At 44.4% G+C, this 144,179-nt stretch overlaps 1 protein-coding gene across 3 annotated transcripts; it reads right to left on the bottom strand.

Annotated features, from left to right (window-relative positions):
• Positions 1-52,500: 52,500 nt before the first annotated feature.
• Positions 52,501-136,874, bottom strand: FMOD (fibromodulin). Of its 3 annotated transcripts, none has more exons than XM_081193555.1 (3): positions 136,731-136,874; positions 69,493-70,504; positions 52,501-54,590 (listed from the first exon to the last, which is right to left on the bottom strand). In XM_081193555.1, the coding sequence occupies exons 1-3, from the start codon at positions 136,731-136,733 to the stop codon at positions 54,439-54,441; spliced, it is 1,167 nt and encodes a 388-aa protein (XP_081049681.1). In that variant the 5' UTR covers positions 136,734-136,874; the 3' UTR covers positions 52,501-54,438. The 3 variants fall into 3 exon arrangements, with proteins under 3 accessions (XP_081049681.1, XP_081049683.1, XP_081049682.1); XM_081193557.1 differs by lacking the exon at positions 136,731-136,874 and adding an exon at positions 76,594-76,679; XM_081193556.1 differs by lacking the exon at positions 136,731-136,874 and adding an exon at positions 73,510-73,752.
• Positions 136,875-144,179: the final 7,305 nt, after the last annotated feature.

The raw sequence follows: 144,179 nt of genomic DNA, 5'->3' as shown, positions 1-144,179 counted from the left end.
CATTATAGTCAACAGGCATAACTAACTTGGGCTTGTTAGTTGCAATGGGCTAGGATCCTACTGTGAGTAGGGCTTAGTTGATTGACTGCAACACTATGTCTAGAATCTCATCATTTTGTGTTTGAAATATTGTTGATTAAGGTAATATTGTAGAAAAAGGATGGGGATCTTCAGATGATGATGGTGGTGATAGACCTGCCAATTTCCATCAGCTCCAGCAGAGATGTTGCAAGTGGTAAACCAACAATAGATTCCCCACCCCTGTTATAGAGCTGTCATAGTTTGCTGGTTATATCTCCCATTTTTTTCCTCCATCCTCCTATGGGCCTCTGGTCAATCTGTTTTTTCAAGACACTGTACCCATATCTCAAACAGTTCTTGGGACCACCAGAAATGCACAGAAGCAGCCCTAACAGGGATTTATGATGGATTTATAGTTACTGTGTGCCTTCAAGGCAAGGCCAGGGGAGGGGAGGTTCAGGGCTCTACTTGGCCAATGAGCAGGACAGCCCCCTCTCACCTCCCCACAGCAGGGCTAACCTGCCACATTTTGAAGTGAAGTAATACATGTGGCTATTGAAAGAAGCGTTTCTGTGTCGCCTAACTATGCCAGTGGATAACATTTTAGGTGGATTATTTGTAGTAAGTACGAAGATGCAATAACGGAATTTAAGGAGTTAGTACATCTGAATCATACACCTCATTCCAAGTGTTCTAAAAAATGTAGGGCTGCTTGTGGATGGTGTCGTCCGAATACCTTGTGCTTTGCGAGGGGAAGAGGCAGCAGGGATGTGGGTAGCAGTTGAATGGGTTGCATTTAGCCAGCTGTGCTTGAGGGTATGCTGTGATGGCTCCCAGGACTAAAGGCACTGCAGAGCCCTTCCAGGTACCAAGGGGACAAGTGATGCTGGCAAGGAAACAGCTCTGCAAGGTTGTGTGCTCAAATGCAGAACAGGTGCTGATTGCTTCCCATAAATAATGATGATGATGGTGATGATGATGATAAATGAAATGTGCCAGTTGTTACACTAGACATGATCTCAAAAGACAGTTGCTTTCCAAGTGATCTGACTTCTGCCTTACAAGGACTGCCTGTATTGCTATCTGTCCCCAGTTTGCCAAGTCTTAAAGGGTTTCATGGAGGTCCGTGGAGTTTGGTCCCCCATCCCTTGGCCAAGCTACTATGATCTCTACCTTTATTTTATTTTTATTAATTTCATTTTTCTACATGTTAAAACAACATAACTTGCAACAAACACGTCAACCTCATTGCTTAAAAATACCACTTTTTTACAGTTCACTCCAAAAAAAATCTTTCCACATATTATTTTTACATTTTACCGGTAACATGTACTGAGATTTCTTTTTAAAAACACAGTGCTCTAATGGAGTGTTTTGAGGGGACAGATTGGACTTTTTAACAAAACAAAACAAAAGAGTTGGGAGAAGCTGCATTTCCCTAATCAGTTGTCAAGGAAATGACAGGCAGGAGTCTATGTTTAATGCCATCCTTCATGACTCTTACTTCCTTGCCAAGGTTATGCAATTTCAAAGTAATTGGCTGAGAAAAGGCTGGGACATCGTTCTCCAGAAATAGCAATTCCAAGAACACAGTATGAAATGAAAAGAATATTGGATGCCCAGTTCTAGTAGCATAAAAGAAAGCAAAGCCTTTGTCCCACTTTAATAAGGATCTTATTCTTTCAGGTCATATTTCTCTTGTGCTTTAGATTATTCAACTAAGTGAGTTCTGGCACATTCAGGGTGTTCTGAATTTGATCCAGAAGAGCAAAGGCAAGTTGGACTTACCTCAGAATCTAATTGCACCCTTAAAGCAAAAGTAATCTCAATCTCTGGACTTTGGATAATAAAACTGAACCAAAATAAAATCATAATAACAGTGGCACCTGTCTTGGGACAAAAGATAACAGTGTGTGATTGTAAAATGGCAAATGCATTACAAGATTAAAGCAGGCACGAGCAGAAGAATCTAAATGTGTGTATGTGTGCTTCAATATTTATACCTTTATTAAAATATGACCATACAGTATTGAAAATAAACATTTATCTAGATCTGCCATTACTATATTAGATATATACATTCTAGTCTCTTGTAAAAGTCAATTTGATCACAGAAATGATATCTTATAGTCCTTACAACATGACCAGTCTTCAGCCACTGGTGGATTTGGATTTTTTCATTTGTATGCTAATTCTTTTCTTGCAGCCATGAAGAAGGTTTGCTGTCTGGATCCTACATCAGTAATCTGTGTGATTCCTTTCAGATAGCACAATAATAGCACCAAAGGATCTATTTAACGTGAATTTACTGTAGTGCAATATCCAATCAGTAGCATTTGTACAATGCTGAGTCCTGAGATACTGTGCTTAAACCACTTTGCCTGGGAAAGTTTGTGCCAACTCACCTTCATTTTATAATGTACAAACATGCGAGTAAACAAAAATCACCTATTAACATTAGCAATCTGGCATGATGCCTAGGGGGAGCCTGTTGTCCTCTGTTTTTGCCCTCTCTTTCTGACTTGTTCAGTTAATTTTTGCCATGATTTGTTGTGGTACAAATAACACATTGCTTGGTGAAAGTTTGGGGTTTTGATCCAGGTTGCTGTTTTATTATTAGGGTTGTATTTGCCCCAGAGAATGAAGGCCCATTGTACCATAAAGGTAAAGGTAAAGGGACCCCTGACCATTAGGTCCAGTCGTGGCCGACTTTGGGGTTGCGGCGCTCATCTCACTTTATTGGCCGAGGGAGCTTCTGGGTCATGTGGCCAGCATGACTAAGCCGTTGCTGGCAAACCAGAGCAGTGCACGGAAACGCCGTTTACCTTCCCGCCAGAGCAGTACCTATTTATCTACTTGCACTTTGACGTGCTTTCAAGCTGCTAGGTTGGCAGGAGCAGGGACTGAGCAACGGGAGCTCACCCCATCGCGGGGATTCGAATCACCGACCTTCTGATCGGCAAGTCCTAGGATCTGTGGTTTAACCCACAGCGCCACCCATGTCCCATAAACTTGAGCTAATCGCTCTCACACAAACCATTTTGGCACAGTACTGTTAGCATCATGCATATTTGCAGCAATTTAGCTCTTCAAAGGGCGGTGGGGGAAATAAAAGCTCTTTTTAACACTCTCCACTACTACATATGCAGGTATTTGAAAGATCCTGAGCTTGTAAGAGAGCTTTTAAAATAGTGGCTGATTACCAAGCAATCATGTAGATTCCAGAACTCTACTTAGAATGAGATGCACACCCTCCAATTGACCCAAGTGCCTGATATAAAAGCTATGTTTGGGAGAAGTTTCTCAGGTGATGAGATGATTCACCATCATTTACATTGAGTCACTGGCAATCAAGATGACAAAAAAGATTGCAGCTGTATTATTATTGCTGTTGGTGCATGGTTAATTGCGTCTACACAACAATCACCATGATACCACGACTCTATAATAAATAACAACATTTAATTTGCCAGCGGTTGTGTTTCAGCTGGCATAAGAGTCTTTATCTTTGGATGGAACTTTGAAACTCTGCATTTGTGAGCATTTTAAGGATAATTGGTTGTTGTTTTGCTATTGCTCTTCTAAGTGTACCCCAATGCTAAAACAATTGCAGTGCCCTGGGGATGTCAGTGGCAGAAGGCCTTCTCAGCAGTGGTGCCCTCCCCATGAAACGCCCTCCCATCAGAAGTCAAGGAGATAAAGAACTACGCAACCTTTAGAACACACCTGAAGGTAGCCCTGTATCAGGAAGTTTTTAAGGTTTGACATTTTACTATGTTTTTATATGTGCTGTAAGCCGCACAGAGTGGCTGGGGAAACCCAGCCAGATAGGCAAGGTACTATTATTACAGTCGTACCTTGGAAGTTGAACAGCTTAGTTCCTGAATGTTTTGGCTCCTGAACGTCGCAAACCCGGAAGTGTCTGTTCCGGTTTGCGAACGTTCTTTGGAACCTGAATGTCCAATGGGGCTTCCATGGCTTCCGATTGGCTGCAGGAGTTTCCTGCAGCCAATCAGAAGCAATGCTTTGGTTTTTGAACGTTTTGGAAGTCAAACGGACTTCCGGAATGGATTCCATTCGACTTCCAAGGTATGACTATATTATTATTATTATTATTGAAATCAAAGCAGTGCCACTCAGTTTGATTTCTTTTTCCCTGCATTGCTGTGTACGTAAAGTCCACTGGGATTCTCAGAACCTGTTCAGGTTAGCCCATACTGTATGAGTGCAATCCAGAGCCACTGATTCAGTGGGAGTTTTCCAGCTGACTTTAATGAGGTGTGGATTGCATCCTGAATTTATCTCCCCACCCACAAACCTGAATCAATGGCTTAACCTGGAATCAATGGGAGTTGTCTCCCAGAGCTCCTCCCAGCAGCGAGGTAACCTACTTCCATGGAGCCTGGCAAACAGGCTTAGCAATTATGTTAAGCGCCAGCCCTCAGTCTTTACTTACTACTCAGGATTTTCCTGGTCATCTTGATAGCCAGTCTCTTCATCCAAAGGTCTTTATTCTGTGTGCAGCTTACTTCTACCACGTGTTGGAAGCCAAAGTCTTCCTTTCCCATCCTTTTTTTCAGTGAAGGAGCTAGCGGAAGATGCTAGCTAGCTCTTTTATGGTCAAGATGCAACATCATTTTCCTGGTCCAGCAGACTTCCTGTGTGACCTGCAACAGTAGTTATCACACCATTGGTATCCCTGCCTGTGTCGCAGACTCCTTTCAGGTATGTTTATATGACCAAGCACTATGGTAGTTAACGTAGGTAATAAAGTAATTACAGTGCTAAATGGGTCTGTGTCCCCAGTTCCAAAAGGTATTTGTAGGTTGCTAGTAGGAAGCATATGCCACAACCAACACCGCTTCCCAGCCAGTGGGCTTTTAAATGAGAGCCAATATGGTGTAGTGGTTAGAATGTCAGCCTAGGCCTGAGGAAATGGGAATTTTAAAATCTCTGTTAAGCCATGAAGCTCCTTGAGTAACCTTGGGCCAGTCATTGCCATCACTCATTACAGACTGTACTGCCCTAGATGGACCAATGATCTGACCTGGAATAAGGCAGCTTCCTAAGTTCAAATAATAGGAAGAGGCAGGGTGACCCACTCTTGTTGTTCTGAATTCCTTGGAGGAAGGACAGGATGTGCATGCAATAAATAAACAATTATTATTTATCTGTTTGAAAATGGGAAATAAAAATTATTCACAATGCCAACAAACAAGAAGAAAAGATACCATCAGCAATTACCTCGAGGGAAGTTTTGTTAAGTGCTTGAGCCTTGGAAAAACTCAGGTCCTGTAATGAGATCTGTACAAAACTAAAATAAAAAAGTTATAATGTGTATTGAAATATGAAAACGGATATTTAGGGTTATTTAAACTCTCAATTCTTTTCTTCTTCTTTTCTTTTTAAATGTATCTCTTTTGCTAATCAGTTTTTTTTTAATTCTGTGATTAGGAATATTGCACATTCCCTCCTGTCAGGATTAGTTTTGAATGGCCTTAGAAGGAAAGCACCATAGTACAAATGAAATTGCTATGTGAAATGTCTGTCATGTGGTGGCTGTCATGTCATGTGGAGTATTTTAGGCCAGATACAGGTGCTGTTTCAGGGTGGCATCATACATATTTGTTTGTTTGTTCGTTAAACTTGCCTCCTACGCTTCTACCAATTGTTGCTCAAGATGGCACAGAGCAAGAATGCAAATGCAATAAAATAAAATAAAATATACATAGGCATACAATGGAGTGGATGAGGGGAAGCCACCCTTGTATTTTGGTTAACAGAGAATACACACAAGATGTCGCATGTTCACCCAATGCATGGTCAAGTTGTGTACACCTGCTGCCCTTGACTTGTCTGTTGGTCACACACTCCACTATCCATGTGTTCGTTCTCAGCGCTCTGAAAGGCATGCATGTACAGCTCTTCTGTGTGTGGGGTGTATGTGTGAGGCGACCCTGTTTAGACAAATATCCCCCTTCACATCTAGGAGTTCTATGTGTGCAAAACCCTTGCATGTGGCTGATGGGGGACACTTACCTCACCAGCAAGAACCTGGGCTATTCTGTACAACTCTGCAAGCTCCTTATATGTTCTTTCAATGTGTGAGGGGTATTGTGTGAAAGAAAAAGCCCAAACACCATTGTAATGTGGGAATTCATGCCCAAATACATTTTAGTGGAGACACAAAACAGTTTCCTGGGTGTATGCATAGTAATATATGGTAGATATATGTCTGCTGTTCACGAGGGACTTCCCCTTTCTATCTCTGCAGCTCCAGACATGTAGATAAAGGATAAGATGTATCTCTGTGTGAAATAAATGTGGGTGAATATGTCAATTTTGGTTTATCCCAGTTTCTTGTTTTCCCAGTTTTAAGTTCACCTCTCCACATTTTCACATGTTTGTAAATGTCTTTTTTCAAATGTTCTCAGCATTTTTGTGCATATTTCTCCAGCTATACATGTTTTTAATGCATTTTCCCCTAATATACACATTTTTGCAAGAAATTTTACTTAATATACTGAATTTTTGCCTGTTACTTTCACTAATGCATGCACACTTTTGTATATGTTTTTGTACACACTGCTTGCTACACTGCAAAATTTGGAGATGCGTGAATTTTTAAGGATGGTTGGATTTTGGTTTGCATATTGTTTTGGAAACTGAATTAGTTAGGATCACCTTGAAAGTTTGCCTTTGAACTGACTGGGATTTCTCCTGCACCCCTAGTGTGAAGTCGCCCTTTCAACAACCCTCTACAGAGTTTTAGATTATATAAGATAGAAGCAGGGCTTTTTTCCAACTCAGTTCTGGGACCATGCAGGAGGGTGCCCTTGCCATTATAAGATAACAAGCGAGGGGTTCATGGCGAGTTCTGGCACCTCTTTTTCTAGAAAAATAGCACTGGGTAGAAGCAAAAGAAAATAGCAAGAGCTGAGAACGAGGGTGGTTCTTGCTGACTTGCTTGCCCATCTTTCACAAAATTCTACAGTTTTGGGTTGTGTGTTGGGAAGCTCCCTGTTTCCTCATAAATGGAGACAGATGCACAATGCACAGGCACCAAAAAAACCCCAGATGACTCAAGAAAGGGCTGGGAGTTATATGGTGCGGAACTTATCGCAGCTGCCAAGCCTTTATTTTGCATGTTTTACAGTGGCACCAAGTTCCTCGTTCCCAGCTGCCTCCTCTCTAACCAGACACAGAAAACAACCTATACAGTGGTACCTCGGGTTAAGTACTTAATTTGTTCCGGAGGTCCGTATTTAACCTGAAACTGTTCTTAACCTGAAGCACCACTTTAGCTAATGGGGGCTCCTGCTGCTGCCGCACTGCCAGAGCACAGTTTCTGTTCTCATCCTGAAGCAAAGTTCTTAACCTGAAACACTATTTCTGGGTTAGCGGAGGGTGTAACCTGAAGCGTATGTAACCTAAAGCGTATGTAACCCAAGGTACCACTGTATAATGATCTTAGATACACAAGAATGCCCCCGGTAAAAGGAAGTAGCCTTTCCTTCAAATCCATTTCCACTGGTTGTTTTAGCATATTTTAAATATCTCTTCTCTTTTAATTGAAGGTGGTAAAGGTAAAGGTAAAGGTACCCCTGTCCGTACGGGCCACTCTTGACACTCTAGGGTTGTGCGCTCATCTCACTCTATGGGCCGGGAGCCAGGGCTGTCCGCAGACACTTCCGGGTCACGTGGCCAGCGTGACAAGCTGCAACTGGCGAGCCAGCGCAGCACACGGAACACCGTTTACCTTCCCGCTGGTAAGCGGCCCCTATTTATTTACTTGCACCCGGGGCTGCTTTCGAACTGCTAGGTTGGCACGCTCTGGGACCGAACGACGGGAGCGCACCCTGCCGTGGGGATTCGAACCGCCGACCATGCGATTGGCAAGTCCTAGGCGCTGAGGTTTTACCCACAGCGCCACACGCTGTGGTATAGAAGCTTAATAAATAAAAACAGTGTTATTTTTCTAGAAAAAGGGGTGCCAGAACTTACCATGAACATCTCCTTTGTTCTCTTAGAATGGCAATGGCACCCACCTGAGAGGTGCCGGCACTGAATAACTTCGAATTCCCACGGGGGGGGGGGGGGAGAGGAAGCCCTGAATAAAAAATAAAAAGAATAAGATTCGAGTGGAATCTCAATGTTGGTGCTTTAGAACACTTAGCCTTGCGGTGCTGGTTGAAGTCTGCACTATGATGATGGCCCTATTTATTAATCGATTTGCAATACAGTGGTACCTTGGGTTAAGCACTTAATTCATTCTGGAGGTCCGTTCTTAACCTGAAACTGTTCTTAACCTGAAGCACCACTTTAGCTAATGGGGCCTCCTGCTGCTGCAGCGCCGCCAGAGCACGATTTCTGTTCTCATCCTGAAGCAAAGTTCTTAACCCGAGGTACTATTTCTGGGTTAGTGGAGTCTGTAACCTGAAGCGTATGTAACCTAAAGCGTATGTAACCCAAGGTACCACTGTATAATGATCTTAGATACACAAGAATGCCCCCGGTAAAAGGAAGTAGCCTTTCCTTCAAATCCATTTCCACTGGTTGTTTTAGCATATTTTAAATATCTCTTCTCTTTTAATTGAAGGTGGTAAAGGTAAAGGTAAAGGTACCCCTGTCCGTACGGGCCACTCTTGACACTCTAGGGTTGTGCGCTCATCTCACTCTATGGGCCGGGAGCCAGGGCTGTCCGCAGACACTTCCGGGTCACGTGGCCAGCGTGACAAGCTGCAACTGGCGAGCCAGCGCAGCACACGGAACACCGTTTACCTTCCCGCTGGTAAGCGGCCCCTATTTATTTACTTGCACCCGGGGCTGCTTTCGAACTGCTAGGTTGGCACGCTCTGGGACCGAACGACGGGAGCGCACCCTGCCGTGGGGATTCGAACCGCCGACCATGCGATTGGCAAGTCCTAGGCGCTGAGGTTTTACCCACAGCGCCACACGCTGTGGTATAGAAGCTTAATAAATAAAAACAGTGTTATTTTTCTAGAAAAAGGGGTGCCAGAACTTACCATGAACATCTCCTTTGTTCTCTTAGAATGGCAATGGCACCCACCTGAGAGGTGCCGGCACTGAATAACTTCGAATTCCCACGGGGGGGGGGGGGGAGAGGAAGCCCTGAATAAAAAATAAAAAGAATAAGATTCGAGTGGAATCTCAATGTTGGTGCTTTAGAACACTTAGCCTTGCGGTGCTGGTTGAAGTCTGCACTATGATGATGGCCCTATTTATTAATCGATTTGCAATACAGTGGTACCTTGGGTTAAGCACTTAATTCATTCTGGAGGTCCGTTCTTAACCTGAAACTGTTCTTAACCTGAAGCACCACTTTAGCTAATGGGGCCTCCTGCTGCTGCAGCGCCGCCAGAGCACGATTTCTGTTCTCATCCTGAAGCAAAGTTCTTAACCCGAGGTACTATTTCTGGGTTAGTGGAGTCTGTAACCTGAAGCGTATGTAACCTGAAACGTATGTAACCTGAAGCGTATGTAACCCAAGGTACCACTGTATTTTTATGGCCACCCAATGTCTCGTGTCCTCTGGGCATCTCACAAAGAATGGAAAGAATAAAATGCAATATTTTTAAAAAGCGCATGGTGCAGAAACTCTGCAGAAAGGGAGCATTCTGGAGCTGGGAAACACGTTTGAGCTTGTGCTCATGTCAGGGAGGTAAACATTTCAGGGCCCCTGGGTGGGGCACCGATGAATGATTCAGCTTTTATTTTTAAGCAGCTGGCGGAGAGTGAACCACGCTGAAGAGCCCTTCTCCAGCGTGGCAGCACTGGGCCTCCAGGTGTTTCCTGAGCTCTTTTTGTTTTCTGATGTGGGGGAGGAGGAGACATTGCGCCGGGCTCTGTTAAAGACCTGTCAGGCAACAGTGTAAGCGAAACGACAAGCTCTTGTATCTGGGGAAATCAGTCTGTAGCCTACAGCCCAGTTTCAACACCTGCCTGCCTGAAACCTACAAGGGGGAGGAGGGGGGAGGGAGGGAGGAGAGAGAATTAATTCAAGTTGTGGCTTCAGCGTTTCTCATTCGTTTCAGCTGCCGAGGACACCAAAGTTCAATTTACCACAAATCCGGTCTCATTAATGTGTCAGGGAGGAGAGACGCAGAGGCCAAACACATCATCATGCACACTGTATAAATTAAAGCAGTAATGGTTAGACTGTGATCATCCCAGGACCACCAATGTCCCCCCAGAATCACAGTGAAAATGACAAGAGGGAAATGCTGAAGAGCAGGTTTCTTTGAATTTTCAACCACATGCTCCCTTTTCAGTCTGTTAAAGACAAAGCCATCTCCCCCCCTTTTAAAATTTTTATTTATACTTTTCAGATATATACATTTCACTGATTTTACAATCATTTTTACATTTTAAAACTTTAAAACTTCCCCCCTCTTTCTGCAGTTTCTTCAGTTTATTTTTAATATCCAAATTAACTTAACTTACTCATTTATTTATCTTCTTTAAATATATGCTCTTGTGTAACTGCAGGTTATTACAATAACCCTGCCAGTGTTTTTAGATGTTTACAAATTATCTGTAAATATTCAATAAAACCATATAAAAAGTTTGTTATCTTGATTTCTTATTCTTCCGGTAAGTTTCGCCATTTCTGCATATTCCACAAGTTTTTGAATCCATTCTTCCTTTGCTGGGACTTCTTCTTCTTTTCATTTTTGGGCAAGTAGCATTCTTGCCACTGTAGTCGCATATATGAATAAGTTTCTATACAATTTAGGTAGTCCTAACCTTATAATTCCCAAGAGAAAGGCTTCTGGTTTGTTTTGCAAACATTATTTTAAACATCCTTTTCATTTCATTGTATATCATTTCCCAGTAAGCTTTAACCTTACTACAAGACCACCAAAAACAGAAAGCCATCCTGCCCCTTTAGTGTTGCAAACCCCCAGCTGGGGGTGGGGTGGTGCATGCATGACTTTTAACTTGGAATCATTTGCGGCATTCTCCTTCATGATAGATGCAATGCTAGGAAATATGGTGTTGCACACAAAAAAGCAACCAACCCCAGACAATGATATTTTACCTAGATGCAGGAAAGATTAAGGCTGGAAAGATACCGTGCATTTAAAGCACATTTCCCCCAAATAATCCTGGGAACCACGAGGGGTTAATTACAGTTCCTATGACTTTTTGAGGGAAACACTGTGCATTTTGAGGGAAATATATGGTGTGTGTGTGCGCAGCCTAAGAATCAGGCCCATAATTCAAACGATGGAGCCAAGGACATAATGCCATCCAATGGACGTGTAATCAGGACTGGTTCTATCATTAGGTAGTGTGAGGTGGTTGCCTCAGGTGGCAGATACTGGGGGGCAAGGGGTGGTGGTAAGATGCTGGAGGACAGAGCTATGACCCAGACACAGTCTTTAGCATATGCACCACCAGGGTGCAAAGATCCACCCAGTACCCCCAAATTTAGTTTAGCCCCCAAAGTAACTTTTATTATGCTTATGTCAGACACCACACTTACGCCTTAGGGCAGGGGGAAAGGAGTTAGCCAAAGTGAAAAAAAGACACATTTTTTTGCCACACCGAAGAGCAGAAGTGACCCTCAGCCCACCAGCCCTGAAGCCAGCCAAGAGGCAGCCTGTCCCGCTCTGTCTTGGGGTCCAGGAACAGCAGGCAGCCGTGCGCATTTCCCCTTCCCCAGTGCGGCTCTCCATTGGCACTCAATCTGGCTTGTCAGAGCGCGGTGTCGGGGGAGCGAGAGAAGGAGGGTCCCGGGCCGGAAGGGAGGCGTCTAGAGAAGCTTCTCACCTTTGCAGGTCTGGGTGCCCTGGAGCGCTGCCTGGTGCAGGACCAGGAGGGGGACAAGGAGAGGGGCGCCAGCCCCACGTAGGCTGCCCGTAGCGTGTCTTTGGGAAATGAGTGCACAAAGTCGAAAGTCCTTTAGTGAAACAGTAGGTATACATTTTGGTAATACCTAGGTATATATGTATTTTGTTTTTCTAGTTTGATCAAATTTATTTATTATTTCACAACAGGTAGATAGTTAAGAGCTTAGGCAGCTTCAGTGGTGGACGCCTGGCGCCCCCCAGAATTTAGCACCTGGGTGCCCTGCATCCCTTGCACCCCCGGGTAAAGACGGCCCTGCAGCTTGCCTTATACCACCTAAACTAGTCTGCTGCCTTCAAATGTGGTGCTGGATGATGTCCTGTTGCCTTTGTTGAAGAAAGAATCAACTGCCATTGTGCCTGGCTTCTGTGTATGGAATTGAGAGGGTAAGCCATCTTGACCTTTACTTCAGGGAGCAAAATGCCCTGGGCCTTCCCTGTGTGCCGTGTTCTTACAGTCTGCATTTGCAATGTGGTGAGGCTGTGGGAAATGTTTAGCTTGTGTTAAGTTCCAGTTGTCACTGCCCATGACATGCTGGCATGTGTATGGCAGCACTATGTACTGTATTCTATGTACTTCCCTCTTAAATTGTCCAGAGAGTAACCATTCTAATACTCCTGCTGCTATGGGTAAATACGGATTGGCCCTTTATTTAACACTCTGGAAAAAGAAGAAGGAATAGTGTTGCTTATGCAATACCTGTTTACTTGTTTAGTTTGGAATACTCATTCAACAAATTATTCCACATACCCCTAACAACGCTTAATTTCTGTTTCTGCCCTGTTGCGTTCTTGGCCTTGATGACATGTTATAGCAATGGGCTACATAATGCAAAAAAATGTAACCACCACCACACTGCTTTCTCGTTCAACACTGAAAATCTACATGGAATTTCCGTTTGGAGTCAATAGGCTGGTTAATTTGCATCTCTGTTAAGGAACCAGTTGCATCATAGAAATAACTACTTTTTAAAGGCTCGGTTATGCAAACAGATAATAGTAAAACCAATTTCTCTCTCCGATTCTTACATGTACACAGAGTGGCATGCCTTTTCCAGTGGTGTGGTAATTTCATGTTGCTGAAGAGGCACGTATGTGAGCATCTCAGTCATGTGGTTAAGCCTGATCTTTTGGTTCTTTCCCATGCACTCCGTGGCCTAGAATCTGCTCATGCAACTACTGAGAGGGAAAGATCCCTGATTGTACATGCCTATGTGGTTCTGATTTTTCATATGCTCCTCAGCACTGCGGGACCTCACCATTGGGGAAGTGGCTCTCACTAGTAGGCCAAAACATGCCTGACTTTACGCTTGCATCCCTCTCCCTTTACAGGGCACAGCAGAAATCCTCTGTAAGACTAGGTCTGGATAGAGGCTTCCTAATATGACAATAAATCGGAATGATGTGTTGCATGTAGCACACAGCCAGAGACTTTTCAGTCTGAAGAACTTGGCATTATCTTAATTTCATTGTCAACCTATTTCCTTTTGCATAGAGCTGCAGGAATGGAGACTACAAAGCTAAGGCTGTGGGTGGGACCCCTTAAATATCCAAGTTCCCTTTAAAATTTTTTATTTTTTATTTTTTTAAAAAAGGAATGTAAGCAACATTTTCTGTCACACTTCCTGACTCTATGGGACTTCCCAGTAAAGAACAATGGGAGGCCAAAGGCGCCATCCTGGTTAGGCCTGAGAGGCAAAACGACTCTGAGTAGAAACACACACCCTCCACTTGCTTCCAAAAGAAGGATAGATACTCTCCTAAGAAGTATTTGAACCACTGAGTGAAGGAAAAGAAAACGATATGAGGCTAGGGTAGGTGTAAAGTGTTGTCAGTGGATACCTCAGCAGAATATTTATTTGCCAGTCTTCTGCCTCAACCCCCAAGCATCAGATATGAATGTCAAAACCTTGTTTCAATTGCTAGTTTGTGGCTCATGGCTCGCTTACAGTTTTGTATGTGAAAAGTGCCTTTCCTTTAAGTAACCACAGGGGTTCAGCAATGGGGAATGGGGGGAGCTACTTGTTTGAAAGGGTGCTTCTCCCTACACTTCCATTCTGCAATTGCCATTGAAAAGAGCCAAGAGCCATTGTGTACTCCAGATTCAAGACGACCGCTGTGGCTTAATTTACCTGGAAAAAATGTTTACCCAAAGGGCACAAGCAGCAAACATCCCCATAACAGAAACGGGCAATATAAAATGTGATTAAACTGTACTGCAGAACTGTTGAAATCTCAGGTAAGTAGGGCATTGAAAGCATTATGTGATTCAGTTTGGACTCATCGTGACCAAGTTTGACCCTCCTCCTCTTGGTGTTATTGCTCGCCCTTTGAAACCTGCACAGTGCTTATTTGCTGGTTACGCAAGGAATGTATTCACCACCGACAGAGGCAAAACATCACACTCAGATATAAAAGGAACCTGCAGATTTCATCATTTTATTACAAGCCTCGCAGTCTGGAGATTGAAGAAAGCTTGATGAAATGGTGAGATTTGTGATGAACACATGAGAGCTTACAGTCCTGGACAGAATAAGTAGCACTGCAGCTTAGACAGCTGGTATGCACAGGCTGCTGCTGCCCATTGTGCTGACTGCATTGTCTCATTGTGTCCTCTGGTTCTTTGTCTGGCTTGTTGCACTCAGCAGTTGTCTCACATTTAACATCAAAGCCCTGGGGTAAGTAGGGTCCATCTTCTTGCTCTGCAATTGTACAGAGCCTGGCACTGGATAGCCACAGCCCATTCACAGGTCCCTACTGAAGTTTTAACTTTCTTGAATGTATATGGACACACAAAGACAAAGACAAAGACACATACTCTGTGTAGGTGAGTGCTTGTTCAGGTCACTTAATATGTATTCACAGTGCTTTTCTTTTCTCATTTTGATTCAAGAAAATCACCATTTTATAGTTCAAATCGGGAAAAATAAATACAATAAATGGACAAAAGTACAGAGATTCACAAAATGTTTAGGGATATGCATACCCCTGCGTTCCCCACTGAAAAAAAGCACTGTATATTCAGCTGCAATTAGTTCAGCTAAGGTGTATGGCCCATGGAGCTCAATGAGACTTGCAATGGAATACGCATAGGATTGCTCTGTTAGCCTGCAATCCTAGACATGTCTACTCAGAAGTGCTATTGAATTCAATAGACAAGCAGGGTTGGGATTTCAGCCTTAGTCAGCACATGTTTACCTTTGTTAATCACAAGCCGACCAGTAAAAGGGGTTTTTCTACCCTGTCATTGTTATGGGTTAAGTGATTGCGCAAATACACGGCCAGAGCTGGCAGTTCTTTTAGATGAGTTATATTAAAATATCTATGTCTCAATGTTTATACCTTAATTATTATACCTCTTAAATAAATCATATTAAGGGAGGCTTACAGATACATCTCTCTGTTTGTACAGAAACACACCCCCTATAAATCTGTCTTACATCAAATTTAAAGAAACAGGAAAACAAATGCAAACAGCAGTAACACACACAACAACAGCATCATCATCATCATCATCATAAAAAAGTACCAGCAGGCAGCAAACTCAAAAACAAATAATCCTGGAATCTGAGTAAAAAAACACCCATCTCAGAATAAAATGACAATAAGAGCCACTTTAAAAGGGGGCTAAACAAACCTCCTTTGAGAAACTGACATGAACATGGAGGCAACAAATTATATATGAGAAAGGCAGCTCTGCGTATTATCTGCTCCTAATGCAATGGCTGCTTGCGCATACATAGATCTGTGCTGGCAATCTTCCAGAATGAAAAGCACATGGGCAAGGTTGCTCCTGGACGCGGACAGATGGGCTCACATGGGAGCGACCCTCGGCTTGCTTATTATATTCTCCCGGGTTTCGTGACAGCAGCAGCCTTTCCTCCCTGCCTCCCCCCACGACTCCGTTCCCAGTGCCATCCCTCAGCGAAGTGTTTGGCTGCTGTCTGCACCATTCTCATTTATGACCTGTTGTGGGATAAAAAGAGGCTTGTTCACCGCGACACGCAACTGGTGTGGGGGCAACTGTTGCCATCTGTCTAGTGGGGGAGCTTAGTGGGCTGGGAAGGGGAGGTGGCCTTGTTGTTTTGTTTCTTCTTTCATGCATCACTAAGCTGCACCTTTTGTCTTTTGGGGAGGCAGGGGGAGGGGGGGAACAGGCTGAGGGAGCTTGGGAGCAAAGTGGCCTCCTTTTATTTGTTCATTACACAGGTCAGGGCAGAGCTCGCTCACATCTTCAGGATTTGCATGTTGATTTCTGTTCACAGAATTTTTTCTCTGGCCTTGTGCAACTTAATAGCCCAAACTGAACCCCACTTTCTTTCCTGGTCCCCACCATCATCACCAATGCTCCCCTTCTTTCCCATCATAGGCCCTTTGGACTAGAAGGAGTAAGTGAGACATCTTGGTTCCAAGGCTAGGTGGGTGAAAGGGACTCTTTAACTTCCTATTTTTAAAAACTTAAAGAGAAAGGTACGTTGGGTTTATTCATTGCTCTTCATGATTCTCTCTCTCTCTCTCTCTCTCTCTCTCTCTCTCTCTCTCTCTCTCTCTGTGTGTGTGTGTGTGTGTGTCCAAGTCCAAGAAGTGAGAAAAATTGGTCTGAGCACAACACACTGGAATATTTCACATTAATGATTTCATTTCACCATCACAAAATCTTTTTGAGGTCAGAGGTATTTTATTCACATTTTACAGAGAAGGGAGTATGACTTGTCCAAGACTACCTAGGCCAAGGGTAGGGAACATCAGCCTCAGCCAGCATGGCAAATCGCCTCAGATAATGGGAGCTGCAGTCCAACAACATTTTGATGGCCACAGGTTCCCCATCCCTGGCCTAAATAGTTTGTGGCTGACTAGCTAATTTGCTACACCACAACCTTCTTCTAACTCTTTCCCTGCATACCCTCCAATATTTTTCCAATGAAAATAGGGACATCCCGTTCCATAATGATAATTTTACTATTTATACCTCACGCATCTTACTGGGTTGCCCCAGCAACTCTGGCCAGCTTCCAACATATATAAAAATATAACAAAACATTAAGCATTAAAAAACACTTCTCTCTACAGGATTGCCTTCAGACGGCTTGGGGTTTGGACAACTCCATACCCTCCAACATTTCTCCAATGAAAATAGGGACTTCCTAAGGAAAAGCGGGACATTCCAGGATTAAAACAGAAACTGGGATGGTTTCTCCAAATCAGGGTCATCTCTGGAAAATAGGGACACTTGGAGGGTCTGTCCCTGTTTAGTTGAATGTAAAAGGAATGGAATGGGGGGAATTCAACTCAGCTCCCTTTTCAGTAAAAGGCTCTGAGCGTGGATTGCAACAAGTTGTTCTAAAATCACCAAATCATTTTGACAGTAGGGCTTTGGTGGTGCATTCATGAAACATCATAAATTGGAGGTTACAGTATGTGTATGCAACAGAGGACAGAAGGATGGATTGCTCAAGTTTCACCACCTCTCTTCCCTGTAGGAGGGGTAAACTGGCCTCAATGTGATGCTTAGTTGCTCTTATTTGGTATCTGTTTTACATTGTTTAATTTTATCTTACTAGAGTTTGGATGTACTTATTGTGTTCTGTTGTAACCATTTTATTGGAAGCAGTCTTGAGATTGCAATGTGATGAGGGGCAGATTATAAATGAGGCAAATAAATGAATACAATAAAAGATACACTCAGCCAGGGAGCAACTGTCAGAAGAGAAAGAGGACAAAATAGATGTGTTGCGTGAATTGCTCATTTATTCTATTATTGTCACTGTAGATATATAGTTTAGTGATTTGTATGTCCTAAATTCTACAAGCAGAAATAGAATAGGAGGCGGGGTTCTAAGGTTAGACAGAGACAGGCAATGGGAAGCTAGTGAGAGATGTATCACTAGACTAAGTAACTAGCCTAAGAAAGGGCACGCAGCTGAAATAAACACATATAGCTGCCCTGTTTTACTTTTGCCTCCCCGTCCTCTGTTGTTTCCACTGTATCTAATTTTCATTTGTAAGCTCCTCTGAGCAGGTTACCTTATACTCTGCAAAGCACTAGATGCTCTGATGGTGCTGCACAAAACAATAATAAATACTTTAGGATACAAGACTGGTTTGAGACAGTTTGATGTTGTGCCAGACTATGCACAGAGTCCTCTTATGTTGGACAAAATATGAAATTGTAATATGTTAACATCTCTTGTCTTTATTTTCACACAGAGACGGTACCAGGTTGGTCTATCTGGGGAGAGCATTCCACATCCAGAGTGCCATCCCCTCTCACTATAGCATGGGCATAGCCAGGAATTTTTTTATTTTTTTGGGGTGTGTGTGTGCAGAACTGACGTGATTGGTCAGTTAGTTAAGTATTCCTATTGTTTTACTTGATCCAGGGGGCCAGCTGCCCCTCTCTGCCCCCAGTGGCTACGCCCATGCACTATAGTTTTTTTATTTCACAGTCTTTCAGGTATCCTAGTCCCAAGCCATTATGAACTTTAAAACCAACACCTTGAATATGGAACCTGAAAATGGACTGGTAGCCATTGCAGCTGACAGAGAACTGGTGTGAAATGACCTAAGTCCTAGTTAACAATATTTTGGATATAACTATAGGAACCTTCTTCAGCTGCGGGTCTCCAGATGTTGCTGGACTACAACTCCCAGAATCCCTGGCCATTTGCTGAGGTGGTTGGGGGTGATGAGAGTTGTGGTCCGACAACATATGAGGACCTGAGTTTGAAGAACTCTGAACCAGGAGCAGCTGGAAGGAAGGGGCAGTGGCACACACCTGGCCTCCTTGCACCAGCATCACTGTGGCTTGCTAAAAAGAAGAGGGGCACAGGTAAGATGACAAAGAGGTTAGTGCATTGCAGATACACTGGTGGGAGCAAGATGACACTCTCCCCAGTGCATCCACACACCCCTGACCTCCCTGCTGCTTTGCCCATCTCCCTCTTGGTAAGTCATAGTGATGCAAGTAGAAGGAGGCGGGGTTGGGCTACTTCCTATCCCCACCAGCTGCTCCTGTGCCAAAATCTGGGCTGGGTATTTTCAAAGGCAATCCCAGGAACACACACTGCAGTAATCTAGAATAATAGTCCCTCCCATCTGATTTTCACCACACGATGGCTGGAAAAGTCAATGCGGATTAAGGAAAAAGCTGTTTTGAATCCTTTCTTAATAGAAAAACAAGTCAATGCAATTGAAGGAAAGATTATTTTGATTTAATCCTGATTTTTTCTTTCTTTCTGTTTTAGGCTTCTATAGTAGCTATAGATGCTAGAGAATGCCAGTGTTCTAGATAAATAGGCCTGCTGGAGTTTATGGCCAGAACCACAACTAGGCCATATTATGCCAGCGAAATGTTCTGTGAGAGAACAGGAACATCTCTGAAATACTTAACCATTGTGGGCACATCGCTACCAATTCATGTCAGGTTCCATAACTTTTGTAAACCCATTGCAGATCTATACCCCTTTCCAGTTTCCCTTCTCTTCCCTAAAACTGTCATGGAGCATTTAGTTTCATGAAACCTGCACCTCTTTTCCTTCTTTGGCATCAATCCAGCATTTTAATAACTCACTGCTGAAGGAATTATGACTGCATGATTTTCCTGTTGTACATTGCAATTATTGCTCCAGAGATTGCTAGAGAAAATCCATCTAATATGCAACCACCTCAATAAAACTCCGTTATGTTCCCAGGCATCTGTAACTGCCAGATAAAAACTGAGATGTTTTCATTTAAGCTAGGGAATGCTGTTATTTTCCTTAGTACATTTCAATTGCATCAATTTGCTACGATGAATTTGTGTGGTAGACAAATGATGCTCCCTGATAGACAGATTTGTGAGACTCAGGTGGCTGTATCTGAAGCTAGTCCTGCTCAAACAGAATGATCACTGTGGGTGGCAAAACAGCAGTGCCACAAGCCCTGTGATACATCTTATTTGAGACATTTCTTGTTTTGAGGCTACTTTCAAAGAGGAATATGATATCTTCAAGGACCCTTAAAGTACCAAGAAAATACTAGTCCATATCAAGTTAGTTATTCATAAACAGTAGGAGCAAGAAGCACATATTTATGCCATGATAACATACCTTTCTGACTGTATGTACAAATTGTCAGTGTGCTATGACTGTGTTTACCCCTGCACCATGGGCTCAAGTTGTATATATGTGTAAATAAGCCATATATCATAAAGACATCATAGTCTCTGCTATGCCTCATTTCCAAGTGCCTCAAACCCCTGGAATCTTGCACCAATTGAAGACTGGAGTGGCATGCACCAATATAAATATGCAACTTTATAACACTTAAATGTGTGCTTTTCAGACTTGCTGAGCAAGGTATATTTTGAAACACCCTTTGAAGTAAATTGCTTGTCTGGTTTGCTTACTGCCACACTGTTAATCTCTGCCTCTTGAATTTTACTTTTTAGCCTCTTTGTAAGATTGTTCCATAAACCTATCAACTTCCTTCCTTCCATGCATTTGAGATAACAGGAACTCACCCATGTAAGAAATATCACCAGGTACCATAGGACTGATTTTTGTTGCTGTGCTTTTCTGGTCACCATTCTTTAGTTTGGCTGCATTACATAAAAGATACTTGACTACTAGGCTACCATTATGCAGCATCAGGTATAATAACAGTACAGTTCAGTACATATGTGTTCAATCAAGAGTAAGTCCCACTGAGCTAAGAACTATCCCTCAGAGGCACAACTGAACTAGTGTTTCACACTGGGATATATGCTAAGGGCATGTTGGAGCATGTTAGTTCAATTGTTTTAGGGTGTCTGCAGGTCCAGGCATGCAATGCTGAAAGAGGTCATGAAGCAGCATGTCATGCACCATTCTGGACTAGTTGAGGCTTGCAGGGCATGCCTGATCAGGTCTTATGGGACATGCTGGTTCCAGCAAAGGAATAATACAATACAATACAGTGGTGCCTTGGTTCTCAAATTTAATCCATTCCGGAAGTCAGTTCCTAAACCACAGTGTTCCAAAACCAAGGCAGGCTTTCCCATAGATAGTAATGCAAAATGGATTAATCCATTCCAGACATTTAAAAACAACCCCTAAAACAGCAATTTAACATGAATTTTACTACCTAACGAGACAATTGATCCATAAAATGAAAGCAATAAACAATGTACTGCAGTCACACAATCAGTCAATCAGTAGCTGAACTGGGTTCCACACAGTCACAAAAACAACAAAAAAGCCGCAAAAACGCAAAATAAATAGCAAAAACAGACAGACCTCAGCGTAACACTCAAAACGGAAGTGTAACACTCAAAAGGGAGCACGTTTGGCTTCCAAAAAAAGTTCATAAACTGGAACACTTGCTTTCGGGTTTGCAGTATTTGGGTCCCAAGTTGTTTGAGTACCAAGGCATTTGAGAACCAAGGTACCACTGTACCATATTTGTATATCCAGCATTTGGACAAATTAGAGCATGCTTGATCATGCCAACTGAAGGGTGAATGTGTTACATCAATTCTGAGTACGCTAGGAAATCTTACATCTCCATCCTATGAGCTGGTGCATTGGCACAGAAGCTTGTGGGTAAACTACTGTGTGACATGTCAGTCGATGTGACAAAATATCAACACCTGCTTCTCTTAATGTAAAAGAGGCAAATTTGATGGGAGAAGTGTTTGGGTAGTAACATTGCTCCAAGCTGCTGTTGTTCTAGATATTCACACTTATAAACACGTAGCTGAAAACCATGATCTGAACACTGTTGGATTTTGGGGTGTTAACTACAAACCCCCATGTTTGATATGCCAATTACTCAGTTTGTGGGGTGCTGCAAAACAACTGCAAAATTGTTTGGCACAGGTTTGGAGAGGATGCCGAAATTGGGGTCCATAGTTAATAGGAACAAAATAATCCTGTAGCCTAAGGAGGAAGGGGGAGGGTGATTTTCAGAGGGAAAGCATCCCTCTCCCTGCCTCTTCTCTCTTCAAATTGCTTACTCCCAAAGATGCTTTCCCCTACAAGAAGCAGCTGTTGAGTTGTCTATCTGCCCTCAGAGGTTAGAATCAGGAGTCTCAGCAGCAGCACAGTGGCACATCTCAGTTCTAGCACCAAGGCTTGCAGGAGATGGGAAGCTTATGCCAAGCCTAATCTCATGGTTCATGTGTATTCATTGTGGTGTGAATTTGGTACTGCGCACTAAAATCAGTGTCCTGGATACTCCAAATTTCAAATTTAGGGATGGAGATGAGAGGGCTTGTCTTGTCTTCAGGATTGCCAGAATTGTTTCGCATTTGTGTGCTTTCAGATAGTCCCTATTGCTGGGTGTGAATCAATTGCATACTGGAAAATTCAAGCTGTGCAGTTAAAACTTATCTGGAGCTCTTGCAAAATGGAATCAGGCTCTCCAAAAGATTGGACATTTTGTGGGAAGATAAGTGATAGGGAAAGTGTGGGATGACACTTGCTTGACTCAACAGCCATCTAATTCAGGGACCCTTGCCTCAGAGTGTCTGTAAGTAACCCAATGAGGTCAGGGAATGGGCTGGGTCAAGGGCTCTATATCTTGTAGTACCTTAAAGGGCCACAATTGCTTAGCAACAGCATTGTTTGCAAAACTCTATGGCTGTGCTTTTCTATATGGAAGATCCTTTTGTTTTTTATCATTAGTATAGATGGAGATTAAATGACTCCACCCAACTTGCAATCATAGCAATAATAATAATAATAATAATAATAATAATAATAATAATAATAATAATTTATTTATACACCACCCATCTGGGCAGCTTCCAAGAAAATACTAAAAATACAATAAAACATCAGATATTTAAAACTTACTTAAACATTGGCTGCCTTCAGATATCTTCTAAAAGTCAGATAGTTGTTTATTTCCTTGACATCTGATGGGAGGGCGTTCCACAGGGCGGGTGCCACTACTGAGACGACCCTCTGCCTGGTTCCCTGTAATCTCACTTCTCACAGTGAGGAGACCGCCAGAAGGCTCTCGGAGCTGGACCTCAGTGTCCGGGCAGAATAATGGGGGTGGAGACGCTCCTTCAAGCCGTTTAGGGCTTTAAAGGTCAGCACCAATGCTTTTAATTGTGCACGGAATCGTGCTGGGAGCCAGTGTAGGTCTTTCAGGACCGGTGTTATGTGGTCTTGGCAGTCGCTCTCAGTCACCAGTCTCGTTGCCGCATTCTGAATTAGTTGTAGTTTCCGGGTCACCTCAAAGGTAGCCCCACATAGAGTACATTGCCTTCAGTGCAATCATATGCATGTCTACTCAGAGGTAAGACCCAATGAGTTTAATGGTACTTTCTCCTAGGTAAGTATGTATAGGACTGCAGCCTCAGTGGCTGTATCACAAACCACTGCTTGTTCCTCTGCTGATGAAGATGTGAGGGAGAACAGGCATTACAGAATTCTTGTTACTTAAATTGCATTATGGATTTTATTCAAACTTGCATTTTAATAAAATAATTGGGTGCTGGGCTTCTGCGCATATTTATCCAGAAGTTTAGTTGCCCTGTGTTCTCTGGGGCTCATTTCTAGGTCAGTGTGCAAGATTGCAGCACAATCTGGCAACTTGTTTGAATGGGGTAATGTTGTGTTAGAGCAAATGCATGTGTGTGATTCTAGGAAGGTGAGGATGGTTGAAGAAGAAAATAGTTGCCAATGCCGCTCCCAGCAGCCCCTAAACTCCAAGGACAAGAAAATCCAGACACTGCAGACTGAGAGGATGAAAACGAGCTGTAAAGTTTCACAGCAAATTGAAACACAGCCTGGCCTTTATTTGTGGAGTGAGACAGCCAAATAAAACACATGATTTGTGCCTCTAGGCAGGCTTTTTTTATTGGGGAAGGGGATCTGGGGTATGTGTGAAGTCCTGGGTTTGTGTTAGGAAATTATTTCAAAGAGTGTGGAAAGTTTAAAATTCCTCCAGGCTCTGTTTGTACATGGTATATATACTAACTCTATTCTTGGCTCTTTCTGATGGTGAACATTGATCTGCACTAACCTCCTGGAATTTTAGCTGCCCCTTCATAATGGCGATATTCAGAATCTTGTAGCCAGAACATCAGATACGAAGAGCCTGGCCATCAGCAAGAATTGTCACCAGCAACATCAGCTACTGTCACTTGCATTACATTACAATTAATCACTTTACACTGCAAACTCTACACATCTTCTGAACTCAATGGGTTTTAATTCTGAACAGACATATATATAAGATTTCACTGGTAGGTATTTGTAAGGTCAGCTCATGTTGTGTTAGGTGCATGGCTCATGCTTTATAGGTATCAGATATCTTTTGACTTTCCCTTTAATGCAGGGAGAAGAAGCTTCCATCAGAGCTCCACACTATGCAATGAATTTAGGATATTATGTCTCTGTAGAAATGCCATTATAAGAACCACCACAGCTTTTCAGTGTTGGCATTATATTTTAGATGTCAACCTAACAGGACCATTTACTCCTTGCACAGATGATTTCCCAGATGCAAGATGCCCTCAAACCCATAACTATGTGGGGGAGGGGGAAATGGGATTATATTGACCTCTGGTCCTGCCCCTAGTCTCCACATATTTACTGGAAGGTTGAGACAGAGATTATGCTCACTTCCAGATGACTTGTTCATTGAGCATTCATTCTAATTTGTTTATGTGGAGGTTATACAATATTACATCAATCTGTTGTTATCCCACACTTTCCATTTTGCATTTTAGTGACACTTTCCTTACTGCAAAAAATCCAGTTTGGGGGAGAAGTGGACTTGCTGTGCAAGAGCCCTATTGGACTTTAATTATGCAACCTCAGTTTGCTGGTATGTGATTGAATCCCACCCCAAAACAGTCTGAAGCTTGCTATGTGTGTACAAATGTTTGTGCGTCTGTCTCAGCGCAGTATCCCCAACAACATGGAGAGATTCCATATGTGTACATTTTCATGTGTATAGAGGCTGCTCTGAATTTATTTCTGTACCTTTTTTATCCAAAATCCCAATAACAGTTTTATAGCTGTAGGCTTTAAAGGCAGCAATGAGTCATCTCTTTTTATTGCTCCTTTAAGTCTTGTTTTTCATTGCCATTGTGATCCTGAGCTTGTTAGCCTAAGATCCCAATCCTGATAACAAGCCCTTTCTCTGAAAAGAAGGAAGTGCCGTCTGAGCCCATACGTGTTATGCTAGCTCCAGGCTTGGTCCACCCTTCACACTCAGTGGACCTCTTTAACTGGGAAGTCACAGGGTGTGCCAACCAACAATTCCCTGTTCTTTTGACCTTTTTGGTTGCTCTGTTGAAAGGGAGAATGGTGGAGGTTTTTTTTGAAGTGATTGTGGGTCCTTTGCTGATCTTGGCAAAGGTGTTCTGGCAAATGCCCAAATAGCAAACTCTTCACTCTCATTCTGTATTCTTGTATCCATGCACGCTCAGAAACATGCATTTAGGAAAGGACTGTGGCAAATACTTCTCATGCAGAAAGCCCCAGTTTCAATCTCCAGGTAGGACAGAGAGAGATCCATCCCTGTCTCAAAGCCTGGTGAGCCAATGCCAGTCAGTGTAGCCAGTACAGAGAGAGATGGACCCAATGATCTGATTCAGATACGGCAGCTTCTTAAGTAGATCCTACAGAGTTCAATGGGATTTACTCCCAATAAGTATGCATAAGGTTGCAGTCTTAGACTGTAATAGTATACACTTAGGGCTCAACCACACTTCTGCTTGTCCTGTGCCTAGTTGGTGGGTCAGGTGAACCCACAGAACAGAATGCAGGGGAAAGAGAAGGGAGACCATTCTATCTGGCAAGCAAAAATGCTTGCACTGACGGAATAACTGGAATAAAGGTAAAGGTACCCCTGCCCGTACGGGCCAGTCGTGTCCGACTCTAGGGTTGTGCGCTCATCTCGCTCAAGAGGCCGGGAGCCAGTGCTGTCCGGAGATACTTCCGGGTCACGTGGCCAGCGTGACTAAGCGGCATCTGGCGGGCCAGCACCAGCGCCGCACACAGAAACGCCGTTTACCTTCCTGCTATAAAGCGGTACCTATTTACCTACTTGCACTTGGGGGTGCTTTCGAACTGCTAGGTGGGCAGGAGCTGGGACCAGCAAGTCCTAGGCACTGAGGTTTTACCCACAGTGCCACCCGCGTCCCAATAACTGGAATAGCAAGACATTAAACCCCCTTCCTCAGAACGATACCATGTGGAGGTTGGAGAGATCTCCAGTGAACTGGTAGAGGGGCAGCAGTGGAGTTCACCATCTTGGGTGACATCATGTCTTATGTGGGCTCTGGGAGTTATCTGTGCCTCCTATTCAAAATGGGAATATCAGGTGCATGAATAGTGAGAGTCTAGTTTGGCCCTTAGAGCCACCTTCTACAGAAGGTTTCTGCTGGGGACAGGCAAGCCACAGTATTGCATTCCTGTTTGTTTCATTATCAGCAAAACCCAGACCTCAACAAATCAAATCCCTAGATGTATTTGAAAACCACAAGACATGTTTGCATTGGTCATTTGATTTCTATTAATAATCAACGTTCCTGGAAAAACACTCACTAGACGAACACAGGTTAGTTATTAAAACTGTATGGCACATAATAGTATATTCAGTGCTACACTATTAGAAAAAGAAGGGAGTCTGCCCTGGCAACAAGAGAGGTTGACTAATGTACACAAAACTTCATTAATATTGCGGACGTGATAGTTGTTGCAGGTATATGATTTGATATGTTTTTGATGGGTGGGAAAAAATCTTGTCGGTGAAAATCATATTCAAAAGTAACAAAAAATAATGATTCTTTATGATTCATGTTGTAATGATATGGTTTTTCTCTTTTTTGTTAACTGCAAAAATAGGAGGGTAAATGAAGCCAGATTGAGAATAGGTACTATAGGAAGGTGTGAGGTGTCCTTTTTCTCCTGAGTCAAGGGCCAGACTGCAATCCTTTCCTTCTTCTCCTTGTGCTGATTCATCAACCTTACAATCTGAGACTAATCACCGCACACAGACAGAGATAGAGAGAGACGTGTGTGCAAACACACACAAGCACCAGACATGGCCAGACAGGAAAAGAATAACTTGTGATTTGCATCACCTCCCCTCTCTCTCCCTCCCCACCTCAACAGCTTGAGGCACCCTGGAGAGAGATGGCCGTTTTAGGAGGCAGAGGAGGTAATATAAACAGGAGGAGAAAGAGAGAGGTACGAGAGGCAGGCACAGAATGGATGAACAAGCAACTAGAAAAGACTGGAGATGTTTTTTAGCTGTGGGGCCTCATTGAACCGCTCTCCACTGCCTTCTCTGCTCTGAGCACTACTTAATATCTGAGGGCTTAGAAGCCTGGCTCAGACACCCTTGTAATTTTTACACTAATCTCCACACTGGCTCTTTTTACTGTCTCCTGTTTTGGTCTTGCCTGCATTAGTGACTCATGGAAACCACCCCACCCCATGCCCCAAAGGCAGCTTGGAGTGTCCTGGCACTAGCTGGCCGGGGATATGGGATAGGATCAAAGCTCTTTCTCGAGAAGGCGCTGCCAGACACCCTCAGTGAACCCTCAGCTGTTATTTCAGTAGGAATGTCCCTCCTCAGCAATAAAAGATCTATTTCCCAACCTTCTCTCCCCATACCTTCACTTGTGCAGAATGTTAGCACATGAGAGTCAGCAGCTCATAGTCCCAAAAGAGATTTCTGAGTGTATGTGGTAGGAAGGGGCAAATTAAAAGTGCACTCGGTCTTCTCACCAGCTTGCACTAGGCTTGGGGCAGTTCTTTCCTGGTTCTAAACAAAAACCCTTCCCTCCCTGCCCGGTCTGGGCTTTGGGCAACCTTTCCAAACAATTGCTTTATTGCTCAGAAAATGCATAAAAAGGTAAAGGTAAAGGGACCCCTGACCATTAGGTCCAGTCGTGGCCAACTCTGGGGTTGCGGCACTCATCTCGCCGGCGTACAGCTTCCAGGTCATGTGGCCAGCATGACTAAGCCGCTTCTGGTGAACCAGAGCAATGCACGGAAATGCCGTTTACCTCTCCACCAGAGCGGTACCTATTTATCTACCTGCACTTTGACGTGCTTTCGAACTGCTAGGTTGGCAGGAGCAGGGACCGAGCAACGGGAGCTCACCCCATCGCAGGGATTTGAACCACCAACCTTCTGATCGGCAAGTCCTAGGCTCTGTGGTTTAACCCACAGCGCCACCCACGTCCCTCAGGAAATGCATAGGTGTTGCTCAATTGTTGCAGAATGGTGTTTTTTAAAGCAGCAATTCAGGTGTGGGAAAATATTTTTTTCCAGTCGGGTATTTACAGCATATGAAAATATCATTGGTTTCATTGAATTGGCTAGTGTCATGGTTTATTGGTCATAACTGGACCATGCTGATGATGAGTGACACACACACACTGTCCTCTAATGCCCAAGCCATTTTCTGGCTTTGTTTTAAAGGGTATGAGGTTAAACAAGGGATGGGGAACCTGTAGCCCTCCAAATGTTGTGGGACTCCAGATCCACCCAGCCTGCATGGCCAATGGTCAGGGGTGATGGGATATGAAATCCAGCAACATCTGAAAGCCACACAGGTTCCCCATCTCTTGGTTAAACGATGATATTGCGGTCAGACCAGTAAACACAGGGACATGCTGAGGATGCTGAAGGTAGCTGGAAAATATACCCCCCTTCCTTTTGGTTTAAGAAGAGATTGTTTGAAATAGCTGACAGGGCATTTTGTGGAGCTGACATAACATCAAATTGATGAAAGATTTTAGAGAAACTGAAATTTATCCTGAGGGCTTTTTCACACATTAGAAGTGCCTTTCGCTCGAGCCTCTTGAGCTATTTCTACAAGAGAGAAAGCAGCAGACAAAGGGGGGGGGGAGGAATTATTTTAAATCTAGATTCTAAATTTCTATGTTGGAATTACAACTGTGGGAGATATGTAGTTCACAGTTATATGAATTAGCTACCACTCTGGGTACTTTGAGCAAGCAGTACGTATTGCTACTTATTTTATTATTCCTCCTTCCCCCCCCCCCCGCTTCATTGGATCAGCTACCTATTGTACATCCGAGTGGACGAGGGGCAACCCTTTGACATGAAAGCCAGAAATATTGTGCTTTCTTTGCACCTCTGCTTGAGACATGGACAAAAGGGCAGGAAGAATGTCTGCCTCCCTCTCTCTCCCTCCGCCCTCTAAAAGAACAGGCACAGCAGATGTTAGCTGAAGCACTGTTTCCAAGGGTAACCCTGGAGTGCACACACACACGCTTGTAGCCAGCGGGGCTGGGTTGGTGCCTTTTCACTCTCTGCAGTTCCCATGCAGCGTGCCTTGTGAGTTAAGGGGACCCCAGTGTAACTGTCCCCCTTCCTCTGGCGTCAGGGTGAAAAACTGCCAGGTTTTAAAGGAGGTACGAGCATCCATGAACCCTGCCTTGCAGAATCCTGACCTTGTCAAGTGTAATCACAGAGCAAAGCCAAAATGGCACAGAATTCTCCACAGGCAATACATTGCCTTTGTCCTTTGCAGGCCTCTTCTTGGAGCCACGGCACAGATCGCCAACATGCCTTTTTGAAAGCAAAACAAAGCACGACTTGATATTTACGGCACACGCGCTTTCCAGCGCATAATGGCGCATGCTGTACAGTACAGTGAGACAGATGGCCAGTTAAACAAAGAGGGGAAGGCATGAATGAAATCCAAAGGGATGGGGAATTTCTTATCCACAAAGCCTAAAAATACTTCTTGACTATTTTAGGGGGCGAGAGCAAGGGAAATATACAGCATTGTCAGGACATGCCTGATGACTAGGTGAGATTCCTGACTATCCCAAAAGAAAACTGGGACTTGGGTCTAGAGATGCCAAGAGTTAGACATTAATTATTGCCTTTGTATCAGGAACAGTGTGGGGTTTAAGAGATTCTGTGAAGTAGGTGGCAAGTCAAAACCTCTCTGGGGTGCAGCTTGTAAGAGGAATAATAAAAAGAGGCTTGCAAATCAGGCCTCCTGAGATTTGTCGTCTCTTGGAAAACAGAAGTTTGCAGTTCTTCTAACAGTCAGGGTGATATGGTTACTGCATCTGGTAAATCAGTGTCCAGTGGTTAAAGAACAGGACAAAATTGGAAGCTTCTCAGGTTTTGTTTCTGCAGTTACTATGGGCCAAACTAGAAATGCTATGGAAAATCTATTATTGGAGCTGAAGCATTTCTCTTTTCTTAAAAGCAGCTGTGGGGGGCAGGATACAGGTTGGCCACATTGCCATATGTGCCAAGTGGGAAAAATGGGACATCATTTTTTTTTTTTTGCACAAGATTGCAGTGGCAATTTTGGGTGCCACAATCTCATATGCTTTCCTGCTGCACTCTCACCCTGAAAATGCACATTTTTGTGCGAGATTGAGTCACGGGTCATGTGATTTATCTGGGAGCACATCCTGGAAGATGCACACCCTGGTTTGGGGTCTGAAAAAGTTGGATGATATGCAATGCTGGTGGAAGAGACTGTAATATCCTTGTGTCTCGTGCTATTTCTCTGATGGAAATAACACTCAAAAGCTATATTCTCTCTCTCTCTCTCTCTCTCTCTCTCTCTCTCTCTCTCTCTCTCTGTGTGTGTGTGTGTGTGTGTGTGTGTGAGAGAGAGAGAGAGAGAGAGAGAGAGAGAGAGAGAGAGAAATATATTATATAGTTTATTTATTGCATTTATACCCTCCCTTTCCTCCAAGAAGCTCAAGGTGGGGTACACATTCTCTTCCTCCCCATTTTATCATCACAACAACCCTGTGAGGTAGGTTAGGCTGAAAGACGGTGTCTGACCCAAGATCACCCAGTGAGTTCTATGGCTGAGCAGGGATTTGAACCCAGGCCTCTGATGTCCTAATCCAACACTCTAACCACTGTACCATACTAGCTATCTCTCTCTTTAAACCACATCTCCCCCAGAATCATAGCTTTAACTCAAACCCTTTCCTGTGGCTTCTTTTAAGCAAAGCCATTGATCACCACATCACATCCAGTTTGTTCCTGTGGGCCTTAACGGTTTTCAGTGCTGTGCCTAATGGCATACCCACTTGCACATTAGGCCAGTGGAAGGTTAGCATTTTCCCCATGGCCAGAAAGTGGATAAATTTATGAAAGAATTCCAGGAATGAAATTTCCAGGAATGAAATGTGCTATAGAGATTTATTGGTTTATTTTGCATACTTGAACTGCATTAAGGAAAGTGCATTCTATGTCATTTCTTCTTACCCAATATACTTAAAGTGGAAATTATTTAAAGGGGAAACGAGTCGCTTGCAGATGAAAAATCGAGTCTGCTCATCTTCCAACATTTCACAGAAAGGAACATACTTCTTGTGCAAAATTTGCAAGAGCCTGACTATCATAGCTGCAATTGTAGTTTGAGTCTCTCTGTACACATTGTTGCCTGACCATTTTAATCTTAAAAATAAATAAATCAGTATTTTGTGTTGAATAGAATGTTGAGACACACAGTGGATTTGGCTGTACTTATGGATAGCTCCCCCAGCTGCATTTTTTAAAAATGGAGAGATGGGGAAGGGAAATGCAAATGCAAAAGATGCACTATATGCTGCTGTTTTGTGTTTTGTCCCTGTGTGTGCATTTACATGCCTATGCAGTAGGGCCAAAATACATTCCCACCCATTAAAAAAAAAGTAACTTCTAAACATCAAAAACTCTCCCAGCACCACAATAGAAATATAACTTTTAGACATCCAGATCTCCCCCCCAAAAAATGCAATAGACACCATCCCTGGTAAACAAGCAAAGTTAGAGCATGTAAGCCTGATAGATAATGACTTGTCCAAGACCCCTCAGCAAATCTACAGTAGATATGTTGATTAAACCCAGGTGGCCCCCTGTGTAATACCTGGGTTGTCAATGAGCATGACACCATCTAGGCTAGAGAAAAATGGAGACAATGTTTTTTTAAAAGAAGAATTTAAGGTGGAATGATTGAGTCATTATCAGTCACACCCACACCATACGCTTGAAGCACATGGCTTCCCACAAAGAAAACTGTGGCCAGATGGGCGGGGCATAACTAATAAAATTGTTGTTGTTAAAAGTCCCAGGAATTGTAGCTCTGTGAGCTACAATTTCCCAGAATTCCTTGGGAAAAGCCATGATTGCTAAAGTGCTTTAAATGCATGTGACCTTTGGTCTACCTACATTTATTTGGTCCCCCGTTTGGTCTTCGCTTTTACTGTAAAGTACAGTGGTACCTCTGGATGCGAATGGGATCCGTTCCGGAGCCCCGTTCACATCCTGAGTAGAACGTAACACATGACTGTGTGTCTCCGGGTCACATTTTGCTGCTTCCGTGCATGCGCGTGATGTCATTTTGAGCATCCGCGTATGTGCAAGCGGCGAAACCCAGAAGTAACGTGCTCCGTTACTTCTGGGTCGCCGCGGAGCGCAACCTGAAAATACTTAACCTGAAGCTACTTCAACCTGAGGTATGACTGTACAGTGGTACCTCGGGTTACATACGCTTCAGGTTACACATGCTTCAGGTTACAGACTCCGCTAACCCAGAAATAATGCTTCAGGTTAAGAACTTTGCTTCAGGATGAGAACAGAAATCGTGCTCCGGCGGCATGACAGCAGCAGGAGGCCCCATTAGCTAAAGTGGTGCTTCAGGTTAAGAACAGTTTCAGGTTAAGAACGGACCTCCGGAACGAATTAAGTACTTAACCCGAGGTACCACTGTATTTGTGTCCCATGCTTCAGACTGATGTAGCCTAAGATGGTTCACGGTACAAAGTAACCATAGCATTCAATGCATAATCAAAGTACTGCCAAGGCCTTGGAATACATTTGAATGAAGGCAACACCCTGGAGGATTGTCTGCTCATCAGGGCCGCCAGCTCCACCATCAAACACGCCATCCTTCAACTTCCCAGAAAAAATGGAAACAAAAGCACGATAATCTTTCTCCCATGGAGGCCGTCTGGTGTTGACACTCCCCTTGCACTCAGCCTCTTGACCTGACCTTTGCCCATGACCTGCAGATTGAGTTTGGGGAACCCTAACCCTATGGGGTTAGTTTTGTGTCAAGTCAAAGGCTCCTGGTGTGTGTGTGTGTGAAGGAAGCTTTAAAATGCAGGATGTTTGGCAGCCTTTGAAGAAAGCAATGTACAGTAATTTCCTAGATGCATGAGATTGGAGGTTCTGGGAATCTTGGTACTGAGTTTGTGTTCAGCCAAGAATCCCAAGTTATTCCACTCCATCCCTGCAGGGTGGGAGCAGAGCTGCTGGGCTGACAAGCTGTTGAGGGATGCAACTTTGCCTACTCCCAGCCCTGCAGGGCCACCTGTTGTATCAGGCCAGCTCCTCTCCGGAGTCTGCCTTTCTCTCCCGGCAACAGAATGAAAAAGCCTCCGTCCCTCCTTTCCCCACACACGCCCTAGTTCAAACAAACTCATCTTGGCAACAGTCATCCGATTGGCCGGCTGGCAGAGGCTGGCGGGCCAATGGGGGCTTCTGCACTCCGGGGAGATAAAAAGGAGAGGCGTGGATTCCCTTTCAGGGCTGTTAAAGGGTTTCTGCCCTGTTGCAAAAGAGAGGTGGGGGGAGGCCCTTAGAAATGAGCCTGGTGGCGGGGAGATTAAGGAGGGGTGTCTTGGCAGCTGCTTGTTGTTTCTGCAGCCTATTTTCCCATCTCTGACCTGCTTTTCCTGAGGCCTGAACCTGCTCCATTGAGTGGGGCATGAAAGACGCCTCCTCATTCACCCCCCTCCATCCTTACTGATGCAGCTGCATTAGGCAGGACAGTCGCTTCAGCCAGCCTGGGATCTCTGCCTCTGCCCTCTGTCCCAGCCAGGCTTTTGTTTCCCAGATCTCTCCCTCCCTCTCCCTCTCCCCCCCCCCCACGCCACAGAGTTGGAAACCTGCACTGATACATTTATGATCAAGGAAAGGGAGCGATTCCCCTCAGAAGAAAAGTTGCGGCATTCGGGACTTTTTCGTTTAAAGACAAGGCAAGCAAGACAAGACGTGTCATGGCACAAGTTTATCATCAGCGCCATCTCATTTTTATGCTGCCTTTCCATAGGTGGCTTACAACAACGAGAAAAGGATTACATAATTCCAAACAACAAAAGTAACCGTAAACAGTAAATAAAACACATCAAGAAGCACACAACCATAATGAAACAATATCCACGTGGTAAGATAATGATACAAAATAATGAAGCAAAAATATGGGTAACAGTATCAAAAAGCTCCAAAGAAAGTACTTTTTCACGCAGCAGGTAGTTAAGGTTTGGAGCTCGCTCCCCCAGGAGGCAGTGATGCCCACCAACTTGGATGGCTTTAAAAGAGGAAACATTCATGGAGGAGAGGATTATTGATGGCTACTGGCCGTACTGGCCATGCTCTGCCTCCACAGAAGCCGTAATCTGAATGCCAGTTGCTGGAAAGCACAGGCAGAGAGTGCTCTCTTGTGCTCTAATCCTGCTTGTGGGTTTCCTACACACCTGCTTGGCCGCTGTGAGAACGGCAGGCTGGACTAGATGGGCCATTGGCCTGATCCAGCAGGATGTTATGTTCTTATGTATTTAAGCTACCCCAAAAGGACTCATAATATGAAGAGGATTTGACACATGCAGTGGCGTAGCGTGGGGGGTGCAGGGGGGGCAGCCCGCACCGGGCGCAACATCTGGGGGTTAGGGTTAGGGGGCGCAAATCCATGGGTTAGGGGGCGCAAATTACTTGCCTTGCCCCGGGTGCTGACAACCCACGCTACGCCACTGGACACATGATTTGAAGAGGGTTTCAGCTCCTTTTGGAGCATGTTGAGGTTTGTGGGGTTGAACAATTTCTGGGACCAAGATATTGACTGCTGCAGTTGGCTCCCCTTCTCTGAAGACTGTTTAACTCCATTTCAATGCATTTAATGCCATTTTCAGTGGGGTTATCCAGGTTTAAAGTGCAGCCAGTTTGTTCTTTTCTCAGTTCAGATTGAAGCTGGGTGTTTATTTTTTTTGGGGGGGGGGAGGATCAAAACACAGTATTTCGTAAGAAATGACAGAATAAAAATGGATTGTGGCTTATGTCCTGTGTATACTGCTTCTTGAATCACCAGCAGGAGCACACTGGATGCAGAGTGTCTGCACAGCTCAAGTCTATGGTAGTGGTGGTTTGGCCTGTGGGGCTGTGATTACAGCCAACTACAAATAATTTGTCCTGTCTGAGCTGCACACACACCTGTTCAGAATATGGCAGCATGGGGAAAAGGCTGACCAAAAACACTGCTATCATCATGAGTTCAAAAAGCTGTGGGAATGTGCTTGTCCACAAACTTCAATACATCCAAGCAGAGTTATATTGTCTAAATAAATCTAAATGTTTTGGTTCTAATTTATACTATCTAAACTTACTATTTTCAGTGCAGAAGAAGATGGGCATTTGACACAATTTTGCTACAGATCTAATGACAATGCAGTAACAATGGGATAATTCTTATTATCTGACCTTGCTTTATAGACAATGAAGAATCCAGAGAATGGGTTCAGTAGCCTTTCGCACTGTGACTTACATGTCCTTATAGTTAGGGATGAATGAATCCGTACCTTTTTCTCATCTTTTCCCCCAATCATAAATTCTGTTTGTCACATTTCTACAGCACCTGGAGATTTATTTATTTGAAAAGTTCTCATGAGCTAGCTCTCACCCGGCACAACTTTTTAGAATAATTAGGTCAATAACGTCCTTAGGAGGACAACCAAATTTAAACACAAATCCGACCCACAGCTGTGAGGCATTTCCGAGCTTTTTTGTGGAGAAAGTCCTGTTGCTCCACCGTGACCTCCCTGCCAATTTAGATACAATGACTGAACTGGAGGCCCCTCGACTGACTTCAGGTGCAGTGTTGGACCATTTCGATCGGATACTCCCTACTGATGTGGATAGATTCCTCCAAGTTGGTAGGCCCACCACCTGCCTCCTTGATCCGTGCCCGTCTTGGCTGATTAGGGAGCGTCCAGATGTTGCGCGGACCCCCCTGGTTGAAATTATCAATTTGTCCCTTGACACGGGGACATTCCCAGGGGAACTGAAGGAAGCAGTGGTGTGTCCACTCTTAAAGAAAACTTCATTAGATCCCTTAGACCTGTCCAATTACCGCCCAGTTTCAAATCTTCCATACCTGGGTAAGGTAATTGAGAGAGCGGTTGCTGAACAGCTTGGTAGGTTTCTGGAGGAAACATCGGCATTAGATCCATTTCAGTCCGGTTTCCGTCCTGGTTTTGGGACGGAGACGGCTCTGGTTGCCCTAACAGATGATCTCCGTAGACAACTGGATCGAGGCGGGTCAGGACTGCTGATCCTTTTAGATTTGTCAGCAGCCTTTGACATGGTCGATCATGATCTTCTGGCCTCGCAGACGTGGGGATACAGGGCATAGCCCGTAACTGGTTGTGCTCTTTTATCTCTGGACGGGGACAGAGGGTGGCACTAGGGAGGGAAATGTCGTCGCACCACTCCTTGGTGTGTGGAGTGCCGCAGGGCGCAATTCTCTCCCCGATGCTTTTTAACATCTTTATGCGCCCCCTTGCCCAGATTATCCGGAGCTTTGGGCTGGGCTGTCACCAATATGCTGATGACACTCAGCTCTATCTGCTGATGGATGGCCACACCGACTCGGCCCCTTACACACTCACCAGATGCTTGGAAGCTGTGGCTGGATGGTTTCGTGGGAGCCGATTGAAACTAAATCCTTCGAAGACAGAGGTCCTATGGCTAGGTTAGGATGGCATGGGGATGAGGGACCAACTCCCTTCTCTTGCGGGGGCCCAATTAGTGCCATTGCCTTCCATTAAGAGTTTGGGTGTAATCCTTGACGCCTCCCTTTCCATGGAGGCGCAAGTTACAGCAACAGCCAAGTCGACATTTTTCCACCTTCGCCGCATCAAGCAGTTGGTCCCTTACCTTTCCCGCCCCGACCTGGCCACAATGATCCATGCGACGGTCATCTCCAGGCTTGACTACTGTAATTCGCTCTATGTGGGGCTGCCCTTGAAGCTGTCCCAGAAACTCCAGCGGGTACAGAATGCTGCAGCGAGGCTCCTCACGGGGTCTCTGCCATGGGAGCATATTCACCCAGCGCTTTTCAAGCTGCACTGGCTCCCGGTGGAGTACAGGGTCAGATTTAAGGTGCTGCTTTTGACCTTTAAAGCCCTTCACGGCCTAGGACCCTCGTACCTACGGGACCGCCTCGCCTGGTATGCCCCACGGAGAGCCTCAAGGTCCATAAATAACAACACCCTAGTGGTCCCAGGCCCTAAGGAAGTTAGATTGGCTTCAACCAGAGCCAGGGCCTTTTCAACTCTGGCTCCGGCCTGGTGGAACGCTCTGCCTCATGAGACCAGGGCCCTGCAGGATCTGATTTCTTTCCGCAGGGCCTGTAAGACAGAGTTGTTCCGCCTGGCCTTTGGCTTGGAGCCAGTTTGATTCCCTCCCTCCCTCTCTTTCTTTTTTCTTTTCCTTCTCCTCCTGCGATGAGGCTACATTTTAATATTTTAATGTTCCATTATTTTAATGTTGTATTTTATTTTTGTTTTTAAGTTGTAATCACTCATCTTGTTTTTATTATTGCTTGTAAGCCGCTCTGAGCCCGGCCTTGGCTGGGGAGGGCGGGGTATAAATAAAAAGTTCTTCTTGTTGTTGTTGTTGTTGTTGTTATTATTAGAATTTATCAGCATTTTATTGTGAATTTATCCTAATGCACACATATTTACAAGCATTTCCCCTTATTCTTCTACGCTTAAAAAAACCCCTATTATATGCATTTATGTGCACACCCTTATCTAGTATATCCATTTTTGTGCACATTACTTGGCTGGGGGGCTGCATTGCAAAATTCAGAGAAGTGCAAATTTATGGTTATGTTTTGGTTCGTACATTGTTCTGGAGAGTGCAAATTTTGTAGGTTTGCCTTTAAATGGAAATGGAATCCAATTTCTCCTCCATCTCTATTTGTAGCTCATTTACCTGGTTATGGGATCTGCATCTGTGCTGTGTTACTTCCCACTGTGTCTCCTGCCCCTTCCTCTGAACCAAACCTTTGAAATGCATGTCTGCGCCAGAATAACCAACCCCTGCAAGTGTACTGTTACTTGCCTGATTGCTTCTGTTCTTATAACTAGGCCAAACTTGAGGGCAGTGGGCTAGAGGGTGGGTCTCTAGATGAGGGGCCCTACACTTGAAACACATGGGGTGGGGGGCGTCTAGCATTCCTCTGCTGCTTGAGGAACTGTGTTAGTTTTGTAAGGGATCTTGGCACTCTAAGGCAAGGTTCTGTCCAGGGAACAAAGACTGGTGTGTATTGGGCTTCCGTGCACAGGAAAAGGGAGGGTGCTGCTGAGCAGCTGAATGAGCAGGAATTTACAATCTTCCTTGAAACACAAATAGTTTATAGCACAAATGCCTCCACCACAACAGCAGCAGCCGGGCTGTTGGATTCCCAGTCTTAGCCCAAGTGGCTGTCTTTGAGCTGGAATATGTTGCTATTCTACAGAATGAAAAGCAGCAGGCAGCAAATTGTGGTGTGGTTTCTAGCAGGGGCTTTTCGAGACATATAAGATGGACTTTAGGCGACTGCCAGAATGCCAGTGTGTGCTGCTGCCACAACTCAAGAGGTAACCCATTACTTCCAAATGTTGTTCCAGCTACAGAAAGCCCTGTGGCAATTCATCATTCTAGATGCACCAACCTGCTCAAACAAGGTCCTATGACTGATAATACAACATACATGCTACATAGGACTGTGTGCCGCGTTGACTTTATAGAGTAAATTGATCAGAGATTCTCTGAGTCAGGTAAATTTGCCTCCACAGCTTCAGAGGCCCCAGTTTCTATTAACATTAACCATTAACCATTAACATTGAAATCAAAGGGTGTAGTCACACACAAAGCGTAAACAGTTCTTTGAAGCCACCTTGTGCTCTTTGTGCCATTATGTGAAGGTTCTTAATCTGAATGTGGAAGAGAATGCACATAGCAGTCATGGGAGCCACTTTGTATACAAAGCTAGTTTAGGCCTTACGTGTAGAAAACATCACAATTATGAGGTGTTTGTTTGGTGGGTGGTGTAATTGTCTGTGTTTCCTGAATAAAAGTCTCATTTTTCACAGCCCTTGTGCTCCTAAATCAGCAAAAATTATTTTTTGCTGTTCTTTGCGGGCCTTAAAAGTGGTGGGACAGTGAAACCTCTGTCCACCTTCACAAGAAATAAATGCTTGCTTGTGTGGGCACTGCAGAAGTTGGAAGCACTCTTCCTGTTCCTTCAAGGTACCACCATCCACTGTATGGAGTCATATCAGCACTTGTATTATTCCCACACAACTTTACCAAACACAAATAAAGTAGCATGGTTTTCTATTTAGTGAAAGCCTGCTTTGGTTTTTGCAGAATTCGCTATTGTGAGGCATTTTGCCATAATACAGATTACATCTTTGCAAGTATTTGTAATATCTCAGCTTTTGGGAAAACCCACTATAGCCTGTAAAATGTGGTTTGGTCCTGAATATGAGAAACATTGGTCTGAAGCCCTGCTAAACTATAGTGTATAAACTTAGAGCCAAGTTTCCCATCCGTATGTGTGCCCCGTTGTTTGCCACTCATTATCACGCAAGCTGTCCTGATGAAACTGGTTCACATTCACACCACACATTTACAACATATTTAAAGAACACGGCTTTCTCCAAAGTATCCAGGGAACTATAATTCCCAGCACCCTTAGCAAACTACAGGATTTTGGAGGGGCAGGGGAAAGCCTTGTGCTTTAATGTATCATGTGGATGTGACACATGTTGCCAGGATCCAGAAAGCATTATATATTAGTCAAAATATGATTGCATTTTAATAAATAGCACTGAGTAATAAATTTCAGAACTGTTATTCCAACTCTTTGCAGGCTCAGATGCATTAACATGAAATTTTCATAGCCTAGAGCACTATTATTTAATCTGCCCACTGCAGACTCTCTTTTTTTAGCCACACTGGCAAAGGCAGTTCTGTGATTGCCTGCAGGCATGTACAGAATTCTGTGTGCAGTGGATTTTGTGATCAGTTGCGACTGCAACTTTTAGGGCAGCTAAAATACTAAAAGTGGTTATAGAAAGCATTCTGCACATGCCAGTCAGCAGTCACATGACTGCCTTAATTCATGGCAGTGTGGCTAAAGTCAGCATTGTAGGGTGAATAAAACTTGCGGCTGCTGCGACATGAGGCAATCGTGTAATCTGGCCTTTGACAGCTGCACAGATTAGGTTGGAGGGGACAGACCTAACCAATGAAAGGTTTCTCTGTCCAGAAGCAAATCACTGGGTGAGGTTTATGGCGGCGCATAAACGGTTCAGTTCTGCATATGGTAGCAAGCTCCAGCCAACTGGATTGTAGAAGCTGCTGCCCACTGACATTTAGAACAGCCATAATATACCTAGGATTCCTGCAGTGGATGGAGAGGAAGAACAAGTGTGCAAAATAAAGAAGGCCTCACTGGGCAAAATCTATGTGCATAAAAGAATAAACTGGCCTACAGACCCAGCAAAGGTTAAATACTTTCCTTCCCTATGTTAGCCCTCATTTGTGTATGTGCTCCCTCAACCTCATGCCTCTCTTTGATGGAGGTGTGCAGATACGTTCACCCTGATTATGTGGGTGCTGCTGGCCTGTTTAAAGCCACCCTCACAATTTGGGTCAGGCTGAAAGCTGATCCCTTAAGATGCTGCCGGCAAGCCTGGAGGAGCACAACTACAGACAAAAGGAGGGAGACAGGGGTTACATAGTTAGTCTCTTTCAAAACACACAACCACTGTGTCTCCCTTCTTTTGTTAGGTACTTCGGTCCTGAACACCTGCGGCCTGGCAAATGGGTCAGGCTTTGATTGCATCGCACCACTTTTTTTTGTTTTCCTGCCCCAGTTTCCCTGCCAGACAATCTCTTACCTCACCGACTTCCTTAATCCAGCTGCAATAACTTGATGCCTTCATTTCTGAAAGGGTCTACACAGCGTTTCCAGACACATTATGTCCTTGCTTGTTGCCCTTGATTGGTTTGGTGACTTGTCCTTGTGAATGGAGCACAGGTTTCGCAACCTGTTGTTGCAAGAGTTGCAGCTCATCATCACTGGGGTGCACAGTGATACTCCAGATACTCCTGGTCGGTGCATGCCTTTCTAAGGTTAGTTTTTAAGGTATCTCAGGAGGAGCCTTTGTTGCTTGTGCTGCAAGAGACTGGCAAGATGCTTTGGAAGGGAATATGAAAACATCTTGTTTGTGTTTGTGTGCGTGCATGCGTACACATGTGTGCGCGTGTGTGTGTCCCCCCCCCCCCGGAGAAGAGTCTTAGGGAATTTTCACAAGTGATGCTTAAATTGTCTGGCTTACTAGCACTGTTTGTGGACATGTCCAATTATTGTTAATAAAATGAATAGAAACCAGAAACCAAACTTTCATGATCTATAAGCATTTTGTCCATTACAGTGGTACCTCGGGTTACATACGCTTCAGGTTACATACGCTTCAGGTTACAGACTCCGCTAACCCAGAAATAGTACCTCGGGTTAAGAACTTTGCTTCAGGATGAGAACAGAAATCGGGCTCTGGCGGTGCGGCGGCAACAGGAGGCCCCATTAGCTAAAGTGGTGCTTCAGGTTAAGAACAGTTTCAGGTTAAGAACAGACCTCCAGAACGAATTAAGTACTTAACCTGAGGTACCACTGTAATAGATTTTACATTTACAGTCAAGGCCGTAGCTAGGGGGTGGTGAGGTGGGCCGCTCCCAGGGGTGCAGGCGATTGAGGCGCACAAAACCGGCTTAAAAATATGTCCATAAATATAAATATTGATTATTGCCTCATAAGAAATGGTTTTAAACAGAGGGTGACTTGAATGGGTGGAGTGGGGGGGGGGGCTGGAGGATAGGCAGAAAGAAGAGCTAATTTGTCTGTGACTAGGGGGTACAATCTGGGTGGTTCTGCCAGGGGTGCAAGATCACCTAGCTACGGCTCTGTTCCTAGTAACAAACTGTTTTAAGGAAAGGGGGGGCAGTTTCCATCTCATCAGTGGATGAAGCAAGGCATGACAGTAGCAGATTTGTATATTTAAGCACAGGTCTGCTCCAATCAGGTTGAATTTCATTCCCGTTTTAAGAGCTAAAGGCAGGGTTGGCGCATTCTGTTTCGCCACTTTAGGCAAAACGGGAAGTGCCACCCTGCCCTGCCGCCACCATCGCTGACAGAGAAGTGGTACTGGCATTGGTGCCAATCTTTTTGCAACAACTCATCAAAATCTTGTGAGATCTCATGCACGCTGCAAGATCTTGCGAGGTTTTAGTGAGATCTTGCAAGCTCTTACCAGAAATCAGCACTGCTTCTCCGCTGGTGGTGGAGAACTTGGGGGCTGCAGCTTCAGCCTGCCTCATGGGTGGGCCAGGCCTGGAAAAAGGGGCACATTAGTGACAGGAGCATAGGATTAGGCAGTGCTTCACCCCCCCCGGTTTTTTTTACTGTTCACTTCCTCTTATCTTTAAAAACAAAAACAAAAAACACAACTGCACAGTTCTCTATCTACAACAAGGTTGTATCCAATAGTGGCCCAGCTCCTTTCCATTCTGTGGTAACAGGGATATAGCGCTTGATATGGCCAGTGTGAGGCAAGTAAAGTACTAAGAGAAAGCAGTCATATTCCATTTAATTTTAATGACCTTCTTATCCTACTGTGTCTCTGCTTCTTATGAAGCAGCCTACAAGAGCTCATGCCATTTTTTTAGCCACTAAGGCACATAAAACTCTTGTTTCTGCTGCTAAGAAAGAGGGACACAGCTATGCTGGGAGAAGCTCCATTTCTCTAGTGGAGCAGGAACATGCATTGGAAATGCAACATTGTCATCCAGTGGCAGAAACGAAGAATTGCAAGCAATTTCACTAAACAGAGAAGAAACTGTACTTGGAGGAAGAGGCAACAAAACAAAATGTGGATTCACACAGGCCTGTCTTCCCATTAATGGGAATGCCCTCTTCTTCCCAGTGCTGCCCCAGACTCTTCCCTCTTTTAAATGTGCCCCCACATCGGAGGAAAGTCTGAAATACCCATGTGAGTGCTTCTGTGAGGTGGGTGCCTGTTTCCCTTGCTCCTGAGTAAGCCTCTTGCAGCTGTCCTCTCTCAACTCAATCTCCCTGTGTGCCCCCTCCAAGCCAGATTGCCCCCTTTTATTTAAGATGACCTAATTTGTGCACAATAGTCCCTTAATGACTGTTGTATGCAAATTAGTTTCTTTCTTTTAAAGTTGGGGGGGGGGATAGTCATATGGAGAAAGGGGGAGTTTGTTGTGTTCCCAGCTGCTTCGCTGTCAGTATTGTGCCTGACAAAGATTCCTGCGTTAATTGAAAATAACAAAAGTTCCTACAAAGGCTGATCAGGTTTCTTTTTTTAAAAAAAGGGAAATGTTTTAAATGCCTCAGTTTTAAATCCATCCATCCTAAGATAGCATGGAAATAAGTCCCACTGATGATTCTGCAACTTCCAAATGAACTGTGTGAGACTATTTTGTCAGTCACCACCTAGTGCTCACTTATTTGAGATCAAGCACATTCAAGTGAGCAAGACTTCAACGTAAACACACTTGAGATGGGCTGTTTGTTGGAACCAACCCCTCTGTTTCCCTCTTTTTGATTTAAGCTTTTCTGATTTGCACACATCTGGCTGGAGCACAAGGAAGGGGTGGTCTTTAAGGCTAAGTTGGAAGGATGTATAGATAACATCAGGGGACTTTTGACAAAGGTGGACTATTGCAGGGTTGCCCCCCCCCCCGGCCCCCAAGCCCCGACAAGAGGCAACCAGTGACACCAGCTGTTTTGATGTTTATGTTATAGCAATTCCCCAGTCTTAGCTATTTTGCCTTTGAGGCTGTCTTATTTTCGGCTGCTGCCATCCTTGCATATTTGCGGGATAGATCAAATAGCACCTTAGTGGCAGCTGTCACCATACTTAAAAGCTGAAGTATCTCTATAAAGCTCCATAAGTTTAACATACATCAGAAGGGCAGGCGGTAGGGCTGCCATATGTCCAGATTTTCCTGGACATTACTGGGATTTCAAAGGCGGAAGTGACATCCAGGGGGGAATTTCTGAAAGGCGGCGCTTTGTCCTGGTTCTTGGGCAAGTCATAGAATCATAGAGTTGGAATAGACCACAAGGGCCATTGAGTCCAACCCACTGCCAAGCAGGAAACACCATCAGAGCACTCCTGACATATGATTGTCAAGCCTCTGCTTAAAGACCTCCAAGGAAGGAGACACCACCACACTCCTTGGCAGCAAATTCCACTGTCGAACAGCTTTTACTGTCAGGAAGTTCTTCGTAATGTTTAGGTGGAATCTTCTTTCTTGTAGTTTGGATCCATTGCTCCGTGTCCGCTTCTCTGGAGCAGCAGAAAACAACCTTTCTCCCTCCTCTATATGACATCCTTTTATATATTTGAACATGGCTATCATATCACCCCTTAACCTCCTCTTCTCCAGGCTAAACATGCCCAGCTCCCTTAGTCGTTCCTCATAAGGCATCGTTTCCAGGCCTTTGACCATTTTGGTTGCCCTCCTCTGGACACATTCCAGTTTGTCAGTGTCCTTCTTGAACTGTGGTGCCCAGAACTGGACACAGTACTCCAGGTGAGTTCTGACCAGAGCAGAATACAGTGGCACTATTACTTCCCTTGATCTAGATGCTGTACTCCTATTGATGCAGTCCAGAATTGCATTGGCTTTTTTAGCTGCCGCGTCACACTGTTGGCTCATGTCAAGTTTGTGGTCAACCAAGACTCCTAGATCCTTTTCACATGTACTGCTCTCAAGCCAGGTGTCACCCATCTTGTATTTGTGCCTCTCATTTTTTTTTGCCCAAGTGCAATACTTTACATTTCTCCCTGTTAAAGTTAATCTTGTTTGTTTTTGCCCAGTTCTCTAATCTGTCAAGGTCGTTTTGAAGTGTGATCCTGTCCTCTGGGGTGTTAGCCACCCCTCCCAGTTTGGTGTCATCTGCAAATTTGATCAGGATGCCCTTGAGTCCATCATCCAAGTCGTTGATAAAGATGTTGAATAAGACCGGGCCCAAGACAGAACCCTGTGGCACCCCACTAGTCACTCTTCTCCAGGATGAAGAGAAACCATTGATGAGCACCCTTTGGGTTCGGTCAGTCAGCCAGTTACAAATCCACTGAGCGGTAGCATAGTCAAGACCACATTTTACCAGCTTCTTTATAAGAATATCATGGGGCACCTTGTCGAATGCCTTGCTGAAATCAAGGTAGGCTACATCCACTGCGTTCCCTTCATCTACCAGGCTTGTAATTCTGTCAAAAAATGAGATCAGGTTAGTCTGACATGACTTATTTTTCAGAAATCCATGCTGACTATTGGTGATCACAGCATTCCTTTCTAGGTGCTCACAGACTGTTTGCTTAATGATCTGCTCCAGAATCTTCCCTGGTATTGATGTCAGACTGACTGGGCGGTAATTATTTGGGTCCTCTCTTTTCCCCTTTTTGAAAATAGGGACAACATTTGCCCTCTTCCAGTCTGCCGGGACTTTGCCTGTTCTCCAGGAATTCTCAAAGATGACTGCCAGTGGTTCTGAGATCACATCTGCCAGTTCTTTTAATACTCTTGGATGCAGTTCGTCTGGCCCTGGAGACTTGAATACATCTAAACTAGCCAAGTATTCTTGTACTGTCTCATTAGTTATTCTGGGCTGTGTTTCCTCTGCTGAATCATTTGCTCCAAATTCTTCAGGTCGGGCATTGTTTTCTTTATCGGAGAAGACTGAGGCAAAGAAGGCATTGAGGAGTTCAGCCCTTTCTGTGTCCCCTGTTTGCATTTCACCATCTTCTCCTCTGAGTGACCCCACTGTTTCTTTGTTCTTCCTTTTGCTACGGACATACCCATAACAGCCTTTTTTGTTGCTTTTAACCTCTCTAGCAAGCCTGAGTTCATTCTGTGCTTTAGCTTTTCTGACTTTGTGTCTACATGTGCTGGCTATTTGTTTGAATTCCTCTTTGGCGGTTTCCCCCCTTTTCCATTTTTTGTACACATCCTTTTTTAATCTTAACTCAGTTAAAAGCTCTTTAGATAGCCACCCTGGCTTCTTTAGGCACCTTCCATGTTTCCGTCTCATTGGTATTGCCTGACGTTGTGCTTTTACTATCTCCCTCTTAACAAACTCCCAGCCATCATGAACTCCCTTTCCTTTTAGTATTATTGTCCATGGGATCTCACCCAGCACTTCCCTAAGTTTTATGAAGTCGGCTTTCTTAAAGTCAAGAAATTGAGTCCTAGTATGCTTGGCTGCTCCTTTCCGCTGTATAGTAAACTTCAGAAGACCATGATCATTCGTGCCTAATGATCCTTTCACTTCTACCCCACTAACCAGGTCATCAACATTGGTTAGGACCAGATCTAAAATGGCTGTTCTTCTTGTTGCTTCTCCCACTTTCTGGACAATGAAGTTGTCTGCAAGGCCAGTGAGGAATCTGTTTGACCTTATGCTCTTGGCTGAGTTTGACATCCAACAAATATCCAGGTAATTGAAGTCCCCCATTACTACTATCTCCCTTCCTTTTGCATGCTTGGCCATCTGTTCCAGGAAGGCATCATCTATGTCCTCCGTTTGGCTTGGGGATCTATAGTAAACTCCCACAATGAGGTCTCTGTTATTCTTCTCTCCCTTAATTTTGACCCAAATGCTCTCACTTTGGCTTTGAGGTTCTAAATCTTGGATCTCCTCACAGGTATACACATCCCTGACATATAACGCCACTCCTCCTCCTTTCTTGTCTGGTCTGTTTCTCTGAAATAGATTGTATCCCTCCATTATTACATTCCAATCGTGGGACTTATCCCACCAGGTTTCAGTGATGCCTATTATGTCATATTTAGTTTGCTGTACCAAGAGCTCAAGCTCATCTTGTTTATTTCCCATGCTTTGTGCATTAGTGTACAGACATTGAAGTCCATTAATCATTCCCCCGTGTCTCTTATTTAAAGATTTTTTCCTCCCACCACTAGGTCTGCGTGTTGTTTGCTCCATTTGGTCTATGGCATTTGGATGATCATCTTCATCAATTGATAGATTCCTACCTTCAGGAGCACTGTCTCCCTCCCCCACATTAGTCAGTTTAAAGCCCTCCTGATGAGGTTTCTGAGATTTTTGGCAAAAACATTCCTCCCAACCGATGTGAGGTGCAGCCCATCGCTTGCCAGAAGTCCATCTTCAAGAAACTGCAGTCTGTGATCTAAGAATCCAAACTGTTCCTGTTTACACCATTTGCGAAGCCAGCTGTTCACTTCCACTATTTTCCCCTCTCTCCCTGGGCCACGTCGTTCAACTGGGAGGACAGATGAGATGACAATTTGTGCATTTAATTGCTTCAATTTCCTGCCCAAAGCCTCGTAGTCAATTGAAAAATCGTGTCTTTTTGGCGTTTTTGTTAAAAAAAAAGGCTCAACAACTTTCATATCTTTCTTTAAAAAGCTCAACAATTTGGGGGTCTTCCTAAAATTGTCCTGGCTTTTACTTTTTGAAATATGGCAACCCTAGCAGGTGGAATAATATCCTACTTAAGTGTAGTATTTATGATCGCCTTAGCCTGGTGCTAGCACTCAAACTTTACAAAGTCAAGTTGGGTGAGCAAAGCAAAAGAAAGAAAGAAAGAAAGAAAGAAAGAAAGAAAGAAAGAAAGAAAGAAGGGCTTCTAACTTGATACCAGTTTTCGGCAGTGATCTGGTCTGCCCTGGTTGCTGAGATGCTTGGCCCAAATAGTTTTGGGGTCTCATTCCTTCTAGTCTTGGGCCACCACTTCAGTAGTGCAGGCAGACCTTAGAGAGTGGGGCATCAAACACATTGGCAGGTGGGACTCTGTAGCCTTCCAAAGCTTATGCCCATGACAATCTTGGCATAAGAGGTGACCAGGCAGCTCTAGAGCATCATGAGTTGCCTAGGTGAGGGCACATGGCCCTCTGTTATTTACAGAAGATAACACTGTGTTCTCTTCAACCAGTGTTTGCTGACAGCTTCTACTCGGTTTCATATGTGGCCATTCTATTGTCTTTTGGGTGAACAAGTGTGTAAGCCACTCCAGCACTAAAACTGGGGTGGGGGAGAAATCCGTTCAGTTTCTGTTTTAATGTGAGCCTGTCGAATGCACACATCCTGACTTGTGAATCAAAACACAGCTATCCTTCAAAAATACATGTGTTTCTGAATTTCACAATGCAGCTTTCCATCCAGCTTTCTTGGATGAAGCCAGTTTTCTAGTTCCATTTCATTTGGGGTTTAGGTCTGGTTTTGGCATGAAAACTGCCTTGGTCACTCTGCATGATGATCTCTGTTGGGAGACAGGGACAGTGAGTATGTTCATGTTACTTTTCCTTGATTTCTCAGAGGTCTTCAATACTATCAACCATGGCAATCTTCTGGAGTGGCTGTCTGGGTTGAGAGTGGCAAGCAGACTAAAAGAATAATACAGTGGTACCTCGAGTTGCAAATGCCTCAGGTTACAAATGCTTCAGGCTATAAACTCCACTAAGCTGGAAGAGTTACCTTGAGTTGAGAACTTTGCCCTAGGATGAGAACAGAAATCGTGTGCTGGCGGTGCATTGGCAGCAAGAGGTCCCATTAGCGAAAGCACGTCTCTAATTAAGAACAGTTTCAGGTTAAGAATGGACCTCCGGAACCAATTAAATTCGTAACTAGAGGTACCACTGTAGTAACAACAACAACAATGCAAAAATGTATATATCAGGGAAAAGAGTGACCACAAAATGTGTATATTAATGAAATCACTGCCAAATGCATTATGTTAGGGGGAACAGAAGGCAAAAATAGCTATATTAGGAAAAATTGTGTACAAAAAATGTACTATTAGGAAAAATGTGTATGAAAATGAATATTGGTTTTTGTGAGGACGTTATTTTATTTTTATTTTTTTGCAAACTGTTGAGGAAATTGGGCAAACTGAATTTAAGATTGGAAAAAGGAGGAAATGAGAGGAAGTGAAACTGACAGGTTCATCCATCGCTAACTGGAATGCAACTGGGGTTTGGCAGGTGGGCCAGAGTGGAAGTGGGAGGTGATGGCAGGTGTTTTAGGATCAACTGCTGCCCACCTTGTGTCACCTGGTCTTTCCCCGAAGTCCTGAGGACAAGACTGTCCATGAGCCACCAGGTGAGGCCACAATTTAGAGGTGGGAAGGACTTGGGCACTGAAAATGTCATTTTTCTTTGGAATGCTGCAGAGGTGGGTTTGGAAAGGGGTTCAGTGCCCTAAAAAAGATGACAGAGATAGATGGAGAGTTAAGCGGGATTTAGGGAAGCTCCTGTTGCCCTTCCAGGAGGGATTAAGCTTTCAACTGCTCAGTTCTATAGGGATAATGGGATCAACCTGTCTGTTAAAGGGTATGACCTGTTTATAAAGGATTTTCAGCAAGGCCCTCATGACTTTTTAGTCAGCAGGTGGGGAGGGAAAAACTAAACATTAGCTAGCCCCAACCTGTGGCAGGAATGGTAAGAGAAGGGGGTATTTTAGGCTCGGCCTAGTGAGCATGCTTGGGGTTAAGATGGGGGGATTTTCCAGACAACCTGTTTTATTCAGACTGATTTGTTTAGTTCTTGACATTTCTGCAACTATCTGTAATATATATTTTTTAAAAATGAAAATTTCTTCTAATAAACAGTTTAGTGTGCTCTTCGGATTAATATGCACATTTTTGCAAGGCAATATCCTTTAATATATTGTGTTTTGGATGTTGTTTTCACTTATATAGGCTTTTTGGTGGCCACTTTGCCCTGGCATATGTACACCTACTTGGGTGAGAAACTGCACTGCAAGATTCGGAGAAGTGCAAATTTGGAAGGATGCCTGTGTTTCAGTTCGTGTATTGTAAAATAAAATACAAACTTGCTAATTTCACCTTTAAATGCTACTTTTATTTCTCCTCCATCTCTATCCCTGGCCACTTCATCTCAGCTGAGATTGCCCAGCTAAGGTGAGATGAAGCAATGTTCCCTCCTTTAAGGAGAGGAAGTGAGGCAAGGCACAGATAATTTCACTGACTTATTCAGTGCTGTGAGATTGCCCAGCTAAAGTAGACAGTGTCTTCAAGCTTGCTCCATCTTCTATGTGATGACCCTTTAAATGTTTGAAGATAGCTATCATATCTCATATCTGTCTCCTCTTATCCAGGCTTAAACATACCCAATTCCCTCAGCTTTTCCTCATAAGGCTTGGTTTTCAGACCCTTGATCATCTTGGTTGCCTTCCTCTGCACACGTTCCAGCTTGTCAATATCCTTCTTAAATTGTGGTGCCCAGAACTGGACACAGTATTCCAGGTGTGGTCTGACCAAGGCAGAATAGAGTGGTATTATTACTTACCTTGACCAGGACACTATATTTCAGTTGACGCAGCTGGGAGAACACACACAATTCCACTGGCAGCAACCCAGACATGTGGTACTGTTCAAAAAGAGGCTGAAGAGTAGGTATGTTAACTTGTAGGGTTGTGGCATATAAGAAACAAACTTGATTTATTCACTGTTGAAGCGTTTAATATTTTGCTGCAAGTGCCAGGTTTCTGCCACTAGAGGGCAAAACTAGATCACATGATTTCTGTTGCTGATTAATTGCATGCCTCCCAGTGTTTCAGAAATAAAAGTAAGGATGCTTTTGGTTCCTTGCAGCACCCTTATTCCCACACCAAGAATGGCTACTGGGCATGGTGGAATCTGTGCCAAGCTCAGTTTTGGCATCTTGTTTCAATGCCAAGGCATTGGCATTCCAGTATCCAGGAATATCTGAAGCATTTAAAACACCCCTGAACAAAATCAGAATGCATTTAAACCACCATTTAGTATGCAGATAAAGTCTGCAGATTTCTAGATCAGAGGATATTCCTTTCAGACACATATGAACCTGAGCTTCTAGAAATTAACTAAGCAGTATTGATAGAGTCTTCACTTGCCAGTGTTGCAGATTGCTGAAAGCTCTGCTTACTGTATATATTGTATTCTTAAACAGGGCTGCCATACATTTGGGATTTCAAAGGTGGAACTGACATCCGGGAGGAATTTTCGAAAGGCAAGAAACGTTTTTTTTTGGCTCAACAACTTTTGAGTTTTTGAAATATGGCAACCCTATCCTAAACCTTGCAGCTGATGTTTACAAACCAATTTAAAAGGTCAGGAAATAGCTGAAGGACTTGGAGTGATCTGAATGGGTGGGGCTAACAGTGAACCTTCCCCCTCACCCTTGCTGGGAGGAGGAGATGGACATAAAGTCTCTGTGTGTGAGGCAACAGAAGCAGCAGTGTTTTGCAGGGGCAGGCAGAGACCAGAAGACACAGGCAGAGGGCTGTAGCTGGAGGCATCTGGGAGTAGGGTGCAGGTATATTTCTCTGGTGGATAGCATCTCTATTGCCTGGTAGGAGTGTGTATGCCAGTTGCCTCCATCTATGTTCTCTATCTGATATCACAAAGCAGCACATGTCTCTGTGCTTTCTCTTCCAAACTCCAAATAGCAGTGGCCCATTTGGTAAAGTGGGGAATGTCACCATACTTAACAGTTGAAGGCAAAGTTCGCCAGCTGCTGCGTGTGAAACAAGTTGCTATTCACTTCAAGGTGCCTTATGTTGCATTTCTGTGCACACTTATCTGGAAATAATTCACTTCTTTTCTTCAGCTGAAGTGTTGTATTTTCCATTATTATTATTATTATTATTATTATTATTATTATTATTATTATGTCATAGCTGTAATTCTTTTACATTTTGACAGGATTGGATGCAATTTGCAGCTGCATTAGCTACTTTTATAAGTAGATGACGCCTGACAAATTTCAGACGAATGGGTGCAGTGATAAGGCAATTCACACAGTGCAATACCTCCCAATCCTGGCTCAGTTTCTAAAGTGGAAATTTTCCAGTGTGAATACTGATTAGAGATAATCTAAACAGGAGGATATTTTGTGAAGAAACATATTTTTATAACCACAGTGATCGCCAGACCCTTTTAAAGGTGTGTCTGTCTTTGCATCTTGCTGCACTTCCAGTCTGGCCATAAACATTAAAGCAAGAAATTTGCAATGCAGTACCAGACCCCTTTCCTAGAGAATAAAATGTGATATGAGAAGTTTCCTAGCGAGATCTCCCTCCTTTGTCTGCATGGTCTACACTGATCATGCTCATGCCGGGCCTGCTGAGCTGGGGTTCGTGTGTGGGTGGGCATGCGGAGTAGGGACACAGTAACTAAATACAAGTATCTGATTCCCCAAATGTCCTATGAAGAAACAAGTTCAGGACTCAACTATACAGCTGCAAATCAAACATTTTAAGTGTGTTTTAAGTGCAATATAAAATGTGACACTAGATAGCGACGGTGAGCCTTATGGAAGATTCAATGTATTTTTAAAAACTTTTTTTTTAAAAAAAAGCATTTTCAGAACGGTTTTTATATGTATGTAGATTCCACCTTAATCTCTTCCAATCATCCAAGGGAGGCTTCATTTGTTTCCTTGATCACATCAGATATTTCAGATCTAACCTGGTAAATGGTAGTTTCGAAGGCATCCCATGCAATTACAAAAAGGGTTTTATTGATCAGTAATGATATCTACAATTCATGCTTTTATATATTTCTTTTATATTATCAGCATACACTTTAAACACAAGGCAGTTTCGATGGCATTTTGAGCTTCCCAAGATCCCCGTAAAACTCACTTGCTCCTCCTTCTACGTCTCTTCTCCTCCGTGAGCCACACACAAATGAAAGGATTCAGTGACTATGGGGGGGGGAGAACCTCGAGACGAAAGAAGCATACATTCTTAGAGCAAGGCTTGGTGCTGCCATGTGTATGAAATTCAGCTGAGACGACTCTATAGCCAAGCAAACAAGTTACAACAAATGCAATGAAACACATGGGACGCTAGAATGGGATTCTGCTGTACAAAACAATCTGGGATACAACTTTTATTGAACTGCAATACCTGAATGGGCACTTGCAGAGCAGTACAATTATAAAGCCCCCAGTTTCTCATGCTATGCTGGCAAGTCAAGTCATCTGCTTTACTGAATGATGGTGAGTCTTGCCAGGTATTTTAATGCCAACTTGGCTCATGTTGTATTTTATAACAGGCCAGGAATGTTGCTTCAATAACTGCAGCATTCTTTATATGCACCCAAGGAGTGCATGGAAAGTAATATGTCTTCTGCAAGCACTGGCTAATAAACTGAACTGCATTATAGCAGAGGGTGGAAAAAAACTCTTTCCTGTCTGGGTTGGAAGAGATTAATGATATGCAGTGTGTTCGAAGCCCCAACTGAGGCTTAATGCTATCAAAAATTTAGAAATCCATAAAAATTTATTTCCTCTGAAAATGAAAGCATTTTTCCTCATACAATTATGGTACAGACAGAGGAAATTTTCTACATGTATGATGGACCTACACGTATAAACAATAAAAGCTATATTAGATTGTGGGTACCCTTTTATTATTTGATCCAATGGCTGATATTTATCTAAATGCAACAGTGTCAAAATCCCCGCTGCATTAAATCTTTCTGTTATAACATTACAGATTGCACAAAACTGGAAGAAATAAGAATTAAAAATCAATAGGGAGAATAATACGTGGTTGTTAAATTGGGGAAAATGTAAGGATGGTAAAGAATGGGGAAGTTGCTCCCTCTGGAACTGCAGGAATATCAGAATACATTTGTATCTTTCCAGGGTAAATTGTGAACACATTGTGGATGATATTAGTTTGCTAAGATTAGATAACTTACATTATTGCATTTATTTGTAGGACTTTTAATCAGCATAGAAAACCAAATAAAGTGAAAAGAGGGGGAGAAAAAGCCAAGTCATCACCAGGGGAGCTCTATTCATCTTTGAAAACCAGCTAAAGACCTGGATCCTCTCATGTTAGTAATTTTCTCTCTCCTTTTCTCTTTTCCCCATTTCCCCACCCTCTTGTCTCTAATTGCTCCTTGCTGTGTGGGCAACTGTTTAATCTGTTTTCATTTTGTTTGGATTCAATCTCATCCGCCCCCACCGTGTACACACTCTTTCTCTCATGGCGACCCTCCTACAAGGAAAAACAAATCCCAAAGGCATCCCAGCTGGCATCAAACTTCTAAAGCTATACATGTGAAATGAAACAAAAGCTTGCCTTACCACCCACCTAAATGGAGAGATACACGCTGCCTGACAGCATGAAGACCAGATAACTGATTAGTTGCTGAAGAACAGGAGACTGAAAGAAGGTGGGCAAAAAAAATAATATTATTTTTTTTGCCTGCATAGTTGTTGTCACCTGACTGGCTAATAATGGGGCAGCATCTGTTGGATCTAGTTTATCAACCCCCCCTTACATTATACAAATGCAGAAGCGGAGTCAAATGAAGCAGTGTTAAAATTGAGAATGTTAGCCTCTGCTCTCCCGTGTGATCGCAGGAGGGGTCTAGCCTTGTAAGGAGGGAAGGGGTTAAGGAAAGGATCCAGAGCAATGGCTAAATCTCTATTACGCTCGCCCATCGCAGGCAGAGTGGGGCGTCGGAGGGCAGGTTATTCCGACGGAGCTCATTCCCGTCCAACCTCAAAACTTGTAGCCTGGAAAAATTCATGATGTCTACGATGGTGCAGAAGCTGCTGATGGTGAATTCTGGGAAGAAGAAGAAGAAGAAGAAAGGAATCTCGCATCACTTCTGCTCTTTTAACCAAATGTCTGGATTAGTGCTTTTCAAGTGTTAATATGAACTTTATGTACACACAGGCAAACAACCGCATGAGTATCTAATTCCCAATTCAGGAATGAGCCGGTTCCTGAGGAGCTGCAGTTATCCTAAAACTGTATACACCCCAAGAGTAGCGTTCTCACCACCTGCTTTGCAGAAGAAAAGGTACCGTATGTAAAATTATCATGGTAATTTGCTGGAAATTCAGCACACTGACCTTTGACGTCTCCGCGAGGATGAAGCCTGAGTAAAGAGCAGATTTTCTTTAGCTAGTCTGCTGAGCTCCTGCCATAAAGCTGACGCAGCAGGAGCTGCTGGAGGATTTAATATTTTTGAAGGCCTAACGTTTTAGGCCATTTTCATGGATGATAGAGAAATCACAGTTTAAATTGCACCCTATTCCATGAAGAATCACAAATACCAGGTGTCAGGGGTTTAGGTGCAGAGGCACGGGCAAGGGAGGAAACAGAGAGCGAAGGGGAGGAGACAGAGGAAAGGATGAGTGATGACGACGACCCGAGATCTCCCAGTCTTTCCAGTGAATCAGAGGATTCACAGAAAGGAGCACCAGTGGCCAGGGCAAGGGGGGAGTCTAGGGAGGCACCCCAGGAAGATAGGGCCAGAGGAGACTCAGGGGGGAGCAGCTGGAAGTCGGGACCAGCGTCACCGCCAGGAAGCAGGGAAGAGGAAAGGAGCCAGGGGGGAAGCGCTGGCAGCTCACCACAGGAGGGAGGGCAGGAGTCAGGAGTGGCCACACCTCCATCGGGGAGCGAAGAAACGGTTAAGAGGAAAGTGGAAGGTTGGGCGCGCGCGCCAAGTTCAAATGCAGAGGAAGGCGGCGCAGTGAGCAGCCCCGAAAGGGAACCAGGTCCTAAAGCCCGGCGCAAGGAGGCAGAAGGGTCCGGGTCAGCGTCAGAAGAGTCCCGGAAGGAAGAAGCCCCGGGGGGTAGAGGGACCCAGAGGAGGACAGTCAGGAGGAATAGGTGGAGCAAGGCTAGGATATTAAGTTGGTGCGCACGGGGCGGAGACTCAGACGGAGCCTCGCCGATCTAGCTAGTAGACGTAGAGTTGCAGACAGCAGCGTGAGAATGGAAACTGTAATTCAATAAAGACTTTTACTTAATGACCGCTGGCTAGCGTGATCCTCTGTGAGCTAGGATCTTGAAGCAGCTCTGACAGTAGGCTCCGTCTCAACATTGTGGGCATCTGCAGCCTCGAGGAGGGGAGAGAAACAGGCGCCCACTAGCGAGCTCACGAACGGCAGGAGACATGACGGCTGAGCAGCAGATAGAGGACCTCAGAAAAGCAGTGGCACAACTGAACGCCGAGGTTCTCGCATCCAGGAAGAGAGAGGACGAGGCAGCTGCCGCCTGCAGGGATCTCCAGGTCAGGTTAGACGTACTGGCAAAGCAAACACCCCGGCAGGAGGGAATTGGGTTGGCGAGACGGACAGGCGGGCTACTCTCTCACTTCGATGGGAACCTGCAACAGTATCCCAACTTTAGAGCCGACGTACTGTGCGCACTGCAACTGTTGCATAAAGACTTTAGAGATGAACAGGAGAGAGTGGGGTTCATCATGTCCCATCTGCATGGGGAGGCGAAAGCGTGGTTGCGCAATTTATGGAGAGATAACGATCCGGCGCTCCAGAATGCGGATGCCTTTATTAAAGCGATGGATGGGTGTTTCTTATCAAGTATTGACATTGATCTTGCACGGAAGGAGGTGCATGGGCTGAGACAAGGGAGGGCCAGCGTCAGACAGTATCATGCCCGCTTTTTCGCCTTGGTCAGCGCCCTGGAATGGGACAGAGATTCGGCTCCTGTAAGAGACCTCTTTTGGGAGGGACTGCACAACTCGATTAAAGATGAGATAGCGAGGGGGGAGAGACCCCGAACCACCCAGGAGGTCGTTCAGAGGGCACTGGCAGTGGGGGTGAGGCTGGAAGGACGCCCGTGGAGCAAGGACGAAGGACGTGGAGGGCGCGAACCAGCCGGGGGCCCCTCCTTCTTTCCCAGAGAAGCAGCGCGGGCGCAATCCACGCCTCCGCCAGGAGGAGGAGCCGAACCTATGGAGGTTGGAGGTGCAAGGGCTCAGTCAGCAACCAGAGCCCTAGCACCGGCAGCAGTGAAGGCGAAGCCTCCTAGAGGGACCAGGAAGTGTTACGTCTGTGAGCAGCCAGGGCATATGGCGAAAGAGTGTCCCCAGAGGCCCCACAAGCTTACTGCAGCCTCAGCAATGGTGACTGCAGCAACGCAGCAGGGAGGACCACAGCAGGGAAACGACGATGTCTGGCTGGAGGAAGAGGCAATGGGGCCCAGCCAGACGTGTCAGTGAAGAAGTCCCCAGAAATTTTACAGCCAGTGAACCCCCTCCCGCCCAAACCAGTAGTGAGGCTCACAGCATCTCTCCAGCTGCCCAATGGAATCACCATGGACGTGCCAATCACCATCGACTCCGGCAGCAACGCGGACTTTATAGGGCAGGAATTTGTCGACAGGCACGCTGTGCAGTTGCTGCTGGCCACACTGCCCCTGCAGGTTGTCACGGTGGATGGCAGGGAGCTGCTGGGGGGGCAAGTGGTGAAGCAGACGCCACCAATGGTGATGCGACTTGGGAATCACAGGGAAGTCATCAGCTTCAACGTCACTCAACTGTCTGACACGCCCATTGTATTGGGCATGAGTTGGCTGGACAAGCACAGCCCAACGATGGCTTGGTTCCAGAGGCAGCTGGTCTTCGGCTCTTCCTTTTGTGCTGAACACTGCATCGTACCCAGGCAGGAAGGAGAGGAAGAGGAGTCACAGCTGCTGCTAGGCACGCTGCAAGCGATTCCCCACAAGTACGCAGAATTTCTGGAAGTTTTCTGCGAGAAGGAGGCGGACAGGCTACCCCCTCACAGACCATATGACTGCAAAATTGACCTGCTGCCGGGGGCGGCGCTGCCTAAAGGGAAGCTGTATTCCATGTCTGAGGACGAACTGCAGGAACTCAAAGACTTCATCGATCATAATTTGGAGCGCGGTTTCATCCGGGAGTCTAAGGCAGCGGGGGACAGTCCTGTATTCTTTGTTAAGAAGCGAGACACGCCCCAAAAAAGACTCGTAGTGGATTACAGGATTTTGAACAGTGTGACCAAGCCGTCGGACTTCCCCATGCCCCGCATCGACGACCTCCTGGCGAAGGTACGGAAGGGAAAGGTGTTCACCAAATTGGACCTGCGGGGGGCGTACAACCTCATTCGCATGCGGGAGGGTGATGAGTGGAAGACAGCCATGTTCACGCCACTGGGTACCTACGAATACAGAGTTATGCCTTTTGGACTGCAAAATGGCGCTCACGTTTTTCAAGCATTTATGCATCACGTGTTGGCGGGACTTCTCTACAAGACGTGCGTCTGTTTCTTGGATGACATCCTGATCTTTTCGGAGTCGCAGCAAGAACATGACAAGCACGTCAAGGAAGTGCTGGGCAGGCTAAAGCAACACAGGCTCTACGCCAAGCTGGAGAAGTGCCAATTTGACGTGCCGGAGGTGGATTTTCTGGGCTACAAGCTGTCTGACAAGGGGCTCGCCATGGACAGCGCCAAGGTTCGAGCAGTGTTGGATTGGAAGAGCCCACGCAACCGGAAGGAGGTCCAACGGTTTGTCGGCTTTGCGAACTTCTATCGCAAGTTTATCAAGGGCTTCGCGATGCAGACGGCGGCCATCACTGACACCCTTAGCTCCAAGAAGAAGAAGTTCATCTGGACAGAGCAGGCGGAGCAGTCCTTTCAGGCCCTCAAGCGTCTCTTCGCGTCGGAAGAGCAGTTGCTTCATGTCAACCCCAGCATGCCGATGAGGGTGGAGACAGACGCTTCGGACAGAGCCGTGGGGGCGGTCCTGCTGCAGAAGGACCCGCAGGGCGTGTGGCGGCCGGGAGCGTTTTACTCCAGGAAGCTCAGCAAGTCCGAGCAGAACTACACCATATGGGACAGGGAGTTGCTGGCCATTCATGCGGCGTTCAAGGCGTGGAGGCACTTTCTGATCGGCGCCAAGCACACGGTGCAGGTTTGCACGGACCACAAGAATCTGGAACACTGGCGCACGGCACAGTTCCTGAACCAGAGGCAGATACGTTGGGCTGAGTTCTTTGCGGACTTCGACTTCCGAATAGAGTATGTCCCGGGGGACACCAACATCATGGCAGACGCTCTCTCCCGCAAGCCACAGTATCTGGAGGACGCAACACCAGCGGCCGCCATGCACATCTTTGCACCGACAGTGTGGGCGTGCGCCGCGGCGACCGTGGACCTAGAGGCGGTGCGGCGAGCGTTGCAGGGGGACTCCTTCGCACAAACGAAGATGGCAGAGGTGCGAGGGGGCAAGGCAGCGGCCGACGGTTTCCAGCTACGAGATGGATTGCTCATCCGTAAAGGGGCCATCTACGTGCCGGGTGACGAACTTCGAGCCAAGGTGCTACAGCAGCTGCACGACGCACCCACGGCCGGGCACTTTGGCAAGGAGAAGACGGTAGAATTAGTAGCCAGGGATTTCTGGTGGCCAGGAATGAGAGGGGAGGTCGCAGACTACGTGGCGAGGTGTGACACCTGCCAGAGGGCAAAGCCGGTGCACAAACCGCCGGCTGGACTGTTGGAGCCGCTGCAAACTCCGGTCGAACCTTGGGAAAGGGTGGCTCTGGACTTTGTCACGGATCTGCCCAGCTCAAGGGGCAAGACGGCAGTGTTGGTGGTTGTGGACCTGTTCTCCAAGATGGCGCATTTCATTCCGTGTGCTAAAGTGGCCACGGCAGAGCAAACCGCCAAACTGTTCATAGACCACGTGTTCAAGGTTCACGGGCTGCCACGGTCTATTCTGTCCGACCGCGGGCGGCAGTTCATCTCGAACTTCTGGCAGAAGCTGATGGGCTTCCTAAACGTCAAGATCAATCTGGCGTCGGCGAGACACCCGCAGACCAACGGGCAAGCGGAGCGAGCCAATGCCATCATGCAGCAGTACCTGAGATGTTATGCAAACCAACAGCCTGCGACGTGGGTGGATTACCTGCCGCTTGCAGAGTTTGCCTACAACAACACGAAGCACGTATCCACGGGCGTCACGCCGTTCTTCGCCAACAACGGGCGGCACCCTAGAACCTTCCCGGGACTGGAATGCAGGGGAGAAGGGGAGCCGCAGTCAGCAGATGCGTTCGCGTCGGAGCTGCAAGAAGTCCACGATCAGCTGCGGCGCCACCTGGAGCTGGCTAAACACGCATACAAGGTACAAGCGGACAAACACAGAAGGGTTGGCGAAGAGCTCCACGTGGGAGACTGGGTCTGGTTAGCAGCCCACGCAGTGCCGGCCAGGTCGTTGGCCAAGAAGAAACTAGGGCATAAACAACTGGGGCCATACCAAGTCGAAGAGCAGGTCAACCCGGTGGCTTTCAGGCTGGCGCTTCCGGAGGGTTCCAGAATGCATCCGGTGTTCCACAGATCGGTGCTCACTCCCTACAAGGCACCGCACAGGTTCCAGGAACCCGGAACGGCGCCGAGTCCGCTCAGAGAAGGAACGGGGCACGCGGGAGTGGCACAGGAGGAGCGCATCAACGAAGTCACGGAGATTTTGGACTCCAGATGGGGGGAAGAGGGAGTAGAATACTTTCTCGCCAGGGAAGGCACCCCGGCCAGTGCGAACAGCTGGGTGCCGGGCTACGCTTTAGACGAACCTCTGCTCAAAGACGAGTTTCATGCCCTCTTCCCACATAGACCTATGCCAGCGGACTTTTTCGACGACTGGCTTTTCACGCCCACGCTTTCGGACAGCACGTTCAGGGGGTTCGACTCGGACGAGGAACCAACACGAGACGTCCGTTCCCCGGAGGGGTCACCCTCGGGATCTGTCTCAGAACCCTCGTATTGGTGGGACGATAGGCCGGAGGAGCAGTTCCGCAGGAAGTGGATGGAATGTTCCGGCCGAGCAACGCCGCCTGGAGGAAGTGCGGGAGAGACGGACATGGACATTTTCGGGGACGACCCTGGTTTCGAGCACGGCGGCACAGAGATGGAAGAGGAGGTGACTGTCGTCAACGAGAGCAGAGAGGAAGACCCGGAAGAGTTCCGATGGAGGCCTGCCACGGGAAGCGACCGATATCCGACGTTCGTCCCTTTGCAACAGCAGCCCCCAGCTCCAGCACCGGAAGGAGGGGAGGGGGGACTGGGGGGCTTCGAGGGGGGGATGGATGTCAGGGGTTTAGGTGCAGAGGCACGGGCAAGGGAGGAAACAGAGAGCGAAGGGGAGGAGACAGAGGAAAGGATGAGTGATGACGACCCGAGATCTCCCAGTCTTTCCAGTGAATCAGAGGATTCACAGAAAGGAGCACCAGTGGCCAGGGCAAGGGGGGAGTCTAGGGAGGCACCCCAGGAAGATAGGGCCAGAGGAGACTCAGGGGGGAGCAGCTGGAAGTCGGGACCAGCGTCACCGCCAGGAAGCAGGGAAGAGGAAAGGAGCCAGGGGGGAAGCGCTGGCAGCTCACCACAGGAGGGAGGGCAGGAGTCAGGAGTGGCCACACCTCCATCGGGGAGCGAAGAAACGGTTAAGAGGAAAGTGGAAGGTTGGGCGCGCGCGCCAAGTTCAAATGCAGAGGAAGGCGGCGCAGTGAGCAGCCCCGAAAGGGAACCAGGTCCTAAAGCCCGGCGCAAGGAGGCAGAAGGGTCCGGGTCAGCGTCAGAAGAGTCCCGGAAGGAAGAAGCCCCGGGGGGTAGAGGGACCCAGAGGAGGACAGTCAGGAGGAATAGGTGGAGCAAGGCTAGGATATTAAGTTGGTGCGCACGGGGCGGAGACTCAGACGGAGCCTCGCCGATCTAGCTAGTAGACGTAGAGTTGCAGACAGCAGCGTGAGAATGGAAACTGTAATTCAATAAAGACTTTTACTTAATGACCGCTGGCTAGCGTGATCCTCTGTGAGCTAGGATCTTGAAGCAGCTCTGACACCAGGGATTAGGGACATTTTATACACTGTAGCATTCTGAATTCAACTCAGTTCCATCTTTTAGACTGAGAGATGGTTTTTCCTCCTCCCCAAAGGAACTGGGATCCAGAAAATAAAGGGTCAGTTACAGCAGTACACACTGTTCGTCCTGTAATTTCTTCTGGAATTGCCCCCCACCCCTGCCTTCTCCCAACGTTCAGAGCTGAGGAAAGTCGGGACTGTTCACTTGGCTACAGAATGTTAGTAGTCAAGAATACTTAACCTTGGAGGTTTTTAAGCAGAGGGGTTTTTTTTTGGGGGGGGGGGGCGCATCTATCATGTATGGTCTAGTTGAGATCCCCGCATTGCAACTCTACAATTCTATGATAGACAGAGTGGTTATTGTAGCTTAAAGCTGAACAGCAATGACAGTGTTGTTAAATAATCCACCCCTGGAAGCACCCCAGCAATTCTTCCCGGGGTGTTTATTAAGCATTCAACCATATTTGCTTGCACAAAGTTTGCATGGTAGTTAGTCCATGTCTAGTCTTTTTTGAGCTCCCCTCCCCTATTTGTTTACAGTGGTTATATGCCACTGAGTATTAATCCTGATTGTCTTGTGGGGTGTTTACATGTCTTCTTCTTAATCATTTATTTGTCCCACAATTTTCAAAGCATTTCCTCATCCGTTTCCAAACCACAAAAAGTCAGGACCTTTTAAAGGTAGATTTCTTGTGCTAGGATGGCAGAGTTCTAATTGTGCAAATCAAAAGTTCCGATACACTTGAATCCCTCCCATAAAATTGTGACAGTCTGGGGCCATCTTTAGGCTCTCTCGCATGCAATATGCCACTTTGAGATCTGCATCTAGAAGCTTAAAGAAGGGTTAAAAAGTATTCTTACTATTAATCAGGGCTTATCCCCCAGCCAGAACTCACCAGAACTCAGTTCCGGCACCTCTCAGGTGGGCTCCATTGCCCTTAAAAGAGAACAAGGAAGGCACCTCTTTTTCTAGAGAAATAGCACTGCTGCTAGTTAACACAATGGTTGCATACACACCACACATTTAAAGCACGCTACTTCCCCTAAAGAATTTTGGGAATTGTAATTAGTCAAGGGTGGTGGGAATTATAGCTTTATGAGAAACTATCATTTTCAGGATTCCTTGGGGAGAGTTATGTGCTTTAAATGCGCTTCATATGTATGGTGTACAATTTAGCCTTTGTGTAAATGAACTAATATTATTAGTATATTATTTTATTGCTTACTCTCTTTTCCATCTTCCTTCCATTCATTGATTGCCTTTCTCCTGTCAATGGACCCAGTCTTTTTGTTGTTTACTCCATAAAGTGCTTTGCATCTCGATGGGCACTATATGAAGGACAGCAATGCATTATGGAAGCTGAAATATCTCTGGGAAAAGGATTCCCTGCTGTCAAGAGAATACAAGGAGACCATGCAGAATACTAGACTCAAGCTCTAGCATCCCTCTCTGTTGTTGTTTTTTAAATAGAAGCACCCCTAATCCTTCAGTGCGGGGAAATGGATTGATGGAGTTGTGCGTCCTGCTGCAGTGCTTCTTATAAGCAGCCAGAGGGCAACCAAAGTCTAGAACTTGGCAGCAAATTTATACATTTCCTTGAAACAGCTGCTCCTGCTTTAAAACATATGCTGTAAGGGCAGTATAACACTGGACAGATTTGGAAATGCAAGAGTCCATCTTTCATACTTTGTTGAGGAAGCTGCTGGCTGGGCCAGATATGGCTTGGATGATTGGGGAAGAGCAGAAGTATGCAAGGCCATTGCAAGCTGCCATGCTGGCTGAGTCAGGCCAGCAGTCCACATGAAAGCATTCTGGCTTCCCACAGTTGCCTGACTGATGCCATATGCAAGCTTGCTGCCTAGGCATGAGATCCATCTTTTATTGGTTGCTAAATATATACCTTATTTGATTTCCCAGGTTTATATCCTGCCTTTCTTCCACCGTGAAACCCATGGTGGTGTAACATATGGTTCACAGGAGCTCTACAATCCAGGTACTGATTTGCTTACCTTCAGCAAATCCCATGTGCCTTCAGACCACACTCTCTTGGAACCTGGTGACTGACCTTTTGGCTAGCATGAAGCAAAGTGCACGCTTCTCCATGCACTCGCAGAATCATTTGCAAATACATTTACTCTCATGGCTGAACAAACATCTTTTGACAATAAATCTCCCAAGTGAATTATTGTATTGGTGAAAAGTAATTCCTTTAGTGTGTTGAAAATTAGTGGATAATCCCAAGTTGCAGATACTGTGTGTGAATAGTGTCATGTTCACACTGATTGTTACCTTCTAAATATCTTAGATTGTAAGCTCCTTGGGGCAGGGACCTGTCATAGAATAGAATCATAGAATCATAGAGTTGGAAGAGACCACAAGGGCCATCGAGTCCAACCCCCTGCCAAGCAGGAAACACCATCAGAGCACTCCTGACATATGCTTGTCAAGCCTCTGCTTGACAACCATATGTCATCTTCTGTTTTATAAAGCATCACACACACTGATGGCACTATATAGTAGTATATCAGTAGCAAATCTAAATAATCTCTCCCCTAACTCTTCACGTCTTTTACAACAGTACGTTTGCATATGGTTTAGTTCACTTTTGTTACATTTTTTTTCTGGTGGGGGTGCTGAGCAGAGCATATGCTAGTTGGAGTCATTTTTAGCATCCATTAGCAGTGGTGCAGTTAGGTAACTTGAGGCTCCAGACTTAATGGGCTTACGGAGACCCCTGTGTATTGCTTCACTTGACTCAAAATATGGCAAGTCAACCCTGCTGCGTCTGGGGTCCATACTACTCATTTCGGGCCCTAGATTCCCACTCCTGCCCTATAGGTGTATTTAGGATCACTTCCCTCAGTGCACAGGCTTGTTTGCACAGATTCTGACACTTTTGAAAAGGAAACCTAAATCACATGGGCATTAACAAATGTATTGTTATCTGTTAAATGGGGGGTGGCCCTCAGGTCTAGGGCCTGGATGTGGCCCTCCAGGCATCTCTACCTGGCCCTCAGGACTCTCCCCAGGTCACATCCTTCCCTTGCCCTGCACACCTGGTTTAATAACTGCATGCAGCGAAAGGAGGGAGGCTCACTGATGTTGTGAGCTGTTAAACATCATGACCATGGGGCAAGTTCACAGTCATCATATAACGTATGGGATATGTAGGAAAGGATATGGGGCTGGTACCAGGGACGCGGACTTAGAAAAAATATTGGGGGGGCCCGGGAAAGCTCATGAATAATAAATAAGCTCATGAATATGCAAATAAAGTGGCTCCGGCCCTAAATAGGGCAAGCCACGCCCCCCCAGCCAGCCGATTGGCTGGCTGGGAGGTGTGGCCAGTCGGGATTCCCCTGTTCTCGCGGGATTTCCGGCAGTGCCTCCGATTAGGGCGCGCGGCTGGCTGGCTGGCGAAGGAGCAGGTGAGGAGGAGGCGGCGGGGGACGGCGGCGGCGCTCTGCTGAAAGGGCGCCCGCCCGAGATTATTGGGGGGGCTGAGCCCCCCCAAAAATTTTTTTGAGGGGGCTCGAGCCCCCTCAAGCCCCATGGAGTCGGCGCCTATGGCTGGTACAGGGGTTTAAGAAGGCATTGGTTTCTGCTCTGCTCTGCATTTGGCAGTGCTGTTTCCATTCAGCTGCAGTTCTGGTTCTGACAAAAATATGTTAGTCATCTTGCCGTCTGCTATGGTGAAGTTGTATATGCAGCCATGAATTACATTATCATTACATTTCCCCATTCATTTCCAATGGAAATGAAACACATTGTAAATCGGGACGGGGGTAGTCATCAATTACATGTTGTTATGCAACATTTGCAGACTGAAAACAACAACAGTGAATACTGATTGTATTTGTTGGGTTGATTTCTATTCTAGACATGAGACAAATTAGCAAACATCGCCAATTTACACTCTTGTTTCCATTTTCATCTGAATGCTCCAACCAATATTTTTCAAGGGAGTTGAAAGGAGTTTGTGTGAGGCTTCACTTCCCATGCAGACATATCTCTTTTGCCATGCTATGTTGCCTGCATTGAAACAGTTCTAGTAGATTTCTGAAACAAAACAAATCCCTGCAAAACCTAATTACCAGATTCAAAAGTGGCAGAATGTACACAACAGGAGCAGTGTCCCTTATTTCAAACTGCCTTCAACTTCCAGTCTTGTCTCCTAGCCGCTGCCCAGTTTCTCCCTAAGCAGAAGTGTGTAGAGGTTGTGAACCTCTTTCAGATTTTCAGATGAAAGGGAGCTGGAGAAAGACAAATGGCTATTCTTCATCTGAGATGTGCCTCAAAAGAACAGCATTCTGGCCAAGACATAAAGACACCATCAGCTTAAAAGCCCAGCAGTTACTAGGGCTATATATACCAGTAGTTGAGTTTGTGTTTTTATATATATATATATATATATATATATATATATATATATATATATATACACACACACACACTCAGCTACTGAGTCTTTTTGCTCTGCAGCATTCCTCATTTACTATGGAAAAAAGCAAAGGTCTTCTGAGAAACTCATTAAAAAACTTTAAAGGTCAGCTACAGAATGGTTTGAAAAATGAGTGAATAAATAAAGAGAAATCCAGAGAGATTGCCTCGTTGCCACACAGATTTGAAGCAAAACACTGAGACAAGTGCAATACTTGTCAAGCTGTTCCAAGTGCAAAGCTGTGCCTCTCCCTTCCCAAAACTGATGGCACCACTGTTTGATTAAACAGAGCAGAGTCAGCCTTTTTTGTGAGGAGCCTAAGTCTTGGCAAGTTCAACAGGTGCGAACCAACCAATAGGGAATGTATTTCTCTTCAGACCAGGAGTGGTGAACCTGTGTCCATCTGAGTGTTGTTTAATCAAACTATCATCAGCCCTGACAATTGGCTTTGCTGGCTGGGGCTGGTGGGATATGGCATCTAAAAATATCTGGAGGGACACAGGCTCCCCACTCCCTGTTCTAGACATGTGGTTTTTCAAAATACGTCCAGTTGATATGTATGTGGTTTGGACTCCATGCAAATCTGGAGCTAAATAACAAAATGATGTAAAGAAAACTGATTAATTTTAGAAATGCCATCACTCTTGAAAGCATCAGTTTTCTTCATGCAGTACCCAGACTCATCTGCAAAGGATCTCCAAATAAAAGAGCTTTGTAAGTAAATAACTGTAAGTACTAGTAGCCATTTGTGGACTCATGCTATAAAAACATGCCATCTCCACATAACTTAAGATCACACCCTCTAACTCTCCAAGGATAGTAGTCAATAATAATTGCAAGGGAGATCGACAGTTGCTAAGGTTATTTCTTTGCATGGGCTACATTCGGACATAATACTAAACCATGGTTTATTGTATCAGCTTCCAGGTTCTCACATTTCCTCTTCACATGCAATAGAAGTAAATTTGAAGCATTTGCTCACATTATGTAACACACTGTAATTTCCTATTTTGTGTGAATATAGAACCTCTGATATGTACAAACTAAGATATCCAACTAATTACGGACTCTTCCAGATGTGGCCATTTTAGCAGCACCTAAACACTGCTGAAAGTGGCATACAAATTCTGCTTTCAGACTTTTCTCCCATACAAAATTATTCTTTTTCACCTGCTCTAGGACTCTGATTCTATAGGGCTAATGGTTCTACAAGAACCCTGTTGTAGGAAGGGTATAAAATGTTAACCATTTGATGAGAATTCCAATGTAGATGAAAGATTAAAGGCAGCTAGAGCTGCAGTCCTATGTACATTTATTTTGAAGGAATTCTTATTACACTGCGGATTACTTCTGAATAAAAATGCACAGCAGTACTTCTCAAGTCCTGGAGAATGAAGCAAAACCAATAATTGGTCTGAAGGCTTAACACCATGATCCTTCAACAGATATGCAAAGCTAGGTCAATCAAAAATGGAATTGATTCTTATGTGACAAATTAATCTTCATTTTAAGTTGAAGAAGTTGTTTTGCTCTCTATCTAATCTGCATTACACAAACTTACTTATTTTGCTCCTTTTTTGTGGTCATCATTTTAAGACACCCATGTGTACATGGGAGCAGAATACCACCCATTATATTTCACCTATTGCATGGCTCTTTTTTCCATATGCTCATTTCTCCTTGAAACATGAGCATGTCCCTGGCATCTATGATGACTGGCACCATGTTGAACAATCATATGCTAGATGCTAAAAATTAATAATAACGCAGCAATAAGCCCCACCTAAAAGGAAGTTGCCACTTGGTGTTGGAACCATATTCTTTCTTGTATTGATCACAGCATGGTAGGAAAATGCATATAGAAAGGAAACACTGTGGGCAAAGGCAGGCCATATATGTGTGAGGAAGGGATGGGGTGGAACAGGGGAAGTTTTTGGTCTTTCTGGCCTCAACCACAGGGAGTGAGGTTACTCCCACTCTGTTCCTTCTCCTAGACTGGAGAAATCACATTGGCAAAAAACTGGACTCCACAGCGCCATAAGGTGTCACAGTGTTATAACGCATATAAAATGCATTTTCTTTACTAATGAAGCTGAGTCCTTAGACCAGGGATGGGGAACCTCAGGCCCAGCGGCCAAATGTGGTCCTCCTGTCCTTTCAATCTGGCCCTTGGGACTTTCCCCAAGACCCCCGACCCCAATCTCAGCCATATCCTTTCTACCCAGGCCACACACCTCACTGGCCCTCCTTTGCACCCTCCTTGAATGCTTTCCCTGGCTGGAATGTGCCCTTGAACACAGATATTGCTTCTTGCTTGCCTGGATAGACAATAGAGGGGTGTTTGTAAGTGTGTAGAAGCTAGCTTACAGCACGTAGGTAAGATTCACATTGGTTACTCTGCTCACTTTTGCCTCTGCCCACCACTGGCATGTGGCCCTCAGAAGGTTGCCCAGAAGACAATGTGGCCCTTGGACTGAGCAAGTCATGGATGCTTTAGCTGAGATCCCAGCATTGCACAGGATTGGACTAGATGACCCTTGGGGTCCCTTCCAACTCTACAGTTCTATGATTGTAAAGGTCCCCTGGTTTGGTTTTCTCTCCCTGCCTCTCTCCTAGCCCCTGACTCACCTCTCTGTTATTCCCCCCACCCCATGTAGCCCCTTTCTCTTAGAGGGCCCCTTTCCACGCCTTTTATCCATTTCTTTTCAGCTGTGTCCACTTCTTGGGGCCCTTGCTAGTCCATTACCCATGAGGCGGTTCTCTTGGGATCATGAGAACTGGTTGATGGGAAGGTGGCAGGGAACAAATATCTGCCTGTCTGCTCCTCCATGGCAGGGCTACTGGTTCCCAAACAGTTCCTCTCACTGCCTTCTGCTTCTGCCGTAACCTGCTTGAGGATCTAGGGGCTTTGGAAATGTGGGGATGCCCTTTGACAGACAGACACACAGACACAGACACAGACACAGACACAGACACAGACACAGACACAGACACACACACACACACACTGTACCATGTGGCCTAGGAATCCAGAGACAGGAACAAAACTCACTGTTCTTGGTTTCAACTACTCTGCTCTCATTTTGTGATTTAACAATGACACTGTTTTTCCAAAGAGCCAAGAGGGCAGAGGGCAGGCCAGGGGTGGGGAATCTGTGGTCCTCCAGATGTTGGACTCCAACTTCCACCAGCCCCATCAACCATGGCCAGTGGTCAGGGAATGTGGCAGATGTCATTCAGCAACATCCAGAGAGACACTGGTCCCTAATCTAGATTCTCCAAATCACTTTACTCTGTTTTAGCCATTAAAAAATAGCTTGCATATTGTGTTCCAATACAACTTTAAAATCACTAAAATGCAACTCTAAAATCACTCAACATCCAGAATGCTGTTGCTCACCATTTATTTTGTTTCCTTGGAGATAGAGATTCTCGAGGCTTGTACTGACTCGTGGTATCTTCTGAAGCCTGTTGTACGAGAGATCTAGCTCCAGGAGGTTACTTGCATTAAAAGCATTGGGGGAGACTCCTTCATTTGTCAGGCTATTATGAGAAAGACGTACATAGAGCAACTTGGGGGAGACTTTGAAGAAATCATCGGGGATAGTTTGTATGTGATTATACTCCAGATACAGCTGCTCCAAGGCAATCGGAAGGCCATCGGGGACTCTCCTGAGCTGGTTATAGCTCAGGTCTGCAAGAATCAAAGACTTCAACCCCTTGAGGTTTGAACCAATTTCATGGATCTGGTTGTGGCTGAGATAGAGGGCGGTGAGGTTCTCTAGGCCTTCAAGAGCATTGGATGGCACCTTGGAGATTTGATTATAAGCCAGGTGAAGCTCTCGCAGTGACCGTGGTAAAGGGGTAGGCATCTTGGTCAAGTTGTTGTGGTCAAGGTATAGCCTCTCTAGGTTCTTGAGCTTGGCAAAGACCTTCTTTCCCATTTTCTCACTGGTTATTTGATTGCCATGCAACGCAAGCCACTCTAGGTTGGTAGCATTGTCAAAGGCTCCCTCTTGGATAGCCCCAATTTGGTTGTTCTGGAAGTAGGCGTATTTCATCCGGGAAGGCACAAAAGGAAGATATCTGAGGTTGCGAGAGTCACAATACATAGCAGAAGAGAAGTTGGGTGGGCATTCACATTCTTGGGGGCATTCCCTGGAAACAGGTGGTTCAGGGACAGGCTCCCCAACAGAGGACCCAGCTGGCACATAAGAGTAAGAAGAATATGGGGGAACCTCATCTTCATAATATGGAGAATAGCTGTAAGAAGAGGATTGGCTGCGTAAATAGTGCTGTAGCCAGGCCATGTCCTCATACTGATCGTCGTACTGGCTCAAGGACACTCGGCAGAGGCCAACTATAATCAGAACAGAAGCCCAGTGCATTATTGCCACAAGCTTTGGACCAACCTAAAGAAAAAGGTGCAACAAGGAAGAGGGAAAAATCAACCACAGAAAATGTTAACTCAGGGATACACAAATTAAATAGCAGTCACAAACGTATGTTAAGGGGGCTGAGGCTTCACACATGCATTAAGCATGATTGATTTCCATTGATTTCTGCACAGGGCCAGTTTATGCAATCAAGATAATCAAGCAGTAAAGCTTTTCAGGTCAGGCTACAGGTACATATGTATATAATACACAGCTATTTAACAGGCAGAATTGCATGCTTACATGTTCCTCCTTCCCCTACTCACAGCAAAGGCTCAAAAGTTTTAGGTGCTAGCTTTATACCTACCAGGAAGTTTTCCTCCCTTCATGGGGGAGCATTCAACCCCACCCTGAAATGATGCAGCCCAAGAAAGAGTCACCGCTTCATTCTGCTGGGTGTGGAAGCTGCCTCTGACACCATAGAAGGGAGACTAATTTTCAGTGGACCCAGGTGAGCAAGACAATGACTGAAGGACTTGCCCAAGGCCATAGAACAGATGACTAGCCCAGCAGAAACAGAATTCAGAATGTGGACCTTGCAGTGAAATGTTTGGGGGGTTCACTTAAAAGTAGAAGAGACACATTTGTGACGTGACTGAGCCTTCAAGCCCATATAGTACTTTTAGCATTTGGATTACAATGTCTGAAACAGCAGCCACTTTAAGTTTCATGTTGCTAACTCTGCAGTCCAGCGATTGTCCATAGAACCTCACAGAATGGTTTCCATGCTTCTATAGTGTACAATCCTGCTTATTTCCATGCTTATTTTGATGTACAATCCTGTGGCCTGCTACTGACGTGTGTTTGTAGCTTCTTGCTTTAAAATCCTGGCACAGGAGACAAAGAAGCTATAGTCTACTGGCTTCTATGATCCATTCCTCAGCCGGTGTGCTGGCTCCCTGGCATAGCACTCCCACTGCAAGAAACAAGGATGGAAGCCCCGGTGGCAGAGCTATAAGGGCATCTTCAAATGAAAAGCCTAAGGGAGCTTTTGAGTCCTAATGACACAAGTCCCACTGTATAAGTCCACAGAATTCTTTATATATTGAAAATTGGTTTTCTTTAAAATACAGTTACAAATAAATTATTATCTTAGTGCTATATAACCAAAATCAGCCTCTGTACAGTTATATATGCTATAACATATTTTAGGCTTCCAACGGATAGATCTTTTGAATAATTTGCTCAAGTATGTAAAAACTTATAAGAAAGGTTTCCCAGTTCTGTACACTACATCATCAGCATCACCATTATTAAGGTTATTATTAGACAGTAAGATTTGCCATAATAGCATACTAATAATACTTTGATTCCCATTCAACAGCTGTAGGAAATTGTAAGCTTCAACCAGTTTAAGTTCTAATACTCTATGCATGAGCAGTACATTAGGGAGCACTAAGCCTCTAAAGAAGTTCAAAAGAATCGCAGAAAAGCAGTGAAGGGTACAAGGTTCTTCATGTGCACAAAGCATTCAGACCCTGAGAGTTCTCCAATGGGACATAACCCTGTTTTCCTCCTCCTCCTATGTGCTGGCATCACACCAGGTTATTATGGGGAATGGGATGTTTCTGCACGCCCTCCTCATCCCTTTCCCTACAGCTCTCCCCTTTCTGCTTAATCAATTGTGCCCTGTGAGGATTCCCACCCCCAATAAAGAGAAGGTCCATACCTGATTTGATCTTTAAAAGAGAAATGGAAGAATAAAAATAAAATGTTTACAATGAAGAAGGAGAAAATTACACACACACACACACAGAGAGATAGAGAGCCATAAAATGGCAGTGAAAAGGGCCACTTGCCAATCAATGCCTACAATATTTATGCAGCCACTTTCCACACGCCACTCACATAGATGAACTTGCTAGGAGGGAGGGGTGGGCATTTTCCAAGCAACAAAAAAATATATTACTCCTTGAGTTCTGAGCGGGCGAAAAATATCCCTACAAAAGAAGTACTACTTGGAAGAATCCCAGTCAGTTTCTGAATACCGGCTATCTATTTGCTATATACACACACTCAGGCAAACACTGAATAGAAAGACCTTCCTTTTATTTGCATGTACGTGAGCACCTGCAACTGTATTTGGAAAATTACAAAGAGCGTTTAGATTCTGTACACTGGAGAAGCTTGGCATGCAGGCAGCTCTTCAGAAAGCACCACTCATACCACCCAGTGTCACTTTGCCTGAAAAAATAAAACATTCCTCGCCTTGCTTGGAAAACGGACACATTCCACATCTCTCTCCATCAAAAAATCAACTGTCTACCACTCCACTATTGAATGCCCATCTTTATAAGCAGCTCTGGAAAGGTCTCTGTTCCACCAGGGTGCTCCTAGAGGTTAGCTCTTGCCTGATGGTTCTGCTTAAGAGCCACATTTCTGGGAAATTCATTTCCATCGGTTGCACACTTTCTAGGTGTCCTTCCACAACCACACTGGCTAAGGAAGACTCATAATAGTCATTAAACTAAAGGAACACATTTAATTTTTTTTCAATCCTCTGAACTGAGATTCTGATCCCTTAGGTAGAACATTGCAGAGTTGATGTCTCAGTGATAATCTTCACATACTAGTCATAATTCAGAGTTAACAATTCTTATTTCCTCCCCCTGGTTTCATTTTCACCAATATGCACTACACTTTGATGCAAATGATGCAGCCAGGTACACAGTGTCCCGGGCATAAACTGGAGGGAGGCAAAAGGATCTGGCAAGATGGTGTGTGTGTGTGTCTCATCTTGCCTCCCACTGCCAAGAATTTCACAAATTATGGAGGAAGAGAAGTCATGATTAATGAGGTCAAAATGTTCCCTTCCCCAATAATCAAAACAGGTCTGTACCCTTGCTACTCATCCTATTGCATGAGCTGCTCACATGCTGACCTCCTAAGTTAGCACAATGCTGCCATTGCATTTGGCCCATTTGCACCAGGGATTGCTGAAACATCCTCTCACAAAATATGCAATTCAGAAATCAACTCACCTAGATTCAGAGACACCTTTTCCCACAGCTTCAGAGTTTGCCTGTGTGATCCTCTTGTGTATTATGGAGCATGTAGGTGCAAGTTTCAACTTGCCAAGGTTGGTACCCGCCCAGATTCCTGATCAAATATTGTGCTGGAAGACCATGGGCTCTGCTGTGATGTTTTTTGGAGTGACCTCCAAGCAGCAGGCAGTTTGCAAAGCAGAGTGAAAAGACCTTAAAGTTGCTTGGCGTTATAAATAACTACATCTCTCTCTCTCTCTCTCTCTCTCTCTCTCTCTCTCTCTCTCTCTCTCTCTCTCCTTTTTCCTCGCACAGGGTTTGGCACTTCTAGTCTCTCTTTCTGTTTAACAAGTTAGTGGAACCCTGGTTGTTGTTTTTAACAGACTCTTGCTATTGCTGCCTGTATTTCCCATCAAGAAGAGGCAAAGAAGTTGGAATGAAAAAAATATATATCCAGATCTGGCGATGGAGCCGAAAATGTGAAAATAAATTGTGCTGTTTAGAAATGAAGTCTCTTTTCATCCATGCAAATAGAGGCTAAAGCTACAGAAACCTGTAGTTCTGCAAGTGGCAATGTATTTGGGGGAAAATATGCAGCAGAATCTGGCATTTCGGTATTAACATTTCTCAAGAAAATGCCTACAGCTACAGGTTGCAATGTCCCAATACCCATCAGTTTCACGTGATCTCCCCATGACATACACAACACTATTCCTGACCTTAGATTCTCCCAACTCTTTGCCACACTGGCTATCACTACTCCAGACCGGTCTCTATTCAAATGTTCTATAGCAAATTCTTTAGTTAACCCAGAAAATAATAGCTCTTTGTGGTAGCAGAAAAAGTGGTCTTTGCTTTCAGACAGCATATTGAATCAGCCAGAGCAGTAAACCACCCAACAGACAAATAACATCTAAGAACCAAGCCCTGAATATAACACAGTGCCAGATCTGCCTTTCATCCTAGTTGGCAGCAGTGTTACTGGGCCTAATAATGCTAGTCATGCTGTCAAAGAATCACATGAGCATCCTTCAGAGTGCTCTATGTTGCCTCCTGCCCACAATGCACCACGGAGGCCAGATGCAAAAGAAATCAGGGTTCCAGCACTTTTAAGAGCTGTGCAAAAGAAGGAATTTCAGAAAGTGTAGCTTGCATGGCAAGTGTGCCACTCTCGTCTGCAATTCCCATCTAAATTCAGATCTTATAGCTCTAACACCAGGTCAATTTGTTTTGTTTGTTGCTGCTTTTTGTAACATCTGGCTTGAAGGTTTCTGGAGAATCAAAAGCTTGCTTCTATTTTGTGACGTTGTGATCCACCCAAAGAACGTTTTTGCATTAACTTTGTTTATTCATCACAACACCTCATCAGTGTGTGAATGTAACCAACTACCTTTCTACTTTAATGTAACCTGATAACACCAATATAAATGTAAATATTATATATTTCCCCATAAATTATGTTTCTGAAGGAGGAGGGCCATTTCACGTATGTGTAAAATATTTTCCACGTCCAAATACCTGCTAATTTACAGTAGACACATTTAAGGAACAGAAAGGAAAATCAGCTTCTCCCTTTTATTCACCAGAGTTGGCCCAGATAGGATGGAGCTGGGGCATTTTTGTGGTCTGCATACTGGAACCCCAAGGCCCAGGGCACCTTATATAAGCTCCAGTAATTAATTGGGACGTAAGTGTATTTTAACCTGTAACTCAATTGTACTGATTAACAGTGTTTTGCTCTCCACCTTTCCTCAAGTGGTAAGGAAGTTTGAGTAGCAGCCTTTTAGATGGCTGTTCCCTTCCGAGAAGAGCCATAGGGCTTATCCACACTTACATTTTGTCCTCCTCTTTCCAGGCACAGGTTTGCACTTTGAAGCTCCATGTCTAAGCTCACTTTTGTTGTTGCTCCAGAGCTTTCCCCACAAACCCCCCCCACTATTTAAAGCTGAAGCGCAACAAACAGCAATTCAGGTTTTCTGTGGCTTGTTGTTTGCTCCAATTCAGATTTAAAGAGTGGGTTTTCATTGAGAAAGCTCTGGAGCAAATAATAATAATAATAATAATAATAATAATAATAATAATAAAAAATAAAATAATAATAATAATAATAATAATAATAATAATAATAATAATAATAATAATAATGTGAATAAGCCCTTATGAATAAGCCCTTATGCTGTGTACACATTACGGCTTACTCCAGCATACTCTCACTGCTGGTATTTGAAGCTGAGTCGATATAACATTAGCCACAATCCATGATTATTCTGTGGCTCCTTGAGAACTACTCCTGTTTGATGGGCTTTCCCTCAAATCAGGTTCAATCCAATTTGAAAATGGAAGCCAGTTAAGCAGAGATGTGTATACCTCAGGCAACCATTGCACACATGCAGACGACCACTTCAGTGAATTGGAGTGTGGTGCAGGGGAAACAAATCATGTAATGAGTATCAAATGAAGACATCTACCTCTTCGCGGGTCTGTACAAGTAACTTAAGAATGTGACTTGAAATGTTAATGTGTTTCAAGCTGCTGATGTGTACATAGCCTTAATGGCATTTCTGTTTATCTACAAACATCTCAGCTGAGCAGGGTGAGGGAGTTGCAAGCAGCTGGTGCTTAAGACTGGGCTAATCTTTAAAGCAGCACCAGTTCCCCAAAAGCAATAGCATGCCTTTGCAGCTGCAAAAATGAAGTCTTGTCTCTTTTACTAGCCACATTTCAAATGGTAAAGCAGTTTCGCTCTGGATTGCAAAAACTGGCCATCCAAGTCCACTCAGCAAGCATCTTTTACTAGCAACCTATACAGAAGCTGGAAGAAATTGCCATCCTTTTTTGCTGACACACAACCTGATAGCATTCTTTCCATAGATTAAAGCTTGCAGCCTTGTTATAAACATTCCAATACACTAATGTCTAAGGTAAATGCTTAACAAACTCAACTGCTATATTAACCAGCACAGTAAGGTAAAACAAAAACAACCCATTTCTTAGTGCTAAATGTCCTCATCTGTCATTATGCTTTCTAAAGCCAGGATTTTCAAAGTGTGAGACTTGCCTCCCACTGGACATTCAGCTCACCTCCAACTACACACAACTCTCTCTTTAGTTGTACCTTTGGACCGATCAAAGAGGTGGATGGCTGATTGACTTGCTTCTCTGGTCTGCTCAATCCTTGGTGCTGTGTTTTCTTCCTTCAGTAGATGTTGGCAGGGTTGGAAGGATTTTAAAGTGCTTTATTCTCTTCTGGAGATCTCCCCTTGAGGAATTTAAGTGCACACTCTCCCTCTCTTTCAGAATGGGTGTCTTCTTTGATCTCTTTGCCCCCTGTGGAGGTGGGACTGACCAATATCAGCTGAACTGTATTTATACTGTCTCTGCTGAGGATGCTCAAACAACCCATTCCTTTATTTTTAAGTAATTCTCTCTCTGTGGGTTACTTCTTTTAATTCATCATCAGTGCCCCAGTAATTGTTTTTGTGCTCCTGCAAATATTTCTATTACTTATGAAGTTAAATTAAATTAAATTTATATCCTACCTTTCCTCTCTTAGGGCATACATGGTCCTCCTCATCACAACAAGAAGTTAGGCTAGTATGTGCTCTTTGAATTCTCATTGAATATCAAAAAGTGAACTAACTTCATCTGTCACTGTATCTGAAGACATGTGCATGTATATGGGTATGTAATCTTTCTGCCATTAACACCATGTAGAGTAATTATAGTAATTTGGCACAGGTACACCCCAATATTGTGGAGTGTTTGGAAGGCAGTTCTTCTCCACTTGCCAAATGCAAAAGACTTGATTCTTGTTCTGGAGTAGTGTGAGGAAAAAGAGAAAACAATGTCTGGATAATAATTTCTAAGTTTGCTTGTTCATTCATTCATTCATTCATTCATTCATTCATTCATTCATTCCCTGCCCTTTTCCCTGACTGGGACTCAAGGCAGCCAACAAATAAAATAAGAACAGCTAAAAACCTAGGGAGGAATAATTAAAAATGATTAAACATTAATAGAAAAAGCAGATCAGATAACGTAGTTTCCTGTAGATAAAAGGAATTGTTGCTCAGCACATGGGGGTAATGCAAGAAAGGCCCCCAACTCTTAAAAATGTGGAGCTGAAAATTATTAGTCGCATAAATGGATAATATAAACCAGCATGAACGTAACTTCCAGGGCCTTTAACACCCTCCCCCTGAAATAAAATCTTCTCTTTGGATGGGTGGAAGAACTGCTTACCCATGGCCCACTGGCAGGGGGTCTGCGCTGTCTTTGATGTTCAGCTGCCAAGGTGGCACTTAGCCACTAGCATTCAGCAACTCAGCAAGTGAGATCAGTTGCCAGGTCACACCAGACCAGACCCAAATCCTACTCCCAAATAAACCAGCAAAGAAATTCTACAAAATTCTCCGCTCCTTCCCATAAGTGATATTAGCAACATGCCTCATTTTCAGCTCCTCCTGTAGATGGAAGTCTCAGGTTAGTGAAGTTTTAGCTCTTTTATTCCACCAGTTGTATCAGGGAGGGGTGTGCAGCAATCAGTTCAGCCAACTGCCCAACCCACCTAATGACCATTCTTTGCCCCTAACACTTCCTAACGCAGCCCTGGGTGCCCCAAATATTCAGGTCCTTTTGATGCCCTTCACCTTCTTGCTCTGTGGTTGCTGGTCCTGCTTTGAGGATCCCAAAACAGCAGGGGACCATACCCAAATAAACTCCAAAAATAACTGGATAGATAAAAAGATGGGACAATGCAGATGAGGCAATGACGAAGCAGCTGGAAGCGGACAGGAAAAAGACCGGTTGCTTCTCTTTGCCAGTCACTAGGTGACAAAGCTAATCAGGTTGCAGATACGTATACCTTCTTAATACTAACTGACTGACCGATAGATTAAATACTCACTCAGGGGTGGCCCAAGACGCTTTGGGGCCTAAGGCAAAATGTCCCACTGCAGCCCCTGTGATATGGAGGGGTGCACATGAGGCTCTGCAAGGGCTTCCCCTCAAGGAAAGCCTCACCTTGCAAAGCCTCACCAACAGGGGGGAGGCAAACTCTGCAAGCATATCTGGAATGCCTCCCTCTCCCTGAGGTGGTTAGGGCACTTGTGGGGGCAGCACCTCTTGCAGTTCCACCACCTGAGGCAACTGCTTCACCCCACCTCATGTGTTACCCAAACCGACTTGGGATGGCTTCCACAACCGGCAACTTGTATCCATGGCGAATCCAATGAAATGACCCTTTTGCCGTGAGCAGGAATCTGACAAAGGCTGAAGAAGAAGGTCATTGTCTTGAGCTCACAACCCTTAGATGCTTCTTCATTGTTTTTGCCTTTATTGTTGTTATTGGTATTATTTTGGGAGCCTTGGAATGTCAAGGTTTGAGAACTTCTGCTTGAGAGAAATCTGGTGTTATTGTTTATCTGCACCGCAGGCTCCATCCGTCCAGGCCTCTCCCAAATTCCGTTCCATTTCCCTCCAGCTTGCCCAGGATAAGCAGTGGAGTTCACAGTCCAAGGCTATTGCCTTCTGCACGCATAATAATATATGCAATATTTTTAAAGCTCTAAGACAAAACTGTTGGCACTCTAAAAAACAAAATCTTTGATCCTGAAAATAGAAAGTTCTAAATACCAATGAATCCCAGTCATATCTGTGCTCTTTGCTCTAAGGCTTTCTTCAAAGAGTCTGACCACCCAAATCCCTTTGAAATGCTCTGAGAATTAAGAAGTCTTGATCCACATAGCTCTTGTAAAACTAATACTGTTTTCCCAGACTCTTCAAAATCCATGAAACTTTAGAACAGACATGTTGCTGGCTTCCTCCTATCACTTCACTTAGTGGTTTCCAGACTGCTTTGGGGGTTCTTTGGAAGCATACTAGGGGTTCTCCAAAGAGGAGTTCAATAATGGCAATTTAAGCTCCTACTAAAGGCAGCTTGTCAGACACTACCACTCTTCCTCTGCAATTTGCAACTGCAGGAGAGTTGGGGTGCAGTGGAGGCTAATGGAGCACTCCTCCACCAACCTCAGTCTACCCTCAGCCAGACCCTGCCTGCCTGCCTGAAGTCCAGTGGGTGGCACTTCCTCTCACCCCCTTCCACTTTAGTGTCAGAGTTTCCCCTGTTGAATTCAGCGGGGGGGGGGGGCGATATGGACAAAACCAGAATGAGTTGATTTTGCCCGTCATTGCCTCTGCCTCCACTTATTGTGCCCTACCAGTTCCAATGGGCACCAGCCTCCTCTGGCTGGGTGTGTTTTGGGTCATACTCTCAGCTCATGCAGGGCACTGGGTGCAAGACATAATGATCTGTATAAATTGGCCGTGCACCCTAGAATGACTGCTCACGTGTTCTGCAGTATATCAGGCTTGCAGGGCCTTTGGGAGCTACAGGAGTGTCTTGGCAGATGTGTCAATGCAGAAAGTGTTCTGGGTGGGTTAGATTTTATTTATTTTTGGTTAAGCCATTGCTCTACATACAGCGGTTCTCAACCTGTGGGTCCCCAGATGTTGTTGGACTACAACTCCCATCATCCCTGAGCTCTGGCCTGGGGACCCACAGGTTGAGAAAGGCTGATCTACAATGTCCACCACATTTGATATAAATGTATGGGGTGTATGACGTGGGCATTCATTGAAAGAGATGGAGTTGCGTTCGGGTTATTATAATATTATAGCCCATTGGTGTTGGAGAGTAACTAGCCAAAACAAGTCAAGAGATTTCTAAATAAGCTGCAAATAAATAGCAAGAAGTTATTTGCTTAACCTTCTTGGAGCATGAGCCTTGGAGCATGAGCCGAGTTGGGCACTGCCGTGCAGGAAATGAGCTGGAATGAATGTGCATCACTATTGCCCTGTAACATTACTGTGGTTAGTGCAAGTAGCCAGTTGTGCTGTATCTGACCTGTAAACTCTGCAGGCCATCAGAGATGGACATATTTCTGAACTGAGGGGCTTAGGAAGTGCTGAAACATTGTACCTAATTAGTAGAAGTTATTAGAACTAGATGGAACTGGATGAACCACATCTTACAGGAGTCCCCCCCCATTAAGCTTTTTGTTCAACAATAAGTAATGGTAGACATGGTTGGGGCAAACCTGTTGCCATCATATACAATTTGGACCCCAGACAATTATGTTCAAAGCAAAGAAAATAAATTAGATCAATGGGGGCCATCATAATGAGATATTTTATTCAGTCACCTTAGTGGTAAAATCCATATAGAACTGGGCTGCTGAAGATTCCATCAGGCAGAAACCAAATAAAGCTTCCTTATGAAACCTGTATTACTCAAAGGTGCTGTCCAGCAATTTCAACCCAATCTGAATCTTTTACATTGCATCCTGGTTAATTTAGTTTGTTTCAAGCTTGCCTTCAATGCTAGAAAATGGGCAGTTTTAGCTCTGTATGCATAAAACAGTTGCTTTGAATTGCTCCCCACGGTGGCTGCTTAGTTTGTCACCATATATAGAGTGTGGCAACTATTTTCAAGTGTACCAGCTCCACTTTTAGATGTGAACAGACAGATTATTCTTATACAAAAGTAGGAAAGCTTAACAATAACCATCCTCTAGCTGAATCTTCCTCTTTGACTTCTGTGCCAGTCTAGCCTGCCTCTTGATCTCCTGGTTTTTGACTTGCAAGCTCAGCCACTAAGTCCCTGCCTTGGTTTTCTTATTTACTGGCATTGTAGCCAACTAAGTTACAAGAAATTGAGCACGTAAATGTCAGCTTTGAGAAATGAAGACACACTGGGCTTTTTACCTAACCCAATGGGAAGACATTCAGCCAAGCCTTGATCAAAGGTTGACTCATGATCAACACCGCTACTATCCAATTTCAGCATTTTTGGAGAGGTGTTTCAAATAGGAAAGATATACAGATGCCAAGTTGCAACCTGGACATTTGTTTTTTATCTTCACATCCTCCAACAAAGGGAAGGATGAAGCACCCATGATTTTTCTTGTATGTTTCTCTCTCATTCCCTACTCATCCACCACTCTCCCAACTGAAGTCCATCTTAGTGCAGGAAAAGGAGGGAGGCGGACAAAAGGATCAGGGGAAAGAAAGAAAGAAAGAAAGAAAGAAAGAAAGAAAGAAAGAAAGAAAGAAAGAAAGAAAGAAAGAGGTGGGAGAAGATTGGGCTTCTCTGTCTTTTACTTCAAAGGAGGATTTACAGAATGTATTTCTGAGTTAGAAACCAGCAGCCTTGAAAAGATAAATGTCCCTCAGCCCTGCTGGCTAAACCTACCCCACCTATTGCTTGGAAACATTAGAGCTTGAGCCTATAAATACATTTCAATGAGAACTTTGCAAGCCCATGGTTGGCAAGCCCTTGTTCTTACAGGCAGCACAAACAGTTGCACTGGTTCTCAGAGGACACATAAACTTGCTAGAGCAGAGATGGGAAACCTGTGGCCCTCTGTATGTTGTTGGACTCCAAATTACATCAATCCCAGCCAGGATGGCCAATGGTTGGGGGTGATGAGAACTACAGCCTAAAAACATCTAGAAGGCCAAAGATTTTCCCATCCCAATGCTAGAGGAAGTGCAAGTTCAAATCCCAAACTTGGTATTGTGCCAAAGACACATTAACACAATTCTTTCTCTTTCTAGAAGTGTGCTTCCAAGTTATAGGTTCTAGCTGTGGCAAAGACTAGGCATCTCCTTTCAAGGAAAGGGGGAAATGCAAGCCACAATGAAATTCCTCACATAAAGATACCAAATAGCCAAACATTCCTTGAGACTATGCTAGGAAATGAATGTCAGGCTATGTGCATACATACATGTATATCTTTGCATACAGTTACGTAAATTAATTTTTGCGGATGCTCAGAGGGACCTATTTCCTTTGGGAAATGAGGAACGTCTCATTTCTGCAACAAGATTCCTGTTTATCTGTGTATGATATATAAACAATAAACTATGAACATGCCTAGACAGACATATTGGATGCAACCAAGAAACGACCAGAACAAACAGCATCAGATCTGGAGGATTTCAGGAGGAAGAAGAAAAGCAAGACTAATTAGCTTCAGACTCTGGAGACAGTTCCATGCAGGACTGTGGATAACAGGCCTCATGTTTCCTGGCTGGCTTGTCTAAATGTTTTCATCCGTGCAGACTCCTTCCTGCCAGTTCTGCTTCTCTCCGTCGTCTTTGAAATACAGAAACTCTCCTCATATTGACACTGGCAGAAAGTGTCCTTTTCCAAATACATTTGAATCACTTGAGCTCACTGAATAAATGGTGAAAGTCAGTTTCTGCAGAGGTCTACTCTGCAGACCATCATGAGGCTGCTTAAATGAAACTGTAGACATCATCATCATCATCATCATCATCATCATCATCACCCCTCCTCCCAAAGCAGACAACAAAGTACCAAAAACAATACATTCAAAATAAAACTTAATAAATAAAATATACAGTCATGTGGTTAGCATGACTAAGCCGCTTCTGGAGAACCAGAGCAGCGCACGAAACACCATTTACCTTCCCACCGGAGCGGTACCTATTTATCTCATCTAGGAGTCTTGGTTGACCACAAACTTGACATGAGCCAACAGTGTGACGCGGCAGCTAAAAAAGCCAATGCAATTCTGGGCTGCATCAATAGGAGTATAGCATCTAGATCAAGGGAAGTAATAGTGCCACTGTATTCTGCTCTGGTCAGACCTCACCTGGAGTACTGTGTCCAGTTCTGGGCACCACAGTTCAAGAAGGACACTGACAAACTGGAACGTGTCCAGAGGAGGGCAACCAAAATGGTCATAGGCCTGGAAACGATGCCTTATGAGGAACGGCTAAGGGAGCTGGGCATGTTTAGCCTGGAGAAGAGGAGGTTAAGGGGTGATATGATAGCCATGTTCAAATATATAAAAGGATGTCATTTAGAGGAGGGAGAAAGGTTGTTTTCTGCTGCTCCAGAGAAGTGGACACGGAGCAATGGATCCAAACTACAAGAAAGAAGATTCCACCTAAACATTAGGAAGAACTTCCTGACAGTAAGAGCTGTTCAACAGTGGAATTTGCTGCCAAGGAGTGTGGTGGAGTCTCCTGCTTTGGAGGTCTTTAAGCAGAGGCTTGACAACCATATGTCAGGAGTGCTCTGATGGTGTTTCCTGCTTGGCAGGGGGTTGGACTCGATGGCCCTTGTGGTCTATTCCAACTCTATGAGTCTATGATTCTATGATCTACTTGCACTTTGATGTGCTTTCAAACTGCTAGGTTGGCAGGAGCAGGGACCGAGCAGTGGGAGCTCACCCCGTCGCGGGGATTCAAACCACCGACCTTCTGATCGGCAAGTCCTAGGCTCTGTGGTTTAACCCACAGTGCCACCCGCGTCCTTTCCAGCTCGACCATACAGAGCCTCAATCCAGCCACTATCTTCTAGCTCCAGCTCTGCACTGCCCAATACGTAACATGGGAACTTTACAGAAACTCCACAAGCAATATTTTACAGCAACTCCAACCTCATGGAGTTGCTGTAAAGTTAATGGAGATGAAATATGTAAAACATTTTTAGACATTCTGCAAAGGAGACACTGTCCTGGTTTAGGTAAACTGTCTGCACACAGTGGCTTATTGACCAATTTACTGGGAAATTCAAAGGTCAGGACTGTAGTTGGAGAGTTTCCTTTTGGATTCTTTTCATTCATGACCTCAGTTTTCCCACTAATGGGCTTTTTTACCAATTCAAGCCACATTCTTGAGACAAGATTTCAGTTTTTTTAAAAAACAATTCAACAAATTCCCCAAGACAACGTGGCTACAGTTCAGACGTCATTTCCATCATAACACTGGAAATTCTGAATTCAAACAGGGTATCCACCCCCCTTTCAATAAATGCCTCCTGTGTATTAATAAGAATGTGTAACCACATTACTTGTCTAGATTTTTAGAGTCCTATGGCTCCCACAGGAAGCCATAGCACAGGTAAGGCGTTGGTAAGGAATGGTCTTTTCAGTAGGCAAGGCAAGCCCATGATCTCAGGTAGAGGACTGGGAGAGGTGCCGCCTAGCCCATCCAGCAATGCCTCCGTCTGCCTGCCTACCAGCCTGCCACTTGCCTGTTGTTCAGTGGGCCTCTGTGAGCATCACCACCACTTTGCCACTGTTCCAAAATGGTGGCAATACTCCTAAAGTGTTCCCTAAGTCTTTCTTGATGCCTAGGCTCTGAAGAAAGGTCCTTCTTCAGAATGAGTCATCGTGGGCAAGGTTTACTACTGTGGAGCCTTAAACAGGATTATCTGTTGTTGTGGCAAATATTGTTTTAGGCTTCCTAGAAGAAAACAGTATTTGCTGTCCTTGGGGCTACTACACCCACAATGCCTCAGTCTGAGGAAGGGCCTCAGAGAGATACTGTGGGATGCAATGGCTCCAGATGCTTTAGGGATGCTTGCACTGCTGCTAATGGGTTTGTCCACACTTCTGCTTCTCCCTTGAAAGTATGCGTCTGGAAAGGTTTTCTGCTTGTCCAGTGGCATAGTGTAGTTGCTGGTGCCCGGGGCAAAGCAAGTGTCTCCCTGTGGCTCTGGAATCTGGCAGGAACTCAGTCACATGGCCTCGATGAGGGAGCCTGTCATGTGGGCACCTCTCAGAATTTTGCATCCGGGGCCACCACCCCCTGCCCTCCCCCATGCAATGCCACTGGGTTTGTATGCAAAATTATTTGTATTTTAAGTTATGTATTGAACTTTAATTGTTGTAGCCTGCCCTGGGACCTTGGGGTGAAGGGTGGAATTAATAATAATAATAATAATAATAATAATAATAATAATAATAATAGTCATGTTAGCATGGAGTGGTTACATGCTGTTTCTAAGTTATCCTGCAGAAGTCCCTCCCCTCTGGGTTCTGGTATCATTGAGGAAAAAAACCATGGAAACCTCTAAGCCAGAGGTGGCTAAACTGTGGCCTTTCGTATGTTGCTGGGCTCCAACTCACATCAGCTCCAGCCGGCACAGCCAGTGGTAAGCAATGGGTGGGAGTTGGAGTCCACCAAGATCTGGAGGTCCACATATTTCCCACCTCTGCTCCAAGCACTTGTGATGTGGCAAACAATCAGAGCTGCAAGGGAAACCTAAGCCAAAGCTGAGCAAGTTATAAAGTTGGTAGTTGGGAACCTGCAGGCACCACAAAGCGTTTCTCAATGAGCTGAAAAGTTTATTTGGGGAAGGAAATGACAACCAGCCACCATTCTCCAAGTGGTGAGAAACTAGTTTGCTCATGGATGCTCTGAGCTGTCCCGTCTTAATTATAGGTCAACTCATGGACTATGGAGCCAACAGTAATTAACACTGTCTACTTTCAGATTGATTAGATGCTGGGGAAACCAGGATCACAGTTCACTAATGACAGGTCTAGGATCTCATCAAGGGGTAAGGTTGACATGAGCCATTGAGAATGTGTATTCCCCAGAGACCTTAAAAATGGGTAACAAAGGTTCTTCTTCCATGCTTCTTCTATGCCCTTCTTGACGCATTACAGCTTTTAGATTGCATGTAATGGATGTTTGTGTGTAGGCATGCCCAAGGCTTCAATCATTCACACTGTATCTTAACATAACAAAGGTTATGAAAGTGGAAGTATGATTCCTAGAATTGTACAATCTCCCTGTCCACCCCCCTTCCTCTTTGTTTCGCACAGAATGTATGGGCATCCAAATTACAATTGGCTTCCCAATCCTTAAAATATATTGGATCCAGAAAGAAAATAGGCTTTATTTTCAGACTCAACTGCATTGCAGTGTGGTCCAATAAGAGAAGTGGCATGGAGCATGGCTTTCATCTACTCCAGGGCTTCTTGATGCAGTAGTGTCTGGCAACCAATGACCATATTCTATGGAACTGTAATGGGATCAGAGGCATCATTTTCTACAAGACTGTTGTACAGTGGTACCTTGGGTTAAGTACTTAATTCGTTCCGGAGGTCTGTTCTTAACCTGAAACTGTTCTTAACCTGAAGCACCACTTTAGCTAATGGGGCCTCTTGCTGCCGCCGCACCGCTGGAGCACGATTTCTGTTCTCATCCTGAAGCAAAGTTCTTAACCCGAGGTACTATTTCTGGGTTAGCGGAGTCTGTAACCTGAAGCGTATGTAACCTGAAGCGTATGTAACCCGAGGTACCACTGTATTCTGGAATATCCTGCTGCAGAGAGTCCAGTGAAAGGGCCTCATGGTAGGCTAGAGAAGTATCAGAGGAAGATACAGGTGATCTAATGGAACATGAGGCTGAATAAGCAAAAAAAAAAAAGTTCTTTCCATAGAGACTTGAGGTTTTTTTGAATCTGTCACTCAAAGCCCTTTTCATAAAAGCAACATCTCTACAATCTTTGAAGAACCTCTGTGGCTGCCATTGATCCATTCACAAGGGAGGGGAAAGCGGCAGTGTGGCCCCTCTTTAGTAGGGTATTCCATAATTACTGCCAGTTCTTCATTCAGAATTTATCACCCAGTTCTGTGCCTGCATAGAGAGTGAGCAGTGAATAATTTGGTCTGAAGACTTCCAGCTGAGATGAAAGGTAAAATACAGCTTCTAAAGCTATAGCAATACAAGGAGGATGATGGTCTGCATGATAGTAGAGCTCAGTGTTTCAGATCTTGCTGTATTCACTAGGATATTGCAGAATCCATGAAATGGAATATAAGCTGAAGGCAGTCCTGTATCGGGAAAAATTTAATGTCTGATATTTCACATTTTTTATGTGTTGTAAGCCACCCAGAGTGGTTGGGGAAACCCAGTCAGATGGGTAGGGTATAAAAAAAAAAATTTATTATTATTATTATTAGACACATATGCATGGTATAATTGTGTGTACACCACAAAACAGGAATCAAAACAATACTGATAGTGCCATGCAAGGAGGTTTTGCCTTGAACTTCAGTGTTGTATGTGCAGAAGTCAAGGCAGAGGGAACATGCAAGGAATGACGTTTTCATATATACATGTAATGGGTTTAGGGGTTGCTCATGTGTAAGTTGACGCCACTCCTGGCTAGGTTACCTGGTTAACCCTTTTTGACTGAACAGCCTCCAGCATCATGACTGTCTCAGTCACTGGCAGAATCCGTCAGTGGGCGTTTCTTAAACCTTTTCCAGCATAAAAGTTGTTTGACGCCAAGTCTCCTACTCTCCATGCGCGGAAGTCTTCTGCGCAGGGCGGGTGTGGGCAGCGGAGTACCCATACTCTCTCCGCTGGTCTCCGGCGAAGAGTCTTGGAGCTTCCTCAATGATTCCCCCATCTGCCCCCCTTCTCCACTGGTGTTACGCTGATTTCCTTCCCCAGCAGATGAGCTGCCTCTCTCCCTACTGGGACCCTCTCCTGCATCCCTTTGGAGCCTTCCCTCTGCCTCTAGCTCCGATGGCAGTTCCCTGACAATACACAACTAATTTGGATCAATCCATCAGATTTGGTAACCTGATCTCGTATTCACACTGATCTGGGAATAAATCCCATTGAAAAGGTCTTACTTCTGAGCAGATGTGTACAGTATTACACTGTAAAATAGGTTCATGGGGTAGTTAGGTTGAAGTACTATACATTAAGTAGGTGTCTTATGATTGCAGTTTTTAAAAATAAGACTAGATTGTTTCCATGGCTCTTTTTATTTGACTTATGAGGACATCAGTGGCAAGTCTGCAATAGTACAACACAGCAGTCCACATCTAATAACTTCAGCCCTTCAGTGCCCAATATATGGTTTTACTACACTAAAAACCTATGATCTTGATTTATAGGCAGGTGTTTTCTCACTTTGGTGTGTGGGATAAAATCAGTTTGCTCTTCCACCCACATAGAAACTAGCAAATACAAATGAAGGGGAACTAGTGATATTTACAACGATGCCTGGAAAAGCAAACAGAGTCTCATGGCCTCTTAAACACTAACATATTTTATGGCATAATAATAGTAGTAATGATAATGATAATTTATTTCTTATACTCCATCTAACTGGGTTGCAGCAGTCATTCTGGGCAGCTTCCAACAAAAATATAAATAAAGAAAAAGAAAAAAGCACAAAACTACCACATTAAAAGCTTCCTGAAACAGGGCTACCTTCAGATATCTACAAATCTATCTATCTCTATCTATATCTATCTATCTATCTATCTATCTATCTATCTATCTATCTATCTATCTATCATCTATCTATCTATCTATCGAGTGGTTTACCTTTTTTTACATCTGCTGAGAAATAATGTATTAAAATGTATTAAATCAGGGGAAATGGCTTCCTAAAATACATATATAATTGAAAATAGCATATCATAACACATATATTAGGAGAAATATACATCTGAGAGCATATTGCCAATAATATAGGCATTTCTTGTTTACTCTGTGCCCTAATATAGGCATTTCCTATACTGTTTTGTCTGAAGAACTTTGCCACAAGATTCAATAAAGTGTGAATTTTGAATGACTGCAGCATTTCAATTTGCATCTTGGCTCAGGAAGTGTAAATTGGGAATGTTTGCATTAAAATGTCAACCAGATGTATTTCTCCTCTGATCCCTAATTCCTCTTTGGGTTTTGCAAGCTTGGCACGCATTATCTCTGCTGAAAAAGTGCCAGGTGACAAGATTTTCAAATCCTGCCACCTGCACAGTCCAGCCTTTATTGGGCAGCTTTCACCCAGTGCCTTGGGAGTCTTCCTCTCTTTTTTTGTGCTGCATCCACAACAACAGGCAGTCATGGATGTCTCTTGCTTTCTCTTTGTGGCACCAAGCTTGGTCAGAAGTGCCAACTGCTGTCCAAGAAGAGAAGAAAGGAGGGGAAATGTTGTATTTCCCTAGTCACCATTTTCCCCTCCGTGTTTTCAAGGAGCCTTTGAATATCTCACACTCCTCAGAAGCCTGCTTATAATCCTAAACAAACAGACGAGGGAAGGAAACTCATTTCCATCCTATTGGCAGCCATCTGAGAAGACACTGGAAGGCAAAACCAACAGAAAGTTCTGTGAGCTTTGGAGGTCTCTTCTGTGACGTGCAGAGCACCCATTCATATCCTGCTGGTTTTCACTTCAGCAGAACCCTTTCAAGTATTCTGAGCATTTACAAGGAACAACAGGATTCCTTGCCTCTGAGAATACTTACATCTTAAATAAAACAAGTACACGACGAGGCTGAACATTCATTTACTGCTGCTGGCTACATATTGTGATCATGCGGTGCATTATGGAGGCAATACACTCCAGCATGTGATAAACCCCACCTCTGTGATCCTTGCCTCTTAAATAATGTGTGTTGGGGGAATCCCATATGTACGTTCCAGACAGTTAACACTTTATTGTCAAAGATAACACTGGTGCTTCTACAGCTCTGGATACCTACACAGTGATTTAGCTAGCTGCTTCGGCACCACGCACGGAGGGTGGGGCGAGGTGCCATGGGGCGGGGGGCACCGGAATCCCAGTGCCTAAGCTGTGTTCTGCTCTGGTGCCATGCAGGCCCGTGTTGCATTTTCAAGCAGCGCGGAGCCTGCAGGGAATCCTCCCACTGCCTCCCCCTCAGCTGTAGCCCCATGCTGCTGTTTGGGGCAGCACGGAGCCTGCAGGCGCTTGAGCCACTGAGAGATGTTCCTTCACTGACAGGTGCGCTGCAGGCCCTGCGGTAAGTGCTGCCCCTGCGGTGTGGTGCCCAGTGTACCCGCCCCCCAGCTATGCCTCTGTACCTACATACACCAATCTAGCATCTAAGTGGCTATCCTGAAGTCTGAAATCTATTGAGCAGTTGCAACAGCTGGGGACCACTCCTCCTCCACCAGTTTATGTACCTTCCCCCATTGGCCTCCACTCATGCAGCCAGAGACTGCGCTTGCATGGCAACTTCCTCTGCTCCTCCCTTTTCAATCCACTCCTGGTTCCGGGAGGAGAGGGGTGGGGAAGCATCTGGCCCTTCACTTGCCTGACCTGCCTCTTCCTCCTCTTCTTCTGACGCATCCTTTGCTCCACCCTCCAGCTCTGAAGCGTCCACTTTCTCCCACCCTTGCCTCCTTGCTGGTACAGTTCCCCACAAATCACTAACCCCCTCTTCCGAGACAGACTCCAGCCGGCATCTCGCCTCTACCTGACAGTGATACTATAAAGGTCCATAGCAATTTCTTGAAGCTCATGAGTAGATTTTCCAGAGCAGCTGCTATGCCTCAGTAATTGAGGACTATTTACCTTTATTAAAAAGCCTTTTTGATCAGGAGAAGGAAGGAAGTATACTATAAGAATGGCTCATGCATTGGTATTTTGAAATCCTGTAACTCACCATAAGGGGGTTGGGAACAAAAATGTGCTTTTAGAAAATAGAAGGGACTTTATAAAAGGCCTATCAAAACTATGTAGTAAAACTCTTCTGGTTGCCTGTGTTCTTTCCATTGGACCAGGTGTCCTTCTGATTGAACTGCCCTCTAGTGCTGTGGCTCTTAAATATGGTTACACTTGCCCTACTGCTCTGAGCAGTATGGATATTCGAGCGGCACAGGTTTGCTTGCCCAGGTTTGGTTTATCTTGGAAAGGGGATATTGGAGGCTTATTGGTATTTTAAATATAGGGGTTAAGCATAGGCAGAGGAACAGCTGATGATTCCATTGCACATCAGATCTCCAGAAGGAAACAAACCCTCACAAAAAAGACACTTTCCAAAGCTTATAAAACCCCAAACTCAGCTCAGCCTTGCCTTTGCATCTCTCACTCAATCTGTCTTACTTCCCAAGTCAAGATGAAATATCTACTGTTTCTTTTCACACAGAGAATTATTACATAACCTGTGGCCAGAAGCAAGTGGAGGAGGAGAGAAAAGTATGCCCCTTCTGAGGGCCTTCCAAGCATTTTCCAGCCATTCAGAAAATATCTGCTGGCCTTTTAGCCAGCAATCTCTCTAACGAAAGGTAGGCATAAACAGACCTGCCCATCAAGCTTGAACGTCTTTAAGCAGACCTTCCAGTTCTATTAACTATCTCCTGTCCAACTCCCTAAAATTACAACAATATCTGACTAAAGGTGTTCTTTTGGGATCTAGGCCTCCTAGTCCTTAGGTTTAATCTGTCAACTTCACAGGCAGCCTGCAATCCATAGCTCAGGTTGATGGGCACTTCAGGCCATGAAACTTGTGGAATGTCTTGCTGTCCCTCAAAGCCAAATAGCTTTTCCAGTTTCCATTACTTTGGAATGAATCTACTTGGCAGATTTGGGGAAAAACACACAGCACAGAACATCAACTGGACGGAACTTGGCTCCCAAATGGGGTGGAGGGAGGGTAGACGTCTCTCCTCTTAAACGTGTCTGAGATATGACATGAAGAAAAACACCAGGTATCTGGGAAAGCTATTAGAATTCCAGTGCCTGACGATCACCTGTTTAATAGTTAAAACAAACAAAATAGCCAAATAAAACGTCTTTGAAGTGTCTTCCTGTCCTGGCGTCAATCACCTAATTTCTCATACTGCTTCTCTTGAGTTCAGTAAACAGCCAGAGTGCACCGTGAACCTACCAATGATGCCAGTTTCCCCTCCTCGTTCAGATCCCAGCTCAACTGCTCATAGACACACTTCACACACAGAGGGGCACCACACCACTTGAAAGAAGAAAATGTTTAGCTCCTAGAGAGCTGTGGGGATAAACAGGGTGGAAGAGGAGAAAGTACACTTGTCCTTGGGTCCTGCTTGCTGGTTTACCACAGGTCAGGTGTCTAGTTGGTCCCTATGATGCTGGACTACGTGGGCCATTGGCTTGCTCCAGCAAGCTCTTCAAATGTTCTTATTGTTGCAAGATGGCCAATAATTCTTTCTTTCTTTCTTTCTTTCTTTCTTTCTTTCTTTCTTTCTTTCTTTCTTTCTTTCCTCCAGCACTCTGTCGCCTTTCTGCCTAACTGCACTTCCTGCTCTCAAAACGCTCCATGGGAAAGAGTCACCTCATGGGTTACATCTAAGCACATGGAGCTGGGAAGGCTGCAGAGTGCACACCACTGGTGAGATGATCTGTAGAATGAATGAGGGGGACATGGGTGGCGCTGTGGTCTAAACCACTGAGCCTCTTGGGCTTGCCGATCAGAAGATTGGTGGTTCGAATCCCTGCGATGGGGTGAGCTCCTGTTGCTCTGTCCCAGCTCCTGCCAACCTAGCAGTTTGAAAGCACGATAGTGCAAGTAGATAAAAAGGTACCACTGCGGCGGGAAGGTAAACAACGTTTCCGTGCGCTCTGGTTTCTGTCATGGTGTTCCGTTGTGCCAGAAGTGGTTTAGTCATGCTGGCCACATGACCCGGAAAGCTGTCTGTGGACAAACGCCGGCTCCCTTGACCTGAAAGTGAGCTGAGCACCGCAACCCCATAGTCACCTTTGACTGGACTTAACCGTCCAGGGGTCCTTTACCTATCTTTTTACCTTAGAATGAAAGAAAGGACATTCACAAACACCTCTCAGCCACCTCAAAAATAAAGCCAGTGAGACCAAAAACAAACAAACAACCCTGCACCCTGCCCATGAGAATTTCACCAAAATTTTCTCTCCACTTTAATAGAAGGAAAATGATTTCCACTTTAATAGAAGGAAAATGTTAAAATATTTTTGTCCTAGCACTAGTTTTTATAGACAGAATAAGGAAGCAGGCATGAGAGACTTGTGGATTGGCTGAAGGTGGAGCACCCTTAGGGCTCAGGGGCTGTCTGAGGGAATCTGATGCAGAGTTAGTAGATGTGCTACCCATTTTAGGAGTTTGCTTTCTTCTGATATGCAAGACTCCACTCCTCTGTTATCCAAAGGAAACTACCGTAAATCTAGTGGTGCAAGGCAGTCGCCCCCTGTGGTAGAGCATCTGCTTTGCATGCAGAAGGTCACAGGTTCAATCCCCAACATATCCATTTCTTCAGGGATTGAACCTTGCCTCAAACCCTGGAGAACTTCTGCCAGCCAACATAGACAACACTGAGCTAGATGAGCCAATGGTCTGACTTTGTATAAGGCAGCTTCCTATGTTCCTATTTGTAAAGTAAACTTTTCCCTTGCAAAGTGTGTGTGTGTTTGCATGTGTGCAGTACATGAATCCTCTACAATTTATGCAACATATGATTTGTTGACAGCTGACAGAGTAAGTTTCTCCTGTAAAGCTTTCAGCCTCAAAGCTGGTTATGCCTCAAAGATTCCACTAATTCACTGCAAAATACTTAAGTAAATTTAGGTTCCAGCCATATTAGACTTAACAGATTTTCCCCCAGACAGGGTTCTGGTGTCCTGAAAAGCATCCTGATGGAAAATGTTTCTTCCCTGGCTCAGAACTTTATTCCTCAGCACACAGGATAACTGAGTCCCACTCCCAGGTCACTATTTACCACTCCTTATCCTACCATAGTGTGGGTGGGTGAAGGAAAGCAATATACTGCACAGAAATAGATACCAGTGTAGGTAGGAAAGCCCTATAATGAAAAGGGATTCCAAGCCCTAGTGGTAAGGGTTCCACCAGTCTGTCTCTGGGGCTCTGAGGATTCTCGGGACCTGAAAAGGGGGATTTCACGGGTGGCGCTGTGGATTAAACCACAGAGCCTAGGGCTTGCCGATCAGAAGGTCGGCGGTTCGAATCCCCGCAACGGGGTGAGCTCCCGCTGCTCGGTCCCAGCTCCTGCCAACCTAGCAGTTCGAAAGCACATCAAAGTGCAAGTAGATAAATAGGTACCGTTCCAGTGGGAAGGTAAATGGTATTTCCGTGCACTGCTCTCGTTCGCCACAAGCGGCTTAGTCATGCTGGCCACATGACCCAGAAGCTGTACGCCGCCTCCCTCGGCCAATAAAGCGAGATGAGCGCCGCAACCCCAGAGTCAGCCATGACTGGACCTAATGGTCAGGGGTCCCTTTACACTTTACTTTAAGATCTGGAAGACCACAGGAGTAAACACCAGCCCTACCCTGATTTACCTGACTCTTCGTCACAGTCTAGGTACTTTCAACTTGAGTACATGGAAACTCATTGCTTTCAACAGATCAGTAGGATGAAGCAGCTGGCACTGACTATTTCTGCCTTCCATCAAAGCCACCTAAACGCGCCCTTGTGGTGGTGTGCAAAGACGTTTCAGGTTGAGAGCATTCAAAATCCAAGCACATATAATCGTAGGGCTACAGAAGACTGAAGAGTCTGTGTTCCCAACATAGTCACAGAATTACAAGGTTTTCAATGGGTGGATCATTACTTCTGTGATTAGAGACACCAACACTTCTGGCTGTTTTGACATCCACCAAATAGTCTGCATAGTATGGAATGGTGGCAAAATGTTGCAGAGCTCAAGCAAATGTTTAATGCACATTACTCACAAAGCTTGGAATTCTTACATGATTTTAACTGAGTCATTCATTCATTCATTCATTCAATATGTATACCACCTTTCCTCCAAAGATCTCAGGGCAGTTAATGGCATTAAAATAGAAAAAGTCATGAGCTCCATGATATATAAAAGGGCTGTGCATCAGCTCTGCATGCAGCCAAAACTACAAGGTGGATAAGGATGATTTGGATGAAGTTTTCATGTGCCAGGGGTCAGATTGCACCATTCACAGGGCATCTCAGACAGGGGCTGCCTAAAGTCCCGAGTCACTCTGTGTGCTGGGTGCACAAAAATGCTGCATTATTTTGCCATTTAAAATAAAGGGGCCTCTGCATTATTATTTTTTAAAGCAAAAACCAAACTGGCTGGTGAAACAGCCTGTGCTCAAGTGGGGGGAAGGGTGTGGGCAAGAGGTGGGGGGCGATTTTTGTTCTGATGAGCAGGTCTAGGCTTTAATCACAGTGAATTATTTTCCCAGGGAACTCCAGTCTCAGTAATTTGGGGGAGGGATGTTGAAGTGAATAGAAAGCTTTTACTTTTCACGTGGTTGTTCTCTTGTGAGTTCTGCCTGGGAAAGTAGAGAGGTGGACTCTTGGCATCTTTCCCAGTTGTTTTCTGTTTCCTAACAAACCACTCAAAATCAATACTTCAGTCAATTTGTTTTCATTCTGCTGGGATTTTTGTTTTTCATTTCCTTTTGCTTTGTGTTAGTTTTCTTTTGAGTCTTCAAACTTTCAGGAGAGCTCAGGAAAGGGCTACTCCACTGTCCCCCTCCTTCAGTTCACTCATAAGGCTTTTTGTGCGATTTGCTACTTTCATTTTAATTCCTGTCTGTTTTCCAATGAAGAACACCTAATTTATTTGCTTTTCCTTCTATTTGTTTTCTCTTATTTTTTTCCCAGCTATGTGAAAACTTGCAGTGCATGCACGTGATGCTTTTTCTTCATTTCCAATGGTTTTTCTCCCAGCTTTGGTTTGCTTGTTCAGAGTCCCATTTGCCTCTTTTCAGTTTCAGGGTACCTGTGATTCATTATGCTGAATTCTTGCTGCCAAGTATTATTTATATTTTTATTGAAGTTTTATCCCTTTCCCCTTTAGGTCTGGTACTTTCCTCTACCTTCAACTAAGCCTGATTGTCCCTTAAGTCAGCTTCCAGTCACATTGCTCATTGCCAGCCTATTACAGTAAGCTCAAAACTTATGTGGGGGTTACGTTCCGGAGATTGCACCTTGGAAAAAAAGGTGCATAGTCAAAACACATTGGGTTCAATGGCGAGGGGCGTTGTCAAAGTCTCCCCCCCCCCAGACACCTGCTCCCTTTTTATTTTATTTATTTATTCATTTTTGCCAAGTGCAGAAAGCTGAATGTGCACAAGTTAAATGTGTGCAAGTTGTGGGCTTACTGCTCAGGGACATCCCCTCATGTCACCAGTTTTTGGACAACTCACAAGACACTAAAGGGGGTTACATGATTTGTTCTTTACCTACCCCAAAATAGTAAGGTCAGTCTTTACACAAGAATTTTCTGCTCAGAATTGTCTCCTTCCTATCTGTTTTTCTACCTATAAGGTAAAAGATCCCATTCTCCCTTACGTGGGAAATCAACTTGTGGGGGTGATTTTAAGCAGGAAAATAGCCAAAGCCTTAAACAACTCCCCTTACCCCACCATTAAAACTCACAAACAAGAATCTGAGGAAAGTCACACGTGACTGTGTGCCATAGTTTGTCTGGCTCTCAAGCAACAGGAGCATGCAAACATTTGCACAACCTCTGGTATAAGCAAGGTGTATCAAAACTACCATGTAGTGTAGCAGCCATTTCTGATGAAACATCTCCAAATCTTGCCTTGTTCCATAAAACATTTCCCCTTTAAATATCAGCACTGTATTGAGTTTTGATTGGAAGCAACAAGACTGGTATGGCTTGATCCGAGAGAGGTTCCACTCAACAGAGGGCAATACTTCACAGACACATTGGCTAGCTTGTGCCTATATTCCCATTAATTATGTACCAAGGCATAGATCCTGGGGTGCTGTCCATACCTATTTATTAATTGCAGGCACTGCTAGCCTTAAGAATTAAGCCAATACCTATTATTCTAATGAAGATTTCCTCTGATAATTTGATACTTAATTTGAAAACACATAAATCTGGGGGCCTTCTTGTGTCAAGGGTAGTATGCTGGCCAAATACCGCAGTGCTCAGCTTTGTTTTTGTTTTTAAATGATATTTATTGGAAAAAAATTTTAGAATTACAAAAGAAAACAAGGTAGAAAAAGAGAAAGAAAAAACAAAGAAAAAACAAACCACATCAAACAATACAAATTAATAAAAATCAAAATCAAAAAATAACACAATACGATCAAAAAACAAAAATATACCACAAACATTTAAAAACAAATCCAATATTCTCAAATCCTTCTTTCTTTGACCTCCTCCTCCCCCCTTTTTTTGTATCCTAGTTATTAATTGTCACAGCAAATCCTTTCCATATTTCATAATATTCTGTTATTACATTACCTTAATCTATTTTAATCTTATCTTGCTATAAAAACCTTGAAGCCTAAAACTTAAATCTTATTTTTACCAACTTCTCATAACCATAATATTCTTACATAATTCTTTAAACATTTTTGCTAAAGCCAACTAATTTCGTTCCAACATTTTTCTAACATTCGTCAATTTTATAAAACAATCCTAATAATAAAAGAAGAAATAAAAGAACAATCCAATCTTCATCCAGCGTCTCTTCCTCCTGGTCCCGGGTTTTGTCAGTCCTTTTTATCTCATCAGCATTAACCTGGTAATTTTATATCCGAGGCCCTTAAGTCCCTTCCATGTCCCTTCCGTGGCTCTTCTTCATATTTGTAACTGTATTTTCCTTTGTCTCCTGCTCCTTTCACTCGTGGGAACTCCAGCTTAGCAATGTTTTTGACCCTTCTCGACAAATCAGCCCCCTTTCCATAGACCACACTAAACTCCATGTGGTATTTAAGAACATGTTTCAAAGTCTCTCCAAAATTAAGAGCCCCCACAACCCCAAACATCTCACGGCCCATTGCCAGACTTGAAAAGTCCAAACATCCCTGCATAGGGGGATCTATCCAACCCCCCATTTCCAAACCAAACCAAACTTTATCTTTCCAGATCTGGCTTTTTCCAAGTTCATTTGTCAAATCCAAGAGCTCATGTTCCTGCTGGGCCACAACTTCCTCCATCTCATCCTCTTCCCTCATCTGTTCTGTCAGGGCACACTCCTGATTTAATTCCTGAGTGGGCTCCATATAATTTCCCACTGCCTGTTCAAAATTTTTGATCGCATCAGTCATCAAGTCCGTCTTCTCATGTAGCTGTTCCAGTAGGGCACTTGTTTTACAGAGAGCACACAACAGAGCTTCTGAATACATTGTCCTGCAAGGTCAGAAGTCTATTCCCACGATCGTAATCTGTAACAGCTGCAAGCTCCCCGATTCAGAATTAGTTACAGTTTCACAGGGTCCCTCTAGGGGAAAAACTTCTATTTGTTCTTTTCTTTTAAAGACAAATCTAACAACAACAAAGTTTCCTTTTTCAGATATTTTGTCAATATTTGTTCCTTTAGAATGCGAAGGGGAACAATGGAATCACTATGGTTCTCTTCTTTTAGCTATCTGTCAAAAACGTTTGTCTCTGGTCAATGAGCTTCAAAAAACGTCAGTCCTGACACCCCGCTCCAGGATCAAGACGGTGGAAAGTTACTTTACTTTACACTCACTTCTGCAGGTTTAAACAGTCCAGAAAAAATCCTCCCTCTTCTCCTGCTTCCGAAGGGGGTTCAACAATCTTAAATGATGAAAGTTAATCCTTTACAAGCGATTTTCTGAGCTCTAGTTTGCCATGTCTTTGCTTTAATCTATCTACAAAGAAACGGAAGGCTGACTTCCTGTTTAGACCTTCCCGTTTCAGTGCCTAATTGAAATAAACTTTTAAGTCCAATTTTCCTTTCTGCACACAAGTCCTTATTTAGAGTCCAATTGTCCGAAATTTAAGTACTCACGGGTGATTGTTTTAGAAGCCAAATTGTCCCAGGAAAAAGGTAGCGCTCTCCGGCAACGGCTGTGTGGCTTCGCTCCACGGAAGAAGCAGTTGACTCTCAGCACCGCGCCTCTTCCCCCTCTTCGCTCCGGAGCCCGTTAGTGGGTTCCTTTGCGGGTTAGGGGGCGCTAAAGGTGCCCGCTGAGTCCCAAAGTCACAGGCTTCATCCGCCTGTGATTTTTGAGAGGGTCCCCGCTTCGCCGTAGCGGGAAAGACCCGTTTCCCGTGGAGCTGGTCCTTCCAGATCAGAGGGAGTCCGCCATTACCGATGGCGCCACCCCGGAAGTCCTCAGCTTTGAGACCTGGGACTGCAAATGCCCATCTGATAAAACCACAAAATGTGTAACAGCAGAACGGTGCTACAAACTAAACAGAATCCAGTTCTGGGAAAGAAAGCAGAGATTTATACCAGGTTGTGCTCTTGCGCATAGTGGTGGGGAACTGTTTACAGCTTAAAGGCCCCAGACCTTTCCAGACAACCTTCTGAGGACCATATGCCCATGGTGGTTGAGGCAAGATGCAAAAATGCAATGAATGCACATTTCTATCTTTACATGGTTTATATGGTAGTTTCTACGTTCACCCTCCTCTATCCTCTAGCTAGACAAGCAAGAGGCATTATCAGAGGGATATGCCAGCTGGCCAGGCAAAGAGCCACCGCTACCCAAGATGCAAAGCAGGGCCAGTGAAGGATATGGCCTGGGGAGAATCTGAAGGCCAGAGAGAAAAGTCTGGAGGGCTGAATTTGGCCTCTAGGCATAAGGCTGTCCACCTTTTCTCCAGCAGCACAATACAGTGGTACCTCAGGTTATAGACTTCACTAACCCAGAAATAGTACCAGTACCTTGGGTTAAGAACTTTGCTTCAGGATGAGAACAGCAGCGGCGCGGCGGCAGCGGGAGGCCCCATTAGCTAAAGTGGTACCTCAGGTTAAGAACAGTTTCAGGTTAAGAATGGACCTCCAGAAAGAATTAAGTTCTTAAACCAAGGTACCACTGTACCAGGAGAGTAAATAGGAGTTTTAGGAACTATTTCTAAATAATGGATGCCGGTGGAACTTAGGAAGGCTGTCTAACAATCCCCCATAAAAAGCCTTTGTACATAACATTGACAATCTTCTAAAGTGCTTCTACTTTGTTGATGTTTTGTTCTTCTTCTTAGCAGATGTTTCACATCTGCTATAAGGGGCCAAGAATAGTTCTTTTCAGAGGAATGCACCTCAGGCAAAGTGCATTGCAATCTCTCTGATTCAGGTGAATAAGATGACTAGTTTTGACAAAATATTTATTTGCCATAGTGGACACATAGCCACTTGGTAAGCCAGTTGTCTATACTATGCTGTCAGGTGGTGAAAAGAACATAGCCATACCTCCACACCTGATCAAACATTTTTGGAATTGGGATAGTGGGTCTTACCATTTGGCATCAGATTCAGATGAAGTGCGGGATCTTTGAGACCAGTCAAATGAAAATAATGTGCTCTGCCTTTCCAATGTGGATCTGCTGCCCTTAATGGTGCCCCAAATTATACTTATCTTGCCTCATGGTGGTGGGGCTCCTTTGGCTTGCTCACACAGCTTGGTCTTCCTTGCACTGCAAACAGCTACTCTCTTCCTCAACGTAAGCAAAATATATTCTTGATTCTTTTCCTGAGAAATACTGGAAGGCAGATCTTGTTCCAGCCCTTATTTTTCCTACCACAGATTCTGTACCTTTCATAACTGCATGTTGTGCAAAACTTCTCCGAGTCTAGCATTCCCCATCATGAAATTTCTGTGCTCAGAAACCTTCACCAACTGGTTTCAGCCTATTTGGCAGCTCTATGGGCATGGGTCTTCCCTCTCTAATAAGGTGGCAACTCTAATCAGGACTGTCATTATCAACTGTCTTGAATGCATTCACACCCAGATTCATCACATTTGCTTCACATTGGCAGCAGCTTGCCTGATCTGGGAAAGAATTATCACTTCCTCTCAAAATGTAGCACACGTCATTGCAAATATCATGTCTTTCATTCACTCAAAACCAGGCCCATTTTTAACCCACCTGTATGGAGGACAACTGGAAAATGTAGCCTTCTATTATTTATTATTATTATTATTATTATTATTATTATTATTATTATTATTATTATTATTATTATTATTATTCTTTTCCTTCTTGTACTAAAGTGTTTTTTACACTCCTCAGAGCTCTGTACAAGCTGTCAGGGTAATTTGTCTCTTTGCCTTAAAAAAACCCCAACAGAAACCCCAGCACTGCCAAGTACAAGTGAAAGCACTCTGTCAGCTGCTGCTGCTGCGGAGGTTTTCTGTCTGGAAAATATCAGAGGTTAGAACTGCAATTGCTGAACTAAATTGACAGAGCTCATTGCATTCAATCACTATAAAAGAGCACATAAGCCTTAATTTCATGTACCTTCAATGCATGCAAACCCTACTTGTAAATGCACTCCTTTTTACTGTGCTTCCAGTGTGCTTCCACCACTGCTTTGAGAAGCAGAGTACACATGAAATTAATTACAACCTGTATCTATCCTGTTCTTTCTAATGCAATACTGCATTTTGATCCAGCTTCAATTTGTCATGAGAACTTAAACCAAGTTCAATTTGCATGCCACCCCTGGTGTGTACAGCTCTGAAAAGTACCTTTCCTGCAGGAGACTATTGTACAAGGGCGATGTCAGCATGGGTGCGTACCACAGAGGAGCATCCCACTTCCAGGGAAGACACACACACACAAAATATACAGGTGTGCACACAGAAATAAGCAAACTATTGTGCGGGGCTTCTATTGCCTTTAACACCCACAGAACAGGTAGGAATTTAGCTGATGAAGCTCTATCAATATAGAGAAGCAATATTAAAAGCAAAGAAAAAGTGTGGAGAAGCCCCCTCCCCTCCTGGCGCTTCTACTCTGCCAGTCCTTGCACTGGGTTAGTGGGGAGGACATGTGGGCAGTTGGCTCAGAGGCAGCTCCTCGGTGATACGAAGATTGCTGCCCACTTGCTCAACCTGTTTGTCCTCAGGCGCTGATAATTAGAGCTTCTGTTGATGCACAGATGGCAAGTGGGCCTGCACAGGGAAATATGTGCCTGCTATGGCTGACTAGCCAGCATAATAACACAGAGACAAGTGATGCAGTAGCTTCTGCACTGGAGATGGTGCCTAGAGCTTCCTGGTTTATTGTCTGGGGAATCTGGAAAAGGAGAGATGAGGTTATCCTCCTTCTGACCATCAGACCCTTTACTTTAACTGAATCAAAGCAGCATGGAGTTTTGCCTTGCCTACACATTGAAGTTTTGCGAGGCTAGTCTGTGTGACAGCATAAGCATGCCAGTAGACCAGCTCAGGAACAGGTCCACAGCTTTCCTTCCTTCGTGCTTCCCACCCATCACTCTGCCTCTGAGAAATCAGGGAAGAGTGCTGATGGAAGTGCTATTTATTCCTGCGTGCATATTGGCCCTCACCCTTTCTCTGCTAATGAAACCCAGCTCCTATCAACAGCATCCACTCCTGGGTTTTTTTGGAACAAGGGTGGGACCGAATTTGGAAGAGGAAGCATGTGGTTGGATTTCCTCCTCCCCTCCCGAGCACCAGAAAGAATGAAAAGGATTAGGACCATGCTGTGCTGATGTGTAAACTCTGGGTCTCTTTGGCTCCCCAGGTTCTCCATGGCTGGAAATAAAAACCCCAAGCAGCCAGCAAAAGAATGTCAGCGTTTCCTATAGAATCCAGCACTTACATTTCTGCTATGCTCATTGTTGGCTTATGTGAGAGAGAGAGAGGGAGGGAGGGAGAAAGAAAAGAAGGAGCACTGCAGGGCTTTATTGGAATCAATGGTCTAAAATAAAATAATAATAGATGCAGCACAGTCAGAGGGGAGTTAGCTTGGGGGGGAGGGGCTTCCCTTGAGCACTTTCACAGCTGAATGGCTTCCTCCATTCAAGGAAATGGAGCTAATTATCAGTCCAGGGAGAATCTATGGGATGAGGTGGGAGAAAACAGATACAAAAGTAAATGGAGCTCCTTAGTGACTGCATCTGTCCTTGGCATGATTCCTGAAGGCTGATGTATGAGATCTTTCTTTTTAAAGCCCTGTTCAGCTACAGAAGCACAGAAGTGGAATTGCTTAAGGGAATGCCTGGGAAGGGAACTCTTCACAGTGTGCTAAGCTCACCTGTGCCCATTCATCTTGCACTCATCACAGCCTGATTCTCAAGATCCAAAGTGAGAAGAAACATTCATCAGTATTATCTGGGTCCTAGAAATCTTGGTTCTGCCAATGATTTGCTCGTGGGTGATTCAGTTCGGAAAACTCAACAATGAACTGCTTATCTGCTAAAATGACTTCTAAGTAGTTTAGGATGAAACATAAGCAGAACCTGCTGGATCAGGCCAATGGCCCATCTGGTCTGGCATCCTCTTTTCCTAGTGGCCAACCAGGTCCCTTTGGGAAATTCACAAGCAGGACAAGGGCACTCTCTTCCCTTATGGTTTGCAGCAACTGGGTATTCAGAAGCATAATTGCCTCCAACCATGAAGTCATCTCACAGCCATCAATGGCCTTATCCTTCATGAATTTCTCCAATCCTCTTTAAATAATAAGAACATCAATTATAAAAATACATACATAATAAAAATTCATAATAAAAATTCAGTCGGTCAATTAAAACATCATCAATTAAAATACACAACAAAACAAGCAAATTAAACAGCAATTGAAACAACTGAAACCAGTTTAAAACAAGGAGGAAAAGTGTGTCCTGTAGCCAGTGCTAAGTCTCCACATCTCTTTGCTGATTTGTGGGCAATAGCAAGGCTGCTTTCATTCTAGGGTGACAGGGGGAGACTTCCTTCAATGGTATGTCCTCTCCAGAACAGTTTTATTCCTTTTGTTTTTTAAGACAGAGCCAAAGCGAATCACCATTTCCTGGGAACATTTTCAGCAGTGTCAAAAACACCTCCTGTTCCCAAAGGCTTTTCAGCACCACTTGCAAAAAAAAAGGTTCAACTGTTCATTAATCCTATTCCACAGATCCTCCAAGTGTTAATGGGCTCCATCTCCCATCATCCTTGACCATTCCTGCTGAAAACAATGGAGGTTGTTCTTCTTTGTGGTGAACAATTTCCACCCTCCGTTCCCTACAGGTGGGCAGGGTTTGTGGCACAGAGCAGGGGCTCACCTGGACGGGTGCCTCCTACCTGCTTGGGTTAGCCTTTGACCTGCCCTCAGCCAGAGAGGACAATGGACGGCCAGCCGGGGGTGGGGCTAAGGCCAAAGAAAAGAGGCTGACCCTTTTGACCAAGCCTCACTTATTTTTCTTCCTTCCAGGAAGTTTTGAGCCACAAATGACTCATCAGGCTAATCTTTCTCTAAAAGCCCATTGTACCTGGAGCCATGTTAGGTCAGGCTAAAAGGAATAGTTATGTACAATGTGCATTTGGCTATAGAAAGCAAAAATTGTTTCGTGAATGTTTTCTAATACAGTGTTTCCCAAACGTTTTTGGGCAACGGCACACCTGCTTACTGAAAAAAAATCTCGCGGCACACCACCATTAAAGCCCCGCCCCGTGACGTCAGCGTGCAGCGTCACGCCGGGAGGGACGCACAAAAGTGAAAGTTTTTCCCCTCCCCCTTGCCGGGGAACCTCCAAGCTTTGGGCAGGCAGGCAGGCAGAGCTGGGAAGGGGGTTTCCAGGGGACACGGCAGCTCCTCGAAAGGCTTCTCTCAGCTGCGCTCAATCCTCCTTGGAGAGGATTTCCCCTCCGGTCCCATGCCTTCGTTTGGGGCATCGCTCCGGCTGCTCCCTCTCCCGCCGCGCAGGAGCGATGCCTCTCTCTGGCTCTCCCTCCGCGCAGGCTGAGGGAGGGAGGGAGGTGCGCGTGTGACCCGTCTCTGCTGGGAGACCAAACCCAGCGAGGCAGAGTCGCACGGAGGCGCCCAGGCAGCGCTGCCGGCTGCGAGGAGGAGCGCCAGGCAGCAGCAGGAGGCGCGGCCTCTCCTCGCCGCCGACGCCCCGCCTCTCGCCGCCCGACTCGCCCGCCTCCCTCCAGGCATCTCGCGGCACACCAGCCGATGTCTCACGGCACACTCGTGTGCCGCGGAACACCGGTTGGGAAACACTGTTCTAATATATGCTGCTGCTGCTTTATATACTGCCTTTCATTTTGAGAATAAATACCAAGAGATATTTCTGACAAAAAGGATCTTAGGGTGATTGACTGACTGAAGCTGCTTTAAGACTGCCTGCTCCCTACTTGGTTAACTTGTTTATTTTGTATATAAGGGATAGTGAGCCCATGGCCTCCAAATATTGTCAGGTTGATGTGTGTTGGAGTCTGACAACATTTGGAGTGCCACACCTTCCCTGTCTTTGTTGTAAATATACAATGATAGAAGATCTAGAACAGATGAAAGTAACTATTTCTTCACACAGTATATACTTAAGCTATGTAATGTGCGAGATGCAAAGATAGCTACGAATGTGAATGACTTTAAAAGAAAATTAGACAAATTCATATAAGATAAGACTATCAGTGGGTACTAGCCATGCTGGTTGTGTGTCATCTAGCTTCCCTATTGGAGGAAGCATGCCTCTGAATGTCAGTTTCTGTGAATCACAAGTGGAGAAATTGCTCCTGAACTCAGGTCTTGCTGGTGGGCTTCCCACGGGCACCTGGTTGAACAGGATGTTGGACTAGATCAGTGTTTCCCAGACTTGGGTCTCCAGCTGTTTTGGGACTGCAACTCCGATCATCTCTAGCTAGCAAGACCAGTGGCCAAGGATGATGGGAATTTTAGTCCAAAAACAGTTGGAAATTCAAGTTTGGGAAACACTGGACTACATGGACCACTGGATTGATCCGTCAGGGGTCTTCTTGTGTTCTTAAAGAGAGGTCATAAATCAATGAGAGTGCAGGAGAGGTTGCATGATCCCCAAATATTTCATAAGAGCAGGTTACAGGTGAAATGGATGCCCCCAAACTGTGAGCATACCACTCTATAATAAGAGTTGAACTGTGCAAACTCTGTTCCCCTTGAAGCCTTATGCCGCCTACTGCTCTGGGCTGGCTATATGTTTGTAGCTCTTTGAGAAGAGTAGTGGTTGCATTACTCTTCAGCTTCTCTACTTACACACTTGCTGTCCAGTCTGCTGCCATGGCCCCGTAACTAAATACAGCATGGCGGAGACACAGTCGGCGTCAGAGAGAAGGGAGGCTGGGTGTTTACAATGTTCCATTCCTTCTATTTTTAGAAGATGATGGCCTTCCAGGAGCATTCCAAGTCCTCCATCTCAGAAACACTGTTTTCCTTTTCTTGCTCACATACTTTCAGTAGCGACCTAATTCTACATTCTGAATCCTCTTGGTTGTTTGGGTTGTCTTTAAAGCAATCAGTATTTCCTGTTGATCTGTCCTCTTTCCAGTGTGCTTCACACAACCCTGGCTTATTATTCAGGTCAAAAAGCACATCTCCTTTGCCTTCATCCTCCCTCTATTCATCCCATGCTTCAAACAGATGCTGCAATGAATGCAGGCCTGATTAAAAACAACAACCCAAAGTGGATGGAAATCTTTAACACAAAGAGCAGTTAAAGCTGTATTTGCAGGACCAAAGCCAGCCCACAGGCATCACGTTTTAACTTCTGCACTGCATATACTTCATGTATGGGCTATGTATGATTCCTTTATGGAGTTTCAGGGGTCATGTGGAATGAGAATCTGCTGGCGAGATGTCAGGAGCTCCTAGAACATGTATGTGGCCACTCCTAAGTGATGAACCACTGAACTGCAGATAACAGCCTTCTTGATGAAGTACCTTCCATGCCAACTCTGCCCATCCAGGCTGACCCCTGGATTTTTCTGAACAAGAAGTAGCATAAGAACCTATTTTCTTTAGTTAAGCCTTGCCTGAGCAACAAAGTCTTTCTGAGCCTTGGGCGTTCCTTTGTGTTGGCTTGTTCTTTGGTTCTGCTTCCAGGTTTGTCCTGCCTCTCTAATTACATCTGACCTGCTTTGTGGCTCCTGGTTCCCAATTTGGGCTGCTACTCATCACTCAGCCCCAACAAAGAGGAAATAATCACCCCAAATTGGGTTTTGATCCTAAAATAAATGAACTTAAGGAAGGAAAGTTTCTCATCTTGTCCACTCTCTACAACCCCTGAAAAGCTTCTCTAGAGAGTTGGGGTTCTTCCTGAATGATGTGAGGTGCCAGAGGAGGAGAGGTTAGGAAACTCCCTGCCTTGAAGTTCCTTAAACAAACTCATCTTAGGAGCCAAGCCTATGTGTGCTAAACTGAAATGGGCTCTTATAAAAGAATGCAAATGGTTTATTTTTCTTCAGATACAGAAAAGCATGTCAAAATTAATGGGACAGAGAATACTAATCTCACAGTGTGAGGAATGGAGAGGAAATATAAGTGGGAAGGCGGTGGTCCTTTGGGAATCCATTGTCACCAGACAGTGGCATTAGAAACCGGTATGTACCGGTAAGGAAAGGACAATATATTAAAGACTCTAAATTCTGTCACAAGAATAGATGATCTGATTGGCTCCCGATATCTGTAAAACACAAGCCCCAAAGTTTTAAGGCCCAAGCAAAAAGGAATAGTCTTTGGTAGCTCCCCTAAAACATTGAAAATATCCCCGAAATGTGCTTACCCCTTTGTTGCTTTATGCAGGAGGAGATCACAGTTTTTGAAATTTAAGTAGTCTACAGAGAATGGTCATTTTGTTCTTTAGGGAATATCTGCCTTAAAACCCAGGTGCACAGAAGTCTCCGTTTGCAGCAAAGAGGCAGAGGTGGTCAAAGGAGCCAACCAGAAAGGATGCTCTTCAGTGGTCCAGAGGTCTGTCGTGTCTGCTGTTGTTTTGGGTACTTCCACACTTGCCTTTACTTCAGCCAGTGACACCTTTTGACAACTTATTCCCAAGATCCCACCCTGTTTCTCTCACACCGTTGCAATCCTGTGTTGTTTACTTCTTTCTTTGATGTGTCATCCTAATTTGTTTTAAAGCACAGCTATGGGTGCCTCCAGACTCCCTCCTGCACCTGTAATAGTTGTATGGAAAAGGGAATGTCAGCAGGTATCATTATTCATGTTTTATTATTTATTCAATTTATAAACTGCCCTTTATCCAAGGATCACAGGGCAGTTTTCAATATAAAAAACACAAAAACACGCACTATAGTAACAAACAAAAACAACCGCCACCCTCTGCACAGTGTTTGGCACGAACTGAAATTCTCTCATCTGCACCTCCCATCATAAATGTACAAGTAAAGGTAAAAGGACCCCTGACCATTAGGTCCAGTCGTGGCCGACTCTGGGGTTGCGGCGTTCATCTCGCTTTATTGGCCGAGGGAGCCGGTGTACAGCTTCCAGGTCATGTGGCCAGCATGACTAAGCCGCTTCTGGCAAACCAGAGCAGCGCACGGAAACGCCGTTTACCTTCCCGCCAAAGCGGTACCTATTTATCTACTTGCACTTTGACGTGCTTTCAGACTGCTAGGTTGGCAGGAGCAGGGACCGAGCAACGGGAGCTCACCCCATCGCGGGGATCCAAACCGCCAACCTTCTGACTGGCAAGTCCTAGGCTCTGTGGTTTAATCCACAGCGCCACCCATGTCCCAAATGTACAAGAGACCTGCTTTCTCACCTGATCTCATAGCAACAGTAGGATCTGATCTGCTGCATCCAGGATGCTGTGTCATGGGTGTTGAGGAAACTTAAAATGGACTTCCTGATCTGGCTACCTGATGTTGATCAGAATGTGTGTGTGTGTGTGTGTGTGTGTGTGTGTATTAAAGGTGGGGTAGGGGAAGCCTCAACCCCAGAGCTTATGGATCACAACTAGCAGACTCTAAGCCAGAATACTATGGGTTAAAATAATGATTTGCTAGGGGAGGAGAAAAGACAGCAAGCAAGTCATGTTCTATCCAAAGCTGTAGACAATTAAGAACAGATGTGAAAGCTTGACCCCTAGCGGCTACAACAAATAGCTGTGAAGATCCAGCTGGGTGAGGAAGGAAGAGGGGGAATTCAATAACAAGAAAAAAACCCCAAACAAACAAACATGAAGCAACAAAGAAAGTAGAATAATGAAGCTACAGAGTCTTGAATTCCATCCTCAAATTATGCAACCACAAACCAGCTTGGGTATTTAAGAATAGTTTTGTAAGATCCGATCAAAGACCTGCCTGGCACAGCACTCTACCAGTGACCAGCCAGATGCTACTAGGCTACTCGCAAGAAGGGCTTGGTGCCATTGCTGTTTCCATTGCTTCAATCAAAGGCATATACCGGTATATCATTTCCCAGAATGCTTTTAAAACCTTACAGGTCCACCACATATGACAGAAGGTGCCTTCCTCTTGCTTACATTTCCAGCAGATATTTGCACTTGTCTTATACATTTATGCAAACTTACTAGGAGTCAAATACCACCGGTACATCATTTTCATATAATTCTCTTTCAGCGTACACGATGTTGAAATTTCACCACCGCCCAAGCCTCCCTTACCTGGATTGTGCAGCGGTGCCTGGCAGCAGCAATGGCAGATTCTGGTGAGATCTTGTGAGATCTTGCAAGATCTTACAGAGCTCATGAGATCTTGTGAGATTTCAGGAAGATCTCACAAGATCTTGCTAGCTTAATACTGTTATTAAACCAACTAGATTTAGTAGGATTATGCATAGGGTTTCCAAGTTGGGTTGCAGCTAGCACTGTCGGCAGGGTAAGGTCCTGGCACTTACACGACCTCCCACTACTGACATTGCTGGTGCTGGCAGGGTTGAGTAAGGTTGGCACAGTGCAAACACACCGGTGCAGCCAAACTGGTCTCATGCCAGTGTGTTCACACCACATCAACCTCACCTCCTTTCTCCTCTACCTTCTTGTAAGCCACAGTGATGTCAGCGTTGGGAGATATGCTAAGTGCCTCCCCCCACCAAATGCTACTGGTTGTGGATGGCCTATGATTTTGAAATATTCCACCTTCTGCCCAAGGCATTGTAGCTGTGCTTTTCAAGCGGCCATTGTAGCTGTGCTTTTCAAGGACCACAATGGGACTTTCCTCCCTCTCTTCCCCCTGTGATCCCCCTAAATCCTTTGTATGGGTTTCCCCAAACCCAGATTCAGGGACAGTGCAGGGTTGGAAGAGAGGAAGGAAAGTCCCATTGCAGAAGTGGAAATTGCTCTGCTCATGAACTTATTCTGCCAAATACTGCCTATAATCCTGATTCAAAGGTTGTCCAGAACAGGCTAGGCACTCTTGTTGACTTTTTCCAGACCAATTGGCAGCAAGAATCTGCTGCCAAAATAGCTCCTTCTTATTGGCCTGGGCAGGCCACCAGGTCTTCCTGTTCTATACCTGCTGGGATTGACAAGGCATATGACCCTCACCTGAATCTCATTTAACTCTTGGGGGGGGGGAATTAGCATCAGACGTCATGTGCATGGAAGTTGCCGAATCAATTAACCAACTAGGGTTACTGTTAATAGCAGCAGTTTTCCTATAACTTGATATTGCTGGATAGTTTTGATGAACTGCAAAAGCATTTTTAATCTGTTGCCACCCTGGAACTTTTCTTTATTAGTGCCACTTTGTTTTTTACGATTCCTTGCAAATGAAGGAAAATTTTTCCCCTTGTATATGTTGATAATATGTTTTTGGTTACTGAGAACAAACAAGAGTGTACAGAAACAAGATTGGGTGCAGGCCTGTTTTTGCCTGGCGCCTGAAGGTGTATAATGAAGGTGCCAGCCAAACCTCCTTGGGGAGAGCATTCCACAAATGGGGAGCCACTGCAGACAAGGCCCGTTTTTGTGTTACCATCCTCTGGACCTCTCATGGAGGAAACACACAAAGAAGGGTCTCAGATGATGATCTCAGGGTCTGGGTAGGTTCATATGGAGAGAGGTGGACTTTGAAGTGTTGTGGTCCTGAGGTCCTGAGCAGTTTAAAGCTTTATAGGTCAAACCCAGCACTTTGAATTGGGCCCAGAAACTAATCAGCAGCCAGTGCAATTGGGCCAGGATTGGTGTAAAATGTTCAAACCACCTTGCCCCAGTTAGCAATCTGGCTGCTGAATTCTGTGCCAGCTGAAGTTTCCAAACTGTCTTCAGAGGCAGCCCTATGTATAACGTGTTGCAGTAATCTAACCTAGAGGTTGCCAGAGCATAGACAACAGAATTTAGGCTATCCCTGTTCAAATAGGGGTGCAACTGGAACAACAGCCAAAACTGATGGAAGGAGGCACTCCTCATCACTGAGGCCGCTTGAGCCTCAAGTGACAGCCAATGATCCAGAAGGACCCCAAGCTGCATACCTGCTCCTTCAGAAGGAGTATAACCCCACCAAGATCAGGTAACCTCGCATCTATCTGGTCTAGGGAACCGCCCACTAAAAGTGCCTCAGTCTTATCTGTATTGAGCTTCAGTTTGTTGGCTCTCATCCAGTCCATTAGCGAGGCAAGACAACGAAGGTTCTATCACATCCACTGCTACACCTGCAGATGTGACGTCGAGCCTGAGCCAAGTCCCAGGAAACATATTTGTGACTGGGTGCAGTGATCTGAGGGCAAAATGCAGATAACGCTCATAAGAATAGCCCTGCTAGAACAGGTCAACAGTATCGTGCAGTCTGAGGCTGCTGGGAATTCTAGTCCCAAAACATCTGGAGGACACCATGTTGGGGAAGGCTGACAGAGGGACTCCATTTTGTTATTATCACTAAAACCTATTAATAAACCTGACATCCATGAATTTATCTAATATTCCTTTAAAGGCAGTGATAATCACAACTTTTCTTTAAAGAATCAGAGTCATCATACTTCAGTAAAGATGTTGTTTTGCAGTTAAACTATATTTAACATACAATACTGTAGAACTTTAAGCAGAAGCCAAACATCCTGTCTTACATGAACAGAGAGTAACTAAAAAAGGGCACCGCTGTTCCAAAAGCAACACGCCTACATTTCTTGAGCCTTTCCAGAGTCTTATATAACACATGAGGCTATTCATCAACATTGTATGCCAACTTCTCCTTGTCCGGTCTTCTGTTATGGGACTTATTAGTAATAATTTGCAAGCAAGTTATAGGCATCAATGGATAAGTTTGCTAGTAGATTCCAGTCAATCCCCCCCAAACTTCATTCTTCCAGCATGTCGGAAGTATAATAGAATCTAATTTACATTTGTACCCATTAATATCTTCCGTAATGTTTAGAAGACTTTTCCAGAAAACATCCACATACTACCAGTTCCACCCAGCACCTGCTTGACAACACCTCTGACATCTTGCATTTGTTGTTCTAGATATAATTTTAATTGATTATTTTATATTAACAAATGAATTTTAAATATTCTCTTCATTTAAAGGGAATTTATTACTATTTGAAACACTCTAATTGTAAAATAAAACTTTCAGCTGATATTTACAGGTGATAGTAGGTGAGTGAAATGCAGGTAGTTTACTGGGCCGGGGGGCCGGATTCTAACCCTTTAGAGTCCATGGGTCTATGATATACAATGTGTCAGTATGTTTATGCAAACCTATTTCCCTGTGCCATTCTCTGTGCATCTATAGCAAAAGTCCAGATCTTGTGAGACTTGTTGGAGCCAATCCAGAGCAGTGGCGGAGCAAGCCGATTGGGCGCCTGGGGCAGCGCGTGTGCCCTGTGCCTAGGGGCAGGGCCAGCCGCCCACAGAGTGGGGCAAGCCGGGGCAGGATGCTCCGTGGGGCCTCCGAGGAGTCTTCCTGCCTCCTCCCACTCAGCCGCCCTACAGCTGAGGGGGAGGCGGCAGGCGGACCGTTTGGGGGAAGTGCAGAGCCTGCGCACATAAGCTACCGCGTCTCTCCCAGGAGAGACGCGTGGCTCCAGCATGCTGCAGGCCCCGTGGTGAGTGCTGCCTGGCATTTTGTCACCCCCCTCAGTGGTGACACCTGGGGCAAACCGCCACCACTGCACCCCCTTCCTCCGCCCCTGATCTAGAGGTGCTAACAAAAATGATCAGCCCTGCTCAAATGCTTGTGAGTGGGACCGAGGGGGCAGCATAACCCTGCTGCTTACAGCCTTCATGCCCTGTTTGTGGACTTCTCAGAGGTATCTGGATATACCAACTGTTGGAAACAGGATTTCTGAGCTAGACGGCTATTTGGGCTGATGACCAAACCAGACTTTACTATTCAAATAACTCACCCCAGGATAGAAGAGAGGTGGTGAACAGGGCACCAGAAATGTTGAATGTGTTGCAAAATGTGGCCCAGCTCCAGAGTCGTAGCTAAGTGATCTTGCGCCCCTGGCAGAACCGTCCAGATTGCGCCCCCTAGGGAATGTGGTACAGAAAAAAAAAACCCCAGGGAAAATAGGGCCCCTGCATATCATATAATGACCCTCTATTCAAAACCTTTTCTTATGAGGTGATAATTGTTATTTTTATTTATAGACATATTTTAGCCAATTTTGCGCCTCCCTATCTGCGCCCCTGGCGGGAGCCCACCTCACCACCCCCTAGCTATGGCCCTGCCCTGCTCTGCAGAATTATTTCAGAGTTTGGGAAAGAAAGTTAGCTTGCATAGGTTTCCTTGGGTTAGATCCTCAGTCTGATGCAAATCAACCCCCCCCTCTCCTTCCAACACAGTTTTCCCTTTTGGTTTTCTGCATTTTTGCATGCCAGCTGTACTTCTGGCTCGGGTGTCTCCCAGCTATGCTCACATGTGTGTACTGTTTCAGAGGCTGTGCTAAAAAATAAACATAACTCGCTTCTAGCTCACATCCCCAAATGTTGCCGTTGGCTTCATTTGCAGAGCCTGGAGCCCAAGGACTAAAGGGCTTTTGTTGGGGAAGACAGCTGCAAAGTTCATTTCTGAATCGTTTTTTTACTTTGGTCTGTTCTGTCCCTTTCTGCCTGGCTTTCACAGAACTATCAGGTTATTTCCCTGACAGGTCTCTGGCCCCTTTTCTCATAAAGATGAGAAGCACCTGTCTTACCCTCCCCACCATGTTACTTCTGTAGCTGCTGTGTCATCCTCCAGAACTAGAGAGGCAGGTGGAGTTTGAGTTGCATGCAAAAATGTGATGGTTTCTTCGCATGGGGCAGGGAACCACAGAAGGATTTTATCTGCCTAAGTAAAAAAAAATTCTCAAGTCAGAATAAAATTGTGCATGAAATACGGGTGGCACTTTTTTTTTTTTAGGTGCAAGACAACGGTGGAGGTAGGAAGGCCAGTGGCTTGTGAGATAATCTTCAGGATAGATGAGATTCTTGCCTCAAAGTTTGAAAATTTTAGTATTTCCCTACTCCCTTTCTAAGAACGCATCTGTACCTCTATGTTGAAATGGGCTGAGTCTGCCACTATAAGAATCCCTATACTGTATCTGCCAATGGGCTACGGTACCTACTCCGTTTCCTGCTGGCAGACTGCTCAGGTGCTATGCATCCATCAAAACCCACACATTCTAACAAGAAGGAATGTGAAAATCCTCTTAGTTGTGTCACCTGTTTATTTCTAATTGCCTGAGTTGGAAATGTGTCAGTAGCTGATCTCCAGATGCCTACTTGTCAAACCTTGGAAGATTACTTCCCCTCCTGACAACCCCTCTGCTTACTCCACAGAGTATGGCTGCATGTTTTGATCACCCAGGAAATATTCTCCCATGTGATAGATCTCTTTGACATACCCACTATGGTCTTAAGCAGAGATGGGAAATCTGGGGTGCTCCAAACAGAAACAATTCACTGGGTGGGGAGGTTGGTGCAGTGCAAATGCATTGGCAGAGCCAAATCCTGCACTCCTGTACATGCATACCACCTGGGGCTGATGAGCACTGGATGTCAACTAATGAGCCCCATTATCAGAAGACCACAAAAATTGACCAGGTGTGTGTTTGCTGGGTGCTGGGGAGAGGGCAGAGCACAGAAATGCTTGCACTGGTGGAACAATCTGCTTAGCACTACATTGAATTCCTCCCCCAAAGTTTGAATCTCTGATTTTGAGATAGAAGAACTTTAGACTACTTGACATTTCATTGTTGCTTTGATTTATGGAGGCTTTAAATATGAAATATCATAAGCTGTCAATGATCATGTATATCCATCAAATGCTGTATTTTTCCTATGTGCTAACTATCAAATGCCATCTAATATTAACTTCTGTTGCATGCCAGCCATCAAATGCTGTCAAACATGACATGCCAGCAGTTGGCAAGCTGTCTTCTTGGGAACCCTGGGTTCTTCGGAAGTTTATCAAGGGTCCCACTGTGAGAAGTACAGCTGAAAGACAGCTTGACAACCGCTACTGTTCTTCCCTAATGGCCACACGTTAAAAAAGTAAGTTGGATGTGTTTTTGGAACACTTTCAGGTCACAGTGGACATGGAGAGGAGCTTCTATACTGTAGCACCCTGCTTGTGGTTAACGCTTAGCTGGAATGAAATATTCAACGCAGCAATAGAGAAATTAAAATAATTATTTATTTGTCAGACAAATAAATGAGAGGCACAGTGGTATATGGTTACCAAGCTCTGGCCTGGCCTCCTGCCATTATGGCCAGCACTTATATTCCCTTAATCCAGCCCCCTTTGCTCCTCCTTTGGCTGCCTCTGTTCAATCAGCCTGGTTGAAATTTCTATTGGTTGTTTGCTATAACCAATCTTAAAAGATACACCCATATCCTCCTGTCCTTATATGGAACACAAAGAGCTATATATTGTTACATCTATAAATGACAAATAAGTAATAATATATCTTACATGTGTCTCAACAAGAAATCTTAATTACCAGCTCACCTCTTGCCCTCCTTGCCCTATTGCCTTCTAAAACAAATGGTTAATCTTAAATTTTTATCTTAAACATATGTCAAGGATCTTGAGTTTCACATCAACATTGAAAGATCTCCTTCATTTGAAGGTTTCTAAACAAATGTCTGACAACTAATATATCAGGACTGCTTGGATGGCGTCTCTTGTCTGGCAGGGGGGCTAGACTGGTGGCTGACTTAATTTCAAAATACAACTCTTACAACTATATGAAATAAAAATCTAGCATTTGTTAAATCCTTTGCATAATTACATCTATGCCAATACACTTAATACACAACACAGGTAGCCTCTTAAAAGGAATAAGGTCTTTGACCCTATCTGCCTGCGGACTGTCTCGCCAGAGTGGTGCATGCTCTGGTTATCTCCCGCTTGGACTACTGCAATGCACTCTACGTGGGGCTACCTTTGAAGGTGACGCGGAAACTACAACTAATCCAGAATGCGGCAGCTAGACTGGTGACTGGGAGCGGCCGCCGAGACCATATAACACCGGTCTTGAAAGACCTGCATTGGCTCCCAGTACGTTTCCGAGCACAATTCAAAGTGTTGGTGCTGACCTTTAAAGCCCTAAACGGCCTCGGTCCAGTATACCTGAAGGAGCGTCTCCACCCCCATCAGTCTGCCCGGACGCTGAGGTCCAGCGCCGAGGGCCTTCTGGCGGTTCCCTCACTGCGAGAAGCAAAGCTACAGGGAACCAGGCAGAGGGCCTTCTCGGTAGTGGCGCCCGCCCTGTGGAACGCCCTTCCAGCAGATGTCAAAGCGATAAACAACTATCTGACATTCAGGAGACATCTTAAGGCAGCCCTGTTCAGGGAAGTTTTTAACGTGTGACATTTTACTGTATTTTTGGTTTTTATGGAAGCCGCCCAGAGTGGCTGGGGAGGCCCAGCCAGATGGGCGGGGTATAAATAATAAATTATTATTATTATTATTATTATTATTATTATTATTATTATTATTATTATTATTATTATTAAAGTAGAAAAGGGAAAAAAAGGAACACAGTAAAAAACCGCTTTAAAAGAAGCCTCTTCAGTTTAACACCCCCCCTTCAGCCAGCTGCTTTTCCCAACATTTATTGCCCTCTAACTCTCTCAGTTTAAGAAAGAAACAGCTTTAAAAAAACTTCCCAAAAATTGCTCTCTTTCTCCATTTGGTCTTTAACCTTAGAAAGAAGATCTGGCTCATTTTACTGGGAGGCACATTGGTATTATTTTACTATTTACTCATTCCTAATTATGTTTATCTCTGCCTTTGTTATCTTCTGTAACATGTAGGGTCAGTGTCCTTACTCAGTCTGTAATTCCAGCTTTTACGACTTTGAGATTTGTTTTCTGCTATAAATCAAGGGGCCCCTTGTCTAGGAGGAAAACATTGCCAGTGTTTTCTTAAGCAGCTGGTCTGCCTGGCATGAAACATTTGAAAATCTAAGCCCTCTCTTTAATATACAAGTCCTGATCAAACATTAATAAAATGCAGGCTTATGCCTGATGCCTCAATACTGCTTTCTTCCCACTACCCCATGAAATCAAAATGACCCTAGAATAAGCTCCAGAATCCTGTGGCAGCCATGCAGATGTTTCTTGGTAGATGCCAATGTAGAATATGTACCCTGAAAGTATATGATTTGCTAACCACTGTGATATATGATTGCATATCAGCTATCTATACTGTGTCCTGTCAAATGCTAAAACCAATCCACTGCAGCTTTCAAATATTACAAAATATAAATGGCCAGACATTAAATATTAAAATAACATATGTCAAGTTACAGACAGCAAATATTTAGACAAAATTCAAGCATACACGGAGCACCCGGAGAACAGCTAATGCACAAAGGAGAATATTGTGGAGAATTTTTGGGAGCAGATTCATTGCAGCTGTAACTTTTTAAAGGCTCAACCAGTATTCTCTATCCGCTCCCCCTATAAATATCATTTTTTTATTTCCCAGAGACTTGTTTTGTATATAGCAGCTTCACAGTGTCTGAAGCTCAGCCCAATATCCATGGAATATTTTTCCATGTATGAAATGGTAATATTACTCATTTTAACATATAGACTCTTGTGGTTTGCTTAGAACACCCTAAATCATGCCAGAGCTAGGGTGTGGCAGGAAGCATTTTGGTCAGTCAAAGCTTACTGGCTTAAACCCCCTCCCCCCAAAAAAACTGAACATCAAACTCTGGTCCTAGTTGTATCCCAGTGAATCCATAATTTAAGGAGTATGCCAGACTTGCTTGATGGGCAGAAAGAACTGGGAGCATAAGCGGATCTCAAAAAACAGCATAGAAAAGCAGAAAGCTGCCTCTCCCAGAGGTCTCAGCTTTATGGAGCAAAAGGCAAAGACTTCAAGACAAGGGCAAGGAACAGAAATGGATGAGCAGCCGTAGAATAGAATCAGCTAGCTGGAACACACTGCAAGCACAAAATGAGGCTGATTTATGGAGCCGGGTTTGTGGCAGGCTTACCATCTAAGCCACATTAAAACCCTGCAGTGTATCAAAGTAAAGTCTCTAAAGGGCTCTAACAATGCTCAGAAATGCTTTATGCTACCAGTTCAAATCCATCCAAGATCACTTGTGGCCTCATCATCAAAGAGCTGTTTGGCAACACTTAGATAATAAATCTGCTAAGAGTCCAAGTAGTTTGTGGATGTAACAGCATGCCTGTTCAACAACGAGGAAATAGTTTCGGCAATTATTTCAGGGCCATTTCCCAAACGTAGACATAATAAATACATGCAAATGAAAATCCAACCAGAACACAAAATGTCAAAATGTGAAAGTCACAAAATAAACCTTCGGAGTTTCTGGGCAGAGCTTTTCAGCAACTTGTCAATTTCTTAGTGGTAAGAGTGGATATTAATTGTTCAAGCTGGAATGCAACATAATGCTGATTGGCATATGTATGAAGGGAAGAGTGTCCACTCACACAATGGGACATCTCGTGGGTGTCCCCATATGTGTTCTGGGGTTTCCCACAACCCCCTAATGCAGATTGGCAGGAGGAGAGGGGAAAAGTCCTGTTGCTTGTGTGGAATAAATCCTGATGGTGGCACTGTGGAGCCATAGGGTCTTATTGGCACCTATGGTGGACCTGCCTATTGGCCCCATACTTTCTGGACTGCAGTTATGGGGGAAATTAGGAGCAGTCTTGGTAACTGAATCCAGCCAGATCTGGCTCTTTAGCTCCTCTCTGTATTTCAAGACATCAACTCATCAGTAACATTAAAACCACTTGTCCTTTATCCTGTAGCAGACATGTCCAAAGTCTGTTTCGGGGGCCTAATCTGGTCTTCTGGTCAGTTTAATCCGGCTCCTGTGGCAGCAACTTCAATTCTAAAAAAAAGGTCAACAACTTTGGTTGGCCCTTTGGTCGGCCCTTATGACCCTTCGCTTCATCAGATCTGGCCCTCTTTGAAAAAAGTTTGGACACCACTGCTAGAGGTAGCCTTCCATTAAATAGGCCAGGAGTGGAAAGATGGTTCAAATTTTACAATTGGTTATTGGCTCAAAAAGGTAGTATATATTCCAGCAGCTGAAAAAAATTACTTATAATCTGTGTGTGCTGTAGGGAACTGCAGAACCTGAAGATTATGTTGGTCTTTGATGGATCTTTATGATGGACCTTAAGAATCAGTCCTATGTTAATATAGTCCTCACAAATTATGAATTCACCTGGCAGTCATTTTGACTAGTATTTTTCCCATTTGTTTTCCTCACCCAGGACTTACCTCATTTGTCTATTTCCCCTCTAATGCTTCCTTACAATTTGATGTTAATGCTCTTTCACTGATTTACACACAGATACACACACACAATTGTAAAATCTCTATGCTGCTGTTCTTCTTTTGTATACCTACAATGACCATGATGTGTATTTTGTTGTTTTTCTTGTTTCTTTTCTTCCTTTTTAAAAAAGATGTACACCCATTGATTTAAAAACAAACAGTTAAAATTAATTTTGTTTAGTTTTAATTAAAAGTTGAGATGAACATGTTGCTTAGAATACTCTGCATCGACTATTTAGAACTTAAAACTTTTAAATTTTCATTCTGTATATCTGCTTCAGCTTAACCTATCTGTAACCCCAAATGAAACACTTTAATCTGGAGCCACTGGGTTGCTTTGTGGTGACTAGATAAGCCAAGTGGCCTTGCGTCTCCTCCTCATTTCATGCCACTGATGGGTGGAGGGAATCCCAGAGATCCTGCTAAGGTGCCATATCCAGCATAGACTAGAGGGAACAGGATGGATCTCAAATTTCCCAAGCCATGGAAACAGTGGAAAATGCTATAGGTTGGTGCCTAAATAAAATCCAAATCCTTCAGCAACATCTGACTCTGATTTTGGATACGGAACAGTTGAAAATCTTTCCCAGAGGAACTGAAACAATAAATCCAGGAACAGGACTGGGTCACAGCTTACACATTGATCAAAAGGATTATGCTGGGATTTGATCAGAGTCTAGATTTCAGCAACACTGCCTTTGATTTTATGCCAGATGCATGATCATCTCTCAGTCATTCCCAGTTTCCTTTTCCGCTCATATTTTCATCTGGCTCAAAGCCATTTCCTGCTCTGTTCGCTGGTCTTGGCCACACTCCTCCCTTCACTCTCATAGCATAGCTGGGTGTGACACCATGGGACTAAGCGCTGATGAAGAAAGAAAGAAACTTGTAAAGGAGGTCAAATGACCAACTGAAAAAAGATCCCTAATATAACAGAGGGGGAAAACAAACAGCAGACATGAACTGGGCATGAGGCAGTGTTGGGATCAACAGTAGCGTAGCTCCAAAGTGGGAGGTAGGCTTGATAGATGAATGGACTTCTGAAAAGGCCAGCTTTTCTCTTTGTCTGTCAGTAAAAGCTTATACATGTCTACCTGAAAGTAAGCTCTGCTTAGCTGAGTGGCGCTTACTCCCAGGTAAATGGGTATAGGTTCAGTGGTGGACCTTGGGCTTTCAAATCTCAGCAGCGACCTGTGTGACTCTAAAATTCAGTGCCTCCCACCTCTCATCTTCCATTCTACATCATTGCTGCAGCATCCTCTTGGCTAGGCACCTAGAGTGAGTGAACTGGTTGTGCTCCCCTAAGTACTGTATGCCTCTGATGGGATTGCAGTGTTAGTTATATACGTTGGTATGGCAATAAAGATCCATGCAACTCTAGATCTGATCTAGATTTGGATCTGACCATGGGAGGGTAGAGGGTTGGGCTCCTCGAACAGCAGTCCTCACTGCCATATGGTGGGGACTTCCAAAAAAAGATTTCGGGACATGGTTGAGGAGCCCTCTTTCCAAAACAGGGGGAAAGACAATTTTGGAACACCCAAAAAATTTTTTTGGAGCCCAGCTGTGGAGATGAACATAATCAATGTCTTGAAACACAGTTTGACAAGACACTGTCCTGTTACACTCTTCTGCAAGAAGTAACATTCTGGGGAATTTGCTTTTAGTGAAGAAATGCTGCAAACGGGTTTGGAGCCTTAATTGCAGTCTAATCACACAAACCGTTCAGGATCCAATAAGTCATGTGGTTAGACATTAAGCTCTATAGCTCTCTCACCCCCTTTTATTCCTCTTTGTTTTCTTGTGTGTTTTTTTTAAGGAATGCAGTAAATTCCTTCACTGCAGTGATGGAACTATTTGCGGTAAGCAGTTTTGCTGCCACATACACTAATTTTGCATTTTGTTAAGGAGCCACTTCCTGCTGTAAAATAACTTTGCAACATGTACAGCCCATGAATACCTGTAACTGTGACAATATATTAATCATATTAAAGCACCATGTAATCTGACCAGACAGCGCAGCACTCTTACCACTGATGGAAATTGACTTGCTTCAACAGGCGATTTTATCCTCAAAATGCTATGTAATAAATCATGGTGAGCTACTAAAAGTTCCATCCCTTCCTTTGGACCAGCATGTAAACAGTCTGATACCCCTCTGTGAGGCTCTGCTGAAAGCCATTTCCGACCTCGGGAGGAGAGGGGGTTGTGGGTTACCCCCTCCCGAACACGCGGGGGCTGGCCTTTTGCCCCCGCGAGATCCAGGGAATCCCCGGGCGTGCCTGCGACTCGGCCCGCCAATTGGCGGGCTGGGGAGGTGTGGCCTAGCATACTTAAGGCCAGGGACGCCCGGGGACCGCCCTCTTTCCCCTTGCCAGCTGAGCGGTTTTCCCATCCCACCCACCCTTAGGCTTAGCTAGCTATGACCTTGCTATGGACTCCGGTTGGTCGCCGCAAGGGGCCTGGTAGGAATTTTTCCAATTTGGCGCACTTCCAGCCTTTTGGTTTTTTCGCCTACCTCGTAGCAAACGTCACAACTTCTGCGGTATTGGCGGTTAGGCATTGGCAGGGGTTCATTGTTATGCAAATGAATGGGGGGGGGAAGGAAGCGCCATCACCTTCCCCCAAGGAAAGGGTAGTCCGGTAGAGGACTCCGGGGGGCGTTGCCTTGTCCATGCCTTGTCGGCATGCCCCCGAGCAGTGACACCCGTGGGATACTAGTTGGCGTACTCCAACAGGGCTCCCACGGCTTGTGGTTAACCCTTATGCTGGGTAGTCGATAGGAGCCAATGCCTAAGGCCAATACCTTTCAATTCTGTAATCAATAAAGTTGTGGCCTTTTTATGCCCATTAACCTTAAATAATGTGTCCAGTGTCTTCATTTCACATGGGGGAGGGGACTTGCCACGCAACAAGACACCAAGGCGTCAGTAGAGTCTTCCTCCACTTGTGTGGAGAAGCAGCTTCCTAAGGCAGCAGAAGTGCTCAAGGTGGTGCTACTGTAGGTGATTCTGGGGGGCAGGAGAACCCACAGCACAGTGTGCACAGGTGGGAGGAGATTGTTCCATCTGGCAAGCAGAACTCCTATTATCATGTGGAACATTCAGTCACTGAATTTTACCATGGAACACTTCCATGTTCTACAGAGCAAACAGGGCTTCAATAGAATTACCAGACCTGTCAGCAGGAAAAGTCCCCAGTGCTGTCTGGAAAGCAACTGGATCCATCATGCTCTGAAGGTTGGTGGATCCAGCCTCTGCAGAGGGTGGAAGTCACTGTCAACCTAATCTTAATGGGAGACGCTTTGATCATGACAAGGAAATGCTGGTAAGATCCTCCACCTTCCTCCTGACCGCCTGATAAATTGCCATGCCATATGTAATCTACAGACTTACTTGTCATGCAGTTTGTGCTACCTAGAGTAATCTACAATATACCTCTTTTTTCTTTTTCTTTTAGCAATAGCAGGTTGTGCACTGAATGGTGATTAAGTGTTTGTGTGTGCACATTTATATGCTTCTGCATATAAATAGAGATAAGAGCCTTCTATTATCAATACCCACTCAGAAATTTAACTTCCAGAGATCCTGGGGAGGGAGCCAAACACTGCAGAATGGCAACTTTAGCAACTCATACTAACAAAATTCCAAGATGTTATCTCCTACAGGCAAAAATAAGGACAAAAGAGAGGCAGCAATTTACCAGGGACAGCTACCAGAAGATAGGGATGCTTGGACAGTGTGCTCAGGGTGTAAAGGTTTGTTTTGTAAATCATAGGGACATCAGAAGAATCTGCTGGATCAGGCCATCAAACCAGCATCCTGGACTCACAGTGGCCAACCAGATGCCCGTGGGACACCTGCAGGTACATGGGTCATGGGTAAAGTGCAAACTGTGTATGCAGAAGGTCCTAGGTTCAGATCCCGGTATGGCCAGCTAAGAGTCCCAAGTGGTAGGGCTGGAAAGACTGGTCTGGCAGCTACCAGAATAGGCAAAGATAGATCTGGCTTAGTGTGGGATATTTAAATGCAGTCAAACCAACAATTCATGTTTTGCTAGATAGGCACATGATAGGAGGTGAAGCTCCCAGTGTTTTCATGTGAGATTGCTAGAGAGGACTCTGTGAAAGACACTCCCACTGTGCCCTGACAGCGGGAGGGCATAGCTATATACTAGGATTGCCAAACGTCTTGGTTTTCCTGGACATGCCCCTCTCCCACTGGCAAATCTGTCCTCTTTTTTTTTTTTTTGGTCTTCAAAATATGGCAACCCTATAATCTTCTACCTGCCTGGGCACACCCTTTCCCCACCTCTTTCCACTCTGCCAGTAATGTGAGAATATCTGCCATACCATTTTAAACTAGACTAAAGTATGTCTTTGTAACTGAATTACCACTTTAAGCCTTCCTTAACAAAGCTGCTGTATCTGTTACTCTTCAGCAAGTACTCAGAGTGAGGAAATATTATTTTGCCTTTTACAAGATTGTTTGTGTGATTATTGTTTTAAGGGGAAGAAAAGGGGGAAATAACAGGAAAATCCAGTCTGCCTTAAAGCATTCTGGATTACTTAAACTAAAAAGGCTAAAACTAACCTATCTAAGTTTCCCTTTAAGCTGCAAAGGGATGACACTCTGCTGAACTCACAAACGTGAGGAAGGAAGGATAATATCTAACAAATATATCCTCTTCTGGCATCTATACACATCCCGTTGGTTGGATCATAGAATCATAGAATCATAGAGTTGGAAGAGACCACAAGGGCCATCGAGTCCAACCCCCTGCCAAGCAGGAAACACCATCAGAGCACTCCTGACATATGGTTGTCAAGCCTCTGCTTAAAGACCTCCAATAGTCTTGGATCAATAGTCTTGCTCAGTAAAAGGCAGCTGTAGTATTAGACAGTGGCCTCATTCACACATCATGGTTAACCATAGTGGGGACTGTGGTTTGTCACACTCCAAACAAACCACAACTTCTAGATGGTTTCCAGAGTTTGTTCTTGGCTTACTGAAAACGGTTTGAGCAAAACAAACCATGGCCCAATTAGAACATAGGGATAAATGCTTGTTTCTTCTGAGAGCTAGAGCAGTAAACAACTAAGTATGGGTTACAATGAGTGTGAATTGGGCCAGTGTACTGCTAGCTTTAAGCTGTGTTTCCAGCTATTAAAGATTTTGCGCCTAATTGCCAGATTGGAATCATATGGCATCCTGATCCTGTTTCTGTGAGTCTGAATTGTCGTCTTACAAATTGTTGTTGATAGTGTTGTGTTAGCTGCCTTGGTTTACCCCCTCAGAAAGAAAAAGCAAGAGCGTAGTGGAAAATATAAACAAAATACCGCACTTTGTGTTCAGACTCATTAGCTTATCAGATTTCAGCCCAATGATGCTCTTTGACTTTTGAGCTGATGAAATTTCTCAGAGGCTGTCTTCTCCCACCTCTGCTTTGCATAGATATATATGCACAGCTTGTCTGTTGAAATGAGGAACAGTGACCCTTCTCCCACCCACCAGAGAAAGTGACAATTTGAAATGTGGAGCATAATGAAGAGCGCAACATTTTTCTCACAGATACAAATGGAAAATTGCTATAGATGATTTGCTGATATGTGCCAAGTATGTGTTTAGAAGCCAGAAATTCTGAGTCAATTTCAGTCACGGGAAGTTTTTCCTTAGCACAAGTCTATTCTCTAGTGTTGCATCATTTTAAAGGAATTGTTTCATTATTGTAAACTAAATATTCAGAGATGGCTGGTATTTAAAAACAGGGTGTTTGGTGTGTGTATGTGTTTAAATGCACAATAAGTTTAATAATAGAGTTCTTAAGCAAGAGTACACTCAAAAGTCTGTAGGTTTGTATTTTTACTTCTGAAGTCCAGGTTTTTGTATTGTATCCCCAACCTACTTTAATCCATGTTCATTACCAAAAAAAGCGACATGGTGGCCATGTCCCTAAAAAGCACCAGAGTATGTATCTTTTTGGCACCAATTGGGAACTTGTGACCTTCTAGATGTTGTTGGTCTCCAGCTCCCATCTGCCCCAGCCAAGCATGCACACAAGCCAGTGTGGTGTAATGGTTAGCGTGTTTTACTAGGACTTGGGAGTGGAGACCAATGTTCAAATCCCAACTCAGCCATAGGTGGCCTTGGGCAGTCAACATCTCTCAGCCTAACTTAATTCACAGGGTTGCTGTGGGGATAAAATAGGGAGGAGGAGAACCATGCATGTTAGCTTGTGGGTGAACATATCAGACAACACAGGAATTCTTCAAACAGCTCTTGTTTATTCACAGGCCAGAACAGAACTGGGCTGAAGGGTTCAGCCAACCTGCTTATATAGAGCTCAACTACAAAGCAACAGTAACCACTTTCTGTAACTATCCAATCACTGAACGTCACTTTCAATTCCTTATTTGCATATGTGGACCTGAGTGAAAACTATCTACAGTATCCCCCTGCTGGCCCAAGGTGAGAACTTCAGCACATAACAATGCACATCACCTTAAACTTCTCGGAAGGAAAGGTGGTGTATAAATATAGATGATGATAGATAGATAGATGATAGATAGATAGATAGATAGATAGATAGATAGATAGATAGATAGATAGATAGATAGATAGACATAGATAGACGATAGATAGATAGATGATAGATAGATAGATGATAGATAGATAGATAGATATATAGATAGATGATAGATAGATGATAGATAGATGATAGATGATAGATGATAGATAGATAGATGATAGAGATAGATGATAGATAGATAGATAGATGATAGATAGATAGATAGATTAGATCCAGCAACATCTGAAGAGCCACAGATTCCCCATCCCTGCCTTAGACAGACTCATGCAGCTAAAGGGATAATACTTTATTGCACATTAGCAGGTGGCCTGTGTTACCAGTGGAGGGCTTTGATAATTCTCACCAGAATGATGTAACCAGGGACGCGGACTTATAAAAAATATTGGGGGGGGGGCCCCGGGAAAGCTCATGAATAATAAATAAGCTCATGAATATGCAAATAAAGTGGCGCTGCCTCCTCGTGAGCGAATAGGGGAGAGCGTGCTGCGCCTATTAATCAGCTCCGGAGCGGAAATTGGGTGGAGCTTTTGCTCGGGAGGGAGGGCAGGAGGCATGCAGCCCGACCCTGTGCATTTTGGGCTGGGGGAGGGGCGGCGATGGCGCTCTGCTGGAGGGGCGCCGGAGATTATTGGGGGGCGGAGCCCCCCCAAACGAATTTTTGAGGGGGCTCGGGCCCCCTCAAGCCCCATGGAGTCGGCGCCTATGCTTACTTATGTGTGTAACATAAGAGCAGTGTCCATTTTTTTAAATGTTAAACAAAGCTTTCCCTTTTCTCATCCAGACCTCTATAGCTAGCATTTAGACAGCCTCGTTTTGCAAAGCTGATAGATTTTATAGGGTAGCAAAGCAGGCTTTGTGGGGGCCCTGACTTAACTCAGGACACTTTGCTGATATTGTAGTTCAGCCAAAGGGAGGGATAAAATCACCCTGCCATGCCTCACTATTTGATCCCAGCACAGAGTGGTTACCCACCTTTATTTTATACTGCTCTTCAAGGTTTAGGAGCCTTCTGTGTCTCGCTTCACTATTTGGAAACCATATAACTCTGATGAGCTCTTGTCATGGTTCTTGTCTATTCCACAACCAGTTCTGGTGTGAATCAGAGCAGCTGTTTTCTGTCTACACCAGATTGTCAAAAAAGGAGAGATTGTCAAGACAGGCATGCAATTGCAGATGGTGATACAAAACCTCCTTATTTTCACCTTTCCGTGTTGAGGGGAGGGAGACTTGAGATACCAGTGATGGCAAAGCAGCTGCAGGAATTGTTCCTCATGTCTGGGACAGCTGGCCAGACAGCTGGACGGATAGGATTTTTCCAGGCCGGCCTCCTTAGTTTCTCTTTATGTGTTTTTATTTCCTATTAAACTCTCGCTGTCTCATTTCCTCTATGAAAAACAGAACTCTTTCACAAAGATAAACTTTCCAGGCCCAGCATGCATCAACAGATAAACCATTTATTCAGCTTTTGTGCGTGGACACCCATACACTGCCTCCTTCTCATTCCTTTACCCCCACAACCCTCTCTCATAGTGTGTGCTTATCCAGATATTACAATGAATTATGGGCACCAGGGATGCTGAATCATACAATTGTGATTAAAGGCAAAGTCTTTTTTGGCTCCCAAAATCGTTTCTGTCTGCTTTATCAAGCCCAGACAAGTTTCCATTTTAGGGCACAGTGTTTAGAGTTTGGTCAGAGGGCAGACCTCTGATTGCTAACTGAGGAAAGGCTGCGAAACAGTAACTTCTAACTTGTTTGGAAGTCCCAGCAATGAATACAGCATATTCTCTGATGATTTTCCTCTGTGTATATCATATGTCACTTATGAATCATGTACAGCCAGGCTGGACAAAATGTAGTCCATATTCCACTGGTGGACTGCAGGTCAGTTTCTAGTGGATTATTTAGCCCTTGCTGATTAGCTAAGATTCTCACAAATAATGCTAGACTATAGTGCAAATTGTTTTTAACTCTTTTTAATGTTGTGTTTTCATTGCTGTAGCTGGCGCATGGACCTTGGAGATAAGGAGCTGGTAATAAGCTATTTTTTATTATTGTACTATTATTTTGTATTATATTTATATCCCACCTTATATTCTAGAATGCTCACGGTAGCATACACGATTCTCCCCTCATGTTTCCTCACTACAGCCCTGAGAGGTAGTGAGACTAAGAGAGAGAGAGACCGACCTAAAGCTGTACAGTGGTACCTCAGGTTACATGCTCTTCAGGTTACATACGCTTCAGGTTACAGACTCCACTATCCCAGAAATAGTGCTTCAGGTTAAGAACTTTGCTTCAGGATGAGAACAGAAATTGTGCTCCGGCGGCGCAGCAGCAGCAGGCCCCATTAGCTAAAGTGGTGCTTCAGGTTAAGAAAAGTTTCAGGTTAAGAATGGAACTCCGGAACGAATTAAGTACTTAACCCAAGGTACCACTGTACAGTGAGCTTCGTGGGGATTTGAACCTTGGTCTCTCAGGTCCTAGTCTGACACTAACCACTATACCACATTAGGTGGGCCTCGCTCTGATCCCACATGGTTTTCCCTTCTGTTGCTAAGCAAAAGTGGAAACTCAGGTTCATCACACAGATTGCTTATTACAGAATAGGTCAGAGGGCTTGAACAGGCACACTTGGCTCTGTATATTTTAAACATATAGAAAATAGGAACTTCAGTAAGAAAAAGCAAGAAGAAAAAGCAAGAGGAGAGGATAGGCTCTCCTTTCAGTGCTGTGCCTAGATCGGCCTTTGTGAGATGAGAGTGGTGGTCTAGGTTGTGGTCTGGCAACATCTGGATGATCATAAGTTGTTGATGGGTTCCATCAGCATGAGCCAGCATGACAAAGGTTGTAGACTTGCTGGAGGGCAAGTCCAACAACATTTAGAAGGATGCCTCTTCCCCATCCCTGCTGTAACAGATTTCTTTCCTGCTTGTAAACCCAGAGATGGAAGCTGCTTCTTTCCAACAAAAAAGGCAAGCCCTTTCCATGGCAACAGCTGTTCAGTTTTACTGAAAAGTTTATAGGATGCCCTTCTTAATACGGAGAGTGATATATGAGCTAACAGTTGCTATACTGGCTAGGACTGGGGTGAAAGTTTAATACGAGGGGTTTTTTTGGAGGAGGGTTGGTCTTAGGTTCCCTAAATGCTGGGCCTCCTGTCCCACAGAGTTGCCTGAACTGGCCAGCCTCCAATCCCGCAGTAAAACTCTCCACAACAAACACAGCAGTGGCCTCAGGCAGCCGTGATTGGTGCTCCTGGAGTATGTTCTGGGAATACTTTTGACAGCTGGTTTTACTACCTTGGCAATGATTCCCGTTTGCCTCCTTCTTTCCTTCCAGTGCATTTCTTTTGAAAGCAAAAAATAAATAAATTCTCAAAATTAAAATATCTGGAGTCCTCAGACTTGGAGAGGCATTTATTTTCCATCTGTGTAATTCAGAAAAGATTTGTTATTGAATGTTGGAGCTTGAGAAGGTGAAAGGCTTGGCAGAATTATAAACTGCAGCCCAGTTCATTCCCCAACCATGATGCAGGTCTCCCTATGGTCACACAGCGCAGAGTCAGCCAGTGGTGCTTTTCTCATGCTCCACCTTCTCTGCATGGTGGGAAGCTCCAGATAGCCTTTAAATTATTTGAAAGCTTGTGTTTCCTATATCTGATCAGGAGTGTCCAGAAAATTCAGGCTGGATAAAACACAGGTGCCTTCCTCCTGAAATTGATGAGTCACCAAGAGTATTGTACTATAAATGCTCCGTTACAGGGCTGGGAAACCTGTGAACCTCCAGTTGTTGTTGGACTTCACCTCTCCTCATCTCTGAGCATTGGCCATGCCAAACAACACTGGTGGGACCTGGAGTCCATTAACATCTGGAGGGCCACAGGTGTCCATCTGTGCTCTATTATCACTTTATGGACGCAATTCAGGTTATGACTAGATGTAACGGTGGTATGACTCATGGGACAGCTGTACGATTTTGGGGTTTTTTTATTTTTTGCAGATTTACAGCGTTAACCCCAAAGATTTCCAGACCCTCAGTTTCAATGCCATTTCCCTCCATTAGTCGTTGCTTCTAGATAAGAAAGTATTGCACTGGCTGCTGAAAAAAATGCACTGACTGTCAATTAGCCACTGGACTTACTGGTAAGTGTCTACTTAAGTTTTGATGTATACAACTTGCGGTCAGAATACCTGAAATATCTCATCTCTTTTATACCCAGTCAGTCACTGTGCTCTACAGGGGAGAATCTCCTGCAGACACCATCTTACCAGAAGGCCTGTTCCACACAATGTAGGAATTGGGTCTTCAGTGTGGTGGCATCTACCCTTTGGAATACCACACTGGGCAAAAGATTCCTGCACTGAAAAGAGGTTAGACTAGATGAACCTTGTGGTGCCTTCCAACTCTACAATTCTATCATTCTATGTTCCGGGTTTCTTCTGACCCCTTCCCCACAAGCCAATTTTAGGAGGCATGGAGTTGTGAAGGGAGAAAGAGGGAAACCCCACTGCACTAGCAAGCCTCATGCTGGCTCCTGCTAGCACAGCTCTTTAGTTGAATTCAGCCCATAGTATGTTTACACATACTATCCCATTTAGACATCCTTTTTTGGCACAGACACCCCTGGTAACCATTTATTTCTTCATTTGCAGTCTTTTAGATGGAGGCAGTCTCCTACATTTTGGGGGAAAGGATTATAGAGAGTTTATTTGTAGAGCACTAGGCACAGTTTGGGGCCAGTAAAGACTTTCAGGACCATATTGAGGAGAAGGCATGTCAGTGCTTAAACAGTCTCCCTTGCTAAGGCAGTAGTTACTTGCATGCTGTAAAATGCGGCAGTTCCAAGCAGAATATACCCCCCAAGCTGCTGTTTCTGCGAATTCCAGCAGCAGGACCTTAACGAAACGGGGGCGGCTGTCATTATTTAAGGCTACAGCAAGCACAAGGAAGACAATTCAAGCAAAAGGGATCTCTTGATCTTTCCTACCCGTCTCTAAGGAAACGCAGAGAAAAGCAAAGAGCGAAATGCAAACCTGTGTCTGAACTATTCTCTTTAGTCATTATTAACCTCTGCTTTGTTAAATTCAAAGAAATGTCAATAACAGCAAAGAGGGCCTCTGGAGCTGTGCTACAAAGGTGCCCCGCGTGCTCCATTTGCTCTGTGGCTGAGACAGGATCTCCTTAGAAATGCTCTTGCTAAATCACTACTGACATGTTAATTCAAACAGAGAGAATGACCCCCTCCAACCCTGAGTGGGAATACTGTACTGAAAAAGCTATTAAAATGGCTGAACTGGAGGTGTGGCTGATTCATACTATTCCATCCTCCACCCCATCACCTGAACACAAACATGTCCTGGCTGAGTTCATAGTGCCTCTTGCTGAAAGCTGGAAGAGGATAAAGCGTCCCTTTAAACAGATGCCTTGTGTTTTGTCAAAGAGGTGTTTTCTGTTATTTAAAATACCCTTATAAATTTTCGATTTGATTGGGCTTTAAGACTGGGAAGCCATGCAAAAGCTCTGCCTTTGAGATGAATTCCTGCTGGTGTGGAAATTGATGTTATCCTGCGGATTGGAAACACAAGCTGAGAGGCACAGGATGCAGCAGTAGATGGAACTGATGCGAGCCAAGTTTAGCGGGCTAGGATGGGTGGATATTTAGGTATGGTCTCAATTAACATTTTTTATGAATGGTTCTGGAGCTTGACATTCTTTCTTTTCACAGATGAATTGAGGTTGAGGTTGGAAAAGACCGACAAATAACAAATTAGAGCCAGGATAAGAACACTCAAACTGTGAATAGCTTTGTTATGGTTTGTATTTGGGATGAGGGGCTGGGGAACAGTGTCTTGCCCACTTTCTTTTTTTTATATAAAATTTTTATTGGTTTTACAAATTTTTTAAGACAATACAAACATATAAAAAGACATACAAACACGTATAATTTCATAACCTTTTTTCATAAACCGTGTTTCTCAGACTTCCCCATACCTCCCCTTTCTGCATCCCAATGTCCAAAAGTTTTTAGCAACTCTAAATATATCTGTCAATCCTCTGTCCTCTTAATCTTTCCTTCAATCTAATCTTGTATCGCTGTAACCCTTTCTTACTCAAAACCTTGACATTCTAACATTCAACAAGTTTATAGTAGTCCTTAAGGTAAATTTTAAATTTTTTCCAATCTTCTTCCGCCGTCTCCTTTCCCTGGTCGCGAATTCTGCCAGTCATCTCGGCTAATGTCATATAGTCCATCACTTTCATCTGCCATTCTTCCAGGGTGGGTAGATCTTGTATCTTCCAATACTTTGCGATGAGTATTCTTGCTGCTGTTGTGGCATACATAAAGAAAGTTCTGTCCCTCTTTGACACCAATTGGCCGACAATGCCCAAGAGAAAGGCCTCTGGTTTTAGTGTCTTGCCCACTTTCACCCAGATCTGGTCTGGCCACCACTGAACTAATACAGTTGCATGCCCGATACTTCCCTGAGCAGTGGGGTTTTTGCGGGCAGTGCTACTTGGACATGTTTTCCTTGGAATAAGAGTGCATTTTTTTGGGGGGGGGGTGTTTTTTGTTTTATGCACATGTGGACTCTCCTTCCTTGGAGGTTTTTAAGCAGAGATTGAATAGCCATCAGTCATGGATGCTTTAACTGAGATTGTAGCTGATAATATCAGCCCGCATCAACAGCTACGTAGAAAGCAACAGCAGCACAAGATGAAATGCCAATTGCACTTTTCTTTTAATGACTCAAAAGAAATATTATAAACACCCAAAATAAATAATGGTAAAATAATCTCAGCTGGAAGAACGTGATTACTCTTGATCTGGGTCACTTAATCTGAAGTTCAGTCCAATGGCTGAAATATTAAAGATCACTGGGCTGGTTATAGTTTTCTTTGTAAACAAGTTTCTGGGAGAGGATCATAAAGACCCATGTGGGTTTAATAATTAGTGTTTCATTAAATTACCTAATGAAATGCTTTTTAATTGGTGGCAAGGGACTATTTTTGGCTGCCTCAGCAGTGGTATATTGCTTTAGTCGGAGAAGATTATTACAAAACATTTATTTTGGAGACAATCAGCCAGCAAGCGTTTATTCAACACGTGAAATTTTAATAAATATGGTCATACTAATAACTAGCACAATCAATACAGAAATAACTTGCCAAGGTTGTTTTTGTTTGGAACCTTCCTCTTGAAAGGTTAACAGCACAAGACATGTCTAATTAGAATTAGAAATGATTTACTCTCAAGTGACTGCAGCCTAACAATGCAATCCTATGTACGTCTACAGGCGTAGTCCCCATTTCGTTCACTAGGACATATTATTAGGTAGCATGGATAGTAATGCAGATTAGTCATCATGGAAACCGTAGCCCACAACATGTAGTCAAGGTGCTGGTCAAGGTCAGCAAGAAGCAAGCTAGGCACAGGACACTTTAGGATTAACATTTCCCCACAATAAAGGAACAGAGGTCACTCAGTGCATCACTTCAGTGTATGTAGTTATTGGACAGTAATCAAAACATTAAGTCATTGCACCATCCATTCATTGCATGTGCTCAAATGAGTGTTGTATCTATGAATACAACAAAGGAGACGCTACATGGCCTGTTCATATTACTTCATATGAAAGCACTGTCAGGCAGTGGGAAGGACTTGATTCTTTAACGACCTATAAAGCAGTTGCAGAGGAGATGATCTAGAGGAGATAATCTAAACCTTTGCAACGTACTTGGATCAAATGAACTCACTATCTCAAGCTCCTATCAATCAAAACAGAATGAAGAAGGAACTCAAGGATGAGATGAACCAGAGGAAATTTTGTTATGTTTTGTTATTATAAAAGTAGTTCAATATATCCAAAAATGCAATGGGCTTTCCAACAATTAAGATTAATAATTTAAATAAAGTATATAAAAAAGCAGAAATACAAGTATTTACGTCATCTGTGTTGCAGTAAGAATGGATGAGATTTGTATGGTGCTTGTAATATTCTTTATAGTTCTTTATATCATATTAAATAAAGGAGGGAAAGAGAAGGAGGGAAGAAATCTACATTTATTGTCATGATTACTGTAGTTGTTAATGTGCTTGGCATTCATTTTGCACACCTACTTACTGCTATTGTTCAGTCTTTGAGTTGTATTCAGCATAGCACCATGGAGATTTCTGCTTGCCTGGTGGAATGATCTCCATCCCTCCTCCACTATTCAGGGGGTTCCCCCAACCCTAGAGGGGCAGGGGCACAGGGGGGAGGGCAGCATGGAAAGTCCTGTTGCCCTAACAGGCATCTTTGCACTGGCTTCTGCTCTGATAACAATTTAGTTGAAAAAGACCCCTCCTTACCTCCTGGACTTGGTAATGTCATGTGTCAATGAGTCCGATGAACCACCAGGGTATTGAGTCAGCAACCTTTTCCTTTTAGGGATGTGTGTGACCTTTGAATTTCCATTGAAAAACATCCATGTTGTTTGTGTGTGAGCCAGTGCTGGCTGCCCATCACATTGCAAGGACCTCACAGCCCCTGTTTCATCCACTTATGCTGATGTGGCCATAAGACAGATTTCCAACAAGTGGCACCAGCTGTCATTTCTGGCACAGCCTTCATTCTTTAATGGAAGATGGTGATCATTAGGATTAGTGCCAGTGGATGTGGACTAACTGTATATGAATGAATCTAGAAGAAGAGGATTACTTTTCTTTTCCAGTCTGCCTTAATGTCAGTGGTGAATAAACAGTATCTGAAGAATGTGTGGGAGATAAGAACAGCTGTGGGTTGGGTGGTGTACAGATGGGTTGTTTTTCTTCTTGAGCAATAAGGACAATTCCCTCTTCAGTCATGACCCAGCACTGATAACTGTGGAGCTTCACTGAATGTGGGGATCCAGTTTGCTGTGTTTACCTCACTGCAGCCTCTACCCTTAGTACCACAAAATTCAAAGGAGACGTGAAATTGACTACACCAGGACACAGTTTTGGAGGCAGCTGAAGGAACACATGGGGAGGAAAGAAACACAAGGCCTTTGAATAAAGAACGATCTCATATTTCCACAGTAGGATCACAGAAGTTGGATTCTTTCCAGCATTGACTCTGGTTCTGTGAAACACACAGCTAATTAATATCATGCTCTGTCCCCTTTCCCACCATAGATAACTTTATGGAGGATAAAGTGAGCTCTCATGTTTTAAGCTCTCATGTTCACTAACAGAAAAGCTCCAGCTCCTGGAAAGGAGGAAAGGTAACTTTATATTGTGGGGAATGGAGAATAGCACTGTCTGAAAGAACCCCGTGGATCGCCCCCAAGAAGCTATTGAGCTACATCAGAAGATATCAGAGAGAAGTCCATCAGAGAAATAGATCAGCTCAGTCTCTTTGGGTTGAGGATCTCTCCATCATTTCTACTTAGCATTAAGAGTGTGCTTACCTAGGAGTGTGTACCAACCAGAGTGCTTTGGAAAGCAGCCTTTCTCAGAGGCTGACTAATTTGGCTCCTGGGTGGAATCTACACACATATAAAAAAACACTGTGAAAATGGTTTTTTTTTAACACTTTGAAAAATACATTGAATTTTACATAGCTCACTGTTGCCATCTAGTGTCACATTTGTATATTGCACTTTATAACACATTTAAAACGTTATATTTGCAGCTGTGTATCTGAGTCCCTAGTCTGAGGACTGGAACTCTCTATATGGCCTTCAGGACTCATCCGAGGCCACACACCTCACCAGCACTGCTCCACACCCTCCTGAATTGTGATAACCACTCTCACTTGACTGATGGAGGATGGAGAAGTGTGTATAGTCATATGCATCCTTTTTCAGACTTACTGGCTTTGGAAAGCTTTAAAAACCCTGGGAAACCTTTTTGGGTACTGATTTTTCCAGAGACTTCTGGAACTCCTTCAGCCCTATGAATACCAGATGCATCATGTTTGAGCTATGACTTCCATAGCTCTAGTGAATGCTTCACAGTAATAGCTCTCATCAAAGGCTCTGTGTGGTTGCATGAAGTTGCTGGCAAGCCAACCAATATAATCATCACCTTGAAAAAAATATTCAGTGTGAAAAAGCTTCTGTTCTACAAATGTGTTCTGTGTCCTTCATCCAAGCATGGGATTCTATGGCAGACCTCCTCCTGCCACAAAGTAAGGTGTGAGCAGGAATAAGGGATGGCACTCTGTCAAACATGTGTTAAAGCTACCTTGCTATATGACACCCAATATATAGGTTGCAATGCATTTTCCCTTCACAATCTGTGCAGTTACAGTGGGAGTGATGTAATGGATTAGTTCCCCCTGCATTCACTACTCCAATTTGACACCCCCCAAACAGCATCTTGCAGTAGAGGGTTCTATCAATCTGGCAAGGAAACAGAAGCAGGCTCACACCTTAGTAAACCTGTTTTATTTGCCCCCACCTACAGGAGTTATACCACATGGGACTGGAGATCATTTGATTTCTGCATATGTGAGCAGGACAGGAGCTCATGCGATCCTTGGACATGCTGGTATTAATGGTTGTACTTAAATGCCCCCATATTTCTGTTTTTTCCTTAGCATTCTTTTTACATACCAGAAAGGCCCCAAGAAATATTGGAATGTATATAGTGGCTGAGCCAAATCTACTTACCATTTCTCAAGGACTTTATCAGCTCTGTCAGAAAACACCTCTCTTTTCTAGCTCTGTACAACATCGCCATGACTAATCCAGAGAAGAGCAGAATGCAGGAGAAACAGTGGCAGTGAAAAAGGGCTTCAGCATTGCTGTTTTCAAATTTGGAATTGAAATGGGATATTCAGTACATTAAAAAAGGGTATTATGTTAGCTCCTTGCATTGATAAGATACTTTCCAGATAATCAAAATCAGAACCAGAGGTCTATAATGAGAATCAGAGCCTGCTAATAGTTCATTCAGAAGTTATCTCTGGACCATAAAGAGTCTGCAGCCAAACACTCATGGCTAGACTCATCTCACTACATGATAAGTGGCTGCAGGAAGCTGAAGTCACAGCCTCAGTTATCATCCCAGGCATTTTCCCACCAGCAGCAGTTGAAAGACCAGAGTTATGTCACTGAGCAAGTATCATTGTACACATCAGCAGATAATATTTAGGTCTCTGCTTTCCATTCATTCCGTGAGCTATTCCCTGCATCTATCCAGCTACATCATTATCCCCACATGAGAGACAGAGAGCACTCACAACAACTGAGGCTATCAGAACAAGATACGGAAATCCCTCCCTTAAGACCATCCCAAAAGCTTTAAACACTTGACTGACAGAGTATACCAGTGGATTAGACAACCCATTAAATCACAGTAGATGTTAAGAATATGAAAAACATATCCACTGGCAATGAAGAATGCTGCAATAAGTACCACTCACATGTCAAAACACTCAGCAGGCTATGAAGTATCCCTCATAATTCAGGCTCTGGTGTTTGCTACACTTGAATTTTGAAGGTTTTATTTTCAAGAGGCAGAGGACCCGATTTCTAATCCTGTGAATGGGCTGATCTTCTTTATTTACCCTAGTATCCTCACGAAGCACCCTATGTGCTTGGAGAATTGAGGACTAGTTGTCAGTCTGCAGAAAGACTTTGATCCCTTTTTATGTAAATAAGCACAAACCCTCACTTGCTTTCCCACCACACCATTGGGGGCAATAATTTGGCATTGCTTTGTTGTGTTGCTACATGTCATCCGAATTGTTATTAATTAATGTAAACATTTTATTTCTCACAGTGCGGCAGTGACAAGACATCCTTGGAGATGGCACATTTGGAAGGATTGCAAAAGGGGGTGGTTTTGCAGAAGGAATTGAGAAGACAACCCCCAGCACGATGAGTTGTCAACATCGCAGCTTGAGAAATAGGAGAACATTTTAACAAACTAAAGGGATGGTGAATAAAAAGCCTAGCATCTTTTGAACTCATTTATCCAGACCACCATAGGTGCCTGCCTATTAACCAGGCAATTACGAAAAATGCTGTGCTGTGGAGGTTTAAGAGCAGTCAGGGCATGACACACTTTCCAAGTATTACCCATGCCTGCTTTGTGATTCAAGGAGGGGCGCTGCTGTTTAGCAGAGGCATCTTATTGGCCATTGTGGAGAAACAGGAGACTAAACCCCCTGGAAATTTGGTTGATCTGGCAAGACTTATACATAATGTGTTCTCTTGGCAGGGCAGCTGCAGCCATGACACTTGCACCTATTGGATGCTGCTTCAGGACGGACAGAGTTCTGAATATCTACAAACTACTCTGGACTTTATCCCATGACTTATCCAAAAATGGATGTTTTCAAAATAAAGATGGTCATAAAGATGTAGACAATCTCTGTTCCACTCATTTTCCCCCAGTTTTATCCTAGAAGATGTATCAAGATTGTGTGACGAGATCTACCATAGGAAGGATTCATAGTTACTATACTTTCAGCAAACTTCCCACCCCCTCCAGCTTGTCCAAAGACCTGCAGTCATTAGAATCCTTCAGAAAACTTTTGTTACATGAATGTCTTTCTCCCTATTCTCTTCTAAAGGGGCACACTCTCATTTTTCAATGGTACATATGGCGCACAACTATCCTTGCGCCATAAACTACCACTTCCAGGGCATTCTCAGTATGAAATATTGGAGCTACTGTTTTTTCATTCTCAAGATCTATTTTGAAACTTCGATCTCACTGGAGCACAAGTGATGGGCATTCAAGAGGGTGGTATTAGAGCACATGTTTGTTTGTTTGTTCAGTCGTTTAGTCGTGTCCGACTCTTCATAACCCCATGGACCAGAGCATGCCAGACACTCCTGTCTTCCACTGCCTCCCGTAGTTTGGTCAAACTCATGCTGGTAGCTTCGAGAACACTATCCAACCATCTCATCCTCTGTCGTCCCCTTCTCCTTGTGCCCTCAATCTTTCCCAACATCAGGGTCTTTTCCAGGGAGTCTTCTCTTCTCATGAGGTGGCCAAAGTACTGGAGCCTCAGCTTCAGGATCTGTCCTTCCAGTGAGCACTCAGGGCTGATTTCCTTAAGAATGGATAGGATCTTCTTGCAGTCTCAAGAGTCTCCTCCAGCACCATAATTCAAAAGCATCGATTCTTTGGCGATCAGCCTTCTTTATGGTCCAGCTCTCACTTCCATACATCACTACTGGGAAATCCATAGCTTTAACTATCGGACCTTTGTTAGCAAGGTGATGTCTCTGCTTCTGGTATTAGAGCACATACAGTCACTTATACATGCTTCCTTAAATGGCCTTGTTAGCCCTTGTTTTGAGTGGGTTTTGTGGTATAGCTCACTGGATTTGATCATAACCCAGAAGAGGTGTATCCAGCAAAGACCTTGGTTTTGAGTGGAAAGCACACTTTTCAGACTTACAATGTATGGCAAATAGACACATATGGTGATGAGGAAGCAGGATCTCAATGCGAGACCTCACTACTGAACTATGTGAATGCATTTAAAAGTCAGAACAGAGCAGGGCTAGCCAACAGGATGCTCTCCAGATGTTGCTGGACTCCAACTCTCATCAGACCCAGCCAGCATGGCCAATGGTCAGAGATGATGGCAGTTGGCTTCCTACATCATCTGGATGGCACCATGTTGGCTGCCCCTGAAACAGAACTTACACATATGTGTGCACAGGGCTCTGTTCTGACCTGCATATGGATGTGCAGAGGGGTGAATAAATCCTGTTCCCCCTGCGTGTTCATTCATTCACCAAAGGTGGAAGGTCTGAAAGGGGCTTAGTATGGCAGGCCGAGAGCTTATATGTGGGTGTGGAACACCAATCCTACTACAACTGATGGTGAAATTCGGTTTTAACTTCAGATGACTATTTGGATGATTTCATACTGGAGAAATGTGAAACCTAGCAAAATACTTCTTTTCTCTCTGTTCTTAAAAGCGCCACAAAAGCAGCCGTGGATGTGTGGGTGGAGCAGAGTGTTCCAGCCTCCATAGCAAATGAGATTATCCCCTTGTAGTCCAGACCTCCCAAGCAGTCTCTGCAACACCACAAAGGCACACAGAGAGAAAGAGAGAGTCTAACAAAGACTCTGGCTCCCATGCCAGTGCAGAGTCAATCAGTGTGCAAGAGGAATTGTGGGAGCTGGGTGGAGTAACAGCAATGGAGAGAAAGCCCATTAAAATCCCTATCAAAGGAATTTTACTGTGTGTTTTCCTTAATGGTGACTTGCCAATACAATTCAGTCCAGTCAGTAGCAGTTTTTCTAAGTAGATTTCCTTGGGGCCATACTCTGAAAAACCTTGGACACGTATGCAATGAAGTGACAGAACCCAGGGTGCATGAGCTCTGCTAATAATATAAAGCACATTTAAAATGCACGCCTTCTCCCAGAGGATCCTGGGAACTTTAGTTTACCCCTCACAGAGCTAGAGTTCCCAACGCTCTTAACAAACTACACTTCCCAGGATTCTTTTGAGGAAACTATGTGTTTAAATGTGTAGTGCGGATGTGAACATAGGAAAAGCAGCACATAGAGATAATCTAGTTCTCATCAACACAAGTTCAAGGATCTGAGACAGATGGATTTGCTTTCCATCTTTGCTGGGATCTGAGCAGATGGTTAACTATGGGGTTTTTTTACCCAAATAAAAACAACAACAACAAAAATAATACTATAAGAAAGGGAGCAGCACCACTTTGGTATGAAATTACTTTGCCCTGCCTTGTTTTTCCTCTTCTATTTTAGGGTTGCCAGATCCAAAAGGCTTTCAGCAGGTGCCAGAAGGAGGTAATAACCCAAGCAGAGGAGAATGAGCTGTATATTGAGTGCAAGCTTTATAAGCCTTGATGGGCTTGCCCAGTTCTTTCCATTGCTTCATTTGCCCCAGTGCTGGACAGGGCTCATCTATTTTTCTGATTTCTCCTGGGGGAAGTTTGTCCGTGGATTTAATGACCAAAGTATCCAAGGAACGTTCAAAACATGTGTTCCCCTTTGTTGCTTTCAGCACCTGGCTGGATCCAGCAGGAAGCAGAAGTCGCATTCTCTCAGTGTGACCTCACTCTTTCCAGCTCCTTAAGCAGCACCACTCCCCACCCCGTCCTGTAAAGAACAGGGAAAACAGAACATCCCAGGCCACATGATGAGGTGGGGAGGGGAAATAAGGACTTTTATAAGCTGAGACTGTCCTGACCAAGGTGCTTTGTGATGGGCAGGTTATCCAGGGCCAATTATGGGGGAACAAGAGGAACAAGTGGGCAGGAAGATTTGAGGCAAGTTCCTGCATTGGCCCATCCCTTCTGCTCTGCCGTTCCCTTGCCTTGGCTCTGATTTTTCAGATGACGGAATCTGTTGCCAATGGAAATAAATTAAAAGCAACACAGAAGCATCCCTTGGTCGCAGCCACTTAATTTTGTGGTTCAAACTTCTGTGCTGATGGAATGTTCTGTTGAAGGCTCCCAATAGCAGGAGGGTACCATAATAATATTTTCTTACATGGAAGTCCATGTGTGGAAGCCACCAAAAGCTGTTTCTGTGGGACATCACTTAAGGCAAGCAGGCAGGCAGGGGAAAGAAATCATGTTTCTATGGCTATGAGGCACTTAGGGATGGCCGAGGTTTCACTGGTGAATGCTGTAATTAGCCTTACAAGCTTCCTCAGAGAATTATTGGGAAAGAGATGGTTTTTATTTTTACTGAGACCTCAAGGAAAGCTTGGAAGATCCACACACCTGAAGGAACTGTCCTGCCAGCTCTTCCAGGTGCTCCTCTTTCTCAAATAGACCCAGGTCACATCTGGACTATACATTTAAAGCACATTCAATGCAGTACATTTAAAGCACATATCTTACCTCAAAAAATCATGGGAAGTATAGTTTAGGCCTCACATACCTACAGTTTCCAGCATCTTTAATGAACTAAAGTTTCCAGGGTTTTTTGTTAAATTTAAACAACAGTAAAACCAGTAATTAAACAATGCTTCAAACAATTAATACAACTATGCAATTAAAACAAATCATAATACTGCAGCTGATTGATAGCTTTACTTTCTTCTTGGATTGCCTAAACATGTTCAGTTTTTCCCATGGGCCTGGATGAAAATGTGGCTCTTCAAAACTTCAAATTATGAAGGCATTGTTTGCATTTCTAAGGGGAGGGAGTTCCATTAATGGTGTGCCACCACAGAAAAGGCCCTTTCTTGTGTCATCACAAAAGGACTAGGTTCATTGGTAGGACAACAATAAAGGGCTAATCTGAAGATCTCAGGGCCCAGGGAAGCTGATTGATCCCCTCACTCACCAACAATTGTCTTCTGTCATGGTTTTGATAGGACAAACTGAACATAAATTGGTTATAGCAATACAGAGAAGTCAGCAGGTGAATAGCCATCCTTTAGGGACAGTCTGTTTCCAGCCTGCAAATCCTTATATCTTAGCAACAGATGTTTTATGGGTGGGTAGAACACGAGAAATTCATTGACAGATTTGACCCTGCATCCCTGGATTGAACAAAGATGGTGTATGTGTGGTAATAATTACATCACATGTGGTCTCACACAGAGTTGGCAATAGTCTACAAAGGTTGAGTATGTATGAGCATATTTTCATCTGGGGACTCACTGTCACCAAATGAATGGATTTTGTCGCCTTCACTTCATTAAACTATCTGTGATGGCTCTGCTTACAAGATGTGCTCCTACTTTATGAAACAGATATACTCCCAACTGGATCAATGCGAGTGCATGAACATGTGGGTGGGTGGAAGTCGCTTGGCAGTTATGCATGCCGCAGTCTCTGCTGAAACCATGGCAGTTCTTGTGTAAATCAAGGTGCTTTGTCCTATTGATATGGCATGGGCAGGGAAGACCTCTTGGGTGAGGCATACAGGGTGCCCAATTTTCAGATAAATCAGTTTAAAATCTGAAGGGACATGATACTTTGCATGTGATGCATTCACAGTTGCCATGAGTGGGCACAGTGGGTGTCATCCTGGGCCAGCTTCCTTGCCTAGAATGAGCATTAATTTGATGCCTACCTCCATGGGCAGCTTCTAGGGAGCCCAGTGGAAAAACTGGCGATGGTTTTGGGTTCTTTCTGAAGTGCTACAGAATTCACATGCCACAACTGTGGTTGTGATGAGAAAGAATGAGAAGGGGAGTGTCAGGGAACTGCCATCGGAGCCAGAGGGAGAGGGAGGGCTCCAGAGGGATTCTGGAGAGCGTCCCGGGAGGGAGAGAAGCAGCACATCTTCTGGGGAAGGAAATCAGCGTAACACCAGTGGAGAAGGGGGGCAGATGGGGGAATCAGCGAGGTGGCTCCAAGACTCTTCACCGGGAACCAGTGGGGAGAGCACGGGTCTTCCGATGCCCACACCCTCGCTGCGCAGAAGGCTTCCGTGCAGGGAAGCTAGGCGGAGACTAAGCGTCAAAGAGCTTCTTTGCTGGAAGAAGTTCAAGAAACGCCCACTAACGGATTCTGCCAGCGATTGAGACAGTCACGGGCGCGTGGCTGTCCAGACAGAAAGGGTTCATTCAGGCAACCAGCCAAGGGTGGCATTGATTTACACACAAGCAACCCCTAGAACCATTACAGCAATCCGTTAGTCCCTGACGTTGCTTGTACGTAGCCCCGGAGAGGCAGCAAGATGAGCCAAACAGGAACAGCCGAAGAGAACAGCCAGCTGCGGTGCGGAGTCTGGTCGAGAGGAACCGAGACTTGGAGACGCACGTAGCTATCCTGACGGCGCGGCTGGAGGAAAGACGGGCTCAGGATGCACAGGTCAGAGCCACCCCCATCGCAAGGAAGGTACCGGGGCTGGTACACAAATTTGGGGGGAAGCCCCAAGACTACGATGCTTTCCGAACGGAAGTGCAGTACGCTTTGGAGCTGCAGAAAAATGACTTTGCTGACGACGGGGAGAGGGTGGCTTACATTGTGGGGCATCTGCAGTATGAGGCGAGAGAATGGATCAGGCCCCTAATGGCGACGCAAAATGATGCCTTGAAGGACCTTAATAAATTCCTTCAGGGAATGGACGCGATGTTCTCCAGCAATGTGGGGCAAAGCGTGACACGGTGGGAACTGATGGGTTGCAAGCAGGGGAGCCAGTCCGTC

Source organism: Podarcis bocagei (assembly GCF_964188305.1).
Source record: "Podarcis bocagei genome assembly, chromosome: 5".
Taxonomy (NCBI): Eukaryota; Metazoa; Chordata; class Lepidosauria; order Squamata; family Lacertidae; genus Podarcis; species Podarcis bocagei.
Note: the sequence above shows the minus strand (reverse complement) of the source record. Positions and strands in the feature narration are given on the sequence as shown.

Bases quoted from the DNA above. Each gene is read 5' to 3' on its own strand.
- FMOD (XM_081193555.1), bottom strand. The intron at 54,591-69,492 runs GTGAGCAACAGC...TCTTCTTCCCAG, and splicing joins CCAAGGAAACAAAATAAATG to AATTCACCATCAGCAGCTTC.